This window comes from Chaetodon trifascialis, chromosome 20 (assembly GCF_039877785.1).
Source record: "Chaetodon trifascialis isolate fChaTrf1 chromosome 20, fChaTrf1.hap1, whole genome shotgun sequence".
Classification (NCBI taxonomy): Eukaryota; Metazoa; Chordata; class Actinopteri; order Chaetodontiformes; family Chaetodontidae; genus Chaetodon; species Chaetodon trifascialis.
Genome location: NC_092075.1, coordinates 23,945,945 through 24,090,123, shown reverse-complemented (window position 1 = coordinate 24,090,123; position 144,179 = coordinate 23,945,945). Strand labels below are relative to the sequence as shown.

Below are 144,179 nucleotides of genomic sequence, written 5' to 3'. Positions count from 1 at the left end.
TCTATGGATGAACCACGACAAAGGCCAAAATGTGTCCTGCAACAGACAAGGTAACTTAAGTCGTTTTTAGCCTAGCTGAATGTCGGAAATGGCTTTGCTATGTCTTAGCTCATATAGTAAAATGGTACAGCCTTCTCAACATAACAAACATGAATGCATTTCCACTAAGCCTACTGAATCACAGTATATCATGGATGTCTGAGGACGCCACCGTCCTTCACCTCTCAAGTTAACTAATGTGACTATTAGCGCTTCAGTGCATGTCAAACAAAAAAGTTGTTTTCCTGCACTTGTTGGTGAAAGGGGGGCTGTCTATTCGCCTACCTGACATTTTCCTGTCATTTTTTGTACGACGTAAATAAAAAAATCAGTGTAGTTTTTGTTTTAACATTAGAGGTAAGATCGGCCCTAAAAAATCCAGCCCGACCCGACCCAGGCCGGCGGGTATTAAAGCCCGACCTGGCCCGAGCCCGATCAATTAACTTGATTTGCAGGCCCAAGCCCGAAACAAACCCGAAATTTTATATCGCAAGTTTTCTTAATGTTAAATCTACATATTTTTATGATCATTATAAATGCATTTACACAATGAAATAACGCTGGAAAAGTTTGTTAAAGATATTTCTGTGTGTGATATTGTGCTCACATGGACGCGCCTCTCTGACAAGGAGAGGTACAGCAGCAGGAGCAGGTCTCTGGGCTTCATTGTAGATCACAAGGAAAGGCATCTGAGATACACGGGGTAAAGCCTCCAGAGCGCAGCAGGTTCACTACAGTCTTCGTTACCAAAGGCGGAAACAAACAGACTTTAAAAATCCTCCGCTGGAGACTGCGCGCACGGATGAATCCATTCATACATGTTTCTGGACCAGCTGCTGTTTGCAGAAGTCAGACCTGCTGAGGTAGGTGGTCCAGGGCGGTCATCTCGGTGTAAAGTGCGTATTGTGTGGCATTGAGCGCTGCGTAAAGCGCGCGCGTGTCCCGAGCCGTGTATTTGGTAATTACAGACTTCAAATATATTTATTAAAAAAAATTAGCGAGAGAGAAGCCCGGTCCGACCCAAAGTAAATAATTGACATTTTGGGCCCGACCCGGCCCGAATTTCGGGCCAAGATCTTACCTCTATTTCACGTAGCCACTCTTTAACATTTCATCATGAAAAAAGGGTCGTCAATAACTTTTCCAAAAATCCCTTGACAAAATTAACACTGGTCAGCAATATCATAGTTGAGGTCTCAGAATTCAAGTACTGTAATTTCCGGACTATTGAGCGCACCTCAATATAAGCCGCCCCAACTAAATTTAGAAAGAAAAAAGATGTGTACATATATAGGCCGCGCCTGTCTATAAACCGCAGGTGCCCACGTTGTAGCATGAGATATTTACACAGACAGATGGTACACAGTAAGATTTTTTTTTATTTTTAATTACCGTAAATAAATGTTTTTTTTTTCCAAACAGTGTCTGTAACACGGCAGCAGTAAAACGACACCAAACGTGCAGTAACACGGCAGCAGTAAAACGACACCAAACGTGCAGTAACACGGCAGTAAAACGACTGTAAAAGTGCAGTAACACGGCAGTAGCACAGCAGTAAAACGACAGTAAAACTGCAGTAACACAGCAGTTAAACGACAGCAAACGTGCAGTAACACGGCTGGTTAAAAAACATCACCAGCCTGGCAGCCGTAGCCTGTTAGCTAGTGATGTGTCGTTCGCGCACGTAACGACTCTGAGAGAAGTGAACGACGGGAGCCGGCTCCCGATTGGGGGAGCCCCTTTTTTTCTCTCTCTCTCTCTCTCTTTTTTTTTCTCTTGAAGCCGCACGTAATTGGTCAATATGCGTGGTATCGTCTCTGTGTCTGCGCCGCTTAGTGAGCTCACTGCGCTGAGCAGAGGGGGGAGGGGCAGCAGTTACACACACAGCAGCAGCAGCAGCAGCACGCAAAGGGGTCAAGAGAGCAGAGTGAGAGCAACACGGATAGACATTTATCAAACAAAAGTAAGTTAAGAAAATGAGTGAAAACAGAAAAAGGAGCCAAATATGGAGTCACTTTAATTATATTGATGGCTCCAAAGCAGAGTGCATTGTCTGAAGGATGAAAATTTCATAACGAGTCCGCTCCACCAACAACCTCCACAGGCACTTAAGAACTGTCCACCCAACAGTTCCACTGGAGAAGCGACCAGTTGAACCTGGTATTAAGGAAGGTGCCAGTGTGTCGTCTGCAACTGCTGCTGCTGCTGCAGTGTCAACAGCATCATGCAGCACACCACCACAGCCACCAAAAACAGCAACCCAGAGCTCAATGAAACAGTTTTTGCAGAAGTCTTTGACCCCTGCAAGACAGAAAATAATTGATGAAGAGCTGGCTAAAATGGTTGCACTTGATTTTCAACCATTTTCAGTTGTGGATGACAAGGGTTTCAGAAAGTTTACGCATGCACTCAATCCAGTGTATGCTATTCCAAGCAGGAAAACCCTCTCTCAGAAAAGGATCCCAGACCTGTATCACAGAGAACGTGCTTCACTGCAAGAGAGGGTTAATAAAGCCACAGCAGTTTGTCTGACTTTAAAGTTGCTTAGTATAAAAAAGTTAAAAGTTTAAATTAGTTAAAAGTTCACTGTAGAGTGAAAAAATAAAGGAATACTTATATAATAAACATATATAAATAAAAAGTATAATACAGTTTTTTTACATTATTAATTCATTTTGTGCATAATGTTACATTATTATTGGTAATATATCGATTAAAGCAACAAAAAACTTTGAAGAGCCATTTGGGAGCCGAAAGAACCGGCTCTTTTTAGTGAGCCAAGCCGAAAGAGCCGGTTCTCTAAAAAGAGCCGGAATTCCCATCACTACTGTTAGCCTACCAGAAAACACAATCAAACTAGGGTCTTCCTCGGTGCATTATCTCTTCGACCCGTCTGTCTTGCTCTTGCGTTTCCTGCTAGAGCGCCCCTTGGAGGCCGTTAGCCCGTAAAATAGATTAGCCGCTTCGTTGTTTAAGCCGCAGGGTTCAAAGCGTGTGAAAAAGAGTAGCGGCTTATAGTCCGGAAATTACGGTATTTAATGCAGTATTTAAGGTTACAGACTAAAATGGACAGTTCGGACACAGAAAAGCTGAGGAAAAGAAGTCACACACTCAAATACACAGCTAAGCCTCTAACTTTTCAAGACATACGGTCTTTGCTGTCGCTCCCTGTTCATTGTTACATTAAAAAAACCCTAGTTATATTAATTTAGACCGCAGTTTGTCTTTTTACCGAATGGAGCAGTAGCATAAGAACTGTGGATTTGATAAACAGCAGATTAAAAACTAGCTAGCTTACCACCTGGGCTGCAGCACACTGCAGACAACCACCCGGACATGCCTGTCCATGTCCAAGAATAATGTTAGGTTGGGGTAACGTTAGAGTAAAACTGTATGTTCCAAAGTGGTTCAACTTGCTATTTTTAACTAAGCTTTTTAGGTACTGGTTGTTAGAAACTTAGCTGACATTAAGTTAGCTTTCTAACGTTTTGAAAAACTGTTGTTTCAGAATGCTAACAACGTTACTGTACGTTAACCTTTTGAAATTACATCTGCAACTGTTACTGTCGACCTAAGCCGAAATAATATAAAAACACATTCTAGCAAACTGGCAACTTAACAGTGCTTATAAACGTAAATTAATACACAATAGATACTTACGTCTTTCACTCGCTTCTGTCTCTCCTCCTGTGTACCCGCATTCCTGTCAAACTTTGGCGAATTGGCGCAAAGTCAAACAAAGTGTAGGTGTTCTTCCGCCTCATGATGCAGTCAGGTCCATGTTCCTCCATCTCATCATGTAGTCCACTTAGTCACTCGATATTGAATCCTTTCATAAATTGCTACCACAGAATTTGTATGAAGTTACTACAATATTCCCTGCTGAAAAATCCAGTAGAATACCATTAAAAAAACCTTAGGAACCATTAGGTTACTAATGGTCTAATGGGAATTGGAACCCCATTAGGAACCATTAGAAGAAACCATTAGGAACCTACTGGTCCCATTAGGATGTAAAACCATTAGGAACCTAATAATACCATTAGGTTTCTAATGGTCCAATGGGAATTGGAACCCCATTAGAAGAAACCATTAAGAACCTACTGGTACCATTAGGATATAAAACCATTAGAGACCTAATGGTCCCATTAGGATGTAAAACCATTAGGAACTTAATGGTACCATTAGGATATAAAACCATCAGAGACCTAATGGGACCATTAGGATGTAAAACCATTAGAAACCTAATGGTACTGTTAGGATATAAAACCATTAGAGACCTAATGGTCCCATTAGGATGTAAAACCATTAGGAACCTACTGGTCCCATTAGAATGTAACACCATTAGAAAGCCACTAGTTCCATTAGGAGCTAAAACCATTAGAACACTGGTCCCATTAGGATCTAAAAAATTAGAAAAACAAATTGAGAAACCTACTTAGAAGCAATTAGAAACCTACTGCTGCAACAGAAATTATGACTAAAAATATCGTGTTAAAGGCTACTGTGAAATATCCTCAACTGAAAACATACTTAGGAAATACAGAATAGATCCATCTAAAGATTTTCACTGTTTCAATTAAAGTGGGGTTGGAAACTTAATAACAAATAAAATGTACACCACTATTTGTTCTACAACTCCTTTATTTGATGTATTCAGATGTAAAGTGACAATATCAACCACTTACTCAAGGAACTGTAACTTAAAAACTAAAAATTGTATTTCTCCATGTGTCTATGTTGTCTGTTAGTGGTACTATCACTTGAGGTCATGATTTCACCTTTGAAACAGGTGAAGAGCTGCCCTTGGGGGCTCTGCATACCATAGGTCTAATAATATTTGTGGACAAGCATTACAGTCTTAATTCAGAACCCCCACTATACAGTGCGTTATTAAGTCAAATCAAAACATACTACAACAAAAGGTCAATGAATCTGTACCAGAAGTGACAATGCAACGTAGCAGATAAAGAAGAATCCTCCTCCATATTGACAGTAATCAGCTGGATCTTTGGTGCATCTGGGGGTGCAGGAGGGAAAAAAGGACACAGTAAGATTCACTGAAAAGTCCTATAAGGATTTCAATTTGCATTTAATTTGCAGATCTACCATGGCAGAAGTGTAGCAACCGACAGCCAATTGAGAGGCCTATGTGAGTTGTACCTGATGATGTCTGTATTTCCAGCTCTTCCAGCAAAATACTTTTTTGGACTTTTTTTTCCAGCCTAAAGTTTTACAGATTTGTCTCCACGTACAGATCTCAGTCACAATGTAAGGGAGAGTGGATTATATTGACTATACTAATAATTGATTAATATCTTGTCTTATATACTGCAGTTGATACTTACTATTGGTGGACTTGTCTCTCTGCTGGGTGCCTGTTCTCCCCTGTAAACCTTGTTCAAATGCTTGATCTAAAAAAACACAAGCAAGTTTCTCATCATTAGCAGTTATCAGTGTTGGAAATGGGAATGTAAAAAATATTCAGCAATAAACATAATCACCTAATCATTCACACACACATACACACTGATACACAGCATTGGGGTGACTAGGGGTAGGGCTACACAATTGTTAAAAATTTTATCAAAGTCGCAATATAGCCAAGTGCAATATTCAAACTGCAGAAGCTGCAATTTTTTGATTGATGACATGACGGTCAAATGTATGACAAAAATGATGCAGAGATGCTCCGGCCTACAAATCTTGTTTCCAGATGTTAGAAAATATGTCAGTTGGGTACAGATGCCGACAAATGTCATATCATTATGATGTAAAAATAATCATTCCCACTAATCAATCTCCGGGCACTTTGGCTTCCTCCCACAGACCAAAAACATGCTCATTAGGTTAACTGGTAACTCTTGGATTGCCCTTAGGTGTGAGTGTGAGAGTGAATGTTTGTCTGTATATGTTGCTGTATATGTTGCCCTGCGATCAACCTGCAACCCCGAAAGGGATAGGCGGTATAGAAAATGGATGGATGGATGAATATTTAATCACAATCACATGTTATCTGCCATCTAACCCACACACACCAAAGTTCAGATCAAACCGAAAATATTTCACACCACTGAGAAACTGAATCATATCATGTGTCAATATGTGTTTGGATGTGAGTGAGAAGAGAAAAGGGGTGCTACCTGCAGGTTGAATGAAGGCCTGAAGTGGAGCTGCTGAAACCAACAACCCCAAAATACATCACAGCAACTCCCAAGGCAGTTCTGGATCTCAGCAGATGCTGCATTTTCCCTTTTGCAAAGACAGAGAGGACAGAGACAGGACAGGTCATGTCTATCAAATTTCTTTGTTCTACTAAATTCTCAACTAGTTAAAGATAGGGTATGTAATCATATTTAATAGCATCTATTTTTTATATTCATTAAAATGGTATTTACATGTTGACAGCAGAAAATATCATCTGAGCTCTGAAAAAGGAACGAAACAAATGCGATCTGTAGCTCCTGTAAAGCCCCTATTGAATAACATTCAATTCAGTTCAATTTAATTCAATATACCTTTATTAGTCCTGCAAGGGGAAATTCCAATTTACAGCAGCACCAGTAAAAGATAGATTAGATAAAAAACAGCAAGTATATACAAAAGAGTGTAATAAAAATAAACATTATCTTAAATTATAAATTGTATTTGCATACTGTTGTACAGGATGGATTGCACAAATTAAATCCCATTTGTGCCTGTTTGTTTCCTGTCATCTTGCCTGTCATCCTCCTCTTCCCCAACTCCTCCACCTGACAGGCAAGCTGTCCTCCATGACAGACAATGATCATCATCATCTGCAAGTGTTGTCAACTCTGTAAAATTATAATATAAGACAACTAAATGAAAAGGGGATATTTATCGAATGAAATGAATCTGCTCTGATGCAAGTGTATCTTTCTTCATCTGTCCATCATTGAATCTTCCATCGTTTCTCAAACAAACAGAAGCACATGGCTCATTATAATGCAGAATGACGTAACCTGTCGACCCTCACGTTGGACATTTAATGATCGATCATCACACGCAGCGCTGATACTCAGATGTTAGTGAGGGCTTAATCCCAGCTAGATTACTCATAAAACGTCGGGTGTTATCACAGTTTGAAGGTTCGTTTATCCAGACCGTTCAAATACAAAACTTTTGGCCAAACAGGTGAAAGGCTAGTTTGTGTTGGACCAAGTGTGGACACAAGCTAACGGTTTACAGCACTGCAAAGTAACTTTACGTGAGCTGTAACGCTAGATTATGTTACGTGTGCTTTGCTGCTCATATCAATAATGCATAAATATCAATAGCAACGTTACATTACACCTGTGCAGTAAATGAGGTTAACTCAGCAACAACCAATGTTAGTAACATAACGTTAATGATATGACAAAGACTGGCTGCCTGTAACACGTTAACCTCCGTCTAAACCACATTCAAGATATTAACGCCATGATTCATGACAACAAGCTAGTTAACGTTGTTACTTGTAACATTAGCTAATTTACTTAACAGTTAGCTAACCTAACAGTTTGCAAACATCATCATTCTGAATTAGAGAATGAACACAAACATTGCGTTAGGTTATTAATTTACATAAAATAACAGGGAAATGTTTTCTTACCTGATATCTCCAGGATAACAGTTATAACCGTGAAGTTCACTGTCAGCTGACCAAACAGATCCGTCTGACTCTTACACTGTGTCCGTACTCCATCTCCATCTACTCCATTCAAACCGACGTGTTTTCAAAAAGAAGACGTACACAGTTGTCATTGGCCAGTTTCTTTGATGACAGCCACATTAACCAATCACATTCAAAGCAACATGGTGAGACAGCCAATAGTAATTGTTACGTGGTATCTTTTTCTTTATGAAGAAAAGATGATAAAGAAAATAAATGAATGATTTAGTTTTATTTGTAGGCTGATACATTTAATTACATAAGCATCTCTCTCTTTCTGTCACACACACACACACACACACACACACACACACACACACACACACACACACACATAGATAGATAGATAGATATACGTACAAGACCAAACACCTTAAAATTACAGAGAAAAATATAAGTATGGTCATAAACCTTTATATGAGGAGCTACATATTTAATTACAGAGTTTTAATGTAAAAGTACACATAAATATAAAACTAGAAAGATTTACCTTAAAATGACAGAGAAAGATGTTTGATTGTAAGTATGGTCATAAACCTTTATATAATGAGCTACATGTTTAATTCCGGGTTGAATGTAAAATTACGCCATATAAACATAGTAAGATTTATCTTAAAATTACAGAGAAAAAATTAGAATGTTAGTATGGACATAAACAGTTATATAACGAACTACATATATAATTACAGATAATTACTGTCATTTTACATAAAATTGTATGTGTTTTTTCTGTAAAAAAAATGAGAAATAAATGTATTTGTTATTATTGTTAAAATACTTAAAATAACAGACATGTTACAGATATTGTCTGTAATTTTACAGAGTCTGTACTATTTTGAAAAGACGGAAAGTACTGTAAAAATTTAGTCAATTATCATAAAATAAAAAGGTTTTTTTTTGTTTTTGTTTTTGTTTTTTAACAGTGTACTGTATAGCCTACACAAAGACCCACTGTAAATAACAGATGCGATCGCCAAAGAAAGCCATAACATCTGTGTTCCTCCATCACATTAGGAACCATTAGAGACCACTACACCCTGTAGTGACCACTAGACCACTGTATAGTGACCATTAGACTGGTATAGAAACGCCTGTAGGAACCATTTAGATTTCTGTAGGAACCATTAAGACTCCTGTAGGAACCATTAGACTCCTATAGGAACCATTAGTAGGGACCAGTTAAAGTCCTGTAGATTTGTGTAGGGGATAATAAAATTCCATTAGAGAAACAAACCGAACCATTAGGAAAACATAAGTAGCCATTAGAAACCATTACAAAGCCACCAGGAACCATTAGAAACCAATAGAATATGCCTAATGGTCTCTCTGACTTTTTTCAGCAGGGTTTTTGGCTGTTATGAGCGCTGACTAGAAACAGCTGTTCTATTCCGTTGTTCCGGTCTACAACTACTTTTTCTCTATCCTTCATTTTTTTTTTTTTTTTTGAATCCTCAGTTTACAAAGTTGAGTTGATTGGACATTGGCTTAACCATGAGAATTCTCAGATAGTCAAGTCAATGAATGATTTTGAGTTAAAACTTGGAAAACCTAAAAAGTTGAGTTTGATTGATATAACGCATCATGTTACATTAAGTTTAATGGAATAAACAAGTTGAAATAACTAAAGAGGGATGTAAATTTTTACAGTGCATCAATTCTTATAAGTGCATAAGTTTTAGGCAGGAGCCTATCCCAGCTGTCAGCAGGCACGAGGTGGGGTACACCCTGAGCCGGTCGCCAGCCGACTGCAAACACCCACTCTACATTTAAGAGTAGGCTTAGAACTTTCCTTTTTGATAAAGCTTATAGTTAGGGCTGGCTCAGGCTGGTCCTGGACCAGCCCCTAGTTATGCTGCTATAGGATTAGACTGTCGGGGGACCTCCAAAGATACACCGAGCTCCTCTGTCCTTCTGTCCCTCTTCATCTGCACGCTTTCATGTCCTACCACGGCGTGTTATTAACTTAGTTCCTTCCCCGGAGTCTCTGTGCTTGGTCGTCTTGCAGGTTCCACAGTGGCTGAATCTGGATTGTGGATTGCAGCTGCGTCTCCTGCCTTGGCCCTGCCTGACATCCACTGCAACTGCTACTGCTATTATTACATCTGTCTCTCTGTCTCCTGTCTCTCTGTTTCTCTCTCTCTCTGACTGCATTTCTGTCTGTCTGTCTGTCTGTCTGTCTGTCTGTCTGTCTGTCTGTCTGTCTGTCTGTCTGTCTGTCTGTCTGTCTCACTCTCCCTCTCTTGCTCTCCCTCTCTCACCCAACCGGTTGAGGCAGATGACCGCCCACCCAGAGCCTGGTTCTGCCCGAGGTTTCTGCCTGTTAAAAGGAAGTTTTTCCACGCCACTGTGGCCAAGTGCTTGCTCATGTGGGAATTGTTGGTTCTCTGTAGATAAAAGAGCTTGGTCTGTACCAGCTCTATATGGAAAGTGTCCTGAGACAACTTCGGTTGTGATTTGGCGCTATACAAATAAAATTGAATTGAATCACTCACGCTCACACTTACACCTAAGGACAATTTTAAGTCACCAATTAACCTAATCTGTTTTTGGTCTGTGGGAGGAAGCCGGAGTGCCTGGAGAGAACCCACGCATGCACGGGAAGAACATGCAAACTTCACACAGAAGGGCCCTGCCCGACCCAGGGATCGAACTGGCGACCTTCTTGCTGTGAGGCATGCGCACTACCTGCTGCTCCACCGTGCCGCCCCATTTGTAAAATGATTAATTAATTAATTAATTAATTAATTAATTAAACATTATTTTTTTTATTACAGATGCCTGTATGAACACCACAAATAAAACTTTGTTTTTGTGCTTAGTGCAGGGATGTGGGACTGGGAATGTTACACAGGAGACACTGTTTCATTGGGTGGTGGATGAGAATGCTCATTGGTTTTTATTTAGAAAAATACGTTGTTGTTTTTTTTAACAGTGTTCCCCTTCTTAGAAACAATCTCTCCAGCCTTAGAAATACCCTTTGACATGGAACAGAAGATGCAGGACAACATAAAAACACGAGAGCCAGCTGGTAAAGGTGGGGATGTCGGTGTTTCTGTTTACTCCAGTAGACAAGGGGATCTTCTGTTCTTGCTAAATAAGGATCCACTTCCACTGTGGCATCTGCTGTGGCACTTGAGCTTCTTCTACTTTGATCCACTGTTGTGTCCAGCAGATGCCAAAGGTCATGTAATAAACATTAAAAGAAAAAACATTAACACATTAACACATTACTACCAATTGATGTTCATTTTGACAAAACAAAGAAACAGACAACTTACTGCTGTTCATGGATGTTGTTCATATTGAAGATGTTGCTGAAGAGGCTGCTACCTGAACTGGAGGTTTTGCCAATGGCAGAATTTACTGCAGAGTTCCTGATAATGTTGGCACATTCATACTTCAGCCTTGTAACAGCCTCTTGAAGTCTCCCCTGACTTAAGAAGCCCAGTTTTTTAAACCTTGGGTCCAGTAAGTGGGTAATGTTATCACATTTTGTGATTCAACTGTTGTGATGATGTGCAAATAAAATATAATCATTCACATATACCTTATTGTGAGAAACCATGTCAAAATACTCCCAGACAGGAGAAGACTTCCTCTTTCTTGGAGGCTCCATAGAAAGAGAGGATGAACTATCACAGAGTACAACACTGTAACCCTCCAGCTAGGTTTGGTGTAATTGTATGTACCCTAACTAATAGAAGCTAATCCCAATAATAATAGTATGACTAATAATAATAATAACTGTTATGATGGCACTAGTACTGATCTACCTATATAATCTACTTCATTCGCTAATAATCTATTTATATAATCTACTGAACTCGCTACTGACACGCTGAAACTACGGTGGCTGACAAGGGCAAGCGCGCCGCAAACAGCAAAACACAGGAATGGTGCAAAGCCAAAAACACACAAACACATAAAACAAATGCAACAGAGAAATGCTGCAAGAGAAAAATGCTGCAATCACAGAAACGAAGCAGAAGCAAAAACTTACAAACACACATAACAAATACAAAAGAAAAATGCTGCAAATATCAAAACACACACAACCCCAAAACAACTACAAGAGACAAACGCTGCAAATTCACTCCACAAAACGGAAGTGCGCCAGGCCACTAGGGGGACTCAACTTGAGGGATGAACTGGTCCTGTAGGACCAGACCATAGAGATATAAAGACTAGACACCGCATCGACCGCTACTGCCTATTGGCACTGACGAGCCGTGGGGCCGCCGTCTTGGACTGGTCACCCGCTCCACTCAGTGCTGTTTGGCAGGCGCAAAGAAGTGTCAGCGCATTTAATCCAGTTTTGAAGGCAAAGGGTGGTCACACCAAATATTGTGGGCAATATTAAAATGCAATAAAGGAAATGGCGCCCCCAGTCTATTGCACTTGTATTTCATCACGCTTGAAAGTCGACAAAATGAAAATGTAATCTGTCAGTCCTGTCATCAAGGCGGGTCTTCAGTTAGAACGTCACTTCCTCTGGTGTGTTCCTCTTGGGAACATTTGCTCACTTTGTTCCTACCGTTTTGTTCTTGTTGCCGTAGCCCAGGGTTTCTAAAAGTCCAGACTATAGTCCAGTCCGGACCGATCAGCAAATCAGCCTGGACATAGCCCATATCAACCGCGGATCACATCTAGCCCACCACATTGCCATCTGGCCAGAGGAATATTAGAGTGACTGTTGATCTGCATGCAAACCTGTATTTGTTCTATTGTAAAGTATTGTTTTGAGTCTCGTGGGGGGAGGGTTTTTGCATTGAAAAAGTACATAATAATTCACCAATTCTACAAAAGTTAAAACGGAGAATCACAAAGCAGGTAGTGCGCGTGCCTCACAGCAACAAGGTTGCCAGTTCGATTCCCGGGTCAGGCCTTTCTGTGTGAAGTTTGCATGTTCTTCCCGTGCATGCTTGGGTTCTCTCCGGGCACTCCGGCTTCCTCCCACAGACCAAAAACATGCTCATTAGGTTGATTGGTGACTCTAAATTGCCCCTAGGTGCGAGGTGTGAGTGTGAATGGTTGTGTGTATGTGCCCTGCGATCGGCTGGCGACCGGTCCAGGGTGTACCCTGCCTCCCGCCTGTTGACAGCCGAGATAGGGTCCGACCCCCTGCGACCCCGAAAGGGATAAGCGGCATAGAAAATGGATGGATGGATGGATAGATATGTTTATTTTCGTCAGCCAACTGTTGTATTAAGAGGAGGTTTTAGTTAAAATAAGGACTCATGATGATTCATTGGTAGTTTTGGAATTGTGGCTTTTATATGGAGCACTGAGATCTTTTCTAGTTTCTAGTTTCTAGTTCTAGATCTTTATTATGGATTTTCCATATTTTTTTAGGAGGTCACACTGGTATAAAAAAAATAAAATAAGATTAATTTTCTAAGAAAGTGAAATTATTAAACAATAGCCTGATAAGGCATAAGTATTTTCATAATATTTTGAAAGTGCAGTCCCTACAAAAAACTCAGACAAATTGAGGACCCCTGCTGTACCCCATGTTATGAATAGGCCATGATACATTATGAAGGGTAACATTTTCTAAGGCGACAGTAAGACGGCTCAAGTTGGGCTGCACTCTCTGTCCAGCCTCTTGCATTGTCAGCTTGTGGTTGATGACATGATCAACTAAGGTTGCTCTGATTTCATTTGAAAGTTGTTGTCTTAAGTGGGGCCACGGGCAACTAAACTATTGGCAAAAAGATTAAAAACAGCAAGCTGACAGAATGATTCATAAGATAAGAGATATAGATATGAATCAGATCATTAACGAACCCAAAGAGATTGAAACTAAGTTCATGAATTATTACAGACACCTGTATAGCCAGCCACATTTTGCTGATATAAACCAGATGAAAGCTTTTCTTGTGAAGCTAGATTTACCAACAAATGGGAGAGAACAAAACAACCTTTTGACCTCACCTATTACAAGATCAGAGATAGAAAAAGTAATGAATAAACTAAAACCAAACAAATCCCCCGGTAGTGATGGCTTACCATCTGAGTGGTACAAAACATTTCATGAACACCTCATGCCACTTCTTGAAAGGTCATTTAACCACACACTTGAACATGGAGAAATACCCCCATCCTGGAGGGAAGCAGTGATAACACTGATCCCCAAGAAAAGCAATAGTCAGACTTGTTCAGATTATCAACCAATATCATTACTTAATGTAGATTACAAATTGTATACCTCCATTATTTCAAAAAGATATGAACTCTTTATTAGTGACATTATCGATTAAGATCAGACAGGCTTCATTAAGGGACGCCAAACCCAAGATAATATGAGAACTTGACATATTATCGACCATATTTGAAAAAATAATACCAGTGCAGCATTAATAAGCCTTGACGCAGAAAAAGCATTCGATAGTGTGAATTGGACCTTTTCTATATCTGGTACTTGGAAAGTCGTTAACTGTTTTAAAACATTCTACCAAAAACCGACTGCAAGGATAAAAATAAACGGCAGCCTGACTGAGAGCATAACCTTAGAATGGTCAACCAGGCAGGGCTGCTGTCTGTCCCCAACATTGTTTGCAATCTTTAACGAGCCCCTGGCTCAAGCAATCAAGGAGAACCAAGATCTCAATGGGATCAGGGTTGGGGGAGGAGAGCACATCGTTGGACTTTTTGCTGATGATGTAATTTGTTTTTTAGAGGACCCAGAAACAAGAATTCCCATGTTAATCAAACAACTAGAGACATTTGGCTTCTGTTCTGGATACAAGCTTAATTTGACTAAAACACAAATCCTAACATTCAATTACTCACCATCCAGAAACATGCAACTAACTTATAACCTAAATTGGAATGCAACAAAAATGAAATATCTTGGGGTGACGCTAACACAAAGACCTGAAGACTTATATGAAGCTAACTACATTAAAATGGGCAAAGAGATAAGGAGTGATGTGGACAGGTGGAATATTATTTTCATTAGATATTGGTTCAAGAATAGAGACAATAAAAATGAGTATTCTTCCCTGGCTCCTCTACCTATTCCAATCACTACCCATTGATATACCAGAAAAACAATAGATTGTGGGACCAAATCATCTCTAAATATATATGGAATCGTCATAGAACGAGAATCAAATTTGCTACATTACAGATAAGTGAAGATAAAGGAGGTATGGCATTGCCAAATTTGAAGGAATAGTTTCATGCAGCTTAATTCTAATTATAGGTCTATAATTGTTGGTGTCATAAAGACTATGTATCCAAATGGAAAAATTTTGAACAATTTGTACAAGAAAGGGAAATTCAAAGTCTTATTGGAGGCTGAGAAGAAACAGTGAGGGTAATCAACCAGATGGGTAGTGTCACCCAATTCACATTAAAGCTGCGGTTTAATATAGTATGTGAATATAAACAGGAGAAAGACCGTGGGATACTTTGGTAGATAGTCTATGACAAATGCTTTACCCCCGGTTCTCATGACCAGAGATTTAAACAATGGAGTGGAAATGGTATTACAGCATTATGACATTAATAAAAATGGGAACTTCTTGAGTTTCTAGGAGATGAAACAAGAATACAATTTAAGTAACCATGACCATTACATGTACTTGCAAGTTGCTAGTTGAAACCTACAATTCAAAGAAGTATAGAATCATATCTACAATGTACAGCCACCTAATGGAGAGAAAAGAGAATACAACCACATATGTAAAACTGAAATGGGAAAGAGAACTAGGTGTGAATATATCAGAAGGTGATTGGCCATATATTTGGTGAACACAGCAGACATTCACATCATCACGGGTTTGGAGATTATATTGTTGGAAGAACTTGATTAGATTCTTTGTCACACCCAGAATTAGAAATGAACACACATCAGTACCACAGCCAAGTTGGAGAAAATGTGGAGATATGAATGTAGACCATTCTCATGTATTTTGGTTTTGTCCTAAAATCATACATTTTTGGGAGGATGTTAACCAGGTAATTATTAGAATTCTGGGGCTATAATATACAGAAATCATGTGTATTATTGTATCTGAGCAATATGTCAGGCAATGTTTTATTAAAAGAGGACAGATATTTACTGAAAATTGTGCTAGCAGCCTGCAAGAAAACAATCACAAGAAAATAGTACAAAGCAGATCCACCAATACAGCATAACTGGCAAAAAATTGTGAGTGAGATATATGTAATGGATCTGCTGACCCATAAGATAAGGACTCAAGAAGAACAATGTCGAGAAAAGTGGGAGAAATGGACTGTTTTTTACAATGACAGGATAAGGACGATCATATTGATAACAACATGGGAACAAACTGTAGAGGCATGGCAATCCACTATGTTCGTTTTCTTTTGGCATTTGTCTTTCTTTATATTATTGTCTTCTTTACACATTTTTAAAAAAGAAACAATAAAAAGAAAGTGTTAAAAAGAAAGTTGTCTACCAGCTCTACCCCTACCTCTTCCTCGCCCTCTCATTTTCACCCTCCCTCTTCCTCTTCCTCTCTCTGTAACTTCCTCCATTGTTGTTGTAATAAAAAACTACTATGGAAGGCCATTTCCACCACTGATAGAAAAAAATATCCCCAAGGTAAGTCATAATTATGAGATAAAAAGTCGAAATTATTAGATAAAAAGTCGAAATTATTAGATAAACAGTCGAAATTATGAGATAAAAAAATCGAAATTATTAGATAAAAAGTCATAATTATGAGATAAAAAGTCGAAATTATGAGATTAAAAAAGTCGAAATTATGAGATAAAAAGTCCAAATTATGAGATAGAGACTGTGCATGCGCTGCATTGGCACTGTCTTCAAAGGACCCTCCATTACCTATCAGACTCAGCCATGGCATGCATGGCATGCTAGTGATATATAGTGCTAAATAAGGTAAGTATTAAAAGTGACTTTTGTAAATGTCAGGTGTTTGGTATAACACCTAGAAACACTTCTTTGTAGTTTTGATCCTATCTTTTGACTGTGAAAGAACCATATATCGTTTATAATGTAACGTTATGTGACTGGCACGGTATCGCTGAAATGAAAACAGTGAGTGCATCTGCGTTAAGTTGCTCTGTAGCAGCTACATCTGTCAGCACTACAACTCGTATGCTGAGGCGGCACAGCTAGCGTGAATAGCATAGCGTCACTTCTTGGCTACTTTGTACATTGGCACTTTTTAACGCAGGCAGGGACAATCCAAAACCGTGCACTGTACGTCATAAAGTGTTCAGGTGCTGTCTTCGCTCTACAGACTATCAAATGTTGATTGTTTCTGTAGAGAAAAAAGATCTACATCTAATGAAATATCATTGCCAAAGTAATATGTTTGATTTCTGTGCTTGGTAATATGCTGGCACAATGTGGCTGATATTTAATAGACATCTAAAAAAAAAAATAAAAAATTTTAAATGATTAAATACCAAATAAATATTTTTATGTGGACTTTGGATGTTTTCAGTATATTCCTAGACAGTGTTCCATCTGTACAAATGATTTATCATCATTATTATTATTATCATCACTGTTATTGTTGTTGTTACCAATACTAATAGTCTTGTCACCATTGCAGTACGATAAAACAGAATACTGTATCCAAGAATGAAATGCACTTGTTCCATGATTTAGCATTTGTATCATTTACCAGGCTCAGTTTGAATCACAACAAAGCAGTGGCGGATGCAGAACGTGACCGATGGGTGGGCGTGGATTAAGTCTGGGCGGGCCTGATCACCACTTCGCCAAAATTGATAAGGTGCACGTGCACACACACACCTTATTGCGCGCACACACTCACTGAAGCCACCATACATCAAGTATTTGACCAATCACGTGCGGCTTGAACGAAAAAAAGTCGAGAAAAATACGAAAACAAAACAAAAAAAGCCCAAAGCGGCTTGCTCTCTGGCTCCAATCATTCACTTCAAACCGACACACGACCGACACATCACTACTGTGTTACGCTAGAAAGTGTTCACTATCTACCTAATAGGGGGTTTGGGGCTTAATCCCCGATTATTATTATTATCATTATTATTATTATTAAACTGGGCTGTTAAACCTGCAGTTTAAATGGAGTTTGAAGGAAGGAAGAGAAATCGTCTTGTCTGACACGAACGAAGTGGATGGCTGGAGTGGAGGGAACACATGTGAATGCAGTTTATGCACCTTTACTATTCATGAATATCTATATTTTAAACTCCAAAAAGAGTTCATGGCATGCACCTCCATGCCTTGAAATATGAATTCAATCCACGGTGCTCTTCTGTCGGGCTGGGAGCCGATGGAGCGATTTGTGCTCCTCTTTACAGCCAACAACAGAACAACGCCTTAACATGATTCATAACACAGTGCTTTCGATAACTAACAGCGGATCTGTGAGAATGTGGCGCTGGGTGGAGGGACACCGAGCGCCGAATTCAAACGGCTTGTGTGGAAGCTGTAGGCAGGGTGCTGACAGAGATCTGTATCTCACTCAAAAAAGCACGGACGGTCTTGTTTCACACTTTGTATGTGTGTGGCAGCACCAGAGACCCAAACAAGTGAGTTTTTAATAATATGGGACATAACTATGAAAATCGTTGTATTTAAATTTTTTTTTATTTGAATTTCTGACTGGGCGGGCAAGCTGTCAATCTGGGCGGGCGTATGCCCGCCCATGCCCACCCGTAGCTCTGTCCTTGCAACAAAGTAAAGCTTGTGTGCATGAAGAGAGAAAAGCCTAATAGAAGTGTAATAGCAAGCCAAATATGTGATGTAGAATTGATCAACTGTTAGTTGTTTGCTAGAGCTGAAACAATTAATTGATTATTAAATTAATTACCAACTATCTGGATAATCAATTAATCAATTTGAGTACTTTTAGAAGAAAAAATGTCAAAATTCTTTGATTCGAGCTTCTTAAATGAATATTTTTTTGGTGTCTTTACTTCTCTATGACAGTAAACTGAATATCTTTAGGTTGTGAGTAAAACAAGACATTTAAAGAGGTCATCTTGGGCTTTGGGAAACACTGACTGACACTTTTCAAATTTTAAAGCAAATAACTATTAATTGATTAATCAAGAAAATGATTGACCATTTAATCAACTATGTAAATAATCGTCGGTTGGAGCCCTACTTGAGTCAGCGTAATACCTATTTGTACCATAAAATATAAAAACAAGCCAGATCAAATAATAACCCTTTTATACAAACTTCTTTTTGCTACATAGTTCTGAAATAAATTCATGGAATTTTGCACAGAAACTTGCTCATGGTATATTCAACCATTTTGTTCATTTTCACAAAAAATAGCATTTCCAAACACATTCATTACAGTTTGCTCTGCTCTGCTCAGGCCTCTGTATTTTGACAATGGATTCAACACCTAGCCAAATGTTATAATAACTACAGACACTACAGGTAGTAGGTCAGTCAATGTTGTCAGAAAAACTTTTTTTTTTATTTTTTTTAAATCAATATTAGTTTATGCTACATTACCAATATTTTCGCCTCTCTCTTTTGCTATTGGTCAGCCTTTTCTGACAGGAAGCTGCTGCTCTCAAATATTGTTCTTTCCCAACCATCCAAACTCAGGCTTTTGCAAAATCAGTAATTTTATCCTGCAGAACATGTCAGTTGCTGGCCTGCTGCTGCCTCAGTCAGCTTCTTTGTGTTACTGTGTGACTTTGGTCTTTTAAAAGGTCAGTTTGGATTCACAAGCAGACTAACCAATTGCGGCAGCAGCAGATTGGCAACTCCTATGTTGTGCAAGGTAATTACTGATTTTGTCCATGGAGTTTGGTTGCTTTGGAGAACGTGATATTTGACTTGTTTAACGGCAGTTTCCCAACAGAAAGGGTTGTCTGATGGTAAAGTAATGTGGTGAAAATATAGAGTATACTTAAAGTGATAGTGATTTTTTTTTTTTTCTCATTGACCTTTTACAGTGTTTTGCTGTTGACCCTGTCCACAGCAGTTCATTACTACCTCACTGCTTCTCTTAGGGGTTTATTGACTGCCATTCACTATAGGTAATATACAGACTATCGAAATCACACTACAATGCTTGCTGACAATCACGCTTCAAATAATCTTAACTATCCCTTTAAGATATCATGAAATAATCCTCCCTTTCTCCATCCTTAAAGAATGAAGAGCATAGTAAAGGTTTTGTCTTATTTAAGCACAAAATTGACAATAAAGATGCTTGAATGTGAAAATTATGAACAAAAAGGATTTTGTAAAAAGAAATGGTATAGATTTTATTTAAGGTCACTTTTAAGATTTATATTTACAGGGATGCAGAGGTTTTTTTTCACAAGATCACACAAGACCATAAAATGGATGAGCTAGGTGACTACTCAAGGTCACGGCATGTGTCTGAGGAAGACATACAGCGAATGGTCAAGGACAAGGTATTTATTATACACAGGTAATGATTAATTTTGACAGATAACACATGCATAAACAAATAATAAAGAACAAAGAACTCTGTAAATATTTTGTTTGACTCAAGAATTCATGGAATATTTCTTCTTCTTCTTCTTCTTCTTCTTCTTCTTCTTCTTCTTCTTCTTCTTTCTTCCTTTAGATTGATTCCAGTGTCGTACAACTCATGACAGATGAACAGCTGAGAGAGTATCTGCCATCCTACCGTGATCGAGTGGCTGTTTTTAGATACTGCAGACGGAAGGAAAAAGAACCCAGCAGTCACAAGTCCAGGATTTTTGAGAGACTGAGAGGAAAGCTTACAAGAAACAAAGCAGATCATGTACCTGAGAAAGAGCATCAAATCCATCTAAAGAATGCTCAGAAGAATCAGAGAAAATTTGAGATTGGATGGATGCATTTCAGAGAAGGGACATTTGTGCAGGTATGCACCAAAAAAGGTGGGGGAAGCAGAAAAGAGACTGTCCTGAAGACTGTAAAAAACAGAACTTGATTGAAAAGGCCGTGCAGTTGTTCTTTCCAGGAGGAAAAAATGCAGAGGGGAGCCTTTCTGATTTTGACATTGATTTAACTGACTTTCAGCAGCAACCCATAGAGGATACTGTCACAGTTGGGGAACTGTATCAAAAGACAAAGTTACCTCTGTTACGTTTTTTTTTTAACAACCAAGAAGAGAGACATTGCCAGTGACATAAATCTGGAGGGGCTGCACGGTGGCGCAGCAGGTAGTGCGTGTGCCTCACAGCACGAAGGTTGCCGGTTCGATCCCCGGGTCTGTGTGAAGTTTGCATGTTCTTCCCGTGCATGCGTGGGTTCTCTCCGGGTACTCCGGCTTCCTCCCACAGACCAAAAACATGCTCATTAGGTTAATTGATGACTCTAAATTGTCCGTAGGTGTGAGTGTGAGTGTGAATGGTTGTTTGTCCTTGCATGTGGCCCTGCAATCGGCTGGCGACCGGTTCAGGGTGTACCCTGCCTCTCGCCCATTGTAGCTGGGACAGGCTCCAGCCCCCCGCAACCCCGAAAGGGATAGGCGGTATAGATAATGGATGGATGGATGGATAAATCTGGAGGAGGAGACTAGTGATGCAACTGCAAAGAAGGGGAAACGTCACTTGATCAACCTGGTGTCTATCATCACTCTTCAGACACTCCTGCAACAGATGTTGTTGGCATAAATACTTCAGATGTCATTTATGTTGGACAGAACGCAGTATTTGCAGATACAAGCAGTGAGAGTGTTTCCATTCTTTACACCACACTCAAGTGGTGCCAGAACAGGAAACATTACTTCATGTGAATGCTTGTGGTGCCAGAACAGGAAACATTATTTCATGTGAATGCTTTAGAGGATAGTGGCATTGTAACTTTCTACACAGAAAGCATCTCTGGGATAGAGTACTCCAGTCTTGATGATACCTTGCCTCTCACTGAGGAACTCTCTTTTGAAGGACCCTTGCCTCCTTCCATGGATATACTGAACGAACAAGCTAATCAGAGAGAAAGACTGAAGAAACTTGTTGTGCTTCATCGTGGACAGATTCTTAGAGAGCTTTTTTGGGTGTTTTCTGAGGAAAGTATCATGGAGGATGACATTAGCTTTAAAGTTATTCTTCCTGATGGAACGCCTGAAAAGGCTGTGGACGATGGACGTGTTTTGAGGGATGTGTTGTCAGAATTTTGGAATGACTTTTATGAGCAGTGCACTATGGGAAATGACTTTAAAGTGCCATACCTACGTCATGATTTTGGTAAACAAGAATGAGAAAGTGTAGGCCGAATAATCACATTTGGCTGGCAAAAAGAGAAGCACCTACCTATAAAACTTGCACCTGTCCTTCTGGAGCAAGTCGTTCTTGGTGTTGTGGAGAGTGATGTTGTGGACAGCTTTCTCAAGTATGTGTCGGAGTCTCAGCGAGTGATCTTTGAATCTTGCCGTTCAGATTTTGAAGTTGTCGACCAAGAAGAATTGATTCAAATCATGGATCTTTACAACTGCAGAAGGTTTCCAACAGCAGATAACATCAAGCAAATCTTAAGGGAGCTTGTGCATCAAAAACTGATTCAAGAGCCAGCTTTTGTGATTGAACAATGGGCCAACAAACTCACACCTGTTCGATCAGAGCTGAAAAGTATTGCAGCTGCCTATGACGTACTACAATCAACATCACGGAAGATCATGAGATCAGTTATTTACCCCAGTACCCAGAATGCCCAGGAGAAACAAACTGTCAAGTATGTAAGTGTATACCTTTGAGAGTCTGACAACCACCACCTCTCCTCTTTTCTCAGGTTTTGCACTGGATCAGGCTTGTTTACAGGAAAGAGCATCACTGTCACCTTCACACAACTTCAGGGCTTTCAGAGAAGACCTGTTGCTCATACATGTGGCTGTTACTTGGAGTTGCCAGTCAGTTATGACAGCTACCCTGATTTTCGACATGAAATGAATAAAGTCTTAGAGAGCAACGTGTGGGTAATGGGTATTGTCTAAGCTAAAAAGATTTCCGCCAACAGGAGCTGGACTCCCACCAGATGTTCATTTGTAGCCTTGGTAGCTTTTCTAGATCTTTGACTTGAAGGATGTACAGTTAACTTGTTTAACCTTACTGATTGCCACATCTTTAACAAGCTGTCCAACAAAACTAAGATGGCAAGACACAGCAGAAAAAATGTAAGCATTGTTTTCAGTGAAAGAACATGTTCTTTTAAGTGTTTGCTATGCTTCAGTGCAGAGAAAATACAGTGAATAAGGCAATAATTCAACCCCAAATAGACACTGGTCTCAGTCAGTCTCAGTGACAGTGTCTATCTCAGCTTGGTTCTCAGAAAAATGTAAAAAAACAAACAAACAAAAAAACACTGCATTTCAGCCATGTGGCCATTTTCTGTACCTAAATCAAGTCTGAGTCTGATAGGGCACCTCAGAATATTTCAGTATTTATTTTTCTTACTGGCGCTACCTTAAAGGGACAGGTCACCTCAAAATCTAAAAATACATACATATCTTCTGGCTTGTAGTGCCATTTATCAATCTATACCATTCTGGTGTGAGTTGTCTAGTTTTAGAGCTATCAGCCATAGAGATATCTGCCCTATATAGATAGATAGATAGATAGATAGATAGATAGATAGATAGATAGATAGATAGATAGATAGATAGATAGATATAGGCCAGGGGAAAAATATGTATTTTTGATTTTGGGGTGAACTTTCCCTTCAGTTATTTGAGCACTTTAATCCCACAAAATCTACATTTAAAATTTGGGATGCATGATTTGTATTCAGCCAATATGGATAGCCTATTAAAAGATGCTTATATAGCCTGTAGTTTACACACTGCTGAATGTAAGAAAGGCTGGTATATAATGAATATGGATGGATGATATAATATTTCACAGCTCTGACTGAACCAACCTTAAGTTAATTAAAAAAAAAAAAATCTTCATAGATATACTTTGGTTTTAATAGTGCATTTTGCCAAAGAATTCAAATTAAAAGCAATGACAATGCATTTTCCCTAAGTGTAAATGGGGTCTTAGGGAACACTCATATGTTTTCATGCGGTTTGGCCTCTCGTTTACACGCAAACTGAGTTTTTTTCACAGAAAACGATCATTTTTAAAAACTCCAGCCAAAGTGGAGATTTCTGAAAACGCCGGCTATTTGTAGGCGTGTAAACAGGGTTAAACGGCGCTTTGGGTTCCGAAACATTACAACATGCAACTGAAATTCCTTAACGTCATGTGAGTGACCTATGTTTACATTCGCGCCCATAGGTTTGGCATAGTTATGATTAGGGCTGGGCGATAAAAACGATAGCGATATGTCTCGCGATAGACACGTCATCAATATCAATATAAAATGCGTTCGATAAAGCATTCGATAATTTTTTTTTCTTCGTCGGAAGAAACCTGAAGTTGCGAAGCGAGGTGGGTTGCATGAACAAAGGCACTCGCTCTCAGGTAAGTGAGCAACATAGGGAGTAATCACTAATCAGTGAGAGAGACATGCTAACACTCCGATCATGTAACAGTATCAAGTTCGGTTGCGCCGTGTCGTTGTCACGTGTTTGATGCTCCTGAGGAGTGAGATGAGAAATAGAAAGTGAGCGCTGCAGCGAGCGAAGAAATCGTCGATAGAACAGGGAAAGTCAGCTCACCAGTACAGAGTTTTTTGGATTTTATAAGTCGGACCGTCGTCAGACCAATGTGGTCTGTAACTTATGCAAGACTTTCGTCCCCACCAAGACCGGTAATACCACAAACTTATTTAACCACCTTAGCCACGCTCACTCTTTGGAGCACAGCCGTATTCGCCAACGTCCAACAACATCTGCAACCGCAGCACCACCGCACAAGCAGCTGACCACCATGCAGAGGTATCTACTTCAGTGCCTGATGACAAATCATCTAAAAGGCACCAAGACGTAACGGAGGCAGCGGCATATCATATAGCTAAAGACATGCTTCACTGAGCACTGTGGAGAAGCCAGGTTATAAACATCTCATACACGTACTTTTTTTTTTTCTTAAACACACTTGCAATAAAAATATAATTGAATAGTTCATGTATGTTTAGAGTAAGAAGAATGACTAAAGTTGTTCATATGTCTAGGCTGGTTTTATAGTTCAGTCAGTGTTACTGTACTGTCTATCATGTTTGTTTGTATGTTACAGATGTCAAGTTTCTGCTATGTTTCCAAAACACTGCACATATTTGAAAACATTTTATTCACCAGAAGGTGAATCAGCTTGTGAACTTTCTGCACTAAACCTGCAAAAAAAAAAAAGTTCTCAGGTTTCTCTCTGTTTACATTTTTACTCTTTTTTTACATTTATTATTTGAGTGTTTTCCATGGTTGTGTTGACATTTCCTTTCTGCCTTGATAGCTGAGGGGATTATAATCAGAGGAAGGTTACATTTAAAATAAAAATAATTGAATGAATTGAATGTATTTTTCTCCTGATCCTTATTTTAAATAGGTCATAAAAAATATCAATAATTATCGATATCGACCAATATAAAACACTTATATCGCAATAGAGTTTTCAGCCATATCGCCCAGCCCTAGTTATGATGCACTCGGCAGCGTATTTATCCGGGTTCATGTAAATGACAACATTTTTGAAAACGATGTTGTGTGCATGATGTTATTTTTGAAAACGGAGGGGCCAAAATATCCGTTTTCCAAAATACCCTGCTACGTGTAAACATAAGGTCACTCAGCAGGTTGGAGTGGTAGAGAGGCGGGGCCGGTCTACTCTGGAGCGAGCTTCATGAGCCACACCTGCCTCTCATCGGCTAATCAGCTCAGCTTCTTAAGCCACCTCATGCTCAACTCCTGTGCCGGACTATTCCCTTTGTTCCTTGCTGCATGCAGCTCGCGACAGAGTGATCTCTTGTCTCTCGTCTTGCGCCTCCTGCATTCCCCAGATCTGTTTTGTATGTTACACTGTGAGTTTCATAGTCGCCTTTTGTTCCGCATTTTTGTAGGTAGCCCTTCCCAGTAAATGGTGAATTTTGAGTTTACTTTATTTTGTTACTTTCTTACAGTTATTAACTTTTTCTAATTATCTTTGTTTTGTACTTTTTCCCCGTAGTGGTGATTTTCAGTTACTCTCTCGAATACGTTTTCCCTGCCAAAGGTGATTTTTTTGTTTGAACATTTTGTCAATAAACTCTGGTTTTCAATGTCTCTGCAACTGGGTCCTGGCCTTCCTTTGCCTGAACTGTAACACATGTAGTGTCCTTTTGAATGGCAGTGTTTTGAAATGGCAAACATGTGACTTTATGTCAGATTGTTGTGTCTTACGCAGAGAGCCATGTTCAGTGCATTTAAAAGTGCCATTTTGAATTGCAAAATGTTTGTAAAGCAGAAAATGTGTTTAGAGTTTTGGAGACTTGAGAAGATGTTTTGCTCTCTGTGTGTCAGTTTAAATAACTGTGCTATGCATGTCATTTTGGTGTGTTAGCAATTGGAAAAAAACTGTAAATGTTGTTGTGGTATAACCTACACCTTACAGTTTTTGCCCATTGCTTGAATACTATTGACACATGCTTAGACCAAAGTAACAAAACTTGAAGTTTTTGTTACTTTACCTGAAACACAGTGTAACCATACCCTAAACAAAAGTGCTGCTTTGCACTTTAGTTGCAATTCTGCAATACACTTGCTCCTGCACAGTACACACTATTTCATACATAAGACACTTCGTTCATAAATGAAATCTCAGGGTACCATTGGAAAAACACATCCATTCAAAAATACAAAACACATTGGGTAATTGGAAACACTTAGACAAACACCTGAAAATACTTACAAAACTGAACACCAATCAGCCACAAATAGGCCTCAACTAAGCAATAGTTGGTTAACACTCCTTATGCAGCAAAAATTGGTAGTTTTGTGAAACACACAGTACAGTATACAGTACAGTACTGTAAATACAATAAAGTTTTGTGAAACATGAAGTGATTTATATTGAGATGTTTCAGTACTGTGTATGGTATATACAATAAAGTACAGTATATACATTACTGTAAAAAATAACCAAACCAATCACAATTTGCGGTTTCATTTTCCTACAGAATGGCTAGAAGACCTTCTGGGGTGGACGGCAACACCTGTTCACCCAACAATGCACTATGCAATCCGTCTCCACCAGCTACGGCAACAAATACTTGCAGATTGTAGGTGCAAGTATTCATCAACATAAATCGAGTGTTATTAGGGTAAGGGTTGTTTTTGTTATATTTTCTCTTTACCGCATTTACTGTACTGTAAACTATAGTACTGTAATGCAAAGTATCGACTTGATGTAATTTGTAACCTTACAGTAATTCTATTACAGTACTTTTCATTTTTGTTTGTTGTGAAAACCTTTGTTGGAGAAAAAACAAAACAAAAACTGTTTAAAAGATGTTGGTGGTGATTTGAAAAGATGGGGTATGCTCCCTACTTCTTTTCAGTCCAGACTCTCAGGGCTCTATTTTCGTCCCCGCTACCGGCGGGGCGCAGGGTGCGCACCCCGCGCAGTGGTATTTTCGACCAGCACAGGCGGGCACGCAGCGCACTTGGTATTTTGGTAAACCGAGGTGCACAGATGTACGCCAGGATGGCCGTTGCAGCACAGAGGGGGAGGTGTCGGCATAATCAGCCGGTGGATTTGGATTTTCGGTCCATTTTGGTTCACGTTGGCGGCATAAAAGTGCGCTGAAAGCTCACCACCCCAGACCTGGTCAACTCTGTGCACCAGCGGCGCACCACTGGGCAAGTGGATTTTTGTAAACCGGCGGAGTCGTGCGCGTCACCAATACCTCACAGGCAGGTTTCCACAGTGTCTGGCATTTCACTGCGATCAATAATTAGCAACAGCCATGATTCAATGCAACTATCTGACTCAGCACATACAGTCAGATCTAAATTTATATTTTTTGATCAGTATCTCATCTGACCACATCGCAAGCGCATTTGGCACGCGTAATGGTCACTCAACCTGACCGAATGTACACAGGTGAAACAGGGATGTCTGGTGATCGGTGACTCAAATTACCTGGTGACAAACGTGTATGCCAATTTCCCCGGGTCGGCACATGACTCATTTATCCTGGCGAATTCTAGCATCCCTACAGTCTTTTTAAGGGGACACCCCTCTGGATGGGTGGCTGCTAGGTGGTAAGGGCTATCCACTGAAAACGTGGTTGATGACACCATATATCACACCTTCAACAAGATGGCAGTGTGGTTTTAACGGTGTTTTCAGCAGTGTTCCTTAGTCATCGAAGTCACATTTGGGGTTCTCAAAATGCGTTTTAGATTTCTGGACCGGAGGTGGTTCATTAACATGCAGCCCTCAGAGTGTTGGTGCATTCTTTGTGCAAAGCCAACTTACCAGCTAGGAAAAAGTATTTTCTTTTACTTTCTTTTTGTACAAGTTGTCAATATTTTGAGCTTGACTTGTGTAGCTGGATCAGTGTTGTGCACCTCTAGACCTCAAGAGACTTCTCTGACTTCTTCCTAATTTTCTGTGACATAGTGGTCAAAAACAATTTTACTCTGCCTCCTTATAATGCAAAAAATGTTTTGGTCTGTTGTGCTGTGGAACTGCAGAGCGTTTATAGAGACCTGTGTGTCCTGCTGCGCACTTTAATTTCTCTGCCTGTGACTGTGGCTGAAGGCAAATGGGCCGTCAGTAAAATGAAACTCAGAAAAAACTACTTGCACTCTATCATGTCCTAGGAAAGGTTAAAAGGTTTGGTAATGCTCTCCATAGAGTGCTAACTTGACCAGAAAGTGGACTTTAAAGCCATCATAAAGTATTTTGCTATAAGGAAGTTTTGACGGTTGACATTTGGAGTTTAGCACTATATACGCTGCACCAACAGTAGTCTATACAACACTGGAATTGATTAGATTATTTAGACATGGTTTTCCTGTGCGGTTGAGAAGAGGTTGGTCAAGTTGGTTTCATTCATTCATGGCATGCCTATTTTGCATAATAATATGTCTGTGTGTGGCGATATGGACATATGCCCAACTAGTATCTGTTTTACACGTACATTTGAAAGATTGACTGTGGTGAATGACAAAACAATGGTGGGTATAAACAGTAATGAATATTTTAATGTGTGTCATAATAATATATGTATGCCTGTGTTTGGGCTGTTAAAGGTCCCAATATGTTTTTTCCCCCATGTAAATCTAAAGTATGCAGTGTCAGATCAGAAAATAACGGTTTATCAATTTTCCATTGACAACTTCAAGCATGGGCAGCAGTGTGACTTCTAGCCTTTATGGGCTATTGAGTCCAACAGTGGAACCTCACAGGTTTTAGATTGCCATGGTGCAGAAACAGGGGTGGAGTCTGGCACTTGGAGGACAGACAGATTCAGTGACTCTCCACTGATGAAAGAAAATGCTTTCATTTTCATTTTGTCCACTTTAGAGTGTGAGGACATGTAAATGTAAATGCAGGCAGTTTCCCATATTGCATTTGAATATTGTCCACTAATGGTTTGGTCTGAGGCGAAGTACAGGTTTAGCTAGGCAGTGAAAGAGGCTAAATGAATGTACTCTGAGAAGATCCAACACCACTTCTCAGCTAATGACTCTGCATCTGTTTGGAAAGGGCTTAGGCAAATTACTGACTACAAGCCTAAAGCCCCCCACTCCATCAACGATCGACGCCTAGCCAGCGACCTGAACGAGTTCTACTGCCGCTTTGAAAGACAAAGGGACAGTCCAGCAACCATCCCCCACGACGACACCTCCCAACAGCTCCAGCTCCAGTCACCTCCACCAATTCCCTCCTTAAAGGTCCCCCCCTCCCCCTCGCCATCCACCTCAGTGATGACTCTTTCCATTCATGAGAGGGATTTCAACAAACTCTTCAGGAGACAGAACCCCCGGAAAGCAGCTGGACCAGATTCTGTCTCCCTATCCGCTTTGAAGCACTGCACTGATCAGCTGTCTCCAGTGTTCACAGACATTTTTAACACCTCAATGGAGACATGTCATGTGCCAGCCTGCTTCAAGTCTTCTACCATCATCCCTGTTCCCAAGAAGCCAAGGACCACAGGACTTAACGACTTCAGACCGGTCGCCCTGACCTCTGTGGTCATAAAGTCCTTTGAGCGCCTTGTGCTCTCACACCTCAAGGACACCGACCCTCTCCTGGACCCCCTGCAGTTTGCCTACAGAGCCAACAGGTCTATAGACGATGCAGTCAACCTGGCCCTCCACTTCATCCTCCAGCACCTGGACTCCGCAGGAACCTATGCCAGGATCCTGTTTGTGGATTTCAGCTCTGCCTTTAACACCATCATCCCAACCCTGCTTCAGGAGAAGCTCTCACAGCTGAGCGTGCCTGAATCCACCTGCAGGTGGATTACAGACTTCCTGTCTGACAGGAAACAGTGCGTGAAGCTGGGGAAACACATCTCCGATTCAAAGACGATCAGCACCGGATCCCCTCAGGGCTGTGTTCTTTCTCCTCTGCTCTTCTCCCTGTATGCCAACAGCTGCACCTCCAGTCACCAGTCTGTCAAGCTCCTGAAGCTTGCAGACAACACCACCCTCATCGGACTCATCTGGGATGGCGACGAGTCCGCCTACAGGTAGGAGGTTGACCATCTGGCGACCTGGTGCAACCTGAACAACCTAGAGCTCAACGCGCTAAAGACAGTGGAGACTTCAGGAAAAACTCAATAAGCATCACCTGCCCCCATCACCCTCTGTGACTCCACTATTGACACTGTGGAGTCTTTCTGTTTCCTGGGAACTATCATCTCCCAGGACCTCAAGTGGGGGCCGAACATCAGCTCCCTCATCAAGAAAGCACAGCAGAGGATGTACTTCCTACGGCAGCTGAAGAAATTCAGTCTGCCAAAGACAATGATGGTGCACTTCTACACAGCCATCATTGAGTCCATCCTCAGCTCCTCCATCACTATCTGGTGCACTGCTGCCATTGCCAAGGACAAGGGCAGACTGCAGCGTGTCATATGGTCTGCAGAGACGGTGATTGGCTGCAATCTCCCGTCTCTCCAGGACCTGTACACGTCCAGGACACTGAGGCATGCAGGAAAGATTGTGGCTGATCCCTCCCACCCCGGACATAAACTCTTTGAGACACTCCCCTCTGGCAGGAGGCTGCTGTCCATCAGGACCAAAACCTCACGCCACAAGAACAGTTTTTTCCCGTCTGCTGTCAGTCTTATTAACAAGGCCCGGAACCGCCACCGATACTCTTCACACTCCACCACTGACTCTACTTGTCATTGACATTGCCATTGCCATAACTATATGCGTTACATTAACGCTCTGCTTGGACTTCCTTTCGAAAAAAACAGACTGTGCCTCTGTAAAAAACAAACAAACAAACAATCAAAAAAACCTGACTTGTGAACATATATTTATATTGTTAGATTTTTTACTTACTGTTACAGTTTCTAATATTGTTATATCTTTTACTTATTTTTATATTATTTACTTTCTGTTATATTTTTTTACTTTTCTGATAGCTTCTTTTTAATAGATGTGTCATACACCAACCTCACCAAAGCAAAATCCTCGCATGTGTAAAATCGTACTTGGCAATAAAGCTTTTTCTGATTCTTTTTCTGATTCTGATTCTAAAGTCTTTTACACTAAACTGTCAAATGCTGTTTTCATGTTTAAATTGTTACAAAACTGCATTTTCCTTTTAGTTGTGATTTAAATTTACATTTGATTATTGTCCACTTTAGAGTAGTAAGTCTTTAAAAATGAAGTGTTGATTGTTGTTTTCATTTAATTAATTAATTAAATTATTATTATTATTATTATTTTTTTTTTTTTTTAGAAAATTCCACTTACATTTTTATTTTGTCACCAAAAGAGCAATGTTGACACGTAAATACAATTGACTGGGGGCACTGTTTTGTTTATTGCATTAGAATAATGTCCACTTTAGAGCAGGTTAAAGTCTTTGACAATGAAATGTCAAAGAGCTTTTCCATTTTTATTTTAATATAGTCATCAACATCCATATGAGTATGTCAGAATGAAAATCAGAATTGGATTATTGCATTTTAATTTTAATGGTTACCCAAATTCCACTTACATAAATGGAAAATTATATTGATATTTTGGAATAACATTTGTATTTTCAAGTTTGCATCATCATTTTAATATAGTCACCCATGGGCTTTCATAAGTGAGGAAAGTAATGTGTATACTTGAGTAAGTGATAGAAGTCAAATCTCTTGACGATCTTTTCCTTAACTTAACTTAACTTAACTTAACTTAACTTAACTTAACTTAACTTAGACAGTTTCGGAACTATGTTTACTATTGTTCTCAGCTAGCTTTATTTTGAAAATCTAACCGGATATTGCGTATTTACCATCGCTCACATCAAAAATGAACCTGAGGTGTCGCCAGTCGACAATGTTAAGGGGTGGGTAACAACCCAAGGCATAGTGCTTCTTTTTAACAACTGTAGAAATATCGTTTGTTTACCTGTGGAATGTTTTGTTTGTTTGTTTTTTAGTAACTTCCAGTTATTTGTTGCTCTTGTCCCAACTTGTTTGAAATGTGTTGCTGGCATCAATTTTCGCATTCTGTTTTATTTGTTTTACACTGCACCACTACTTTTTTGAAATCGTAGTTGGAAATGCTGGATAACAACATACATTTTCTAAGTTACAAAGGATAGTGACTAGTTGCAGCCAGCAGGGCTAGCTATATGAATTACAATTAAAAACGGAAAAAAGAACACATGGTAGCAACTGTTTTTTTTTTCCCCCTTTTAGACTATTTATATTTGACTGCATTGAGACCAGATAAATTAGGGATTCCCTATCTCTCCACCAGATTCTTAGTGGCAATGTGAAGGCTTTGAAATACCATTTACGTTCTTTGATGTTTTAGAAGTTAAATTAAGAGGAAAGCAACGTTTGACTAAATTATATAGACGTAATGCTGGTGTTTGGGAATATTCTCTGGGGTTTTCGGAGGTCTAAAGAGTGGAACAACTCTGGTCTGATGGGGTTAAAACATCCAGAGGTGTATAAATTAACGTCGAGCTTAAAGATTCAGTCTTGGCCGTTTGTTGTAGGCTAGTGTTGCCGAGGTCGGCTGTTGATCTACATTCGTTCTGTCTCTCGATGGGGTCCTCTACAAAAACGCAACCGCACTTCTGTTTGTGCGTATAAGTATGCGCGTGCGTCCTCAGTTTTCTGAGCTCGCCTGTTTTTAGCCCAACGACAGAAGCTACTTTGAGACCAGCAGCCCCAAAGCAACCGCGCAGCTCTCGTGGTCTCTGCCGGACTGTAGACTGGATGAACGCGGTATTGTTTCACTCTCAGCCAGCATCTGTCTCGCACCTTCATGTCTGACTCCTCCGCGACCTGGAAAGTACGCGTTCTCTCCGGGCTCTGCCACAGATAAGGAAAACAAGAAGGTTTGAAACCCCTGCTGAAGAACGTTAGCTCCTGAAACTGGATGAATCTACCTGAAGTCTTATTTTTGACATTGTCGTGTACACCTTTGTGAGTGAAAACTGACGCTATGGTCACCTTCCTGAGGGTTTTGTTCTGGATGCTTTTCTTGTGTCCAAATCTGAGGTGTGACGGTAAGTCTCTTCCATACTGGCGTTACAGTCTTCTAAATGACAGAATTCCACATGAAACATTAAAGTGATTAACTGCGCAGCATGTAGCCCAGTCAACAAGCAGAAAACAGTTTGTGATCAAGTTACTGCAAATTTTGCATCACCTTCCTATTTATCTCTGAAACTTTACACCTTTTGGCATTCCTCCGTTCTCGTCATGCGTTGAGATGGTTTTACACAATAGATGAAGCTCTTTCTCGTGGCATTTTTTGTTGCAGTTACAGTAAAAACTTTACAGAGTTGTATCAGATCCATTACCCTGAGTAGAGCTCGAGATTTCATATCTTATCTGCAGAAAAACGCTCACAGTTGCTTTTTACAAAAACATGGCATCCCTTGCAGTCGCTTAAGATCTTAATCGTGTGCGTCACACATTTTTAAATAAGGCAACCCCCTTGATAAAGTGTTAACATTTTTGAGCATTTATTGAAGAATAGACGGTTGAATTTTGTAGTTTATCGTCATGTGAGCCCCTTAAAAGTATATGTTTCACCCTAATGATGAAAATGTTCTGATGTTGTGAAGGGGAACGCTCTGTGTATTTGTGTGTGTGTGTGTGTGTGTGTGTGTGTGTTGGAAGGTGGGCTCTCCCCAAGTTTCTGTGATCACTTAAACTCTTTGTCCTCGTTCAGCATGTTGAAATGTGTTCCTTGAAGCTTCTAGTCTTCAGAAAAAGTTGTGTCAGACTCAATGGCCACTATGTGGTTGTCATGTTAATTGATTGTATAGCTCGAAGTGTCTTGCCTCTTTGTCAGTCATGTTAAATCATTTACTTGCCCTGCGGGGGATGAGAGCAATGGAGATTGCCTGTTTTCAGTTCCTAGACCTTCCATTTTGTATGAAGTGAAAGGACCATGGGATGCAATATTAACTACACATGCCGGCATCCTGATTTCTTTCACTTGTTAAATATTTGAATCACAAACGTAGCCTAGAGATCTTTGTATGTGAATTCATCGCACGTGAAATGCTATTTCACGTGTGATAAACAGTGATGTGACACATATATGTCATATATATGAGTTTTTGTTTTAATATATGTGGTTCCACATTTCACGTAGGAAATATTTGAAACTGAGATGAACATATGTCATGAATGAATTGTGAATACGTATGCCACAAATTTTCATATGTGTTGCACTTTGTTTCACATTTGATAAATTCACATCCTTTTTTTCCTAGAACGCAATACTTGCAAAATCATAAATGCAATAATCAAAGTAATGAACTATATTCCACTGTTATCCATTATATACCCACACGCAAAGTAAAAAACACAATAATTTAGTTTGTTTAATATTGCCCACTTGATTTTACAGTACTGCAAACAATGTCTTACTGCATACCATGTGAGCATTAGTGTTAAAACATGCTTTTCCTGCCTTTAAGACAGCCATGGTTTCCATTTGTTGAACTATAAAAATCAACTTGTAATACCTTGAAACATAATGTCATCTATAGCAGCAAACATGTTGTCTGCTTTCATTGTTTTAAGTCTCTGCAGTTAGTTTTCATAGTTTAGTGAAATGGTTGGAAACTAATGGCTGCCTGAAGGTGAAAAATTACCTCACAAAAAATCCAAAGGCTTTGACACATCAAGATGACATCATCAATAACCACATGCATGTATGAGCTGTGACTGTGTGAGTGGAAACAACTACTGAGTGGTTTGTGTTCCAATACAAAGAACATATCTGATTTAATTAACTTAATTAGTTGTCATGTGCAAGGAATATAATTGAGAATGTGTCTTTCATCTTTTGCTTTGCACTGGTTGTCATCCTAGCTTGTGAAAACAAGAGGAGGTGAAAAATAGAGAAATAAGTAGGTCACAGATTTCCAAGGATACTACTTATCGACTCAACATGCCAGTGGAGTGCTCAGCATTTGAACTATATTAAATCTGTGAGAGAGATTTTGATAAGTAAAAAAACTGAAATGATGTGAGTGCATTTAATTGAGGAAGAACCAGAAACAACTGAAAGCTTAAGGAGCAGCTGTGAGGTGAGGTGGAAGCTTGTTTTTAATGAGTACTCACACAGACATGACTCATGGTGTTGGGGTTAGGGTAGAAAGGCAGTTGCTGCTGGTGGAAATGGGGCCAGAGTGCCTTCCTTTGCTGTGGTGGGAGTTTTTAAAGAGTGCTCCATCATCCCTGTGGTCACATTTAACGAAAGCCTGCTGGAGATCCATAAGCATAAGTGGCCATATAAGAACTCTACCTAAATATGAATCTCTAGAACTTGCAAATTTTTGATTTCAGATACTAAGTGTTACAGACACAATTCTGCTACGAACATATAGTTTGATACAAAGTCCCGTTCATAAACCTACATGTCTTTGTCTTACAGACTACCCAATACAACAAAGTGCAACACCATGAAGGGACAGATTGAAAGTGTGCACCAATCCCCATTTGAATGATTACCTTCTCTGGAGTGACTTTTCATAATGCTTTCTAATGCACCTTTTCAGAACGCTTCAACTTAATGTGTTCAGACATACGTAGAAGCAAGTTTGTTTCAATCTTACCCTCTTCAGTGATAGATAGTGCTTTCCAGTAGGGATGGTTGACAGTGTGCAGAAGCTTTGGTCCAGAGATACATTTAGTCTACCTTAAAACAAAACTGGAAATGTGAAGAAACTGTTTTCGCAATTCCTGTATTTTTTACGAGGTTATGTTTCCCATATATTCCTTTTTTGTTGAAGTTAGACTATGATTTGTAACAACCTTGGTTTTATTTTGGTTGCTCCTTGATTTTATTGGTTATTGTACTCAACAAAGTTAGTAGCGATTCAGACCATAAACAGCACTGTTAAAGCAATATATGGGACTGTGTTGGTGTTGGTGGAGGTGTGTTTCCACCAAGCAGTCTGGTTCAGTTCAGTTAATTACATATTTACATGGTTATTTTCACATTTCCATTGTCAAAAGTTGTGGGTGTAAAAGACCCTTTTCATTCAATCCCACTTTTTCCTTACTCCTCTGTTAAGGTATCTAGATTAGATTAGATTCAACTTTGTCAACACAGAGACAGCAAAATGTAGTTTTAGAAGAAGAAGAAACATACTTTATTAATCACTTCACACTTCGCTGTGAAATTCTTTTTCTCCGCATTTATCCCATCCTCGGTCTGTCGATCTTCTGCGGCAGACCAGGAGCGGTGGGCTGCCAGCCAACGCCAGCGCCCAGGGACCAGTATTTCTTCGTCACCATTGGTCAGGTGGTGATCTTCTTGCATGTTTTTAATGGGGGTTATTAAGGAGGAAACCTCGGGTGAACACAGGGAGAACATGCAAACTCCACACACTCCTCGAGCAGCAGGCACCGAAGGCATGGTCGAGGACACACCACCAGTGCCCATAGCGGGATTCGAACCGGGACCTTCTAGCTGTGAGGCGACAGTGTTACCACTTGTGCCACTGTGCTACCCATTTAGCCAGCATTTAACCAGAAGTGCAATTAGTCAGATATCCAAAAAAATATATACATACATGTAAATAGTGCAAGTGGCATGAGATATAAACAGTATATATATATTATAAGCAGTATGAACAGTACGAGGTACTGTTGCAGGAAGTGCAAGTGATTTCTGTTGAACCATAAAAAAAACATGTGCAACATGGTCTGTAAACAAGTGACATGTGCAACATGGTATGTAAATAGACAACATGTGCAACCTGTAGTAAGTGGCAGTGCAGTAAAAGTGAAAAAGTGAATGGGGTATATATAAAATATAAAGTGATGTGTGCAATATGGCATGGGCTGAGTTCAAATGTTCATCTTGTTGTAGTCTCTAGAGAGAGAGAGAGAGAGAGAGAGAGCAGATCTACTAAAAAGAAGTCCAGAGTCCTTACCCCCAGAACTTCCAAACAAAGTACCAGAAGTAGTAGCCATGGCCAGTTACAAAGGCCTTCATTCCTACATTATTTCTCAATTGAGCAAGGAACACTTTTTTCCATTTTGTCTATATGATGGGTGCTGACATTAATTGATTCAATTATTTAATGATTCAAATTCAAATTCACAATTTTTTACTATATTTTCCTATGCTTGGCAGGCTGGATCATAGTTTCGTTTCAATTCAATTCAATTCAATTCAATTCAATTCAATTCAATTCAATTCAATTCAATTCAATTCAATTCAATTCAATTCAATTCAATTCCCTCATGAGCAAGCACTTGGTCACAGTGGTGAGGAAAAACTCCAGGCCCAGTTTTGTTGCCCATCAGATAATTTGGAATTTCTACTGGCCCATTTACATATTGTCCACAATGTAGTGCACTGTAGTCCCTTGCAACATTGTGTACTCTAAACCAATATGGCCCCCTGCAAAAAATGCAACAGTGTCATAAAAAAGCAGAAAGTATAAAGCAGAGTAGTAGCAGAGCCCTGCATGTGACGCTACGGTGGTTACTCATGAAAAAAAATGGTGTCCTGACCAGGCATCAATCAGCCATTTGCTCACTTAAGAAAAAAGTAAAATCATTAGTGCTGTGTGTCAAACCTCATCTGTTTAAACTAGCTTACTCCCTCTGATCACAACTGCATTGCCTAATTTAAATTGTATTTTGCATTTTATCTTTATTGTTTCTTTTAATATTGTGTCTGTTTTTATGATTGATGGTGTAAGGTGACCTTGAGTGTCAAGAAAGGCGCCTATAAATAAAATGTATTATTATTATTATTACCTTTGGGTACCTTATGTGTGTGAGGGGATTTCACAGGGGTAGTTACCATGAATTCCCAAATTGAAACCTTAAATTAGCTCAACTGCAGAGGGTACCAGGCCTTTATTTGAAGCAGGCTATAACAGTAAATTGTTCTCCTATTTTTAATTCTCTCAGATTGATAGGTAAATTGATGCTTTCAATCTGTTTAAAATAAAAAGCCTTGTATAGTTTCAGTGGACAGAGTCCCATCATTTCCTAACAAAGCTTGTATTGCGAAATATTATTGGACTAAGCCGTTGAAAAATCCTTGACCTGAATGCTTCCCACACAGTACTTCAAATGCAGCTATTGCCATCTTGTGTGTTACTACAAAACACGGTTTGGCTGAGGCATTTACACACATACATCCACAGTGACTGAAATAGGACATTAGATTAGTATAGATGAAATGATTAATGTAGAACAACAGATGGGTGTCCTAATTAAAAGATAACCCCCAGAACAAATTTGCTGGACCTCTGTCTGAACACAACTTGTTTTAATACAACAAGTAGTAGCCCTGATCCCTGAAGCCTCCACATTGGAGATGGGGAACACCCCCAATACTTACACTTTGAGCTTTGCAACAACATTGTCATTCCATATGTGCCTGGAGTATCTGAGAATTTAGTGTATGCAGTCCAATGCAGTGAGGAATGTATAGACTTATATATCAGAAAACTAAACAACCATTGAACAAATGCATGGATTAGCACTGGAGGCCCAACTCCTCATGTCAAGGCTCATCATTTTACCTCCACTTGGAAGATAAAGGACACTCACTTGAGTACAACAACCTATGTATTGTGAACAGGGAGGACAGATACATTTAAGAGGAATCAGGGAGGCTATTTACATAAAAACAGAGAAACCATCCCTTCACAGAGGAGGAGGTCTATGACACCACTTATCCCCCTCCTACAATAGCGTCCTTTCATGCCTTCACAGGAGCACCCTTGCACAGTGGGCTTCATGTTACAATCTAAACAACTGAATATTATACTCAAGTCAAAGAACTGTTACTCTAAAGAAAGTAAAAGTAATCATGTAAAAATGTATTTACTCAGATAAAAGTAAAAACATAAGTCAGTTAAAATGTATTCTATGTAAACATAATTGCGTTACATTTTGGAAATTATTAATTATTAAAACTTATTATTAAGTTTCATATGATGCTCCTGTTAAATTGTAGAACACTTTTAGGCTACAAGTGCATTCAGTGTCAACCCAGTAACACAAGTGGAATAACATCTCACAGGAATTCCATGACACACAGAATTTCAATAAATAAATAAATAAATAAATGCCAGCCTCTGTTGTACATGCCTCTTTTCATTTATGCATAAAAGTAGGTCAGTGATTAAATAAAGGTGTATAAAAAACATTACAATAACTGCAATATTCACAACAGCCTATTTGCCACTTTTTGATGCCTGGCATAATTATCACAGATTTATTGTGAACACCTAGTAGGGTTACAGAGATATGCTAGTTGTGAATTTTCTCTAATCACCAGGCAGTAATAGCAGATTACTTTTATGACTACTTTTATCACTGATCCTTTTATCACTGACAATGCATAGGTGATTCATGCATTTCATCAGTGAAAGTAGAAAGAATGTGAGAACTGTGATAGCAAGAAAGGTCCTGGCCACAATGATCAGCCCATTAACTCTTTCCTCCATGTGTTGATATGAGGTGGCAATGCAGAGTCAAATGACTGTCAGGAAGCATAGTTCTGTATGCTGGTATGTCTTGGATCTGGTAGTAATTAAAATCCTAGATCTGGGACTAATTAGAGTGATGCAAGACATTCCAATAGACAGCAAGAAGGTTGTGGGTTCGATTCCCGGGCCGGGCCTTTCTGTGTGAAGTTTGCATGTTCTTCCCGTGCATGCGTGGGTTCTCTCCGGGCACTCCGGCTTCCTCCCACAGACCAAAAACATGCTCATTAGGTTGATTGGTGACTCTAAATTGCCCCTAGTTGTGAGTGTGAGTGTGAATGGTTGTGTGTATGTGCCCTGCGACCGGTCCAGCGTGTACCCCGCCTCCTGCCCGTTGACAGAGATAGGCTCCGGCCCCCCCGCGACCCCGAAAGGGATAAGCGGCATAGAAAATGGATGGATGGATGGCTTTAACCTAACCTTCCTGTTTACTTGGTGATCATTTTTTAAAATAATCATAACGTTAAAGACACGTCACATCATGCATTCATGTCATAGAGGGACTGCTCTTGATTGCAATTTGAAACAAAACATAGAGGCATAATGTTGATATATGCTGATTATTACTGGACCTGGCAAGCAGTGAAAAGGAGACCTACATGTATTTGTAGGACGAAAGGCATTATGGCATGTGTTGACTGTAGAACACTGTTCTGCCAATGCTGCATTGTGTTGCTGCAACTTCCTTTGTATGTTTATGTGTTTATGTGTAGAGTGTAAACATGACAGACATTTTAGCTTACAGTATGAGACAGCCCTGAGGACGTGGACAGATACAAGACAGACAGTAACTTCAGTTGAAAAAAAATCTGAAAACAGGAGAGACCTTTTAATGGAAGTTGAGAAGTCAAGGTTTTCTGAAGCTTACTAATTAAAAAAGATTTTTAGACCATGTTGCTTTATAAGGGTGCTGCTATATGCTGCTGTATCATTAAGTTGAATGGGAGCATGTAGACACCAGGAAAGGACAGAGCTTTAAGGCAGACCTGTCAATCCGTCTGTTATTCATGGGAAGTATTTTTTGTTTATTTTGTCATATTTTCCCATACATGTCCCTGATTCTTAAAATAATGTTGGCTGTAATGTTGACCTGCATATGGGCCCAGCCTATTTGATGTGTTTGCTACATTCCCATCTGGAGGCAGGTGGCAGTATGTATTAGTTGTAACATCTAGTGATGAGAAGTCATTCCAGCATCTGCCAAAAAAACAAGAAGAAGATTGATGAATGTGAGAGGAGTGGAGTCCCTTGTTATTGAACTTAGTCATTAAACTTAATTTCACTAACAAAGACCATGCCACAAAGATACAGATTTGCAGTCATTTAATATGTCTTGGGATGAAGGAGATAGGGGATGATGAAGAAGGATGCGGGGGTTATGGGGTGGGGCAAAAAGAGAAATGGGAGGAAACGAAAAAGAAATGTTAGGCTAATAACGCCATTGTTGGTTGCTGTTGGGAGGGTGGATGTGGGACAGAGCTGGCTGGTAATAAGGTATGAGCAGCTATCGTGGCTGATGAAGATGTAATAGGAAAGATTGAGATACGGGAAGACAGAATGCTGGGATGAAGGAATGCGTGTGCTCAGGTTGATTATGAAGTTTGGGTGGAAAGGGGGAGAGGAGGAGAGAAGTCAGAAACAAGGTGAGCTTCAGTAGCATTTAATACAACCTGGCCCTGTGGAAGGGCTGATGAGGAAGGCTGAGTTTCTTCGGTGTACGTTGTGACGTCGGCTTCGGCGCAGCGCTGGGAACTCGGAAGTGCCTGGGATGTTTGTTTGAAGAGTTTGTGAGAGAGTGTGTTTCAGACAGTGTGTTTGACACTGGGGAGCTGTTTATGTGTCGACGTATACCTATGGTGGAGGCTTTGCCTGACACTGATGTGCTTGGACGTCGAGCGGGTGGGAGAGTAATGTCTGGCGGGGACAGTGTTTCTCGGACGACTGAGACGAGGTTTTCCCCTGGAGCTTGTGGTGGTAACGGGCCGGCTACATGGAAATTGTCAGGGGTTGTGAGCTGCAATTGGGGGAAGTGGATTTCTGAGTGCAGCCGGATTTGCTGGCGGCATTGGATTGAGGAGAATGAGACTGTGCAGAAAATGAGTCAAAGGGTAAATGAATTAATCACGAATGCTTAATTACGTTGGTGCAGAAATGTAGAGTGTTGAGGCATGGTCTTGTCCTGAACTTAGTTATTAAACTTCATATATGGAGCTGTACTTCGATGAGTGATCCTTGTTTTGTTTGTCTCATGTAGAGGCACAAGAAAATGCTTTTGTTTATTTACAAGAAAATGCCACAAGGTACCTTTAAGTGCTGATAAGTGCATACTCCAAACATGACTTTGTATTCAGACATATGAATTAAGTCTGTTTTATTTGTTTAATGCAGCCCTCTCATTCTTTCAATGTCAGTGCATTAGCACAGTGGGCTAAAAAAGTGGATCCTGACTCAACTTCAACATTGGAAAGGTGTGGGGAAGATGCGTTCTAAAGCTGCTTAAATGTTAAAGCAAGTTTGGCTGCTAAAGTCACATTGTAGCACTTTGGTGCTGATGGACTTTTAGGTTAGGCATTTTGATGCCCACATCAGACTCTAAAGGTTCTTTTTATACAGTCTTATTGGTTATCTGACAAATGTCAGCCTATCTGCCCAATCAGTGCAGGAAGTCAGTATGACTGTTGGGATATAGCCCTTTCTTATGGCAAATGTAGTTAACAGTCAAAGGAAGAGTTCAGACAGTCTGAAAGTAGTGAAAAGCTTCTTTCAGGTTCACATTGGAGTCTTATATACTTATTTTGGAGTATATAGTCTCAATCAATCAATCAATCAATCAATCAATCAATCAATCAATCAAACTTTATTTGTATAGCATCTTTCATACATAAAAATGCAAATATGCCTAATACCCTTTACAGACAAACAAATAAAAACATAAAATAGCAATATGATAGCAAATCCCCCCCCCCCCCCCCCCCAAACAGTAGCCTTTATTCACTTGTGAGGGTGGAAGAGGTGAAGAGTGACAGTTGTTGGATATCAGAGTTATCACTCCCTGTGTAGGAAGGACCTTTGCGAGACCCTGCATTGAGTAGATTTTACATTTTACAAGAGCATGTCTTCCTTCATGTCTGGATTTTCATACAAGGGCATGCAGATTTAGTCTGCACCAGACAAAACACACGTCATAGATTACACTCCCTTAAATATGTTAGGGATCTTTGTGCTGCTGAATCACATCTTGAACGTTTTACACAAATTGTAGTCTGTTAACTGAGAGAGAGCACCACCCCTTCCAACCTACAAATCTACAAGAACTCATAGGTCAATGGTCAGCAGAAGCACTTGTGAAGCTGCCGGACGTTTTGTATCTTAATTTTTTATTTGTAGACACTTTGCCTCAACAGTTATTAATCAAGAATATTTTGGTGGAGAAAACAGCTAAGTTATTTTTATCCATTTTTCTAAGAAGAAGAGGTTGTGGATGTTGTTAATCTTGCTGAATTCCCATGTGTGCCTGGAAAGTGTCTTTTGGATTAGAAGATATTTGGAGCCACAGGCGGTGTTGTTGAGTCTGTTTGTAATTATCCTGTTAAAGAGTCCCAGGATATGTTCTCATGTTTTATGGTACATATTTCTCTATGTGTGTAACTGTTTTCAGGATTGGATTCTATCTCTCACTCATTCCTTCTTAACTCAATTAATAGAAACAGGGTTAAGGCCTGTGCAGCCTTGCACAATTTGTCTTGGATTCTGGATTACTCACTAAAAAAACAAATTGCTGGTGATGATGAAAACATTTTATTCCTACAATGCGGACAATGTGAAGAAAAACAAATGTGTGCTCAGCCTTCAAGTGATGCAGTTTTCATATGAAAGCATTTAGAGGAGTGTCATGAACTAAACGCCTGAAGTGAAACCTTGCAGATCACCATATGTGGATACAGAAGGTTTTCCTTAAACAATTTTTATTCATTGTTTTTTTTTTTTTTAATTAATAAGTGATAATAAAGGTAAGGCTCATCCAACCCCTCATCCTCAACCTATGTAAAGGCATATGTAGAGCAACCATGCAGTTGCTGTACACATGTACTAACAGTGAGTAAAAGGCTGCTTGATATGCTTTTTGTTGTAGAAAATGCTGCTCATTCAAGAGGTTCTGTCAGTTTTTTGCACAGCAGTGGAAAAACATTAAAATCATTATGCTGAACTATTAATACCACAATGGAAAAACCATCCAGTAAAACTCCAGCATTAGAAATTTAATTCAAATTCTGTGATTGTTCCAGATCTGCCTGTGGCTTTACCATCACAAACTTTTGCTCAATGTCACAGAACTTCTTTTTATTTCTAATGGTGATATCACAGTTTTAAACGATAGCAAATGTGCATTTGATAGCTGAACATATTTCCGTGCAATAAAACTATGGAGCATGAGAGTTTAATATTTTATTCAGCGTAGACACCTATGTTGAAGAACTTGAAGAAGATGATAGACAATAAGCTAGATAAGTGATATTGACATATAGCCTGGAATTTGTTTTTGCAAAGCATAAGATAATTAATGGGAAAGGGACAGAACCTAAATCTGTGCAGCAAACAAATGTCAATGAAATAAGATTAGAATGTGGGAGTAAAATAGATTTAAATTAGGTTTGGGCAATATAAAAGTATTAAACCATAAGAGGATATAAATTTGTCAACACTTGTATAGATTTTGTCATAACATTTATACAACTACAAATCAATGACCAGGTTTTACATGGATGTAATGAAGTACATCAAATTGCAGGTAGTGGTACAACCAGTGATATAGAAGTAAGCATACTGCGATTGAGTTTTTATCTGTATGGTCCACTTAATAAACAGTCTGTCTGGAAATATGCCAAAAGAAGGCATTCCTACACATAAGAGTGTAATAATAAATCATGCAGTACTCATCAATCACATTTAGTGACCATTAGCCCATATCGTATTTAATTTAATAATTGAAAGTATATTTAATAATTTTTTTTTTATGCAATTAAATAACTAATTACAGTTAACCACTGAATAAGTGTACAGTTGCTCTGATGACAAAACTTACCACCCCTTGAGAGATCACAAAGTCAAATACTGTTATCTAATGTATTTTTAATATGTTATTTAATGTAACATAAGCAGAAGAATGGATAAGTGGGCTTCACTCTAGCTTCAAGTCCTTCTTGACATTTTGCTTTATAGTCTGGACATTTTATTCAAATTAGTTAAGTTTCTTGACCCCCTTCAGCAGTAACTGAATGGAGCTGTAGAGAATAGCCACGATCCACAGAAATACTAGCCAAACATCAGTGTGTTCAATGGGCAAAAAGATTGCTGTTTTTATTATGCCTCCAGGCTGCACGGTGGCGCAGCAGGTAGTGCATGTGCCTCACAGCAAGAAGGTTGCCAGTTGGATCCCCGGGCGGGGCCTTTCTGTGTGAAGTGTGATGTTCTTCCCGTGTATGCGTGGGTTCTCTCCGGGCACTCCGGCTTCCTCCCACAGACCAAAAACATGGTCATTAGGTTAATTGGTGACTCTAAAATTGCCCCTAGGTGTGAGTGTGAGCGGGAATGGTTGTCTGTGTATATGTTGCCCTGCGATCGACTGGTGACTGGTCCAGGGTGTACCCCGCCTCTTGCCCGAGGACAGCTGGGATAGGCTCCAGCCCCTGCACAACCCCGAAAGGGATAGGCGGTATAGAAAATGGATGGATGGATTATGCCTCCACACTGTTTGGACAACTGTTTGGTTGTCCATCCGTCTGCGTGTATGTACATCAGAACATGATGACTCTGTATATATAGCTGTTGATATAGTAATAACCTCTATTTCACCAAAAAAGTCACCAAATACCTTTTATTAAATTCCTTCACAGTCTTCACTAAACAAACTGGACAGACATGGTTGTGAACTGTAACTTAAGCGGTTGGTCAGTGCATACAATCCCAAGACAGTAACATGAGGCAGTAACATGTACATGTGGCCATAGTGAAACTGGAGATCCTTAATCACTGCTCATCACTTTATGGAATGACGGAAATGCATGTGATTTGAAGGACTGTCATGGGAAGACAACAAAATTCTGTGTCCAAAAAAGTGAAGTGTAACATTTTACGAGTTTGTATTGATCTATTCATCTGTTGAAACTGAAGCACATCTAGGTCTTCACTTAGACAAATGAGTAAAACATGCTGAAAGCCCTGAGTAAGTGGTGGTTGGCCTTTATAATCTTCCATGGGTCTGTGGAAATATCTTAACAACAGCCTTGTCCAACTAATAGCCCATCCTTCCACCCACAGCAGATGCTTTGTTAATCATGGTTCAGAGACAGAGGCCAAAAGGAAAAGAGAAGGAAAAATGGGAGCAGTTTTTTGTGGTTTGTTCACAAGATCTCTGTAATATTCTATTCTTAAGCTCCACATTCCTGCTCTTTTGTCAGATTCTTTGGGTGAAGGAAAGAATGACAAGCTGAATTGGAGAAAGATAAATAATTGACACTAGAGCTTTGTTTTACATGCATCCCAAAGCTTTCTTTTCTACAGCTGATCTTAGTTTTCCACATACCTAGTACACACTTCTGAGAAAGCCAATAAAATGCAAATGACTTGGCTCATCCCCCACTACAACCTCCCCAGTGTCTTTTATTGCCTTGTCTATGAGCTTCCAAATGGCTAAATATTTGAAGGGAAGCATCTGCTTTTTTATGGGATGGCTATTGTTGTTTTAACTTAGTCAAGGGGATGGAGTTACTCCTGTGTAAGCTGCATCTGTGATGAGGGAAGGTCTCACATGGTGGAAAGATAGTAAATTCAGCAAAGTGGACATTCCATTGCAAGCAAGTGATACATCTGACAATCCAAAGAGTGCAATGATGCAGTTATTTTGTCAGAAAGACTATAAACCTTTTACATGTTTTACGTGTGTATTTAAGTGATAAGAGAGGCATGATGGAGTGATGTGACTAAGGAGGCTGGGGTTCTACTATTTGTACACCCAACAGACACAGAGCGGTTATCATCATGACTCAACCTTATGAATGTAAGTTCAATATTCACTCTTCATTTAGCTTTGGGGTGGGCTCCACCAAAATCTAAGACATCTGGCCTGTTGTGTTTTGTGCGTATATACAAAACACAAATGCAAAGTCTTAAACATCAGAAAGTTCACCTTTTAATATACTAAGGGGTAATTGCACTTCCCCATTCACACTAGAGCATGAAACAAATACTTTCAGTCCAGTTCAGAAAGCAGCTTTAAATAGCCTCCACACCAGAAACCTTGTGAATCAGCAATGAATCCTGAATAACTCTAAATCAAAGACTAGATGATAAGTGAACAGACTTCAAGATAATTTGTCTTCATGAAATAGCATGTAATGATGTTGCTGATGGTCTATACCTTACTCTCTGTGTAGGGTGACTATACTGTATGTAATGGCAGGAAGCCTGTCTATGATCAAGTATATCACTTTGTAATAATTACAATATGACATCACGCTGTACATAGTGTCAGTATCAGTTGGGTCAAGTGTTAATGTCAAATGGTTTAGATGTCAATTTCATGCCTATTTCAATTTCCATGCAAACCTGCAGTGAATACTTAGATACCCTTTACAAATTAAGATACCACATAAGGTGAAAGACATGATTCCGGGGAAAACTGACATTGTGTATTAAAACCACATAGAACCAAACACAACCATATTAGACTTAGATACAGACTGGTGCTATTTCCCAATTTGGGAAATTATTCCATTGCAGCAGCAGTTTAAACTCACAGACAAGCACAAAATATATACAACAAAGAAGAATAAGGATGAAAATGAAAAACTAAGAGAAAAAGAATGTTCTCAAGGAATATAATGTAATATAAGCATATAAACATGGAATAACAGTAATTCTTAAAATATAACTAAGTATAACTAAATATATTGTTATATAATATGTATTATAATATATAATGCATATTATATAATATTATAATAATATCATAAAAATACAATGTAACAAAGTGTATTAACAAGTATTTACAGCAGTTCCTATGAGAGAGAGTGAGCCAGCACCATAAACTATATACCAGAAAAAAATGTGCAAGTTGCAGATGATAAATAAATGTAAACAATAAACAGTATGTGCAATAGTGCAGTAATGCAAATAATATGTGACACTGAAATATTGGGGTTTGTGAGGCTGGTAGATTAACTATTTAAGTTACTATTGTACAGTGTGATGGTTCGTGGCAGGAATGATTTCCTAAGCGGTCCTTGTGACAGTGGAGCTCCTTCTCCAATAGACTGCTCCAGCTCCACTGTCCACAAGGTGGTGAATAAGACGTTCTGGGTTATCCATGATGGATAACAGTCTGTCCAGTGTCCTCCTCTCCAGCACCTCCTCAAAAATGTCTAATTTGCAGCCAATAATGGAGCTGGTCTTCCTGATCAGTTTGTTCAGTCTGTTGGTGTTGCCAGCTCCGATGCAGCTCCCCCAGCAAACTGCAGCAAAGAAGAGTGCACTGTCAGGAACAGGCTGGTAGAAGGTCTCCAACATCTTGCTGCACTAGTTGAATTATCTGAGCCTCCTCAGGAAATATAGTCTGTTCATCCCCTTCTTGTAAACAGGGTTGATGTTGGTTTTCCAGTTCAATCTGCACTCTGAAGTATTTGTAATCCTCCACCACCATGACACTCTCTCCCAGAATGCACAGTGTTTTTCTCCTTGGTCTTGGCCACGTTAAGCAGCAGGTGATTTATACCAGACCATTCCACAAAGTCCTCCACCACTGCTCTGTATTCCTCCTCTCGTCCATCCTTTATACACCCCACCAAGAACTTCTGTAGGTAGCACAATGAGGAGTTGTACTGGAAGAGTGAAGTGGAGAAGGTGAAGAGAAAAGGAGGCAAAACAGACCCCAGTGGTGGTCCTGTACTACTTTCCTTGGTCCCAGACAGAACATTGCCCAGTTGGATAAACTGCGGTGTGTCTGTCAGGTAGTCAGTAATCCAGGAGATTGTGGGTGCATCGACACCCATCACACGCAGCTTCTCACCCAGGAGCAGCGGCTGGATGGTATTAAATGCACTGGAGAAATCAAACAAAGGGATCCTCACAGTGCTGCCACTACAATCCAGGTGGGAGTGAGCACGCTGCAGCAGGTGTATGATGGCGTCGTCCACACCCAGATGGGGTTGGTAGGCGAGCTGTAGAGATTCAAGTGATGATTTCACCTGCAGTTGGAGGTGGGCTAGGACCAGCCTCTCCAGCACCTTGTGGGTAGGGTTGAGGGTTGAAGAGAGAAAGCTCGGGCAGAAGGTGGTTATGGAGACCATTGTGGGTAGTGGTGAAGTGTGAAGGGGCAGGGGAATGCAATGCAGGGCCACTCCTTGCTGTGAGCTAAACCTGTTGAAAAAGTGGTTTAGCTCATTGGCCCTCAAGGCTGTCGGCTGCTGGTCTGTCTCTTGCCTTGAGCCTTGTGATCTCCTTCATTCCTGTCCACACATTCTTCACTCTGTTCTGCTGGCCTCCAGCTTCCTCCTGTAGGCATCTCTGTCCGGGCTACAGAAACGTTCCAACGGTAACGTGTCTGGGATTACACCACTTCACATTCACAAACAGTGCAATCCCATCTCCCTTCTTCTTACTTCTCCAAGCCACATCTCTGTCTGCCTGCTCACAGCTGAAGATGGGCACCTCCACACTCTGGTCAGGGACGTCTGAATGCAGCCACTACTCTGTAAAGGCCATTAGGCTGCACTGTTGGTATTCCCACTGCATCCTGACCAGCGTGACAAGCTTGTCTGTTACCAAGACCCTCAAGTTCCCCATGATGACCACCGGAACAGATGGTCTGTATCTCCGTGCCTTGGCCCTCCATTTGGCTCTTGCTCTGCAGCCCCAACATCGTCTCTTTGCTGCATATTCCTAATTTTATCTTTAAAGATAAAATGTTGGCATGCAATGATCCCATTAATTTTGAACCTCAAAACAGCAGTATGGGCTTTCTTTCCAAAACAGCACTTATCTCTGTAACTGAGGAGGCCCGAAATAACTCCCATGATAGAAAACTGAGATTCTGACGAGGCTAAGAGACACAAAGGAGGCACACGGTGTGGTCTGAATTGGATATCTAGAAAAAGGAGGTTGACCAGGACTTCACTGGAGAGATAATGTGTGCTTCTCCAGCTACACTGAGACCATAGCAATGTATACAGAATCTCAGCTGCAGCAGGTCTAGTGCCAGATTAACAGATAGAATAGCAGAAAGAAAAAAGTGAAAAAATATATACTTAAGCATACTTAACATATACTTGAATATAAAAAAGTATGTTCCCATTACATTTATATAAATGTGTATGTATGTCACATCAGTCAACTCCTAACTTGCTGCCACTCTTTGTGTCATCTGTTCACCTGCTCAGCCTGCAACCTTCACCAGCTATCCATGCCCACCTATTCAATCACCAGACACACACCTGGGATTCATCACCTATTCAGTACAAGACTTAAGTCACTCTTCCACTACCAAACCTTGCCAGATTGTTTTTAGCCCTGATACAAGACGCTCCAGCAATTACTCTCAGACAGATTTCCCATTATCGACCCAGCCTGCCACTGACTTTGCATGCTCTCCTATCCTCTGGTAAAGACCTGTGCTTACTGACCATGACTACATCTTTTGTCTTGCCCCCTTCGAACCTGATAATCAGTGAGACTGTTTGTTGGTTCGTAAACCAAACTATTTCTGAGGCCAGCGTTTGCTCCTTGGACAACTTGGATCCCGATATAACCCGTTACAGTACAATCTGGAGATTTATGGATCCAACACACTCCACTGCGCTGTCCAATCGCTTTGAACGGATTGAGGACACTCTCCAAGAACATGAGCCTCAGCTGCAGTCAGGCAGGCCACAGCTTCCTAAGAGCAAAGGCTGGCGGTGCTAGCGGCACAGCTTCCGCAGATGACTTCAAATTACTCCCAGCAAGCACCTCCAGCTCCGTCTCCAGTCCAGTCACCGCCCGTCATTCCTTCAGCTAGCTGAGCATTGGCGAGACCCAGAGACCTGTGGTGCTTTCTTAGCCTGCTGCTCTATCCTCTTCGCCCTGCAACCCTGCACCTTCACTTCAGAACAAGCAAAGGTAGCCTACGCCATAAACCTCCTGATGGGAAAGGCTCACCTGTGGGAATGGAGGATTAGGAGAGAAGTACTCCTGTCTGTCAGTCCTTCCAGTCTCATCTCTGCCCAGGGGACGTCTATATTTCCTGTCAGCACCCGAGAAAGTTTCCATGGAGTCCTATAAAAATGACTCATTGGCGGCAGGCATTATCCAGCTATCATCTTCACCAATGGGGGCAGGCTTCTTCTTCATGGAAAGAACATGCAAACTTAACACAGAAAGGCCGGACCTGGGGATCGAACCAGTGACCTTCATGCTGTGAGGCACGCGCACTACCTGCTGCACCACCATGCCGTATGCATTTGTATTTTCAGTGTGTTAAAATAATATTTGCACAGTAGTGCACTTAAAATGAACTTACACAGATCAAAAGTATATTAATTTTATGCTGTCATGACACAAAGCTATATTTTTACAATCTAATCTGTATATATCTATTTGCCATTCAGTGTAGCACAAACAGATACATAAAAGCATGTACTGACAGGGCTTGCCTCATACATAAACTTATTTCATACTTCAGTCACAACAACAGACAACGCTACCAAGTGACACATTTAAAGCTTGTTTTATTATCATTTCAAACAATTCAATTTCAATTGAATTGAAATTGAAACATTCAGAATGCTGCATCATGTTGTTAATGACAGGAAAAATAGGTAGGGACCAGTATTTTCATACAGTTAGAGATGCCAAATATTTCAAAAACAGGCATGTGCATGGAATGCATAATATATCTGAGGACATACAACCCCATTTTCAAAAGAAGTTGGGGCACTGTGTAAGATGTAAACAGAACCAGAATATGATGATTCGCAAAACCTCATATTCAAACTTGTACCTGTATATATTGTTGATCCATCTCCTCTTTAGTCTGGAGGACATGGCATCTGTGATTTCCAAAAAAATCTAATTTTGACTTAGCCCACAGGACAGTTTTCCACTTTGCCTCTGTCAATCTTAAATGAGCTCAGGACCAGAGAAGGCGATTTATATGCGGTTTACTCTTTGCGCGGTAGAGTTTCAAATTGCATTTGTGGATGCAGAGACCAATTGTGTTAACAACGTTTTTTGGAAGTGTTCCTGAGCCCATGCAGTGATCCACTACAGAATCATGTCTGTTTTCAGTGCAGTGCTGTCTGAGGGCACGAAGCTCATGTCCATCCAGTACTGTTTTTTGGCCTTGTCCCTTATGTACAGACATTTCTTCAGATTCTCTGAATCTTTAAATGACATTATTTACTGTAGACAATGAAATTCCTAATTGTTTTTGCAATTTTATGTTGAGTAACAGTATTCTTAAATTGCTGCACTATTTGCTTTGTAGTCTGTCACAGAGTGGTGAAACCTCCTGCTGAAAGACATAGCTTCTCTTTTTATACCCATTGATGTTACTGACCTGTTGCCAGTTAACCTACTTAATTGTGAGATGTTCCAGCAGGTGCTTTAACATGCCACAACTTTTCCAGGTTTTAGTTGCCACTGTCACAACTTTTTTTAAAGGTGTTGTTGTTGTCTTTGTGGGTTTTATTTTTCAGTTAAATATGGGGTTACAGTTTTATATTTACATTTTACACAGCGCCCCAACTTTTTTGGAGACAGGGTTGTAATATTGAAGTGGGTAATTGAATAAAATAGAACAACGCAGCCAAAAAGAAGTCTAATTTTTGTTTCTGAGATTTTTTTTTCTTCACATTTTTGTTTTTCTATCACTGAAAGTGACCGTTACCATCCAGCGCTCCAGTGTTTGCAGAGGAAGCCTACATAATAATCATATAGGCATTATTACACCAGAAGTATAGGTAAGGTATAGGCTACAGTGATGTTAAAAGTTACACATCACAACTTTTTTTTTTTTTTCCAAATTTCCTAAAATGTATCTTAATTTTCAATTTCTAAAGGCTTTACAAATTTTTCCTTTGAATCAGCATGTTCATGCGAGGTCAGAGTGTGCATGTGTAAACAAAATTACAGAAAAACAAGAGGCTAGTACCAGACTAGCGGATCAACATAGAGATATATTAACATCATGGCTGCTTGCAGCTTTATTATACTCTATTTGACCACTCACATTCTTGGAGAGAAGACAACCGGAGTCTGAATTTACAGCCATTTTTTCACCTTTGGCACTGTGGTTACTTGCTTCTATTCATTGAGGTTAACACAACCAGCAACATAAATTCTGCCTTTAAAGTAGCTGTCTTAAAAGTCGGCGGCAGGGACAGGTTGGAAGTAAGGGCAGAGCATGTAGACAGGGTGGAGGATGGGGGGAACAGAAACAAAGGTTAGAAGACTGAGAGGCAGGAGGAGATGTTCATGAACACACACATGCACACAAGCAATTTAAACAGGGAAGGAGGGCAGGAAAGTTTTGAGGTTTTCCAGAAGGCCCTCAGTCAAAAACTCCAGTAGATGGAGCCGTGGCCTGGCCTCTCAGCTCTCAAAGGGCCCTTTCATGGGGGAGGCAGCAGGCTGTTGGAATGCAGCAGGCAGGAGTCTTACTCTGGGTGGAAACGCATCCTATTGCCCCCAGTCCCTCATTTTCTGAGGCTGTGAATACATATAATCAACCACAACCACTGCCTGATGTGATGCCTGTGACCAGGCTTTAGGAAGCCTAAGTCAGTTCGTGGTTGTCTCGGTTTTCTTCTAGTGTACTGACAAAAAATGAAATTACTATATGACAAAATACTACTTTACTGTGTGGTGGGGTGCATGACAAGACGACTAAAACCATAAGTGGTCCCTAGAGGCTGCAGTATTCGTTACAAGTTGTACAAGTAGTACTGAGAGTGGCACTAAAGAAAGTTTGTTAAAATACTTTGTTTAACCATTAAATGCATACCTTGTGTCTGGAACTATATTGCACCCTGTCTAATTCAGTCATTTTATCCAGCTAAGGGCATGCACTGCAAGATTTTCCTAAAAGCAATGTCAAGACTCATACAAAACTAATCCCTCTCAATCATCAATTATAACCCACTAGAATTGTGAGACCCTGACCTCTGCCTGTATTTTATTATTTTCATCTCGTAAACTAATAGCATCATAGTCGGAAGTAGGTGACCACTGAACCAAGCATGTATATGTGATGAGTTGGGAGTGACACTCTGTTGGCACAACGTGCACAACCACATTGCAATGATCACAGGCAACTAAATGACTGGTGATTACTCTGCTGACTAATTTGTGTTTTGTAGCTGTCAATGAGAAGTTACAGTAGCCTGTGTAAAATAACACAGTAGAAACATGAATTAGAAAAGGCTTCACTAAAATACAGAATAAATTAAGTGAAGTGAAAGCACCTAGGAACACCACAGAAACTTACAGAGCAGGGCCAACTAGTGTTGATGTGCGTAGCATGAAAAAATTGTCTTCCATCTGTTGCATTACACACTACAGTGTGTACATCAGGAGCTTAATGAAATGGGTTTCCATGACTTAGCAGTTGTATTTAAGAGTTGCATCATCATTCCGCATTGCCAAGAATCGGCTAGAGTGCTGTAAAGCCACAGCTGAACTCTGGAACCATGCAAATGTGTTATTTTTAGTGCTGTCAAAAATATTGCGTTATTAACGCGTTAACGCAAATCAATTTTTAAGGGCATCATTTTTTTAGCGCGAGATAAACACTCTTTGTGACCTAGTGAACTTGTAGTTTTTTATAAGCTGTGGTCGCTGCTAGTAACGTAAGAAAAAATACAGGATCCGGTTATCCGGAAACAAAACAATAGGCACGCCCCACATACGTGTTTGGTCTTGCCTGCTCGTGCGAACAAGATTCTGAATGGAAAGTTTAGTTTCAAGAAGTTGCCAGATGGTTCAACTGACAAGACCAAAGTTATCTGTGTGTATTGTTGGTGTGAACTGAGTTATCACTGTAGCACATCCAGTCTGAAATACCACTTGATGGCCAAACACACGGCGAATGCGGATTCTCTGCCACCTTATGTATGTTAGTGTGAAATATACCACACATTGTTGTTTTCAATAAAAAAAACATTTGCACAAAGCAAGCCTATCCACTTTTCCATGTTGATGACAGTGTTAAATTGATAATTCAAGGGACATTTAGAATAGATAAAAATGTGCGATTAATTTACGATTAATCACAAGCAACCATGACATTCATGAGATTAATCGCCATTAAATATTTTAATCGATTGACAGCACTAGTTATTTTGAGTGATGAACCATGGTTGATTATCTGGCAGTCTGATGGATGAATCTTGTTGAGTTTGGCAGATGCCAGAGGAATGATATCCTCCAGAATGCATAGAGCCTACTGTAACGTTTGGTGGAGAAGAGGATTGTCTGAGGCTGTTTTTCATGGTTTGGGCTACAACCCTTAGTTCTAGTGAAAGACCCCCCTAATACTACAGGATATTACCATATTTTAGCCAATTGGATGCGTCCAAATTTGTGTCAGCAATTTGGGATAGGCTCTTTGTTGTTCAGTATGAATGGCCTCTGTGCACAAAGTGAGGTCCTTAAAGACATGGTAAGATGAGTTTGAGGAGTTGGAACTTCATTGGCCTGCACAGAGCTATGACCTCAACCCCACTAAATACCACTGGGATGAATTAAAGTGGCAATTTTGAGCCAGGACGTCTTGTCCAACATCAGTGCATAATATCACAAATGTTGTTTTGGTTGAATGGGCACAAAATCTCACAGACACACTGCAAAATCTTTTTCAGAAGAGTGGCGGCAGCTAAAAAGAGTGGTCCAAATCCATTTTAATTCCCCTGATTTCAGAATGGGATATCCAACAAGCTTGTACACAGTAGGTGTGGTGGCTGACTTGGCGATATACAGTAGTGTATGTTTGAACACAATCAGAGACTTAAGATAAAGAGGCAATTCAAACTGCTATGTTGCTCCATTTCCATCAGACACTTGCAATGTAGTACTCTTGAAACCCATCCACCTACATGTACCTAAACCCTCGTCTGTTTTGCATTTCCACTGCACACAGTGCTTTTAAATGTAGGTGTCGTTAATGAAGGCTAACCCCCTTAATTTTTTCAGCCATTGGGAAACAACAGATGAGGCTTTTCTTGGTCTTGAGAAGCTGCAGCATTTATTAACGGTCACACTGTAACCTATATAGTACATTTACTGCCAGATTGATGACTTACTGCTACCCTTTTCTTCTGCTCCACTTGCATTCTTTGCTCACACATTAAGCACTGAGCTATGCTACTCTTGTAAGAAGAAGGACACAATGCGTGACACTGAATGTCTCATGATCTTTCTTTCTTTTTTATTAGAATAAGGAGACAAGCTTTGTTTGAGAAAAGGGTGCAGGCACCAAGACAAAAGACTACTTAAAAATACACGAGCTGGGAACATCAGAGTACAGATGACGAGACAATTTTGGTTGCTCTGATTCTCTCTGACCTATCAATAGACTGCAGCCTTACCAGAGGGGTAAACAAAAACCAGCATGGAATGGAATGGTTCTAATGGCACCATCCACAACCTTTGACAAACGACACATGAAAATAACCCTTCTAATGTGCCATGGACTAAACTGAATTGAATTGACCTGCTTGCAGGAAATATGGCTTAACAGAACCGTGTACAGTAGATGTACTGTAAAATTCATTAAAATTCTCTTGAAATGTCACATCTTTTCATATAAGGTAGAATGTGTGTACAATGCATCAGCAGTGATTAACAGCAGTGCACCATGGTACACAGAATCAAGAGGCTTAAAGTATAGGGATAAGGTAAATGCAATGTACTGTACTATAATTACTGACAATAAATGGCCATTTGAAGAACAAAAGATAGGCAGGATTTGTTCCGACCTAGGGCGTCAATATTGACTTTTAACTTGTTTGGAAGTTGTTCTTCATGGGTCTTTTCCAGCCAAATTCCCAAATACTTGTAAAATTGAACATTTTCAGCTTGAGAGCCAAGATTTGTTAAGATAACAGCAGGTGAAATAGATCACATTATGCATTTACATTTGTCAGTGTTTAAAAGAAATATGGTATCAAAAGCACAATTGTCAAAGCCAGATAAAGAGATGAATGGTTGGCGCATGAATTGGTCTTATCTGCTTAAAATGTGCATTACACATGATAGAGAGATATACTATTAATAATAGAGGACCCAAATAGACCCTTGTGAGACACCTTAACAACTGAAATAATGGTGATTTCCCACAGCATTAATGTAAATTAGGAGGACTAATCTTTTTGTTGTTGCGTTATGACATGGTCTAAGTCTTGATGGGTGTGATTGTACTGTATTATTTGTCTCCAGAAAGGCACACAAAGACTGTAGCTGAATAGAATGTTTCTGAAATTGAAATTACTGCATACCAGATACACATATAATAATAATAAGTTGGAGCAAAAAGATAGTGTAGTCATGCATTTCCAGAACCCACCTTCAAATCTCCATGACTCGTCAGCAACAGCTCTAAAGGTAGTGGAGCCTGTTTAGTTTGTGGGTACAACAATCACCAGTGACATGAAACAGAGACACACTGATCTCATGTCATCAAGCAAGCTCACCAGTGGATGTTTATCCTATTGATCTGGTAGATGAAGAGCTCCCAGAAAGTTCACAGCCAGTTCTACAAAGCTAGCATTCAGAGTATCCTCATCTCTTCCATCACTGTGTAGTATCCTGAGGCTTTTCAAATCTGAATATTTTATATACTTGAAATGGATCCAAAAAAGAACAGGCCATCGGACCCAACCCTATCAGTTACCTCAGCTTGAGCTCTCGGCAAAATAATAATAAAAAGTCAGAATTACAAACAGGAATAGTTGTGGAAACATGTAGCCATTCACCAATCTCTGGAATAAGGTCCCATATTATGAAAAACCCACTTTTTCTGGGATTTGGGGTGTTATTTTGTGTCTTTGGTGCTACCACACGCATACAAAATGTGAAATCAGACTGTCTGGATTTCTGAAAGCACCCTGCCTGCAGCTTCCACACAAGCCGATGGAATTTGGGGAGTACTGTTACGTAACGAGCCCAGACCTTTGCATGCTCCCACCCACCAGCCATCACCCCCTACTCCTCTCTCCATCGTCTCTCCACCCACCAGAAACAGTGCTACCTTCTCAGAGTTCTGCCACTTCATTCTTGAAAGCACTGTGTGAGGAATCATCATGTCGAGCCGCCACACCCAGTGTTCTGTAGTTGGCTTTAAATACGAGCGCAAATCACTCCATTGGCTCCCAGCCGCAGAGGACGAAAGAGCGGCGTGGATTGTATTTTTGAAGGCAAGGTCCCCGCTACAGTTGGCAAAAACCTGTTGCTAACCACTTTGAGGCTGATTGTTTCTCCAACCTCGGTCAGTACGAGGCAGGATTAGCCGGGAGACTTTCTGTAAAGGAGGGCTCACTTCCAGCTTTGCATGGAATACATGCAGACGAGGGACTCGAACTCTTGCATGTTGTAGCATGTGTGTTTTGCCATTGAGAACAATGTAAGGCTAACCGCTAGTTTCAAGACTACGACTTTAGCCTTCAAAGGTTAGCTCACTGCTACCATAGCTTTTGGTACATCACATCATGTTTCTGATCTTGCAAATGATTTAATACATGTTTGAGGGAGATGTCAGCATTCACAAATACTAAGCTGTGTTCATTTTGCAGTTTTACACGAACTCAGAGAAGTGTTTCACCACATAGCGCAAGCTAATGCTAACTGCTAGCTTCTAGTTAGCAATCAGCATGGTCTCCATGAGTGATTCTTTTTTATGCTTTATGTAGCTGTTGGCATAGCTATACATGTAAGATAAGTTATGTCACTTCTGTCTTTTTATATAGGCCAGTGCGTCATTACAGTTACCTGCTGTTGATCAAGTGTAGCAGTGAGCTGTTGCAGCCTTTAGTGCTTGAATTTACACTGGAACAGTGCTGTCATGTTTTACTCCTAAGTATACCATTATCATAAAAATATACCTTTGTTACAGCTGTCTAGGCTACTGTGTCCTGCAAGGACTACTCTTGTTATGCACTGCATTAGAACGAGAATGCTGATAGAGGACAAGCCACCACATCGTCAAGGGACCCTTTTTTAAACTGAACTTTCCACAGTTCATGAAGGGAGAGTGCAGAGCCCAACCAGTGAAGACTGAGGCTACATTTGTAAGTGTTAACTTCTTTTTTTTTTGTTACTTAAAAAACAAACATTTATATTGTGCATGACACAAAGTACCATAACTTGGTACTTGGGCGGGGGGGCGTATCTTCCCTGGGCATCAGGAAACTCCCAACGTATCTGAAGTACTGCGCATGACGGGATGACTACATGAATCTTCTGCCCAAGGAAGCTCCAGCACCAACTCACAAAACTCATAGGCTAGACACCTGTAACAACTGAGAAAATTGAAGATTATGTTAGTCAACAGGTTCCATAATGTCAACATCTGTATTCACATCTTTCTAATATGGATTCAGTGAATCCTTCACTTGTGCTGTATTTCCATGTACAAATATTCATGACTACGGTCAATAAATATTTATTGTATATCTGTAAAATGTTTCATGTGAATAAATGTAATATACAGTATTTGCTAATGAAAAACTTGCTTATATGTTCAAGAAAAAATATGACTGACTTCCATCCATCCATCCATTTTCTCCTGCTTATCTGGGGCCGGGTCGCGGGGGGAGCAGTCTGAGCAGGGACGCCCAGACTTCCCTCTCCCCGGACACTTCCCCCAGCTCTTCCGGGGGGATCCTGAGGCGTTCCCAGGCCAGCCGAGTGACATAGTCACCCCAGCGTGTCCTGGTGCCAGGAACTCTCCCCCAAATGACTGACTTTATTTAGTTTATTAAGGTGGATGAATAGTGAAGTTGGTTAGTATCGATGAAACTCACTACTCTATCCCCCACAGCTGTAAAGGACCATAGTCAGCCCTATAAGTGTTGTATGCACATTTAGGCAAACAGGTTCTAAACCTGAATGGTCCATCATGCATGGAGGCCTTTCATCCAGCTGCTGCAGCCGTCTTGTAAGCTATTATTCATAACATAAGGGGCTCTATTTTCGACTCCGCCGCCGACACGGTGCAGGCGCAGCACAAAGTCAGGTCCGCTGCGCCGATGGGGCGTTGTGGCGCAGACTTTGGTATTTTCGTGTACTGCGCCACTGGTGCATCTCCTCCCCCTCTCTCATCTCAGTCCCACCCAGCAGCGCAACTCGGAAAGAGGGAGGGCAGAAGGCGTGGAGTGGGTTTGACACAGCCGAGTCAAATTTTCACCAATCACAGCAGTTCCTCGCCTCACCTTTAAGAACGCCGCTGGCGAGGCGCATGGCAAGTTTCGAGGATGACTGAGACCGCACAGCAAAGTGTCCGACGGCCAAACTTCTCCCAGGATGAGACTGATGTCACTCATGTCTCATGACATCCGTTTGTCTTACGTTGCACACCCGTTTGTATATAGTTTATATACTGTTTTTTTTTTCTCTCTCTCTCTATATATATAGTTTTATATGGTGTTCTATATTTTGTGGTATATTTTGTTTATATATATATATATATATATGTATATATATATATATATTTTCTCAATATAAATATTTTGTTTTTATATTTGCTTTTTATAGATATAGTTCTCTCTCTTTTCTTTCTTTTCTAATTTTATTCTAATTCTATTCATGTAAGGAGCACTGCAACAAAAACAATTTCCCCTCAGGGATAAAGGATTTCTGATTCTGATTCTGATATCTAAATATGAGGTCCTCAGATGGTAAATCCTCGGTCTCCTCCTCATCCTCCTTAAAGCAATGATGTACTCCATCTTTGTAGATAACATTAAGCATTACTATGATAACATTTGTATTTGGAATGAAATGACGTGGGTAATAGCGGACAACAATCATCACTTACATTTTTTCCATGTGTTTGTCTCTCTCTGTCTCTCAAGTGCTCTGAGATATGCAGTAGATATGCTCTGTAGGATGCCACGGCTGTTTCTGGTTGGCACAGCGGCGTTAATTGATTAGTTTGCATCCCCGTTTCACCTGTGTACATTTGGTCGGGGTGAGTGACCATTACGCGTGCCGAACGCGCTTGCAATGTGGTCAGATGAGATACTGATCAAAATATATAAATTTAGGTCTGACTGTATGTGCTGACTCAGATAGTTGCATTGAATCGTGGCTGTTGCTAATTATTTGATCGCAGCCTGTGCCGCGCCGGTGGCAGAGTCGAAAATAGAGCCCAAGGTGAGTATCTGCAGTGGCATGTTATCTGCAATCACACACTGCGAACACACTGTAAGTGTAGGTAAAGATACTGTGACCTGTGGCATCTCCTGGCAGCATATGTTCTCAGGCTCTGATGGCATTGTGGCACAATCTAAACATGTGCACTAATACAAACAAATAGAAAATGCATGTATAAAGCTAAAGAAATAAGAAATCTTGCACACCAACACCCACATTTACATTTGAATGTGTGTGCTCTAGCTAGCTACTTTTTCTCTGCTTCTCTGCTACTTTTCTCAGCCTGAGGTGAATGGCCTGTAGTGATGCTCAGCAGTGTCGCCTGTGTGCTCTGCCCATTCATGTGTAAATGACAAGGAGCACTGAAACTAACAGGGCATATAGACCAGTCAATGACTCAACAACCCAGTGATTGCTAGAAACCCCATCCTCTTTATGTAAACGACCAGGACCTTCGGACTCTGCTTTCATATAATACCAGGCTTGTGTGGTTTGTGTGACGTGGTGAAATCAGCAGACGAGCTAAAATGGACATAAGCTATTTCCTTGTTTTCGCTACATGTGCATATAATTTCTTGAGGTATGAATTATGTTTCCTTTTGATGGCAATGCTAGGTATAGGCTTTTATCTGAGTTTCTCCCCATCATTCTGGTATGCTATAAGTTAGGATTGGTGCTTCCTAGCGTGACCATTGACCGTCTGAACTGCGGGCCTCTCACGCTGCCCCCTGTACAGGCGCCGTTCATATTGAAGAGAAAAAGATAGAAAGGCGTTTTTTGACTATCCTTTCAGAAGCATCCTGCTGAATTCTCTGAGCTTCTGTAGGAGCCTCCCCTCCTTAAGGATCCGATTCAGGCTGTGGCATTTAGAAGACATTTCAAGGATGTCAAAAGTGGTCAGAGATAATGGCCTAATATCTGTAGGAATGTGGTCTGTGGGGACTATGCTTGATATATCTTGGCTAGATGAAAAGACTGGAGATAATCTCCATGGCATGGCCAAGGCAGTGTAAATCCAAATCCAGCATTTGCATATGATACAGAAATATTCAGTGAAATAATCTCATGCTAAAAAAAAAAATGTCTCCATTTCTGCCTACATCAGTGGCTGGATGTGGGATGTGTAGAATTAAAATAGGGAAGGGTAGCTCCTGAAAGCAATAGTGCATGGGTTTATTCACTGCACTTTATGCACCACCAACTTCATCCACCACCCACATCTGTCAAACACATATTCTGTGTCAAAGGGAAGGCAGAAATCATTTCCAAGTCAAGATGAGCTAATGACCAAGCCATGCATCTCCTCACAAGCACCTGTTCCTGATTAGCCCCCAGGCAGAGTCGGGCCCAATCATACAGCGCAACCAGGGTATCCATTACACACATTCCTGATTTAAAAAATGTATTGTGTATACCAGAGGAAAAATTTTGTATGCCTCATAGATGAGCTGAGACAAGTGGGTGAGTGAGACAAGTGGGTGAGAGAACTCTGAAACAGTCAGACTTCCCAATGACTGTTATTGCACTGTTCTTTCAGTTTCAGGTGGATAGTATCCTCTAAACACAACAAAATGTCATCATAAAACCATATACAACTTAAACTGAAGCTTCCTTCAACATATCTGTCTGAACAGCAGACATCCTTCATTGTGAAGGTGAGAGAGGAGGGTGGTGAGCCATCAGTGGATGTGAAAGTGGACCTCTCAAACCAAGTGCAAAAGATGTTGAGTTTTTTGGATAGTCTGGGGGATAGGTTGATTACAGGGCTTTTCCGATTTTAATTTGTGATTGCCCTGAGGATGTTCTCGACAGCTGCAGGGTTGTTGGTGTTTGAATTATGCTCCACCCTTTTTATTCCATCTTGGAACATCTGATGACCTTCTTGAGGTTCTGTCTAGCCAGCCTGGATGTATTCATTCTTCCCTGAATGACTGCTCCTTGTGTCACCTGAGTTTTCTGTGCTGTTTTGTGATCAAGGGCTTATAGTTCTTTTACCTTATGATTATTTTGATTGAGAGGCAGACCTACTCACAGAATATGCAGATGCATATATATATAGTGTCAGCAAATACATTGTTGTGCTCAAGACCTCTCAGACTCCCAGTCAGTGCACTCCATGCCTTACGCTAATACTGTATGGTTTAGCCCTTTTCAGTTGCTGGCATGTCTTGTTTTATTTCAACTTTAGAATTAACTCTTATATCCTCTCTATGGCTGTTTCCGTAGTTGATCTAGGCCTGTCAGTGGATACAGATGGTCTGGCTGAAGCTCAGAGTGGAGCTGCACCTACAGCTGAAGGTAAGATAAATACTTATTGTTTGGTTTTCTGAGCTGTTAAGTGTCAGTTCAAAAAATTACCTACCAGCACGGAAAAGCTTACTAATCAATATGTTGTAAATCATTTGTTAAATCCATACAAAAAAAAAGATGTACTATGAACCACTGCGCTACTACTGCTACTATGAAGTACTATGAAGTACGTTGAAGTACTATGAACTGATGAACTATCCATCCATCCATTATCTATACCGCCTATCCCTTTCGGGGTTGCGGGGGGCTGGAGCCTGTCCCAGCTACAATGGGCGAGAGGCGGGGTAACCGGGGTAACCGGTCGCCAGCCGATTGCAGGGCCACATGCAAGGACAAACAACCATTCACACTCACACTCACACCTACGGACAATTTAGAGTCATCAATTAACCTAATGAGCATGTTTTTGGTCTGTGGGAGGAAGCCGGAGTACCCGGAGAGAACCCACGCATGCACGGGAAGAACATGCAAACTTCACACAGAAAGGCCCCGCCTGACCCGGGGATCGAACCGGCAACCTTCGTGCTGTGAGGCACGCGCACTACCTGCTGCGCCACCGTGCAGCCACTGATGAACTATTTCTTTATAAATAACAGTGACACTGTAAATATAAATAATAAATAACACTGTGACTGTGCACAGTTTTTTGGTATCTTGTCATGGCACTTAGGTTGCCCGGTTTGGAACTTTAGTGCTTATATAGAGGCCAAAACCAAAAGCTCATGAGCTTTATCTGACAACTGCACTATAGCTCGAGATGCTGCTCAGAAGAACTGATGTTTTCAAAGAGATGTTTACAGTAAATAACAAATTGTCATTTAACATTTCTGTTTTTATAGATTAAACAACTGTGTAAATTAGTTGGTTGGCATGTTTTTTTTAACTTTGGAGAGAGGTAGGCTAGTAGTTTCCCTCTTTATGATAAGATAAGCTAGCCAAGTCCCAGCTCCAGCTGAGTCTTAGGCACTAAACATGGTCCACACACAAGTATGCAAATATTTTGAGCTATGCAAGATCAATTTTACATGTCATTGCAGTGTGTCATCTGAAAATCTTGATGCATATATTTATGACGCTTTGTCACCTCATCCTTCAGATGGGAGTCCAATTGAAAATGTACAACGATCAGCCACAACACTAAAACCACACACACTACTCACCCAAACACCATACCTAATGTAGGATCTTGGTCTGATACCAAGCTACTGAGGTGTTTAACTCCCAGGAGTGACCTGGCTACGTGCTTCCGACACCTTACCATCTGCTGTATTGTTTCAATAAAGAGTTTGTGGCTCGTCTCATCTGTGGTGCATAATATAATCCATTTATTTTCCTTGTGCACAGTGAATACATAGTCTGAACATCTTCAAATGAACAGCAAATCATACGGTTCCTCTGTCCCGGTTGCCGCCACAGCAGTCAAAAATCAAATGCCCTATCAAACACATCCATCAAGGTGAGGTGACCTACCTAAATACCTGCACTCTTGGCGACAGGACAGCAACACCCCATGGCACATAACAGGAAATACTCCATAATAATTTTTGACCCCGAATCTTAATGAATATGGCGCCTACATACCAGAAGTACACTTCCTCATGGCATGATGACAATGGCCCCTCCCCAGCATGGCAGTCTGCCCTGGCACACCGCAAATACTGCTCAGGACAGGCCCAACATTTTAGCCAGAACTGAATTATCTGTATTATCTATATCTATTAAAGACACTTATTAGCATATATGATCTCCAATTTCTCTGATCTTTGCAATCTTTTGGTATTACAGAATGAAGGCCTCTGTCCAGGAAGGGAGGAGCTTCATTGGTTTTAAATAGTGGGAGCAATGATTCTGATGCTGGGGCATGGAGTGCAGCAGGGTAACAGCTCTGGGGAAGAAGCTGTTCCTGTGCATGCTGGTGCGGGAATGGAGGCTCCTGAACCTCCTACCAGATGGCAGAGGGGCAAACAGTCCATGGTAGGGTTGGGAGCTGTCACCATTGATGCTCTTGCCCTTCTTAGACACCGCTTGCGCTGGAGGTCCTTTAGCTGGGCACCAGTGCCATGTACTGGGCGGTTTTCACCACCCGTTGCACAGCCTTCCGCTCAGAGGCTGTACAGCTGCCGTACCATACTGAGATGCAGTTCACCATACTGAGATGCAGTTCACCATACTGAGATGCAGTTCAACTATCAAGCTCCTCTCCTGTGGAACCATCTTCTAGCCTCGGTCTGGAGGGCAGAAAATCTCCTGGACAAGCCCCTCCTCAATTTGGTGGCATCTTGTATTTTTTTTAGTTGATTTCAGTATTCAAGTCATCCAGTGTGCTTGTAAATTCTGTCAAATGCGTGCTTGAAATTTGATTAGTTATCCTTTCATATCTAACATCAAATCCTCTATATTAGGGGCGGCTGTGGTTCAGGAGGTAGAGCGGTCTTCCACGTATCAGTAGGTCGGTGGTTTGATCCCTGGCTTTGGCAGTCCACATGCCGAAGTATCCTTGGGCAAGATACTGAACCCCAAAATTGCCCCTGATCCCATCGGTGTGTGAGTGGATAACGTTCATAATGAGCAGGTGGCTTAGCTGCCGTATGAATCTGTGCAGCAATGGGTGAAAGCAGACTGGAGTTGTAAAAGCACTTTAAGTGGTCTTCAGACTAGAAAAGGGCTATACAAATACAGCCCATTTACCATTGTTACCCTGTGGCCAGGACTTTACTCACCACTTCTCAAATAGAGCTGACTGTAGCTGCTCTGCCCCCTTCATCTTTGACGTCACCATTTTCCTCTGGGTAGACTTCAGTAATGGTACTACTAGTTTCTTTTTTAGTTCTCTCTAAACGATTATCTATATATTTTTTCTAATTAGTACATGAATGTACTTTTTTATGCAATGAAATTTGGTATTCGCATGACAAAATCAAGTTATTCAGGACTCCAGATTTTGACGTTATGCAACATCATACTTACTGTTTTTGGGAAACTAATTTTACATCACTCATCTGAAGCCTACCCTGTGGAGAGTTCTGCTGTAGCTAGGATAGGAAGCTGGACACACATGTCTGTTTTTCCATTATATAAATCAAAAAGCAGATGGTATTAAGAGCCAGGGGACACATCTCCGTCCTTTGGTGAGCTCCTCGCTGGATCCACTTCAGTTTGCCTTCCAGCCTGGCATCGGGGTGGATGACACCGTCATCTTCCTCCAACACCGAGCTCTCTCTCACCTGGAGAAACCTGGGAGTACTGTGAGAATCATGTTTTTTGATTTCTCCAGTGCTTTCAATACCATTCAGCCTGCACTTCTGAGGGACAAACTTGAGCACACTGGGGTGAACCATCACCTCACACACTGGATTCTGTACTATCTCACCAACCGTCCACAGTATGTGAGGACCCGGGACTGTGTGTCCGACACGGTCGTCTGCAGCACGGGGGCCCCGCAGGGAACAGTCCTAGCTCTGTTCCTCTTCACCCTCTACACTGCAGACTTCTCATACAACACACCCACCTGTCACCTGCAGAAGTTCCCTGATGATGCCTCATCACAGATGGGGATGACAGAGAGTAGAGAGAACTGACACAGGACTTCGTGGACCGGTGCCAGTGGAACTGTCTCCAGATCAACGCAGGGAAAACCAAGCAACTGGTGGTGGATTTCCGCAGACGAATACTCTGCCCCCTGACACCGGTGAACATCCAAGGAACGGACATTGAGGTGGTGACATAAGTACCTGGCTGTTCACCTGAACAATAAACTGGACTGGACTCACAACACAACCGCACTTAACAAGAAAGGCCAGAGCAGACCTTATCTGCTTAGGAGACTGAGGTCTTTTGGAGTGCAGGGGGCACTCCTGAGGACTTTTTATGACACTGTGGTGGCATCAGTCATCTTCTATGGAGTGGTCTGCTGGGGGAGCAACATCTCGACAGCTGACTTGACAAACTGATCAAGAAGGCCAGCTCTGTCCTGGGATGCCCCCTCAACTCAGTGGAGGTGGTAGGAGAGAGGAGGATGATGGCTATGCTGTCATCCATGATCGAGAATGACTTCCACCCCCTGCAGGACACTTTAACAGCACTGGATAGCCCCTTCAGCGAGAGACTGCTTCACCCAAAGTGTGCGAAGGAACGTTATCGCAGGTCCTTCCTTTCTGCAGCAGTCAGACTTTACAACCAGCAGTGCTCCCAGTAGACCACACACTCACCAAGACCTTCGATATGACTGCACAATAATACACATCAACTGTGTTCACTTACACTGTGAAATTATTTTATCTGCTCATGTGATCTCAACTTAAGGTGCAATATGTTAATCTCTCAATCAGGTGTATTATTACTCCTATGTACAATATCAACACTCCAGTCAGGAGTACTATCATCCAATCAGTACCTGTTGTCCATATTTTTATATTCCTTGTTTATATTGTTTATATTGTCTGTTTGATATTTAATGTCTTTTTTTAATGATCCCTTATATTCCTGCTATCCACTTTGCTGCTGTAATATCTGAAATTTCACCACTGTGAGACTAATAAAGGTATATCTTATCTTATTTTTGAGACACATTTGTTGTGACTGACCAATTACCAGCATCTTGGCCAATCATGAACAGCAATCGGGCATCTATACCTTTGTAGTGTGACATACTAAATAACCTGTCATGCAACATCTGAGACACCCCATGACTGCCCAACAAAAAAGACTAGCATGTCTGAATTTTTTTGTTTTGACCGGTCTAGTGTGACATCTCCCACAACATTGTGATGTGTGCGCAGAGAAAGTAGGACCCAAATGTGGAGAGGAAATTCTCAAAAGTTTATTAAACGAAGTAGCAACAAAAAACAAAGGCAGAAATAATGATACTCAGTCTGAGGAACGATGTCTCTGCTGGAGGGAAACTCAACAGAACTGTAAGGAACAAAAATCTCCGTTAAGGGAAAAGGCACATAGGCAGACAAAAGCAAGCTGGTACTGGAGGGAAACTCGACAGCACTGTAAGGAACAAAAATCTCCGTTAAGGGAAAAAGCACACAGGCAGACAATACAACTCACAAGAGAAACACTGCACAAGGAAAAGGCGGCTGGAGGCGCGTGGCAGGGACCAGGAGATCGGGACCTGAGAGGAGCCTGCTTAAGAAAGGGAGACATAATGAGTAGAGATTAATGACAGGTGCGTCTGGCCACCGCTCACCTCAGATGAGATCAGCCCCACCCCTGCCACGCTCCAGCCCTGGGGAAACACAGAGGCAGAGTCAGAACAGATACGAAAAAACCCAGCCACAACAAACATGTTCCTGAGCATTTACCAACCAGGTGCTCTCTCCAGAGCACAGTGACGTAATAATGGCAAGGAGGAGGAGTAGGCATGCTGAGGTTTCTGCTGTCAGGTGGGACAACAGAAGAGAGGAAAAGTTTGTTGAGCTGTGGCAACAGTACCCCTGCCTATTTGAAGTTTCCTTGAGGGAGTACCATGACAGAGACAAAGACGAATGCTGGCAAGAAATAGTGGAAGCACTTCATCAGCCAGACAAGTAGCTGGCTATGCTGTCATAACATTATCCCCAGTCCTAATTGCAGGAATATGCTTATCATTACTCCAGTAGCATATGGTTAGCTAGCTTTTCAGGATCTAGATTCCAGATCTTATGTTAACGCACCCAAGCCTGCTCCTTGTCCAATTAAAATTATGGAAATAAAACACATAAACACATGCAAGTAGTGCAAGAGGCATGAGGTATAAACAGTATGAGGTAGGTGCAGGTAGTGCAAGTAATTTCTGTGAAACCCTAAAAACATGTGCAACACATTTTCTTTTAGCTGCTCAACAGATTCTCTTAATCTTATTAACACTGCTATTGTTTAACCATGAAGAGATTCTGTCACTTGACTTCTTTTTAACATTTAGTAGAGCAACAGTATTAAAAGCAGATGACAAGGTATTGTTGGAATGTTCAACCATGATCAATCTGTCCAGTTATTCAGCGTTAACCAACCATTGCTTACTGAGATTATTTAGGTATGCTATGTATGAAACCCTGGCTGTCTGAATCTGTGCTTGTGAGACTGTCATTGCTTCAGTGCACTTCCACGATAGAAATGCTGAGGCAAGGCATTGACTACTTATTTTGTTCATCATATTTTTGTTGCATATAAATTCACCGACATGTTAACAACATTAAAAACTTGATTTTCGTTGACAGGGGTCTTTTAATCAACAATACCGAAAAAAAGCATTATGTCCACCCCATTTTGCCCTTTTCTCAGTTTTAATATTTCCTTCAACTTTAAACCAATTGCATTTCATCTCCTCAAGGTTATTTTCTGGAGTTCCAGGAGCCAGTCAACAATATCACCCACTTCCAGGGCCAGACAGCCACATTGCACTGTAAAGTGGCAGGAAACCCACGACCATCCATCCGCTGGCTGAAGAACGACGCCCCCGTGGCCCAGGAGCAGGGACGCATAATAATTCGAAAGACAGAGGCAGGATCCAAGCTCCGCATCCAGGACCTGGACACAACAGATACTGGCTATTATCAGTGTGTTGCCTCCAACTCACTGAAGGTCATCTCTGCTACAGGTGTCCTATATGTCAAACTAGGTAAGGTTCATATTTATATTCATACTTTGACTTAGATAGAATTTGACTTGACTTAGAAATCACATGGACTAAATGTTGAGTTTAATTGATACACTGTAAAATATGACTGAGTGAAACACATTTTTATGATGCCTGTTTTTTTTAACATCTGTTCACATGAAGTTTGAATGAGACCAGTAGCTTGTTTATATAGTTTGTTTTTTCATTGACTGATTATATCGTTGAAGACCCTTATATATTGAAGTACCCTGTTTCTCTTACTGTAAAAGGTTTTTATTAAGTCATTAAGATGCCATGTCTTCTGCATTTAGAGTGACAAAGCTAAATGTGTGCTTGTTAAGACAGTTTTTAACATTTTATTATGTTTTAATTTTGGTCTCACAGGACAATTGCCCACACATGGACCAGATGAACCGTAAGTGAACATTTGTTATTTGTTTGAGAGAGTGTGAATAAATGTGTACAACAACAGTAAGAAAAGCTCTCTGAATTGAGGACATTCTCTTTACTTTTTTCTTTCTTTACTGCTCAACTTTTGGAAATTAAGATCTTTAAAGTATCAGCCACTCACTGCTGTGTTTGGAATGGAATGCACAAAAAAAATCATCAGAACGGAATAGTGAAATACTGAGTGTATTTAGCCACATCTTCACAATACTGATTACGACTGTTCAGAACATACTGAGCAGCAGGTGAAGAGTTGAGAAGCAGGTTAGATTGCAGATTTGATTTGAGAGAGAGAGAGAGAGAGAGAGAGAGAGAGAGAGAGAGAGAGAGAGAGAGAGAGAGAGAGAGAGAGAGAGAGAGATGGCGCTGCTGACGGCTGCCTCAGTGTGTTGGTGCTGTTGTTTCTCTTTCCATTCATGAAAGGGATGTCAACAAACTCTTCAGGAGACAGAACTCCACTGCAACTGCTACTGCTATTATTACATCCACTGTCACTACACTATTACTGTGATTGCATGTCTGTCTCTCTGTCTCTGTCTCTCTGTCTCTCTCTCTCTCTCTCTCTCTCTCTCTCTCTCTCCCTCTCTCCCTCTCTCTCTCTCTGACTGCATTTCTGTCTGTCTGTCTGTCTGTCTGTCTGTCTGTCTGTCTGTCTGTCTGTCTCACTCTCCCTCTCTTGCTCTCCCTCTCTCACCCAACCGGTCGAGGCAGATGGGCGCCCACCCAGAGTCAGGTTCTGCCCGAGGTTTCGGCCTGTTAAAAGGAAGTTTTTCCTCGCCACTGTTGCCAAGTGCTTGCTCATGGGGGAATTGTTGGTTTTCTGTAGATAAAAGAGCTTGGTCTGTACCAGCTCTATATGGAAAGTGTCCTAAGACAACTTCTGTTGTGATTTGGCGCTATACAAATAAAATTGAATTGAAATGAATAGAACCCCCGGAAAGCAGCTGGACTGGATTCTGTCTCCCCATCCACCTTGAAGCACTGCGCTGATCAGCTGTCTCCAGTGTTCACAGACATTTTTAACACCTCACTAGAGACATGTCATGTGCCATCCTGCTTCAAGTCTTCAACCATCATCCCAGTTCCCAAGAAGCCAAGGACCACAGAACTTAATGACTTCAGACCGGTCGCCCTGACCTCTGTGGTCATGAAGTCCTTTGAGCACCTTGTGCTCTCACATCTCAAAAACATCACCAACCCTCTCCTGGACCCCCTGCAGTTTGCCTACAGAGCCAACAGGTCCGTAGATGATGCAGTCAACTTGGCCCTCCACTCTATCCTCCAGCACCTGGACTCCGCAGGAACCTACGCTAGGATCCTGTTTGTGGATTTCAGCTCTGCTTTTAATACCATCATCCCAATTCTGCTTCAGGAGAAGCTCTCCCAGCTGAGCGTGCCTGACTCTACCTGCAGGTGGATTACAGACTTCCTGTCTGACAGGAAACAGTGTGTGAAGCTGGGGAAACACATCTCCGACGCAAAGACCATCAGCACCGGATCCCCTCAGGGCCATGTCCCTGTCCCTGTACACGAACAGCTGCACCTCCAGTCACCAGTCTGTCAAGCTCCTGAAGTTTGCGGACGTCGCCACCCTCATCGGACTCATCTCTGATGGGTGACGATGAGTCCGCCTACAGGTTGACCATCTCGCGACCTGGTGCAACCATAACAACCTAGAGCTCAACACTCTAAGGACAATGGAGATGGTTGTGGACTACAGGCAGAACTACAGAAGAACTCAGCCTCACCTGCCCCATCACCCTCTCTGACTCCACTATTGACACTGTGGAGTCTTTCCGCTTTCTGGGAACTATCATCTCCCAGGACCTCAAGTGCGAGCTGAACATCAGCTCCCTAATCAAGAAAGCACAGCAGAGGATGTACTTCCTACGGCAGGTGAAGAAGTTCAATCTGCCAAAGACAATGATGGTGCACTTCTACACAGCCATCTTTGAGTCCATCCTCACTGCTGCCACCGCCAAGGACAAGGGCAGACTGCAGCGTGTCATGAGGTCTGCAGAGAAGGTGATCGGCTGCAATCTTCCATCTCTTCAGTACCTGTACGCCTCCAGGACCCTGAGGCATGTAGGAAAGATTGTGGCTGATCTCTCCCACCCCGGACACAAACTCTTTGAGACACTCCCCTCTGTTTTTGAAAAAACAGACTGTACTTCTGGAAAAAAAAGACTTGTGTACATATATTTATATTGTTATATTTTTTACTTTTTTATTTGTTTCTTTTTAATAGATGTGTCATGCACCAACCTCACCAAAGCAAATTCCTCGTATGTGTAAAATCATACTTGGCAATAAAGCTTTTTCTGATTTCTGATTTGAGGAGACATTTTGCTACTTTTTTCAGAGAAAACACAGCATAGAAAGCCTGATAAGGATTGAGCTCAACAACATTTTAAGTCAGGCAAAGATGAAATATGGTACTTCACACATGCTTGAATCAGATTAGGTTACAATAAAGTACAGAGCAGGTATGACCTAGTGTATCTCATTCTGATTTTGCCAAATTGCATCATCTATGTCCATTGATGTCAGACTAGCTTGGGCAACTGGTGATTATGGCTTGCCAAGTAGGGGTACATCTTCTACTTTCTCATGTCCTCAGTGTTGGAGATCAGAGACAGAATCTTCAGCTTGACTTCATGTCCAGGGCTACCTCATGCAGGTATTCATGTTAAAAAGGCTCTTGTTAGTTTAAAGTCAAAGAAACAAAACAAAAACAAAACTGAAATGTACTCCACAAACCACATTTAAATGTTTTTGGACTGATTTCTTGGTATTCAACAAAAAATACAGTATCACTGTATAATAACACAATAGAACTGAGTCAAAAAATAAAGACGCTTTTTCAGGTGATGTGTTGGAAACACAATTTGCTTCAGAAGCAATGATCAAAGCAGTATAATTTCAGCACATAATAACAAACAAGTAGTTGCACTAGTAATTTGGCAGTGGCAAGGCAGAATGATTGTAACACTTGCAAAAGAAATGGTAGAATTTAAATAACTCTGCAAAGATTTATGTTAAAAAGCAGTTAATTGTTTCTTAGGAGTCTGTGTTGAGTCATCATTCAATGTTGATACAAAAAATATCACATCAGTGAGTACATTTTAATTTGTATAACAGAATTATAACAGAGATAGTAATAATAGAAGTAGCAGAATTTTCTGAAAGTTTTTTCTTATTCTCATATATAGCTTTCATGGAGTGCAAATTTTTATTTGCTAACTTCAGCATGAATGTTAACCATATGCCCAGATTTTATAGAACTTGAGCTTAATGTAGCAAAAAAGCATTAAAATACACTTCATCATATCACAAAGTAAAACACACAAGTGGTGAGCCTCACTCCATATTTGCTTGTAAATGACAGAGCCTAGTCAACCCAGAAGTCTGTTCTTAAATTATTTCAAACATGCTGTTAGAATTTCTGAATTGTGACTTCTCAACTGACATAAACACACAAACACACATACATACAAACACACAAAAAATAATAAATAAATAAAAATAAATAAAACAAAACATTTGTACCTAAATCAAAGTTTGTTCTCCCTTTCAGGTCTCGTGAAAAAGGTTTCTGCCAGCCGTATCGAGGCATTGCCTGTGCTCGCTTCATCGGCAACCAGAGCATTTATGTTGAGTCTCTGCAGATGCAGGGAGAGAGTGAAAACCGCATCACAGGTAAGGAAACCGACTGGCTCTCTCGGGTGACATATTAAACTATTATCAATAAACAACAGGATATAATTCTAATTCTGAGATCAGCTATGTGGGAGCATAACATGTGGGAAACAGTGTTATATATATATATTTGATTCATATCTCTCTCCCCCTCAAGCTGCCTTCACCATGATTGGCACCTCCACACACCTATCAGATCAGTGTTCCAGGTTTGCCATCCCGTCCTTCTGCTATTACATCTTCCCTCTGTGTGATGAGGACTCTCAGATCCCTCAGCGGCGTCAGCTCTGTCGTGATGAGTGTGAGGCACTGGAGAATGATCTGTGCCAAGCTGAGTACACCATTGCCCGCTCCAATCCCATGATCCTCATGCAGCTGGAGCTCCCCAGCTGTCACCTGCTGCCACGGTCGGGCACGCCTGATGCTGCTTCCTGTATGAGGATAGGAGTGCCACCAGAAAAACTGCGTCCATGTAGGTGGATGTCATGCACACATTGAAGTTACTGAAACAACTTGCTCATGAATATATTAATAAATTAGTACAACAGTTTGTCATTAAATTCTCAGACAGGCTGTCATTTTGGCATACCTGTTTAATGCACTGAAAACTACAAAGGAATCACATCAAACTCAAAGTACAAACAACCAGAAACTAGTCATTTGGCAGACGCTTTTATCCAAAGCGACATACATATGAATTCACACGCTGATGGTACAACACGGGGGGCAGTTTTTGGGTTCAGTATCTGCCCAAGGATTCTTGGGCCTGCCAAGGCCAGGGATCATACCATCGATCTCCTGGTGGACGACCACTATTTCTCCTGTGCCACAGTTGCTAGTCATAGTGAGTCATAGTCTCACAGCCACTGGATAAGGGGACCTGCGGCAGTATACCTTCTTACTCAGTGGATGCCCCCACTTTCTCATGCAGAGGTTGAGAGGGGTTATCCATGATTGATGTCAGCTTGCCTAACGTCCTCCTCTCACTGACCTTGATGGGGTCAATGCTAGTTATTGGTTTTATCATCCACCCTCTGAACCTGCAGGTGTGATAGATGATTTATTTGATTTGATATCCAGCTATGATTGTTCAAAACTTCTTTCCCGGGGCGACATGAACATTAATTGATTAAATAACGAATCTGATAATTACAGCATGTCTTCATTTTCTCCCCACTCGACTTGATCCAAAAAAAAAAGAAAAGGCCACACTCTTTATTATTACATTATCTTAGCCAATAGACAACCGCATTATAAATCTAGTGGTATTTTCCCTCTTGACTAAAGTGACCACTGTCCAAAAGCATGCATCTGTGACATGAAATTACAAAGATCCAAACCATCTATCACAGTCCACAGGAATTTCAAACAATTTTCTGAACAAGCTTTTTTGTCTGATTTGTACTACAGTGATTTTGGGTTTACTATGACAATTGCTGAGGTTAAGTCAAAAACAGGAACAAACATTGGTCCTGCTCAGAAATTGCAGATATATGTTATGTGCTTGGGATGCCTGGCACAAGGCCCACATGACTAAGCCATCCGCTGATTGACAATATTTTTGCAGCGTAATATTTGTCTCCATGTTATTCAAAATAGCAAATCATCATTTTATGTCTCTTCACATTCTGAAAGTGAAGGAAACCCAGCTAAGTTTTGGAAAACAGCTAAATCATTATCACATAATTGTTCATCCTTACCTTCTGAATGAGTTCAAGGTTCTACCACTATCTCAAGAGTATATGTGATACATTCAATGCAAACCTTTTATTAAATTTTTTATTTAACACTCTGGTTTTAAATTTTAGGCTCATTCACGCTAGTATAGTACTGTGAAACCAACGTCAAATGTCTTCAATGACGTTGCTTTAGATAATAAGCATCACTGTCACCCATTTTTTTATTGGATTATTTACTTAATTCTCAAGGCTTTTAATACTTTTGATCATCAAATTCTTTGGACATGCTTGTAATGTATTTAATTTGATGAAAAATTTGTATTTGGTTTACAAATTATCTCAGTGGCAGAACGCCACCTGTTTGGACTATTCATTCATGAGTGTTACCAAAGGTGTGCCACACAGTTCTATTCTAGGACCACGTTTACTCACAATTTTTCTAAATTGATTAGGTGAGGAAATTAAGAAACAGCACAGTGCATCAGTAAGTGGACAATGCCATTATATATACACAACAGTAATGTAATTTTTAGATGTATTTTATATGTGCTGCTATTAGGGTGTAGCTTACTTTCAATGGCCTTCCCTGATTAAATAAAGGTAATACATATTCTACAACAGGTTGCTCAACGAAATGTAAGCTGTAGTCCCAGTTTCGCTTTACTCAAGGAAAACTGTTTTGGAGTGTGAAGGATGAGTTGGGGAGTGTCACAGCCTGAAAAACAAAGCTGCTCTGCAATCTGGTTGTATGGCAGCAGATACTTCTGTGTCACCTGCCAGACAGCAGTCAGGTGATCAGCTTCGGCTGGGGCAGGTGTGTGGGCTCTATGCAGGCATCTCACCGTAATGCTATCACTGATGCTTGGTATATGGTTACCAGTAATGCTCTGGGTAGTTTTAATCACCCTCTGCAGAGCCCTTTTGTCCTGGGTCCTGGGTTTATCTTGTCAGCATGCTTTTAGTTGCTCCTCTGTAAAACTTGATCAGAACTTGCCACTGGAAAAAAAGTAAAAATAATGAAAATAAGCACATTTCCCAAAATGTTGAAGTATTCCATCCAAATTAGTAATTAATGCATTAGGTAACATACAGAAAAAAGGCAACACAATATGAATAATATCAAAACAACAGTCCTGTTAAAATTTGTAACCCTGTTTGTTGCACACCACAGGGCTATAACGTTATATGTCAATGCTATCTGCAGATATGTCCTAAATATGGAATAATTTTGTGAACCCACAAAATGTAAGTCACCTTTCTTAGTGTGTAGGAATATCCATAATGAGTCACTATCTGCTGCTCTACAGATTACCCCTCAGACCACAGCTGCTACAATGGAAGTGGGGCTGACTACAGGGGTACAGTCAGCATCACTAAATCTGGTCATCACTGTCAGCCGTGGAATGCTCAGTACCCTCACAGTCACCACCTGTCCCAGGAATACCCTGAGCTCTGGGGAAGTCACAACTTCTGCCGTAACCCAGGAGGCCAGATGCAGGCTCCCTGGTGCTTCACCCTGGACCCTCAGGTCAGGGTGGATCTGTGTGACATCCAATCTTGTAGTAAGTAGAGTAATTCAATAAATATGGTAACTGCTGATACTCACTTGCATTATTCACATTTTCAGGTTATCTTAAGATAACAAATCTTCTGATAAAGCTGAAACAACAAAGGTAAGCAATAGAGAAGGACATCAAGTATACAATATGTATATGTAAAATAGTCAAGATTCTTGGCTGTTAAAGGTGCACTGTTCAAGATATGCCTAGAATTATTTTAAAACATTTAAAAAATGAACTGACATTTTCAACAGAATGTGAAGAGGGAACACTCCTGACGTTATGTCAAAGATGTTTATGTATTGTGTTGCAGAGATATCTGTTGAAGTTATCATGCTAACCAGCTAGCCCCAAGCCTATAGCCCTGTAATACCACTTTGCACCAAGAGGTGATAATCCATCAGTATAGCGCAGGCCTCAACATGTTATGGATTCCATCTCCATAAAAGATTGAAAGACAAAGTTTGTATGACAAACCACAACAATTTGAAACTGTATTTTACTTGTTTTCACTTTGTTGGTTGATTGGTAGCACATTAAAGTAACTAGCTACATTTTAAATGTGCAACCTGCCACTGATTTGAATGAAGTGATGACATTTTATATCCAAAAGATAAAAGTTCAGCTTCACTGTGACATAGTAATATTCTGTAATAGTCTGTCTATAAATATATATAGATATATACATATATGTATGTGTGTGTGTGTGTGTGTGTGTGTGTGTGTCCGCGTGTTAAAAATATAATCTATCGTTTAAGTTATTGTATGAACAAAAGTATCACATTACATCACATTACCACTTGTGTGTAAATGTCACATTGTGTCAAAATACTACTTGTGTGCACAACAGATACTGCTGACTTTACTGGGGCAATTAAGGAAATTTATTCCATCCTTGTCACTGAATGAGTGTTTGAAAGAGACTTTAGATATCATCTTTTCTCATGATTAGATCACAAAAATTCTTTCACACTGGTCGCTGCAATATGAGGTCTGTAGTGCAGGATAGCACTGTGAGTAGTCTTTCAACACTCTTTGTAAGATAATATTCTATATTATACCTATTATTAATAATGTAATGAAAGATGTTGTCCACAAGCTATTAACAATGTTGTACATATTTAATCAATTTCTTCAGATGTTCATGTTCTTCTGGAGGTCAGTGATATAGATGCTGTAGAAACTAATGGCAGGCTCTATAGTCTTCACATGTCCCTGTTGTTGATGCCATTATACAGGGCTCTCAAGTCTCATGCATTGGGCGTTAAATTACCAGGATACCGGCCAACAAGTTGTGCCGCTATTTTTTTATAACAGTGGATCAGGTAGAGGAATTGGTGATGTGTTGGTCCCTAAAGAAACGGCACTTAGAGGGGAAGTTAACGATCAGAGCTGCTGCCTGGGAGCCGGAGCGGGAGCCGCTTTGTTTTTTTTTCTTGACTTTTTGCTGTTCAAGCCGCACTTGATTGGTCAACTACATGACGTGTGGTAGTTTCTGTGTGCAGTGGCATTGCTAGGGTCTCTTGGGGCTCCAAGCAAGAAAGCAAGCAAGCCCCCACCCCACCCATGCACGCCACAAAAATTGAGTTTTTGCATACATAAATGCACCATTTCTGGGACATTTGAGATGAATACTGAAAAAATAGATTAGTGGTTTTCAAAGTGAGGTCCAGGGACCAACAGAGGTCCCTGAGAGTCCAAGCCCCCAAGCCCCCACCCCACCCGTGCACGCCACAAAAATTGAGTTCTTGCATACATAAATGCACCATTTCTGGGACATTTGAGATGAATACTGAAAAAAATAGATAAGTGGTTTTCAAAGTGAGGTCCAGGGACCAACAGAGGCCCCTGAAAGCCCAGGCCTATCAATAATCATTGTTGTAAATAGTTGCAGGCAGGGAGGGAGAGAGGGACTGCACGTGCTGACTGCGCCGCGTCACCGACGCCTGAATCACTCAGTGAACTACACTCTCCTGAATCATTTTCTTCTGAGGGATACACTTTCATGGAGACCGTTGTTCCCCGTTGTTTTAACAGATTTAGTTTCCAGATAAACAAACTTAAAACGTTAGGCTGGCAGTAATGAGAAGAGAGTGAGACTCGCTTTTTTTTAAACTCTGCTAAATTTGCCACCGCAACAACTCACGTACAGTAGGACACAGCATGTAACAAGTAGTGTATAAAACCCGCAGTTTGAGAAAATGCGTGACTGTCTGATCATCTCATTGCGACAATTTGCGAGGGAACGGTGCGTATTCAGTGTGAATCCTTCACTGAATGTACTGTGGGGTATACGTTCAGTGAACTGATCACTCACTGAGCCCAATTTGCCGAGTAGACCAGTTAAATAGCATACCATAGGACAGGACAGGAGTTTTATATTTACAAATGTGTTTGTCAAAGCAACACAGTCACAACACTCTCGTCTCCTGGTCCTGGAAGCTGTGAACTGAACTGAAACCTGAACCGTTCAGCCGTATATCAATTCAGGAGTTGCAGGCTCCTCCTGCCAAGCACTGAATGATACGGTGATTCGGCGAACGAATCTTTTGAACGAATCTTTCTAGTGAACTGATTCTAGTGATTCAGTACATCTAAAAGAACTGGCGTGCCCATCACTAATTCCGGTGCTGCCAACAACAGCATATAGGGCTAAGACAACAAATAACCATAAAGCTTATGGTGATTGTTACAGTAACACTCCGCAGCGAGTAAGGTATGTTAGCTACTGTGATGTAGGGGCTGGGCAGAGTTAGCTTGTTTCCGATGCTAACGCTAATGCTACTGGTTGTTACGGCAGCCATGCAGACACCATAGGGAGGAGGGACTTGGAGGCAGCACATGAGTGCAGCGGAGAGGGAGGTGGAGTGACGTGGCACTTGTGTTGGTTCAAATTTTCAGGCTAAGTCCACTCTCTTTTCGATCTTACCTACTGCAGCTTTAACAACATACAAACTGTATAAACTAAAATATATGCAGGAATATAATTTCGGCGTCCTGAGGCATGTCTTGTGACAAACAGACCTTTGCACATGTAGAAAGATTTACAGGTGAACACAGTGATTTCGTCTTATAGAGAGAAAACATTAACTAATGATTACGTGCAATGGACTCATCTGCTTCTCACTATGGTCAATCACATATATTTTAAATGATTCATTTTTCAATGACATTTCAACATCATTCACAACATGCGCCAGATACCTTTTGATGAATAATAACAACATTCTTCAATACTCACACTAACATATATGATAACTAATAGCTAACTAATAGAACAAAGAAACAAGGAAAGGCAGATTATATTTGGTGAATTAAGCATCACTAATTATTACTGTCTCATGTCATGTATCTGAAACCTAACCGCTTTCAGTCTCTAAATGGCAGTATAGTTCCCTGGTAGAAACTGGATAAAACGTGAAAAAAACAGGAAAAACATTGATGCCATACAAATTATGAGTTTAGTGCTGTAGGAACATCCAAAGTTGAATCCAGCATATAGATTGCATTATCCTGATAGAAAAGAAACTAACTAATTACAATTTTATTCTTGCACCATGAGGATGGATTTGGCTTTTAGCATGGATTATCCATGGTGACATTGTTGTCAGTTGACTGTTAAGACAGACTGATGTCCCACTAAAAGCTCAGTTGAGGGACATCCAGTATTTTTTACATAATGTATAGCTTTTCATTTGAATGTCAAGCAGAACAAATCATATTGAAGAACACTAAATGAGGATTAGTATTGCATGTATGTTGATACCACAGATAACGTGTTAAAAAATTATACTGTTACAATGAAACATTACAACTCAGAGAACTTAACTTGCTACTTCTGTATCTCTATTCTGTATTCTGTATCTCCAGAGCATCCAGAGAACCCTAGGAAGGAGATTGTGTTCATTCTAATACCTGCAATTACCATCCCATTGGTCATTGCTTGCCTGTTCTTTCTGGTTTGCATGTGTCGCAATAAGCAAAAGGCATCAGCTGACACACCACCTCACTGCCAGCTCAGCACCTCACCAAGCCAGGACATGGAGCTGTCACTCCTCAATCAACAAAAACACCAGGTAATACATACACAGTGCAGAAGGTCATTGATGTTGGAGTATTTCTTTTACATTCTTTCTGATGCAATGTTCAGACTGACATTAGCCCTGCACTAGAAAACGCAGCCCCCTTGTAAATTTTAACCCTGGCAAAGAAGTCTGGTAAAATAGGAATTTGCATCATGAAAACATAACGTGAAACACCAAAGGCTCAAAACTAGATTACAACTTGAGTCCCACTTCAAGATGATATAATAATGCAGGTGTCAACTGAAGGCCTCTGTAATTTAAGTTTATTCTGTGCTTTTAGGTATGCATATAGTATTAAACAAATTGGTACATTACTGCAAGCACACATTCAGGGTGCATTACTTTGTAACAAATGGGATAATTCTGCTGTTGCCAATTGATTGTGCCTTTTGACCCATCTTGTCACTAGATATTACAACTGTTCTACCTATTGCCACCTGCGTTACCATAGGACGCTGCAGTTATGCCTCCTGTCAATGTTACAGCCAACCTTTTTTCTGTTTAGAAACATTAAAGATATGGGAGATTTACAAGAAAATATTGAAACACAAGGACAGTTGGAGAGAGGGGAAAAAATAAGGGAAGAATCCAGGGAAAAATATGAGGGTTGACAGGTCTGTAAAACGCTGTGCTGTCTTTTGGTGTCTGGTAAACCTTAACAACTCATGGACCTGTTACTTAAACTTAAATCCATCCCTGAATCATATTTCATCAGCTCATCTGCATCTGAAGTAGCACACCAATGCAATGCTGTGGTTTGTGTGTTTGTTTGTTTGTTTTTTTGTTTGTTTGTTTGTTTTTATAATGCAGTGCTGGTTTTGGTCTGAACACCCAGCGATAAAAAAGAACATGACTTCTGCAAACTTGAATTAAGGACTGTTGCATTCCAGTGCTAAACTATTACTTTAGGTTTTATTGTTGGTCATACACTTTGATGTTATGTATTTACATTTACTGCTTTCTGGCTGTAGGTCAAGTTGCGGGAGATTAACATGTCCACAGTACGATTTATGGAGGAACTTGGTGAAGATCGGTTCGGCAAGGTCTACAAGGGTCACCTGTATGGCACTGCACCTGGTGAGCAGACCCAGGTTGTGGCCATCAAGACATTAAAAGACAAGGTTGATGCAACCCTCTGTGAGGAGTTTCGCCATGAAGCCATGCTCCGTTTTCACCTACAGCACCAAAACATTGTTTGTTTGCTGGGTGTGGTTACCAAAGAGCATCCAAAGAGCATGTTATTCACCTACACCAGCTTTGGTGACCTGCATGAGTATCTGGTGATGCGATCCCCCAACTCAGATGTCGGCAGCTTAGATGATGATAAGACAGTCAAGTCCACACTGGAGCAAGCTGATTTCCTTCACATTATCACCCAAATTGCTGCTGGTATGGAGTACCTTTCCAGCCACCAAGTAGTCCACAAGGACCTTGCTGCCCGAAACATTCTGGTCTTTGACAAACTCAGCATCAAGATCCTGGATCTGGGCTTGTTTAGAGATGTCTATTCTGCTGATTACTACAATCTGATGGGCACCGGCCCTTTCCCCATTCGTTGGATGTCCCCAGAAGCTATTATGTACGGCAAGTTCTCCACTGACTCCGACATCTGGTCTTTTGGTGTCTTGCTGTGGGAGACTTTCAGTTTCGGTCTGCAGCCATATTGTGGTTACTCTAATCAGGACGTGATAGAGATGGTGCAAAGCCACCAGCTACTGCCTTGTCCAGATGATTGCCCAGCCTGGATTTACAGACTTATGCTGGAGTGTTGGAGTGAGTTTCCAGTAAGAAGGCCTCATTTCAAGGACATCCACACACGTCTGCGTACCTGGGAGAGTCTGTCCAACTACAACAACTCTGCTCAGACTTCTGGCACCAGCAACACTACCCAGATCAGCTCTCTCAGCACCAGTCCTGTTAGCAGCATCAGCATGAGCACAGCAAATACATCGCGCTACACCAATCCTAAAAAGAGTTCACCATTCCATCAGCCCCAGTTCATGCCAGTGAAGGGTCAAATCCATCGACCAGTGGTGCCCCCACAGCTTTACATCCCTGTCAATGGATATCACCCCATGCCACCTTACCCTTATCTGCAGAACTTTTACCCTATGCAAATACCCATGCCCATACCCCACCAGCAGATGCAACATCCACCACAGATGGTTCCCAAACCTAGTTCTCATCATAGTGGCAGTGGATCCACATCTACAGGCTACGTCACCACTGCCCCATCTAATACTTCTGTCACAGAGCGAGCAACTTTACTAAATGAGGACTCCAAGACCATAGATGAGAACCCGGTTGACAGGATGTCCCAGGAAGACCTTGACCAAAATAAGGACTTGGCAGTGCCTGAAACAGAATTGCTAGGTGACAGTGACCCTCCACAGACCGATGAGTTGGCGATTCACTTATCAGACACATAAGTGAGACGCTATTCAAAGAACAGTGGAGCTGAAATATTCTGTGAACTGTGCTTGCCTAAAATTCAAAAGCAGCATAAAGTGAGCATTTTTGCAGAAGAGACTGAATGTTTTCTTGTATAGACACATTTGAATGTTGTGTGTCTCATGTGTTAAACTCCTATGTCAATAATTAGGCAAAAATAATCCTGCAATCCTCTTCAGAATGTTTTTTTCATGTTGCCATTCAGAAGAATTTATGTTCTTGCTGTTGCTGTGCAACACAAAACATTTTCTTTTCCCTTATCTACAAGTACTTTAGAGATTGCCTTGTCTTTATAGAAGCCTCAAGCCATCTCCTTTCACTTGCCAGCAATGCCATTCACTGGGAGGCCATAAGGGCCCCACCCCCACATCCCAACTTGTGATACCCTACCCCTCTATACAGGTACCCTACCAACCAGTAGGATTTTTAGTTTAGTTAAAAAAAAAAAAAAAAAAAAAAATTGCCTGATCCCTCACATTCTTCTTCCTTACTTAAAATACTACTTGCGTTTATTGGAATCCACAATTTAGTACTCCCACCAGAACCCAGGACTGAAACCAGGTGGGTAGTGGTGGATAAGTGTTTTGCCCGTTCAAGATTTTGCATCTCTTAATGACAATTTTATGTTGTTTATGAGGGTATCATTCTATGGTTTGTGAACATTACAATCAAAGAACAATAGAATGTAAAAATGTTGTAGTGAGTTTTGAAAGAAAGTCTGTAGCTTTTTAATTATTATTATCACTGAGATGTATTTTGAAACTTATCTATCAGAAGAACAAGGACTAAGAAAAAATATTTTTTGTTTTTTCAGGTCTTCAGGTCTGTCAGGTCTTTTTTAGGTTTCATTCCATGTAACTTATTTTCCACAAGGTTGATACTAACTTCAACTTTGTACAATCAAGTTGTACGGATTGGTTTTAGATTTTTTTCATTATTGGTGAAGATTGCTAAGCCTCGTTTTTATACTCTTTTCTACCATATCTTTGCTTTGTTTAAAAAGTTTTTGGCCCATAATATTCACATAAAACCATGAATAAAATGGTGTATTTTCTGAAAGGAAAATATGTGCTATCACTTGATTATGTTTTGCCATCAGTTGTCATTAAATGTGCAGAGAGTTTAATATATGGTATGCCGCACAATCAAGTTGCAGTGATCAAAAGAAGTACTTTGTACTGAAGAAATACATTTATTGCTGATACTAATAAAAGAACCTTTTCGATCAAATACTGTACCTTTCCACTGAGGCTTAGAAGAACTGCCGTATGAAGAAATTCATATATTTGTGGGAATATATTTCCCTTTAATTAAACTGGCAATTACGATTTTTTTGCTGTAATGTACCATTATACAGTAAATGCTAATTGCACTGTCATGGCTATAGAATAAAGATAATGTTTAGATTGGCTCCCAATAAGCTTCACTTTCAACATGCAATTTGGTAGAAGCACGGGCATGATAGTTTAAGTATTCAATTATGAGGGCAAATGGGATGGTAATATGAGCTCAGCAGCTCCACAGCATGTCTGAGACAGTGAATCATTACAGAGACAGGGTCCGGAATAGAGTAGACAAAGTGTTGCAGTGGTTGATGAGAATCAGGTCCTGAGAGGTCTCCAGGGGAACTGGATGAGCATAGCAGCAGACTTTAACTGGAGAGGGAGTGGAAGCTGGGCTGGAGCTAAGGGCCACAGGACCATGAAAACACAGAGAACAAAGTTTGTCCCAGGAATGGAAAACAGGACAGAAGCAAATGACAAAGGGCAACATACAAGGCTGGTGCAGAGCAACACTTAACCTGTACATGAGACTAGGCCTACGATTACACATAGCAGGGTATTTTGGAAAATGGATATTTTAGCCGGCGCAGCAGGTAGTGCGCGTGCCTCACAGCAAGAAGGTTGCCGGTTCGATCCCCGGGTCAGGCGGGGCCTTTCTGTGTGAAGTTTGCATGTTCTTCCCGTGCATGCGTGGGTTCTCTCCGGGTACTCCGGCTTCCTCCCACAGACCAAAAACATGCTCGTTAATTGATGACTCTAAATTGTCCGTAGGTGTGAGTGTGAGTGTGAATGTTTGTTTGTCCTTGCATGTGGCCCTGCAATTGGCTGGCGACCGATTCAGGGTGTACCCCGCCTCTCGCCCATTGTAGCTGGGATAGGCTCCAGCCCCCCGCAACCCCGAAAGGGATAGGCGGTATGGATAATGGATGGATATTTTAGCCCCTCCGTTTTCAAAGCCGTAGCCTTTTGGTGGGAACGTAGCCTTTGCCTTAGGCTACGTTCCCACCAAACGCGATGAAACAAGATCGTGCCGCAAGATTACATACAAAGTCAATGCAAAGACACGATTTGAAGCGTCATTTTGCCGGGCGACGCGATGGCCGCGATTGCGCAGTGCGATGGACGCATTGGCCGCGAAAATCGCTTTCATTGCGTCGCCCCATCGTGCCATCGCTTCATCGCTTGAGTTGAAATCGCGCGACGCGATGACGCCGCAAGGGGTTTTTGTACCAGCGTCAAAACTGGCCTAAGGCTACGTTCCCACCAAACGCCTCAAATCGCGCCTCAAATGAAATCGCGTCGCGCCAGACGCTCCAGTTTTGATGCTGGTACAAAAACCCCTTGCGGCGTCATCGCATCGCGCGACAAGCCCGCCCAATAACAACATTTCTTCCGCCATTTCATTCTCTTGTCGACCACGTCCGTACGTCAGCACATCGATGACGATCTCAACGCTGATAGGCTGTCGTGGCGCGTCTCCACGCGAATCCACCGCAAAAGTTCAATAATTTCAACTCGAGCAATGAAGCGATGGCGCGATGGGGCGACGCGATGAGAGCGATTTTCGCGGCCAACGCGTCCATCGCGCCGCGCAATCGCGGCCATCGCGTCGCCCGGCAAAATGACGCTTCACATCGCGTCTTTGACTTTGTATGTAATCTTGCGGCGCGATCTTGTTTCATCGCGTTTGGTGGGAACGTAGCCTTAGCCGCGCTCACTCTGGAGCGCAGCCGTATTCGCCAACGTCCAACAACATTTGCAACCGCAGCACCACCGCACAAGCAGCTGACCACCATGCAGAGGTATCTGCTTCAGTGCCTGATGACAAATCATCTAAAAGGCACCAAGACGTAACGGAGGCAGCAGCATATCATATAGCTAAAGACATGCTTCACTGAGCACTGTGGAGAAGCCAGGTTATAAACATCTCATACACGTACTTTTTTTTTTTCTTAAACACACTTGCAATTAAAATATAATTGAATAGTTCATGTATGTTTAGAGTAAAAAGAGTGACTAAAGTTGTTCATATGTCTAGGCTGGTTTTATAGTTCAGTCAGTGTTACTGTACTGTCTATCATGTTTGTTTGTATGTTACAGATGTCAAGTTTCTGCTATGTTTCCAAAACACTGCACATATCTGAAAACATTTTATTCAGCAGGTGAATCAGCTTGTGAACTTTCTGCACTAAACCTGCAGAAAAAAAGTTCTCAGGTTTCTCTCTGTTTACATTTTTACACTTTTTTTTACATTTATTATTTGAGTGTTTTCCATGGTTGTGTTGACATTTCCTTTCTGCCTTGATAGCTGAGGGGATTATAATCAGAGGAAGGTTACATTTAAAATAAAAATAATTGAATGAATTGAATGTATATTTCTCCTGATCCTTATTTTAAATAGGTCATAAAAATATCAATAATTATCCATATCGACCAATATAAAACACTTATATCGCAATAGAGTTTTCAGCCATATCGCCCAGCTCTATCATGCACACAACATCGTTTTTAAAAATGTTGTCGTTTACATGAACCCGGACAAATACGCCGTTGAGTGCCATCATAACTATACCAAATCAATGGGCGCGAGCGTAAACATAGGTAGCTCAGATGAGGTTAAGTATTTTCAGTTGCATGTTGTGACGTTTCGGAACCTAAAATGCCATTTAACGCTGTTTACACGCCAACACATAACCGCCGTTCTCAGAAATCTCCACTTTGGTCAGAGTTTTTAAAAATGATTGTTTTCCATGCGTGTAAACGAGAGGCCAAACCACATGAAAACATACACGTTTTCCCTAAGTGTAAATGTAGCCTAGGATCAGACAAGGTGAAAGTGGCAGAGCTGTGTCTTTGTAGAAGGCTTGATTACAGGATGGGCTACAGCTGGTGATGGTATGCTCTTCAGCACATGTTTCCACTCAAATAATCACATAGGCAGGGCAGAGAGGAAAAAAGTGACAGGCAGAGAGAAGAAGACACAGGGAAGGGTAAATATAAGGAAACAAGGGAAAAAACTGGGACACAGCCATGTCAGTGTCTCACCAAAGTATAGAATTTTGGCCATGTGGCCTCTGTCCCTGCTCAAGGATGGACTTTGATGTCAGATGTGAATGGCCATACACATTGGCCTGGAGTGCCACCCCAGGTCCTGCTGCTACACCATCTCTGTCCCCCTCCTCACTAATAAGAGGTATGCTCTGTTTAAGGAGGATGCTCTCCAGTCACCATTGATCTTTGGTGATGTAAATGGTCTTTTGCTCCCATCAGTCTACACATAAACAGGTGTCTAAGTCCAGAAGTGTACCCACCTGTTCCTGTTCACTCCTGAAGTTGATGTGTCAGTTGATGTGTTGGATGAAGCTGTTGATACTTAAGGGGTGAGGAAGGTGTACAGACTACTGGTGCACAGTAATGGAGATGGGTGACCCAATGTCCGTTCCCTTACTTTGTTTGTGACAAAAAAACAAAAACCAAATAACTGATGTTCTGCATCTCCAATTCACAGAGGAAGACCATGGGGTCTGTGTGAGAGCTCTGGAATTTGACCATTATTATTTATCAGACTTTTATGCAGCAGTGGACTGGGGCAACAACAATTTTAAGGTGCACTGTTGCGTACTTGGTTGATATTAAGACTGGAATAATCCTATAATGTTTTTTTTGTTTTTTGTTTTTTGTTTTTTTGCATTGTCAGCAAACCACTTGTCATGTACAGGTTTTCAGAATTGCAGCTCATATTGATGTACACCCTTTGATGTAAGTCAAGCTATGCAGTTGATAGGAAGTAAGGATGGTGAAACAGTAGATCTCCTCCTTGATCTGAAAGATCAGTGGTCCATGGCCAAAAGCAAAGGAATGTGGGAACTCACCAATAAGAAACAAGCCATTAAATATAGGCAACCTGCTTCTGAGTTTATTCAAATATTTGCGCGTGTTAAAAACAGACACCAGGGAGCAACATATTAAAGAGTCAGTCATCTGCTTTAAACTGTCCTGACCTATTTAGACATTCACAGCCCCTCATAATTAAAGGGTGTGAGGTAACAAGCTGTTTTAGAGAGAGAGAGAGAGAGAGAGAGAGAGAGAGAGAGAGAGAGAGAGAGAGAGAGAGAAATGCACAACCATGAGAGTAATAACAATAAAAGCTGTAGTAATAATAACAATATAAATATCATGAATGATAAAACAGTATATGTGTGTGTATTGGTATTGTTATTATTTATATGTATATATTATTTATATTTTGTTTAGATGATATGGTGGCGGCACGGTGGAACAGCAGGCAGTGTGTGCATGACAGTATATGTATATGATAACAATAATCTGCTCATAATGATTATAGAAATATGACTATTAGTAATTAATGGTAGAAGTGGATGTTAAGCAGGACCATGGCAGTAGGCGCCACTATGATCACAGTCCAAGTACAGTCACACTCCATGGGAACCAAGATGAGAAAGGACTCATCTAAGAATACAAGTAAGATAAGATAAGATAAGATAAGATAAGATAAGATAAGATAAGATAAGATAAGACTTTATTGATCCCACACCAGGGAAAATTAAGTCATTGCAGACAGCAAGTATTACAAAAAACAAAAAAAGTGGCACAGAAGGGTCAAGATAAAAAAAAGTATACAGGATATAGAATAGAAAATCAACTATGTGTATGTACATTATGTACAGATTATAAGAATACTAAATGCCATAAAAAAATCAATATTCTTATGAGAAAACTGCCAATGTCATACATGTATATGCACAATATGTACAGTTTATGAAAATACTGTTGTCAATATGGATAATAAATAGTGTTATTGCACAGTTGAGAAAAAATACACAACAACTAGAAAAAAAAAGATGTTATGATATTGCACAAGATGAAGTGGATAATGTGAGCACATATTAGCACTGAACAAAAAAAGACAAAACAAATAAAAAACAGTGGGTTTATGATGTAAAGAAAGATAGCATCAACACAGTGCTACATTACACGATGCTGGAGTTAAACAGTCTGACAGCTGTTGGAATGAATGACCTACAATAGCGTTCTTTCTTGCACACTAGATGCAGATGCACTAGATGTCATTGAAGGGGCTGCTTAAGCCCCCTACTGTCTCATGAATGTTCACCGTCAGGTGGTGAGCCCTTGCATGTTTTTAGTGTTTTTTTTTTTTTTTTAAGGAGGATACCCCAGGTGAACCTGGGGAGAACATGCAAACTCCACACAGAAAGGCCCCATTCCTTGAGCAGCAGGCACCGAAGGTGGAGGACATGCCCCCGGCACCCACAGTGGGAATCGAACCCGGGACCTTCTAGCTGTGAGACGACAGTGTTGCCACCATTCCACCGTGCCACCATGTGACAGATGGATCCTTCTGTAAACATGTAAACACTTAAAAAAGCCAAAATATTTTACTATTTATATCATAATTTAAAGATTGAAGTTCCAAGTTAGCAAGGTCACCTTGTCAGTGCTATTTCAATGCTTGCACACAAACAGAAAATCTTTATGAGATACATATATCAGTCTGTTTAATTAGTATATTACAGTACATTGCACAGAGGGTCAGGTTTTCTTTGCTCAGACAGATACAATCAAGATAGTTTGTATCGTGCACACCAATGGGTATACTAGCTTTCATTTTTGCTTGATCAAAGAGGAACTTGAGAGATGTCACATAAGTACCTCTCTTGTAAGGTCAAAGGCCACACGGATGTGACAAAAAGGCTGAAATGCACTCTACTCTAGTGGAGTGTGAGCACCCTTGACAAATCTGCACTATGAGAAAAGGGATAAACAATCACTCAATGAAAATCCTGCATGTTGAATTTTCAAATAACATTCTCTGAGCACCATATAGCCCAACAACAAACAATGGACATGGGTTAGGCCATTTTTGTCTGTTAATCAAGTCCAATATTAAATCTCCTATATGGATTCACATAATGATGATTAGTTGTTATGTGAACATTAACAGTAATGACTAGTGCAATGGATGACTTCACAAATGGTGCTCGCATTCAATCCGGCATGCAAATTTCTCAGGAACACATATTTGAGCAGAGACTCTGGTCTGCAGCAGCCATCTTAACTCTGGAACACCAGGGACAAGCTTGGTTCAAATTTAAATCAGCTATCCTACAGTGACCCCTAGAGATGTTAAGCAGTATGAGCGAATAAAGTCATGCAACACACCACAGAGTGATAAGGTAACAGTTCCCCCAGCCACATATACCACTCCATGTGTGTAGCACACATCCACAGGAAATATTTTATATTTTAAGATGAATTGTATATTGCAGAGTCTATTGCAGTTGATCTAAGTGGAAAATCTTTTCAGGCAATTTCAGAGTCAATTTTTATTTGTCATTTTACAACACAGTATGCTACTCACATATATAATATTTATACAAATATTTAAATTGAAATATAATTAAATTGAATTAAAAAACATAAACAGCTACTTAAATATACTTCTATACATATCTGTACATGTGTGCACTCAATGTAAAGTTCCATGTCATTTATTAATCATTGACTGGAGAATGAGTTAAGTTGAACTGAGTTGAGTCTCACAGCCTGAGGAAAGAAGCTGCTCTGTTGTCTAGTGTTACAGCAGTGGATACTTCTGAATCACTTGCCAGATGGCAGCAAGATGTGGCTGAGGTGGAGATTGTCTATTAGTATCCTCTGTGTTCAGCAAAGGCAACTCACTTGATGCACAACAGATTGGTGTCATGATGTTGTGAGTGGTTTTAATTACCATCTGCAATTTAATAATTTATGCATTTTGCTTTACTTCTGAGAAAATTTTGGTTGCCAGACTTTTACTTGTAATGGAGTGTTTTTACACTGTGGTATTCCATTATCTATACCGCCTTTCGGGGTTGCGGGGGGCTGGAGCCTATCCCAGCTACAATGGGCAAGAGGCGGAGTACACCCTGAACCGGTCGCCAGCCGATTGCAGCCACACTCACACCTACGGACAGTTTAGAGTCATCAATTAACCTAATGAGCATGTTTTTGGTCTGTGGGAGGAAGCCAGAGTACCTGGAGAGAACCCACGCATGCATGGGAAGAACATGCAAGCTTCACACAGAAAGGCCCCACCTGACCCAGGGATCGAACCGGCAACCTTCTTGCTGTGAGGCACGCGCACTACCTGCTGCGCCACCATGCAGCCCTACACTGTGGTATTGCTCAGTTTAATTAGATAAAGGATTTGAATGCTCATTCCACCACTCAATATCGATATGAATTTGATATTATAAAGTTTGTGTAGGCGGTGGTGGTTTAGTTATGGTATCTTGACAAACACTGTAATGTATTTGTATTCTAACCACACTTAACTCATACTTCTTCTTCTTCTTCTTCTTCTTCTTCTTCTTCTTCTTCTTATTATTGTTATTATTATTATTATTATCATGAGTAGTAGTAGTTTTTGAGGTAGTTACATAGTATAAATCTTTTTTACTAAATGACAATAAATTGAATATTTTGAGTAAAACTCCATCTATTGATTTAACACAAACAACATTTGACATGCTAGATTTAAATGATAAAACAATAACTGGATTTGACTGATACGTAAGCCAGTTATTGTTTTATCATTTAAATCTAGCATGTCAAATATATTACAGTCTTCAGCCAGAGCACTGTACTGTATTGTGTTATAAATTTAATGCATAGCGGTTAAACATTACACTGTGAAGCACGTTGCCTTTTTTTTTTTTTTTTTTCAAGAAAGATGCTTATTACCGTTAGCATTAGTTGTATGAACATATATGTTTGGAGAATTTCGTTGTAAAATCGTAAAAATCCAAGTACTGCTTAGCGAACTGACGTACATAAATGCCCCACGCGCATTGCAGATGACGACACACGCTTCATATGAGATTTGGGAGCTCTGCTGAAGCCAAGAGTCATTGGCTAAAATTGGAAAATGCTTCATTCGGATTGGCTGCATTGGCTGTCATTTAATCTCACGCTGCCAAGAGCTTAACTACTGACCTACTAACACAGATCCATGAGTCAGTAGCTAGCCCTAAGAGGTACAATCACTGGAGGAAAGCGAGCTACTTTGCAACTTGTTGGGTTTTATCGCGTTCCTAATTAGCTTTTGGTGGCCTGTGCTTGACACGCGGAGGAAAACCAAACCAAACGATCCAGCCAGGTGGTAGAAAAGGTACAGTTTTGATTTGAATTAAACATAAAGGCAACCTTATTCTTACTCCTAGTGTCACAAGATTTCTGCGAGATGGTCTTGTGTTTACGCTTTGTAAAAAAAACAACAAAAAAAAACAAAAAAACATAATCACAGCGGCGCTTGGTTATCTTATATTTCTGTTATTTGGTTAACCTCTCTATTTGTAAAAATCATTGTAAACTTGTGTATTATGCATAAATGTGTATTGGTTCGGTTGGCCGTTACAAATTGTAATGTACTGTATTAATAGTTCACCTGTATAAAGTGGATAAAAGCAGGTTAACAGCTGGTTTATACGACATGTATTTAATTGTATTCAGGTACGTAGGCCTACCGGTAGCAGGAGTTTACAGATTGCGACACAGTATTGTAACCCAAAATTTTGATGTAGCTGGCAGTAACCTTATCAACGCCCTGTGGCTGCTGTCGGTGTGTGTAATTAGCTAGGAAGTTATCATCATTAATCCAAGTAACGTTAACAAAGCAACGCTTAGGAATACTGTATATTCTGTAGTTAATGCTCCTAATATAAGATCTTACTTTTCAGGGCGTAGATAGACTACACGCTTCAGCCGCCAGAGCTATGAGTAAGCAAGGCAATGATGTCATGTGTTAGAGTGAAAGCCCACATTGTAGTCACAGTACAGCCCGTTACACGTAGTGTTAATTATCTTAGACATATTTGTCATTTATTCATTAAGAGTTATACTTACTACACACACATACAGAGCAGAACAAACAAAGGCCCGTGTCGATATTGTCACACATTATGCAAATATTGCGTAATATCTGCAACCATTGTGTGCGTATGTGTGTGTGTGTGTGTGTGTGGGGGGGGGGGGGGGGGGGGGGGGGGGGGGGGGTAACGCTATTGCGTTATACACGCACAATGAAGGAATATGGTACGACCTACTGACTGACCACTGCGGTCCGAGCCGATATCTCGAACCGACCTGTCACGGCTGAACCGACAGTGGACTCCCGCGCCCCCTGTCACACATCTAGCTAACGTTGCGACAATATTATCACCCATTTTAATCACGTGTGATCCGAATTTAGTCCTGATGTCATACTGTGTGTTGCCTCCTTAGAAAAGACAAAAGAAAGTGATCGTCCGCGAAAAATTGTAACATGTATAATAATGGACAAAGAAATCTTTAGAGTGGATTACTCGCCTATGGCTGGTATTTCAAATAGTTAAAATAGGCATGACCAGTTTCACAGAATTGCAAGTTGCCTGGTAGACTATCAAAGAACTGACAGTGGGCTTGTTTGAGATCATATAAAATCATGTGAATCCACAAGTCCATTCCATAAGAAAGGTACCAGTCTATACATTAGTCAACTTGGCATTTAATATGTTTCACCCTTAATCATTCATCATTTCATTCCTCATTGTAGATATATGTGTATATATGTATGTATATATATGTATGTAATGTAGGTCTCAGGTTACCGGCTGTTTGTTTTTGTGTTTGAACCTTTGCCAGGCCAGTATGATTGCAGCTGTCAGTTGTCCTTTGTTCCTTCTTCTCTGGATGTATGGGAACTTGGAAACCCAAAACAGGCCAAATTGCCTTTCAAGTAGCACTCCACTCCAAACCAGTATTTGAAACCCAGGACTAGAGGTTGCTTTAAAACTTAATGCAGATGTCATCCTAGATGTAATAATAGTCTATAATAATCCATTCTAACTTTATTAATACATTATCTAGTGAGCTCTGTGCTTAAATGGAACTTTAAGAAGCAAAAAAGAGGGCCTGAGTACACACAGGAAGAATGTAAAGTGTAAATTGTAAGTGTAAATGTAAATGCTGCGTGGTGTGACACCAGTAATATGATGCACCATTTATTTGTTTTTTTGAAGTCATCCCTTGTTCATTGTTATATATGAGACAAAACAATAGTCACTCATTCTGGCACCAGATCCAACATAAGCATTCTCTGTTTTAAGATATTTTTTGAACTTTGACTACAAAGGATTTTTATTACTTTTAAGGATTTGAGGAAACTCAGAAACTCTTTTGAAGTTTTAATCTCAGTGGTACTGAAACAACAGACACAGAGAGATATAGCTATATTGATGTACAACAGTAGTGATCTCTCTGTGTCTCTCCATCTAGTGTTATTCCCCTTAGGTTTGACATGCATTCTAGCCAGATCTTGAGGTAAATGCAACTGTCTTTCCAAGACGCATATGTTCACTTCTCCTATAGTGTAAATAACTGGAGTAACATTGAAATTATCATTGTTCTCTGTTTCATCAACAAAGCAAGGAAAAACAGCTTGAGTCAGTTCTATATGATGGAATGCCAGGAACATAAAGCTATTGTAGTGTTCATCTGATACCTGATCAGTTCAACTGCTGAATGATCTGCATGTGTGAGTGAGCATTAATCTCAAAGGTGAGAGAGTGGAGTGAGTTGGAGTCTGTGAAGACAATAAAATCTGGCTCGGAGTTCATAAATACGATTTGTTCATGTGTATGTGTTTGCATATGAATATGAATGAATAGTTGTTAGCTGGCTAAACTGTTACTGTTGTATTAATGTTCTAAAAATTTTTTCACACTGAAGGAAATGGCAGGTTTTGACTGATACTCTCAATGGAGTCTGAGGCCAGCTAATGCTAGCCTTAGCAGCTATCACTGCTTCCAAAGCATAGAGGCCCCTAACTCCTCCTAGCTGAAGTCAGTTACTCGAGCTATAATGAGTTTCATTTACAAAGATATGACATATGGGACCAAACCTTAGATGGACACTGTCTTGGAAACCAAGGTAAAAAACACCCAGTCAAGAATGGTTAAAAAGTTACTTAGTGTTACTGTGTTTATTTTTTAATTTAGTTGATCAAAAGCAATACAGCTTATTTACTGAACAACTAAGAATACAAAATCTTACTAAATGTGAGCAGAATTTTATGAAGCATCAATACATCAATATCAACTATTAACACTGCATATGTAGCTGTAATATCTGTTGCAGTTTGTTGACACAGACTGTGTAAAATATGGACACAGCTCCATGACATTATTGAAGAGCCATTTTGAAGCTCAGTTACTGTGGTTGTGGATGTCTCCATCTTGGCAGTGCCTGACTCCACCAAACTCCTGGCAAATCCAAAAATGGGTAAAGTGGTAGAGCGTGGTTGGAGCTGAGGCAGGCTGAACGAAGCTTGGCTGCAGAAACCTAGTGGTTAGCTTTCACTTAAAGCGGCCATGCCCCCCTACAGTTGTCATGAATGGGGAAATTAGCAGTTGAGAGCTATAGATGTGTTTTTTGCACCAAGCTGTAAATACGTTTATTTCTGTTGTCAAATTGGCCATTTAAATATGCGTGTCTGTGGGGATTGACTCACTTTTGCATCCAACCTCGAATGGCCATTTGAGGAACTGCAGTTTTTTGCACTTAGGTGTGGCTTCATTTCTCAGCCCTGGAAGTTGCCACTTGGTTGTGGACCATGTATCTAGATTCATATTGAGTCATCTGCAAGATAGACATACTGTACCTGCCCTAGTGGAAATAAATCACTTGTCATATATAACACACAGTATCATTACTTGAACATGAAACTTTGTTTTGACTTGACATCTAAAACCCCTCTCATTGTCTGTTATTCCACAGATGTCCTCAAGTTATATGGATTAATCCACTGTGGCAGTTACTATTGCTGCATACAAGCATTATGATGTACAGTTAGAAGTCTATGAGCCTAGTGACAATAGCTAACAGCAATAATATGCAATCAATCAAGCAAGAGGTGGACTCTAGTGAGGCCTACAGTGGAGAGGATGCCCTGGTCTTGGCTGTGGCTAACAGAGACCTGATAGGCCACAACATGTCTGCAGTCCCATTCAAGGCTAAAACTACCTGTCGCAGGAAAAGGGAGTTTATCCCTGAGGAGAAAAAAGACACCATTTACTGGGAGAGGCGTCGCAAAAACAATGAGGCGGCTAAACGCTCCAGAGAGAAGCGGCGCTTAAATGACATGGTGCTTGAGAATAAGTTGATGGCCCTTGGAGAGGAAAATGCCTCCCTCAGGGCTGAGCTGCTGTCATTGAAACTGAAGTTTGGCCTGGTGAGCTCGGCAGCATATGCCCAAGAAGTCGAGAAGTTATCCAGCTCCACCACTGTCAACCTCTATCAGGAGATTGTTCCAACCAGTGCTGGCCAAGGTTCCAGCAGGGATTTGGGGCCTCTTCACCTACGCAACAGCTGTATATCAGTCATCAAGCATTCACCTCACATCCCCGAGACATGTATTGCAACTCAGGGGAGCCTCAACATCTGCAGGACTGCAGAGGTCAAGCAAGAACCAGGAGAGAATAGCAGCTATGCACAGGAGAGGAGTAGTCCCTATGAACTCTATAGAAACTTCATGGCCAGCCCTTTGTCTGTAGTCTACTCCCAGCCTACTTCATTCCTTCAGATCACCAGGTCATCTAGTAACTCCCCCAGAAGCTCAGATGATAGTGCTGTAAGCAAATCATCAGATGGTGAGGATGAGCAGCAGGTCCCCAAAGGATTGATGCCATCTGTAGCTGACCCAAGAAGTGTCATTGTCTCCACACACAAAGTGCCAGATGTCAGTTCTTCAGCTTTGCCTCATAAACTGCGGATCAAAGCCAGAACCATTCAAATCAAAGTGGAGGCCATTGACCCTGAATACGAGTCTTCTGGAAAGTCCTCCTCGCCTGTCAGCATTTCAGAGGGTGAATGCTACCAGAACACTAGGTACTCTTTACAATACACCCAGTCCTCTACATGCCCTTTGTCATTACAGGTCACCAACATGCAAGAATGGACTCACCAGTCTGAGAAGTGGCGTAAAAGCAGCACAGAGACACTGCAGAACGGCTGCAAGAGTAGGCTAACCCCAAGCCCTGTCTCAAACAAAACCGTTGTACATGTAAAAGAAACGTCCTGTGCACACTCAGATGCTGAGTATTGAAAACAGGGTTTTTACTAATCTGTCTGCAAAAGTGGCCTCTCTGAAAAGACTGATCAAAGCACAGTAAGGATCTGTGATAGTCAACCAAAAGCACCACTGATCATCATGTGTCATTGTCAAATGGATGTTCCTCTTAATGACTTTTTTATGTTTTGCATTTCCACTGTATTTGCTGTTGCACTGTGTGATGATATTAAGGTTAAACAATGTTTTAATTACCATAAATGTTATAATAATGGGTGCTCAATAATAGCTGTTGGGGCATGAACAAAGGCTGTTTTCTAATATAGGCTATAAAAAAATACTGAGAGGGATGGAAATACCAATTCTATAATAGTTCACATGGTAAATAATGTACAATACCACAGCACAAATTCCATCTGTACAACAGTTATGTCATACTCAACACTCTTATTTTCTCTAACACAAATAGTGTTACTATTCACATTCACTTGATAATACCATTTGCATTTTTTTGGCAGCTGTTACATTTTCATCAATGAAATTAACATGCTTTTAATGTGAATAATCCATGCATAAAATTATGACAGTACATTGACATTGTCACATAGATTGATCAGGGATAAAAAAAAAAAATTCAGTGTCAGTGAAAGTGACTGGAATTAATTGGTGACTGAAGACAAGGTTTCTGTTGGAAAAAAAATGGTTGGTATGACGCGACTCTCTTAAGTTACATTTGATTCAATTTATTTAGTATGATGTTCAGTATAATGTTCCTACATGCAGGTAAGCATGCATTAACGTCAAATGAAAACAGGAGCAGATCAGATATTGTTATAGAACAGGGGAGTAAAGGCCTGCCTTTTACATAAACCTGTTTCAAACACCTGATTCTCACTGCAGAAGAGATAACAGATTTCAGGACACTTTTTTAAGAATTTACTGTAAATTATGAATTAATGATTTGTAACGGACATAATTCATATGTAGGACATTATGTGTAAAGATTTTGTTTTTCTTTTACCAAACTATCCATGATTGCTGTCATTGGGGTCTGCCCATCAGTATATACCTACTGTTAATGAACACTGTTTTGCTTAGATGTGGAGCTGAGAAAGTCCTACTGCCATTTCATGTTCAGCTGGGGGGCAGTTTTGCCAGAGTTTGCTGTCTGGTCATTGTTTGCCTTAAAACTGAATCTGGTGATGTGTTTAATTAATGCACTATGGTTATTGTATCCATTCTTATGTTGGTGTGCTGACAGAATTACAATAGTTAGAGATACTTAAGAGGAATGTTTGATGGTGTTTTATTTTATGGTTTTGTAATTTCTAAATAATTTCACAATGATTTTCAGGACTTTTCCTGGGAAGAACCATATAATTTGGTAATAATTATGGGAAAAAAATTGATGTTTAACTTCCAGCTACTTAAAGATAACTGCTATTGCCACCTTGAGATTCTTTAGTCAGTGCACAGCAGGTCAACGGAACATGCAAAAATATGGAATTTTTGTGCCTACACACAAACATCTAATTGAACATGTATGGAGATTAAAACAATAAATAAATAATTAATTTACTTGATCTTAAGTGGAGCTTTTCTTTTGCTGACATTCCTACTTTTCCTATAATTCATTTCAAATTATATAGGCCTTTTCAAGAAACTTTCAAGAAAATTACAGACACATATAATACAACATTTTTGCTCTCTTTTTTTCCAGGTTTGCTATGCTAATAACCTCAATCACTCTTGTAATCAGTACAGTACACATGTTGAAATCAGTGGCACTGATACTGCATTCCAGCACCATAGGCTCCATTTTCTCTGCTGCCTTTCACCAAAGTTACAGACTGGCTTTAACCTAAGTTTAGCATGACATTGAAATTTATTCTGCTACATTCCCTGGTTCACTTTTTGCCAATAGTCATTGTTTCACTGATGTTTTTGACAAGACACTTGTTGATTATTTAAAACATTCAGGTTGCTGGTTAAACAGAGAATGTGCGTGACACTGGATGGAGAATTGTGACTGTCATTATGGAACTGAGTAATGTGTCACCGGATTTTATAAAGCTCTAAAATATATTCTGATATTTTTTGTTCTCAAATTTTGACAATTCATAAATTAACATTTGTGTTATTGAGAATGTCTCCAGGCATGCAGTTTGTGCCCTTACAGTTTTTGTACTTGCAGTATTAAATGTTATGGAATCTAGGAGTGTCAGGGTCTGATCAAATGGCATTTCATAACTTGTGACCTTGTCTGTGGTGATTGTAAAAATGCTTACTTCAGTCAAATCTACTTGATATGGTATTAAATAATGCGATTCCTTTCAGAAGAATGGTGTGTGTATTTGTTGTCATGGAATGTTGTCACATTCTATGGTGTTGGAATGATGAAATGAATCCAGGTTCATGAAGAACAAGTGATCTGGCCTATGAAATCTGATAGTGGGTGATGGAAAAATGTCCTCAAGTACTGTTAGTAGTGTTGTTAAGTAAAACATAAAAAAAACGTATGTATGGTCAATATGTATGTATGGTTACCTCCTGTGGGTCAGAGTGGTGGAGAAATTTAAAGAGGCAGAAACCTGGCTTACTATCTAAAGGGGACCTAAGAAATTTTTCCAGTTTCTTGCACAATGAGTGAACTGGTCCCTTTAAATAATCTGAGCGTTAAAATAGATGTCACAACTGACATTTTGACTTTCCAGTGCTCCACATTTGCTTTTCCTATTGTGGCAACTCAAAACAGAAACTCTGAAAACAAAGTTATAAGTGGTGTTCTTATTACAGTATACTCACAAAATTTGTATTTCCCAATATGACATATCTGCACCAGAACTAACATTGATAGTCTATATATATATATATATATATATATATATATATATATATATATATATATATATATATATATCTTTAGATCTATTGAAATTATTTTCAGACACCTTGCTGTAGTTAATGGCCGACACTGTAGCATTGTTTTATGTGAAATCCTACTTTTTGTGGAATCTGTTAATCAGAAATGATGATCTGAATTGTCAGCTTTATTAGGACTTGAAGGGTAATACTTATACGATACTTTTAATTAAATACTATTATTATTTATTCTAAAAGTAATATTCAAATATTTAGCCACAAAATCCGTTACAATATCTGAATGAAGTGATGATAATGCTACAATTTCAATGTTTGCCTCGTGTGTCCCTTACAGACTAGGAAAAAAAAGTCACGTGATGATAACATGTGACTGAGTTCAAAGTTGAAAGTCAAACAGCACGGCTGCTTCCTAGCATGGCGGTCTTAGTGGGACGTAGAGCCCTGTTGCAAGTCTTTCGCATACCGACAGCGGACCGAGACAGCGTGCGCAGACTGGCTACAGCCTCCTCCTGCTCGAGACGGTATTTCTCCGGTAAAGTCTCGCCTTCTCGCCTGAACGGTCACGGAGCGGTGACACGACACTACAGCTCCGACTGCAAGGATGACCTGCGCGTCAGATACTTGGACGGAGAAGACGCCGGTAAGTTGCGCTCAGTATCGGCGCCAGTTCAAATGTTTTTTAGTTCTCGGAAGGAAAATATGTTGTTACTGTTAAAACGGAGGTCACGTTAGCGATCCAGTAAGTGGGAATTGACTGTGGTGTAATCAATAACCCAGATGCAAACAGAAAAGAAGCCCCGCCCATCACCCACGTTATAGTACGCAATGACGTCATGTTGCTTTAATTTTTTTAAATATAAATGTAGATTTTTTTATATATATAGGTTTGTCCCATTTAGAGCAAGGATCTCTTTTGCAAGGGAGACCTGACCAAGCTCTGAAACATATTACCTAGATATCAGGGAAGCCACCTAATTAAATATATTTAAAAGAAAGCTCAAAACATATGTCACTTGAGCCTTTAAGTAGTTATGACTTCCTAATACATGCCTGAAGCTTTTGTGCTTTGCCTTTATGCACTTGGTTTTATGCATTCAGTACCAAGAGAGTAGCCACAGTGAGGTTAAACCCATGAGAAGACGTTGTGGGGTTGGCTGAAACAGGCTTATTTCAGTTAATCAAGATCAGGAATTTGCAGGACTCATTTATGCTTGTTAGCTTCAGAGGGAGAGACGCTGATTGGTAGAGTGTGCATATGTTACACCATTCAGACTGCAACGGCATTAGTGGTGTAGAAAAATATACATTGGCAACACATACAAGCTAGTGGTACCACAGCACCGGGCATACGTTTTCTTATCACATACCATGCACTTTGACTCTTCACTGCAACAGGTCATGTCTACCTCACTTGCAGAAAATGTGCCACAGACAACTTAGGCTGCCCCCTACTGGCCAGTGCAATAATGTGTAGAACTGACAGTGTCTTATTAAACATCATGACAATCAAAGGAACAAAATGTATTAAAAAAATCTTTTTACTGGTGCCACATTTCTCATCTGCAAAATAAATGTTGTCCTCAACATTAACACTACTTTATAGTACTACATGGGCGATGGAACTAGGGCTGGGTGATAAAACGAGAACGATATGTCTCGCGATAGACACGTAATCAATATCAATAAAAAATGGGTTTGATAAAACATTCGATAATTTTTTTTTCTTCGTTGGAAGAAACAGTTTCGAAGCAAGGTTGGTTGCATGAACAAAGGCACTCCCTCTCAGGTAACCGAGCAACGTAGGGAGCAATCGCTGATCAGTGGGAGTGACACGCGAACACAGCAATCACGTAATAGTATCAAGTTCAGTTGCGCCATCTCGTTGTCTCGTGTTTGATGCTTTGCGAGGAGTGAGATGAGAAATAGAAAGTGAGTCCTGCAGCGAGCGAAGAAATTGTCGATAAAACAGGGAAAGTCAGCTCGCCAGTATGGAGTTTTTTGTATTTTATGTCGAACCGTAGTCAGGCCAATGTGGTCTGTAACTTATGCAAGACTGTTGTTCCCACAAAGACCGGTAATACCACAAACTTGTTTAACCACCTTAGCCGCGCTCACTCTTTGGAGCGCAGCCGTATTTGCCAACGTCCACCAACCGCAGCACCACCACACAAGCAGCAGACCACCATGCAGAGGTGCCTTATGACAAATCATCTAAAAGGCACAGACATAACAGAGGCAATGGCATATCATATAGCTAAAGACATGCTTCTGCTGAGCACTGTGGAGAAGCCAGGTTCTAAAAATCTCTTACACATGCTTTTGTTGTTGTTGTTGTTGTTGTTAACACACTTGCAATATAAAAATATAATTGAATAGTTCATGTATATTTAGAGTAAGAACTTATTCATATGTCTAGGCTGGTTTTATAGTTCAATCAATCTTATTGTACTGTCTATCATGTTTGTTTACAGATGTCAAGTCTACCTCAGTTTCTGCTATGTTTACAAAACACTGCACATATTTGAAAACATTTTATTCACCAGAAGGTGAATCAGTTTGTGAACTTCCTTGCACTAAACCTGCAGAAAAAAAAGTTCTCAGGTTTCTCTCTGTTTACATTTTTACACTTTTATTTACATTTATTATTTGAGTGTTTTCCATGGTTGTGTTGACATTGCCTTTCCTTTCTGCCTTGATAGCTGAGGGGATTATAATCAGAGGATAATCAGAGGTTAAATTTAAAATAAAGATGTTTAAATTGAATGTATTTTACTCCTGGTCCTTGTTTTAAATAGGTAATAAAAAATATCAATAATTATCGATATCGACCGACATAAAACACTTATATCGTGATAGAGTTTTCAGCCGTATCGCCCAGCCCTAGATGGAACAGTATTCAACAGCAGCATTAAAGATAGCTGTACTGATTAACCATTCTACTGAATGGCAATAGCTTTTTTCAAAAGTTTGAAACAAGTACATGATTTAAGTGCATTTCACAGGTTTCACCCTTATAGTGCTTCACTATTGTACAGCATGTGACCTCATCACACTCCACTCTTAAATAACAGTATAGCATAGTTTATGCCTGAGCAGTTGTAACAATAATGTGTTACTACGCAATGCTCTGAAACAAAACTTTTTCTGTCAATTTACGATTTTCTCTGGAGACTTCTGACGTAAACATCAAATATTCATCCATCCATCCATCCATTGTCTATACCCGACTATCCCTTTTTGGGGTTGCGGGGGGGCTGGAGCCTATCCCAGCTGTCAACGGACGAGAGGCGGGGTACACCTTGAACCGGCCGCGAGCCGATCGCAGGGCAACATATACAAACAAACAACCATTCACACTCACACACACCTAAGGACAATTTTAGAGTCACCAATTAATAGAGTTGGGCGGTATCCAAATTTCGATACCGTTAAACTTTCCCCACTTTTTCCCGGGGTATACGGTATTACCGTGACTAATTAAAAATCACTTTGCAGTGCAGCGTGACATGCGCGCAGTTCAGACGGTCAATGCTCCTAACTTGTAACATACCAGAGTGACGGGGAGAAACTCAGTTAAAAGCCTCCACCAAGCATTGCCACCCAAACGACACATAATTCATACCCAACGAAATTACATGCGCATTTAACGACAAACACGAAAACAGCGCACGTCAATGGCACTGCATCTGCTGATTTCACCACTTCACGCAAACCACCAAAGCCCGGTATCATATGAAAGCAGAGAGTCTGATGATCACGAAGATGACTGCCTCCACACTGTGCGACGAAAACTCGGCGAGCTGGCAGCCAAAGAGTACCACAAAAAAAACTTGGCTAAATCATACAGTATGTCTTACCTTTGCTGTTTTGTGGTCAAAAGTTATGTTCCAGCCCGAAAAAACGCTGCTCATGTCTCCTCCTATGATTCTGTGTTAGTTTGAGATCAATCACGAAGGTCCTGCTTGTTTACATAAAAGGGAGGGGGTTTCTAGATTGGAGGGAGCGCTCTTCATGCAATAACCTATCTCTGGGCTTACTTCCTTCTGGATCGTCATTGGTGTTTCTATGGTGAATTTGGATGGGTCACTGAGCTATTGATCAGCGTAACCACGCAGTTAGTTTCACCGTTCCGTCTCATGAACGAGCAGAGCGCTCACAGTGGACTCTGATGAGCAGCCCGAAGTGTTATTTTACAGTTTTATTTGCATTTCGTCCTTTTATGACAGCTAAGAACAATAGCAAGCAGAAAAAAGGCTGAAAAAGTGTTTTCAATGGAGGAGTTTCTCTGTGTGCTTGGATGAGATAACGGTACTCTGCTCAGACACGCCCATATGAGCGCCTGGACATACCTGTGTTAAAACACCTGTAAAACTGCTCAGGTTCATTTTTTTAGCATGTACATTTGCATAGTCACCTTTTTCTCGAGTGAAAATTCAACCAGATCGTCATTTGTTATGACGATGCTACAATTATGTTAGACCCCTATAGACCTATATGCGCAGCATTTTTTTAATGACGGTAATGAAACTGATACCGTCGCTATTTTTAGATACCGCGGGATACCTTATTACCAGATTACTGCCCAACCCTACCAATTAACCTAATGAGCATGTTTTTGGTCTGTGGGAGGAAGCCGGAGTGCCTCTCCTTTTCTTTTTAACCACTTTGCTAATCTCAGTCCTTATTGTCCTGTGACAAAATTATGTCAGTCTTTCTCTAGGCTGTCTTTCCCTCTGTGACCTGCTTGGCTTTGTTGCAGAAAGTTCTGGCTCCTGGTTTCTGGGAAGGTCTGCAGACTTAACTATTAGTGTCGGCTCTTGAGTGTCATGTCCTGTACTGTTGTCCACACATATTTGCACTGGAGTCTCCATTCCGAACTCCTCTGGTTCAGCACCAAGTTCAGGCTGACCCTCTATTCCCGGAGTGATTGGAAGTGCAACATTTTGCTTCCTAGGCTGATGATGGTGGTGTCTCAGCCTATAAGCCCAGTAGTGTTCCTCCTCTTCCAAGCTCTCGGAGTCCTCTGAAGTTTTCTTTGTTTAATTTTCCTTGTGTCTCTTTCTCTGTTGAATTTGAGGATTTTGTCCTGCCAGAGATCTTTGGGCTGGCTCTTCAAGTGGCAAAGCATTACATGGCATGAACATGTTACGGTGGAGGATTCTGCCTCTCCCTGTGCCACGTTCAGGCTTGACTTCATAAACTGGTCTTTCCCCTTTTGAGCGACCACAATGTGTATTTGACCTTCCCAATATGATGGCAATTTTCCAGGCCATCCACGCTCTGACAAATTCCTTACAATTACGCGGTCACCCGGAGAAAGGACTGAACTGTACCTCTTTCAATCTTAGTATGATTTTCCTCTTGCTGTTGTCTTTTTGATAGTTATGGATGCAATGTGATGTGGTTCTTTCATTTGCTGTTGCCTCTTTTGAGCATATACCTGCGGAGAGTTACATGCCTCCTCATCATTTATCCCAAAGAGTAAGTCAATTTGCAAATAGAGCTTCCTACCAAAAAGCAAGTACAAAGGGGAGTAACTGGTTGCTTCACTGGTTGTGCAGTTATAAGCGTGTACAACTTTATTCACATAGTCTCTTCAATTTCCCTTTTTCTCCTCATCTAAGGTCCGCAGCATCAGTAACAAGGTGCGATTAAATCATTCAGCTGGGTTCCCTTGTGGTTGGTAGGGAGTTGTTTTAGAGTTTGCCATGCCAGTAGAGTTGGGTGGTATCCAAATTTTGATTCCGTCAAACCTTCCCCACATTTTCCCGAGGTATACGGTATTACTGTGACTAATTAAAAATCACTTTGCTGGGCAGTGTGACATGCGCGCACTTCAGATGGTCACTGCTTACGCTAGAAAGCACCAATCCTAACTTGTAGCATACCAGAAGGATGGGGAGAAACTCAGCTAAAAGCCTCTACCAAGGATTGCCACCCAAACAAAACATAATTCACACCCCAAGAAATTATACACGCATGTAACGAAAACATCATCTGCTGATTTCACCATTTCACACAAACCACAAAAGCCTGGTATCATATGAAAGCACACAGTCTGATGATCATGAAAATGAGCTCGGGGAGCTGGCAGCCAAAGAGTACCACAAAAAAAACTTGGCTAAATCATACAGTATGTCTTACCTTTGCTGTTTTGTGGTCAAAAGTTATATTCCAGCCCCCCCAAAAATGCTGCTAATGTCTCTTCCTATGACTCTGTGTTAGTTTGAGATCAATCACGAAGGTCCTGGTTGTTTACATAAAGAGCAGGGAGTTTCTAGAGTGGAGGGAGTGCTCTTCATGCAATAAACCGTAGAGATTGACCGATATGGATTTTTCAGGGCTGATACTGATTATTAATAATCAAGTGAAACCGATAGCCGATATTTAGAACCAATATTCGTTTGCAGTAAAAATTAAAATTTTGGTGTCAAAATTTAGTAACACACCTCAGATTAGAATGAATACAGTATACTGTTTGCTTGTTTTGTGTACACTGAAAAAAAGACCTTAACTTATTGTAAAATAACACTAACACAAAATCTTAATTGAAATGCCTTTAAGTTTAATTATTTTTAAAACAAAAAGTGATAATTAATGATTCCCTTCCCTTTCCCTTAATGATTAAGAGCAAACCAATAAAGAGGGTGGCAGGAACCTTGGCTCACTACATTTATTTGATAGCTTTAGTAGTTACTTTCCAGATTAAATTTTTACATAAAACAGCATGAGTAAATAAAGATTAAACTTTCAGGGGTTCCCAGAACTTTTCACCTATAGTTCCTTATTTATTATTATATTTATTTATATATTAGATTAATAAAGGCATATTCTTCCTTTATTCATATTCACCTGACCTCCATAACACAGACTCACTACCACATTTCAAATCCAAACTCAAAACGTATCTGTTTAAACTAGCTTACTCCCTCTGTTCACAGCTGCATTGCCTAATTTAAATTGTATTTTGCATTTTTATCTTTATCGTTTCTTTTAATATTGTGTCTGTTTTTATGATTGATGGTGTAAGGTGACCTTAAGTGTCAAGAAAGGCACCTATAAATAAAATGTATTATTATTATTATTATTATTCTGAATCTCATAACAGTAGGCTAGATGTAAACTCTTGTGCTTATACTGTATGTCGTATTACATAAATAAGAATAAGGTACTTCGCAAATGTAACACGTGAGTTGTAGACGCGACAGTAAATTTATTGATTGTAAATAAAACACACTGAGAATAATCTCCTCGACGTGTGCTCTCTGCCTGACTCATATCCCTGGACTTTACGAGTGACAGGCAAAAGACGATCATTTAACACCAGTAGTTACGTTGCTGCACCATAGTGTAGTGAGAGCACGAGCACTGAGGGAGAGGCGACTGTAAACAAACAAGGACACGTTGGCGTGCAGTACTGTTAAACTTATAGGCTATAATCACCTCCGGTGTTGTTTATTGATAAACCAGGAGCCGCCGCACGGGCTGGGAGATTTATTGTTCCTACAAAGTAACAGTAACCGAAAGGGCCTATATTATTATTGTGCGTCTGGCCGCAGCTATAAAGCAGTTGCGGCAGTTATAACGTAGTGGTGGGTCATCATGAAATACGCCTTGTTGAAGTTGTGAACGGTTTCTTCTCCAGAGCCAAACAGCGGAATTCAGCAGGTTTTCCTCCCTTATACTTGCTATAGTCTACCTACCGGTATGTCGTCATGTCTTTTTTTTATTATTGTTAGGTAAGGAGATTCAGGTCATGTTCACTTGGTTACGTCTTTTTTTTTTTTTTTTCTTGGTGTGTGACACTATTTATCTTACAAAGTCGTATGCTTGATGTGATTAGACAAGTAGATCGGTGAAGTTTCAACTCTGGGCTTGCATGTTATCACTGAAATTAATCATAAGGTTGTGGTGTTTTTAAAACTTCATCATAGAGGGTTTTTCTTGCAACTTCGACTGACTCTGTCGCCTTATCTCTACTGGATAACCAGAGCAGTCGTCTGCTTCTCCTTGTCTGTGCATGTAGACGCTTCAGTGTCGATTGGCTGTCACTGACTCACTTGTGCCATGTAGCCACTCTGTGGGCGGTGGGCGGGACATTGTTACACAGCCAAGAGAGGTGACCTCGAGCGGAGAGACAGCTGCATCAGAGCCAAAGGAGCGCATTTTAAAATACATTAATTAATTTTATCAGTTATCGGTGGAAAAAACAGCTGATGCCAATCATTGAAAAAATGCTGAATATTGGCCGATATTATTGGCCAGGCCGATACTTGGTCGATCCCTAATACAAAGTATCATTTCAGAGGGCAAGTGCACCTCTTTCGCTTATGTGTGTCCAGAGGATGATGCGAAATTTTGTTTCAAAGAATCAAAGTCAACAGATTCCTAAGATTCCCACTAATTCCCACTAACAGTTTCTTAAATCGTTTTTATTGCAAGAAATATTATCCACCATTGACTCTGATCATTAAATGTGTATCAAGCAAGTAAGTCTATCCTAAATCGTTATACAGTCTGATGGAGTTACATTTACACAATTTCTCTTACAATTTCAACTGATTCATAATCAGATTACAACTACATTTCCAGAGATGTTAATCAACTATTTGGATTGTAATTGTGATGGTTTCAGCGGAGCAGTGAGTGGGCCCCTGTAACATCCAAAAAAAAAAAAACATGATTGACAATACAGTAAGATTGACTGGACTATAAAACCAGCCTAGACATATGAACAACTTTAGTCACTCTTCTTACTCTAAACATACATGAACTATTCAATTATATTTTTATTGCAAGTGTGTTTAAAAAAAAAAAGCCTGTGAATATTCTCATTCAGCCAGGTCATTGTAAGCTTCAGGACATTCAGTCATTCGCAACTGGACCTTGTCAGTTTGTCTTGGAAGACGTTTCGCCTCTCATCTGAGCAGGCTTCATCAGTTCATGCGCACCAGACTTGATAGGACAGCTCTAGTCTAATGAAATGGTGTTAGGTTCAAGTATTTATCCTCTGAGTGAGGCCAACCCCCAAAACCAAGGATGGTATCACTCTATTATGAGGCAAGCGATCCCCCATGAAGGCGGGGTAGGGTGCAACCCTTGGGTGTCAATGACAGTCGTCTGCCTTGTTAGTGTCCCATTCTTGTCATTGGGAGGCTCCTTGAGCCATGTGTGAATGGCTTTGTTGTTTATTTTCAGAGGCTAAATTTTTGAATCTCTTTGGAAGAGATGAAAGGACAGCATTGTATGTGGGAGATAGGTGGTGTCTCAGACCTCCCCCTCTGTTCAGAGACGGTTTTTCAACCTTGACATAGATGGCTTCTCTCACTCCTCTTTCAAACGACCTGTCTTCTCTGTCCAGAATATGCACATTTTTATCCTCAAAGGAGTGTGCTTCCTTCTGAGGTGCAGGTAAACAGCTGAGTCTAGACCTGAGGAGTTAGCCCATCTGTGTTGTGCCATGCATCTGCTCAGTGGCTGTTTTGTTTCCCCAATATATGTCTGTGCATTCCTCACTGCACTGGACTGCATACACGAGATTGTTCTTCTGAGTATGAGGTGTCCGGTCTTTGGGGTGCACCAGCCTTTGTCTGAGAGTGTTCCCAGCTTTGAAATGTACCGGGATGTTGTGTTTGTTAAAGATTTCTCTGATACACCAGACACATATGGAATGACAATGTTATGCTGTCTGTCTTTCTTTTCTTCCTCTGTCACCCTGTTCTTTCTGGAAGCGGCAGAACTTTTCACAAAAGACCAGCTGGGATAACCAGAGGTTTTGAGGGCATCCCTCAGGGGTTTGTGTTCCTTGTCTCTGGCCTGTTGGCTGGTTGGAACATCATCAGCTCTGTGTTGGAGGGTTCTGATAACACCTAGTTTGTGTTCCAGTGGGTGATGTTAGTCAAAAAGGAGGTACTGGTCTGTGTGAGTAGGTTTTCTGTAAACCCCAATATGGAGGCTCCTGTTCTCTCCAATGTGGACATCACAGTCCAAAAAAGGCAAACTCATGTCCTTGACATCCTCTCGAGTGAATTTGATGTTCTTGTCCACTGAGTTAATGTGCTCGGTGAGGGCTTGCACATCTTGGCTTTGGATTTTGGACCTTATTTACAAAGTCCATTGAGTTCTGGATGTGGTGTGGCGTTTTGCCAACCAGTGGTGCTAAGATGTTGGCTACAAACTTAGCAACTCTTTGTGTATTTTCGGGAGTCCATAGATGCCCGGGATGGACTCTTGTGGGTATAACCGGTGATATTGCAAACAGTCAATGGCTCCATCTTTCTGTAAACTTTGCAGATATTCTATGATTGTTCTCTTGTACCCGCTGGTTGGGTCTCGTTTCAGGCATTCGTATGTGTTACTGTCATTGACTAATGAAAGAATGTTGTCTTGGTAATCATTTGTGTTTAGAATTAGCGTGCATCTCCCTTTGTCTGCTGGCAAGATTGTGATGTTTTCGTCCTTGCTCAGTGATGTCACGGCTTTTCTTTCCTCATAGGTGAGGTCAGAAGGGGGAGGTTTAGCATTGGAAAGAGCTGCCGACACTTTCAACCTGAGCTGTTCACCTTCTGTTTCTGTTAGGTTGTTTTTCTTTATAGCTGATTCTGTTGCTGTGATCAGATCAACTATTGGGACTTGTTGTGGTGTCATGGCAAAATTTAATCCTTTAGCTAAAACCTCCTTCTCCGGCTGGGTAAGTACTCTCATACTCAGACAAATTCTCAACCCATCTATTCTGTAACTCATTTTGTGTTGAGTCTTCACTTTTTTGCCTCCAGGTGAGCAATTGCATATTGGACGTGTTATGTCTTGACTGCAAGTTCTGAAATTTCTTTGTTTGTCTGTCTTTAGTTTTGTTGTGCTGGGCAAGTTGGGTTTTCAATGTGAATTCTATGACTTTCTTACAGACATCTTCAAAAATTTAGCCTCTGAAAATAAACAACAAAGCCATTCACACATGGCTCAAGGAGCCTCCTAATGACAAGAATGGGACACTAACGAGGCAGACGACTGTCTTTGACACCCAAGGGTTGCACCCTACCCTGCCTTAATGGGGGATCGTTTGCCTCACAATAGAGTGATACCATCCTTGGTCTTGGGGGTTGGCCTCACTCAGAGGATAAATACTTGAACCTAACACCATTTTATTAGACTAGAGCTGTCCTATCTAGTCTGGTGCGCATGAACTGATGAAGCCTGCTCGGATGAGAGGCAAAACGTCTTCCAAGACAAACGAACGATTGAATGCCCTGAAACCTGTTTTAAAGCCTGTTTTTTTTAAAAAGCACGTATAAGAGATTTTTATAATCTGGCTTATCCGCAGTGCTCAGTGGAAGCATGTCTTTTGTATGATATGCCACAGCCTCCGTTATGTCTTTGTGTCTTTTAGATGATTTGTCATAAGGCACTGAAGCAGAGTACCTCTGCATGGTGGTCTGCTGCTTGTGCAGTGGTGCTGCGGTTGCAGATGTTGTTTGACGTTGACGAATACAGCTGCGCTCCAAAGAGTGAGCGCAGCTAAGGTGGTTAAACAAGTTTGTGGTATTACCAGTCTTGGTGGGGATGACAGTAAGTTACAGACCACACTGGTCTGACGACGGCCCGACTTATTAAATCCAAAAAACTGCCACACTGGTGAGCTGACTTTCCCTGTTTTATCGACAATTTCTTCGCTCACTGCAGCGCTCACTTTCTATTTCTCATCTCACTCCTCGCGGAGCATCAAACACGAGACGAGATGACGCAACCGAACTTGATACTGTTACATGATTGGCGTGTTATCGTGTCTCTCTCACTGATCAACGATTACTCCCTACGTTGCTTGGTTACCTGAGAGCGAGTGCCTTTGTTCATGCAACCAACCTCGCTTTGCAACTTCAGGTTTCTTTCGACGAAGAAAAAAAAAATTATCGAATGTTTTATCGAACGCATTTTTTTATTGATCTTGATTACATGTCTATCGCGAGACATATCACTATCGTTTTATTGCCCAGCCCTAGTTGTGAAGACTGTGAATTTCTTGGAGTCCTCACTAATGTTACCCTGATGGTAAGCCTTGCCTTGGTCCAGTACGTTGTATTCCCGCCAAGACCATCAGGTATCTCCTGGATGCGCAGTATAAGGTACCTATCTGGGATTGTCTTTTTATTGAGCCCCCAGTAGTCAATACATAGTCTTAGGCTGCCTTCTCTTTTTCTCATGCAAACCACAGCAGATGCATGTGGCGAGGTGGATTTGCAGATGAACCGGGTCCTCTCTATCTCTCATTAGCTCCTCCGTGGCATTGAACCCTATAATGGGTCGTTGCATTATATCCCTGTTCACTAGTACTGGGACTACTATCTCATCAGACTTTGTTGTTTAAGCTTTTGGATCACACAGACTGAGACTAACCTCAACTCAACCCTGAAAGGGGATTTCTGAGCCATTTGCTGCCCTCAAGTCCAGAAGCTCATTATCACGTATCAAAGCACCGATGGGATTGGGTTTTTTTGCACCAGGTAAGGGACTTGCATCAGGTTTTGGGACTTCCATGCCTCGCTCATAATAGACTCTTGTGCTCCTGTGTCCCACAGGGCTTGAGTCTTAACACCATTCATTTTGCACCAGACAAAGCACTTTCTACCTACCAGCTGTGCAATTTGCTTGCATTTTGTACCAGGGTTGTATAAGTGAGAGGATTGGCCTTTATATCTTACATTTGACTTCAAAGGGGCTGATGGGTTGCGAGTGGGCAGTTTTTTCCTTCTTTCCTGTCTCACATGTCAGTGCACAGGCTCTGTTGGTAAGTTCAGATTTGGGTTTCGGTAATTTGGGGACGTTGTTTCTGAGGCTATGACCCATCCCCCAGTCACAACCTCTGCCCGTTTCCCAGTGGTTTCTGTCTCTCCTGTACTCTGCACCCTTTTGCCCAATGTGTTTCACTGCCACAGTTAAAACAATGATTACAGTCATTGTTGTCCTACTGACATGCTATACAGCGTCTCCTCGGCCTCTTAACAGCATTGACAGGTGATTTGATTCGCTTATCATCACCAGCTTGTCTTTCATGCTGAACAGTTTGCACAAGAGATACAACTTGGCCTGTGAGCTTCCTGATTGCTGCCTGAACGCTAACCAAGCATTCGATAGAATAGAATGGAAATACCTTTTTGATCTGCTTCCTAGATATGGTTTAGGAGAAATGTTTCTCAAATGGATTAAATTACTGTATACAAACCCAACAGCAGAAATATTGACTAATAATATGATTTCTAAACCTTTTAGTTTACAATGCTCAACTAGGCAAGGCTGCGATCGCAGTAAGGACACGTAGGAATATACCTGGGATTAGGATTTGGGACATAGAGCATCATATGGTATTGTATGCTTATGATATAATTTTTTTCTTAACAAACCTGAGGAACAGTATTCCAAATTTAATCGCTTTACTTGAAAACTTTGGCAAGTTCTCTGGATACAGAATAAACAAATCTAAGTCAGTATTGTTATTTTTAAATGAAGAAGAAAGACTCAACCCCAAAATAAATACACCATTTATGGCCACACAAATGGATTTAAATATCTGAGCATTAAGATTGCCCCAAAACTTGGCGACATTGTCCCCATAAACTATAACCCCCTGGTAGTCGCAGTGACAGAGAAGTTGGATCGATGGTCTAAATTGCTGATATCAGTAATTGGTTGCATAAATCCTATTAAAATGTCTATTATACCCACATTTATATATCTTTTCCAAGCCCTCCCACTTCCATTACCAAATAACTTCTATAAAACAATTGATAGTATATTTAGCCAGTTCATTTCAGAAAAGGTAGACTCCGGCTCCGGTTATTATTTTTACCCAATGATAGGGGAGGAGTTCAGGTCCCGAACCTTAAATGGTATTATTGGGCTACCCAATTAAGTTCTGCAATGTACTACTTTTCTTCATCCACACCACCTGCTTGGGTAAATATTGAACAAAAATCGGTGTTAGATTTACCCATAAAGCAGTATTTATATTCCTCGGATATCAAGAAGCTGAAAAAAACAGACATAAACGCCTTTGTAAAAAATACAATATCAATATGGTATGCAGCACATAACTTTGTTGATGAAACAATAACTATGTCACAATTTACTCCTATCTGGGGCAAGGGACAATTCAAACCTGGTAAATTGGATGGGGGATTCAAATTATGGGCAGAGAAAGGAATTGGGATGGTTTTGGGCCTTTATTTAGAAGGTATCCTGCTCAGATTTGATCAACTTTGTCATAAATACAGAGTTCCTCAAAAACATTTTTTCAAATATTTGCAATTAAAAAGCTTTATAGCATCAAAATATAAGACAGTTATGGCCACACCTCCTCTGTCGACTATTGAGGAAATGGTAATTAATAATTTGAATGGTAAAAAAACACATATCCAGATTCTATAACCTTTTCATGGAGTATTCAACAGAATCAGTATCAGGTAAATAAAATGCTTGGAGAACAAACAAGATGATATTACTGAAGAAGATTGGTATGACAGCCGTTTTAACCGGCAACCGGCTGGTAGCCAGGGAAGGGCATGTTTAAAAGCGCAAAATAATTCAGTTAACGGGTCAAAGATGTGGCATGTCAATTCTGGTGTCCGAGGCATGTTTATAATGTTAAAAATGTATAAAAATTTTAAAACACTACATTTTGTTACTCAACTCTCCCCACTTTACTTACTCATATGAGTTTAGCATAAGAAATGAAAATTCAAGGAGTTATTTAGCTCAAAAGTACAAAACTGTCCTTTCTGGATAACGTCCGGGCTAAAAATCTAAGCACAAAAATATGCTAAAAATGTCAAAAATCTTAATAAAAGCATAAATGATGTACTGGGGCATAATTGTGTTGATGTTTGTAATGAAACCTACAAATATAGTAACAACACTAAGCTCATTTACATTTTTATTCAAGAAATACTTTTGTCCCCATCTTTGTATTCTCAAATGTCCTTCCTGGGAAACAGCCATAAAGTGGCTATACATGACTATAATTGGATATGGATAGTCATGTGACAGGGTGTTGCATCAGCCAACAGATTCTGAAGGACCCCCAAAAGATATCAGAAGGTCAGTAAGTCTCTCTTGAAATAAGTAAGTAAGTAAGTAAGGACCAGGAGAGCGGTATACTACAACAAATAAAAGTGGCTGCACTGTTTTCCATTTCTCATGAGAAAGAGTGAGAACAAGGCTTTCAAATGAGTTATAGTCGAGTTTAGGTTTAGGGTTGATCAAAAGGCTTGAGTCAAAAATGGCTGCAACTCCACCTCCTCTGCTGCTGCCTCGAGGAATGTGGGTATTAATATGGCTCGGAGGAGTAGCTTCATTTAGGCTCACATACTCTTCAGGACACAGCCAGGTTTCAGTCAGACAAAATAAATCAACATTATGGTCTGATATTAACTCATTTACTAGAACAGCTTTAGAGGACAGAGATCTGATGTTAAGGAGTCCACATTTAATTCTCCTATCTTGTTGTACTATTGCAGAGGTTGTTCTAATTTTAATTAGATTCTTATGTTTAACTCCTCTTCTCTGTACTTTTGGTTTACTTAGTTTACGTGGTCGGGGGGCAGACACAGTCTCTATGGAGTGTTGGGTGGGTAACTGCTCTAATGGAGGCGCAGAGAAGCGTGTAAAACGACATAGTTTTATCATATGTACACACCGATTACACATTAATTTTAGTGACCTCCGATTGGCGTAACCGGGTGTCATTACCGCCGACGTGAATAACAATCTTACGGTATTTACGCTTATCCTTAGCCAGCAGTTTCAAATTTGATTCGACGTCGCCCGCTCTGGCCCCCGGCAGGCATTTGACTATGGTCGCTGGTGTCGCTAACTTCACATTTCTCAAAATGGAGCTGCCAATAATCAGAGTTGGTTTCTCAGCGGGTGTGTCGCCGAGTGGGGAGAACCTATTAGAAACATGAAGCGGTTGGTGGTGACCTGTGGGCTTCAGCTTGGGACTATGCTTCCTTCGAACAGTCACCCGGCCTCCCTGGTTTCCCGGCTGCTCGGGAGCTGTCGAGGGACGGCTAGCCGGAGCTGCACTTGGTCGGTCCGCACCGACTACGGGGGCCTGGCTAACTATAGCTAATGGTTTTGTTTCCATGGTGCGGAGCCGAGCTTCCAATTCACTAAGCCTCGCCTCCAACTCACCAAATAAACTACATTTATTACACTTACCAGTATCACTAAAGGAGGCAGAGGAGTAGCTAAACATGTGACACACCAAGCAGGAGAGAGCTGGAGAGGGACAGAGAGAAGCCATCGCTAGCTGCTAGGCTTAGTTGGTATAGCTAGCAGAGCAGACAAGCGCGTAGACAAATAAAATTGACGGTCGCTAAATAAACAGACTTATGGGTGCTTGAGCAGAACTAATGTTACTCTAGAGCGCGGATAAAAGGCCGCTGTAACAAAACAGAGCAAATTACACTCAGAGGAACAAGAGCGACAAACGCACACTACTGGTAAGGCAGCAACCAGAAACAGGAAGTGAGACGATACGCTTACCTCAGCACGTCCGCTGTACTCACAACAGACAGTAATGGGTATTCATATCTTCATAGACAATGTTTATGCTTTCCAGTTGTCTGTGATGTCAAACATGCTTCTTTACATTCAGATATGGTATTACCTGTTGTTAATGTCTGTGTTGTTAATCACCATAATGTCACACTGTCTTTCAGGTATTGTTGTTGTTGGGATAAATCGACCAAAAGCCAAGAATGCCATAAGCAAAAATCTGGTTAAAATGGTATGTACCTATCTATTTTCCTTGTATTTAACTTAGTAAAGATGACTTAGCAAGTGATAACAAAAGTAAAGCTCTGGGGGGCATGTAGGCTAGCGTGCACAGGGATTACTCAGAGACATTTCTTTCCCTCTCTTTTCAACTTGTGCAGATGCCAAATGACACACTTTGAGATTTGGAAGGTGTGCACTCTGCGAGCCTTTGGCGACCCATACTTACCAATAATACCCCATATATACCTTGGAGAAGTTTCATTCCAGCTTAACTCTGATGATAATTCAGTGTATTGAAAATCGTCAGTTGATCTTTCGAAAATGCTGAAGTTCCTGTACCTCTTAACTGAGGTTTATTTTTCTGATCTCATAGTTTCTTATATCTGAGTTCATCTTGAAATATGATACGTTTTATTATTTTTGTTAGGCAAAATCAATTAACTTTTACATTTAATTGAGAGAATTGAAATTGACATTTTGAGAAATGTAATTTAAGTGCAGTTTTCTTGAAAATAAACAAAAATGTTTTTCAGATGTTTGAGGCTGTAGAAGATATCAAGAAAAATAACAAAGTGCGCAGTGTCATTTTATGCAGTTTGGTCCCTGGGATCTTCTGTGCAGGTATACTCCCTTTGTTTATTGCATAAGATAGATTTTTGACTGAATCTGCTGTTTGGAATGTCTTTCAATTTCAGTTCTTGTTCTTCAGTTGTAAACATTTTGCAAATCCATCTTCATTTTCTGTAAAATATTTGAGACTGAGATCTTGACTCTGTAATGCTTAGTAGGTATGGATCTAGTAGAGAGGATTCTGTATTCATCTTTATATCAAGAAACCTTGATACTGAAGTTTTGGCAGATACCAAAGCTCTGTGTAGTGGACCACCTCTGCTACATTTCCCGGAAGCCACAGGCCTATGGCTCGGTGCTGATGCTTTGTCTCTGTGCACAGGTGCTGACCTGAAGGAGAGGGCCAAGATGCACCAGAGTGAGGTGGGATCCTTTGTGTCCAAAGCAAGAGCAGTCATCACAGAGCTAGGTAAAGACTGCAAAGAATGATAGAATTAGGTGACTACTGATGAATTCATTGTACTACACCAATTACAAAAAATTGTTAGGATGCTGTGTAAAACAGAAATAGAAAAGAATGCAGTCATTTGCAAACTGTGTTTACCAACAACAATGGTGTTCCCGAGCCTGTATATTAATATTCTTTATGCCACTAAACCACTGACTGTGGCCCCAGTAGCTACATATGAACAATGCAATTAAACGATTGCACTTAAAATATGAACAGTTTATCTGCTGTGGCCTGAACGCAGTCTCACACCTTCCTCCTGGTCCGCATGGACTTGAATTGCGTGCCCGCTTGTGCGTAATCAAATGTCTCAAGTGGGATTGCTGCAGAGGCTATTGTCATGAGGTTTTGGACTTTTGCCTCAGACAGACGACTTCTCATGGCTGTTTTGTCGTTGTTCTGGAGGCTGAATCCGCGCTCTGCTGCCACACTGGAGACTGGAATTACAAGCGCCACTTTAGCCAAAGTTTTGAAATCAGGGAACATTTCTCCAAGTGAAGTGATCAGAAGTCTGCAAGACTCTCTGAACGAGGGGTTTCCTGATCCTGCAAGCACTCGCTTCAGCGGGAGGAAATCTCGCAGCATACGCTCCTTCTGCACAAGTGGTTCAGCTGCACCGGTCTGTGACCCGTAGTGGGGTCTACAGCCAGCGTGTAGCCGATGGTTGTTTTAGGCTCAGCAGGTCGTGTTCCCCCATTTCTTTTTGAAGTTCATTTAGTCTGTATGTTCGTATGGGGGAATTCTTGTAGTATGTGTATATGTTATTAACAGTGGTAACATATGCACTTACTTGACACACAGCCGTGGAGGCATCACGGGCAGCAAGCGCTGTTCTGTGCACACCACAGTGAATGTTAACAAGGAAGGGACAGTCATTCTGGTGCAACTGCTGTGCAACTCCGGCCTTTCGACCCACCATCACATTCGCTCCATCACTTCCAAGTCCAACAACCCGAGCCATAGCGACCCCACGGCCCTTTTATTTTTTTTCTTTTATTTTTGCTGTGATGCATTCAGCAGTGCCAGAGGGAATTGCGTAATTGCCGATAAACGCAGTTTCAGGCTCCCCTTTCTGTTGAAGTGTCAGGTATGTGATTAGCATTTTCTCCACCGTGATATTAGTGGTTTCATCTACTATTATTCCAACATATCTGCTGTTGGCGATGCGGTCATCAATATTGCTGGTTATGGTCTTCGCTAAGGCCTCCTCCATCTGAGTGACTGTCTCATGGTGGGTGTATGTGTGTGCAGGTTTGGACAGCCGGCAGACTGTAAGAGGTTTATCAGATCAGGATACAAGTGGCTCGGAGTGTTTTAGCCATATGCAGCACAACCTTAAGTTGTGTTTTTAATGCCTCGTTGCAGGCAACCTATGATTTCTCCACATGCTTAATCATAGCCACACTCTGGTTGAGCACCCTTGAAGCCTCGACGTGGCTGTGGGTATTTTGGTGGTCAGTTAATGCTGATTTCTGCTTGTTCGTGCATCCTCGGACAAATCCGTTACTCATATTGGCTTTTTTACATATGTCGCAGAACATTTTTCCATTCTCCCTCCTCAGCCAGGAGAACTCCTGCTCCCACTGAACTCTGTACTCCCTCCTGACCTCCTTGCTGCTGCTTGCTCTCTCCGTAGTTACCGAGGGCTGATTACTTGTTTGTCCTTCATCCTCCACTGCATCAGTCCCTCTTTTTTCACCTCTTTTATCGACACCATCATCGTTATTGGGCTTTTTTAAGAAACTTCGGACACTCAGCTGCCGTGACATTTTTCCGAGTGAAGCCAACGTGGTCATGCATCAAGAGAGACAATAACTAATTAATATGCTCACTCGCCACCAAGTGGTCAGGGGTGTCAATTGCAATCTGTCAAAATGACAGATGGCCTTCAGATTTTTCCATCACCATTTTAAAAAACCGGTCAACGACGGAAAATATTCGGTTAACGTGACCCCTGGAAACACCGTACCTTCCTGGTAGGCACAGTGTTTTCCACACAGAAGTTGATGTAGTCCATGATGCAGGTTGTCAGACTGTCAGGGTCCTCCCCCTGTGGACAGCACAACACAGTCCTGTCAGTGGTTTCAAAGCAGTCACTCAGTGCCATACTGGATACTGAGGCCTGTTCAAGAGTAGCTTAGGACATACACTGCCCCAGTTTTTTACTCAACGGCGCTATCAGAGTTTAGCCTAACGTTAGTAGCGCTGAGTGGCAGTTTTTTGAGTTGGGGAAATTTACACTTCAGCATCACTATGCACTAAACGTCTATGCCAAGACTGGCCACTATGGGGAGCTTCTTGTGTAGCTCTATAGTTAAATCAATAATTACAACCAAAATTAGCATATCAGTATTACAGTTGAAGGGTTTTGGAGTTCTGAATAGTCGATGTTGGCAGCATTTACTCTTGTGCAGTATTAAATAGACCAGTTTCTATATTCAGAAGCATTTATTTAAAAGGTAAGAATAAAAACATACAATATGTAACTAAATTGCTTTACTAAAGAGTGAAAGGGACAGTGTGTCCTTGTTTGTATGTGCTAGAAAATGTGTGTATAGTGTGCTCAAGTTAATTGTTAGTGGATTAGTGCCAGAAAAAAATGTGCCCACATTTCTTTGTTTTCCCCTTGTGTGTTCTGTGTGCATGAGCATGAACAACAACAATAATAATAAAATAATAGGCTTAATTTGATTCAATCTTTCTTTCATACAAGAAATACAGCTGAAAGTAGTAAGCAGTAGGAGCTATGTGTGTATGCACAGTGTGCGTGCGTCGACCGTGCGTGCAATCTGTTGCAGTTGCTCCTCTTTGTTTTCTTAGTTTTCCAAACTTTTTTTGCTCTATTCTTTACTATACCGATTGTATTTTTATGACTGACATCTTGAAGCTGTGCCCTCTCCAAACATGTTGGTCGAGAGAGTTCTGGTCTGTTTCTTCGCTACGGAATTACTACTTTCACTGGGACACAGCACTGATGCGCAGTGATTTCATGGCTGCATTTTAGTTAGTGTGTTAGTATTAGTGTAGTTTACTCCAGAGATCAGCTGATTGCACTGAGGCCGGCTGGCTTGTCGGCCAGAACATCAGAGATCCCTGCTGAAATCTGGAGGAAAACACACAGAGGATGCAGGGGAGGACTGAAACAGGAAACAGGAAAAGAGAAGGATCGAGACAATGGAGGTTTATGGAGAAGAGGAGGTATAAGCCAGGTCTCCCCTCTCTCATCATGGGCAACGAGAGGTTGCTGGCAAACAAGGCAGATGAGCTAACAGCACTTGCCAGTAGTCAGAGGGATTACCAGGAGTGCAGTCGCATACATGGCTGCACCAGGACATACATGACACAACAACGTCTCCATCAGTGGCTTTCAGACTGTTCAGGCTGACCGGGATTGCACCGAGAGCGGTAAGCGTAAAGGAGGGGGGTTTGCCGTTCTAGTCAACAGCCGACAGTGTATTCCTGGTCATATTACCATCAAGGAATGTATCTGTTGCCCAGACATTGAACTGTTGGCTGTTGGGCTCAGGCCATATTATTTGCCCAGGGAGTTTTCACATGCCATTATCATAGCTGTTTACACCCCCCCCCCTGCCAACCTGACGTTGGCATGTGACGTCATTCACTCCGCCATAGCCCGTCTGCAAACTCAACACTTGAGTGCATTCATTGCTATCTCAGGTGACTTCAACCGTGTCACCAAGGCAACAACACTGCCCAACTTCACTCAGTCTGTGAGTTGTCCTACAAGAGAGGAGAGAACCCTGGACTTGCTGTATGCTAATGCCAAGGATGCATACAGCTGCTCCCCCCTTCCCCCTCTGGGTAGGTCAGACCACAACCTTGTGCACCTCAATCCCTGTTATGTGCCTCTGGTGATGAGTCAGCCTGCGACCACAAGGACAGTGAGCAGAGCAGATGAGACATATGAGACACTGCAGGGCTGTTTTGGGGTGACAGACTGGCAGGCACTCTGTGAGTCGAATGAAGAGGACATTGATGGGCTCACAGAGTGCATCAAGGACTACATCGCTTTCTGTGTGGATTCCACTGTCCCAGCCAGGACTGTCCATTGTTATCCAAATAACAAGCCGTGGGTAACAAAGGACATTAAAGTCATCCTCAATGAGAAGAAGAGGGCTTTCAGAGCTGGTAACAGGGAGGAGGTGAGAACAATACAGGGGGCCCCGAAGGTGAAAATCAAGGAGGCTAAGGAGAAATACAGGAGGAAGCTGGAGTGGAAACTCCAGCAGAACAACTTGAGAGAGGTCTGGAGTGGAATGAGGACCATCACTGGCCTCAGAATGACCAACAACAGGCAGTTGAGTTGAAGGCAGCGTTGACAGGGCCAACTGAATTTGTTTTTTAATAGATTTGACACTGCAGGCCTGGCTCATCCCCTTCTCCCCTTCTGACTTCTCTGCTGCCTGTCCTGGACGACCACTATCACCCCCCCCCCCCCCCCCCATCCTCTTGTTTGAGCCCTCTTCACACCTCCTCCTTCGGCTGCCAGACTGACTGTACTCTCCAACCTGAGGACTACACCCCTCCCCCACCTGTCACCCCCACAGTGTGCTTCACTGCTGACCAGGTGAGAAGACAGCTGATGAGACATTCAAACAAGGCTCCAGGCCCTGATGGTGTCAGCCCCAGGGTGCTCAAAGCCTGTGCTCCCCAGCTGCGTGGAGTTCTTCACCATGTCTTCGACATGAGCCTAAGTCTCCATAGGGTCCCCATGCTGTGGAAGACATCCTGCCTTGTTCCTGTGCCAAAGACGCCACGGCCCAGGGCCTCCAAGGACTACAGATCTGTGGCATTTACCTCTCACATCATTAAGAGACCCTGGAGAGACTCGTCATGTAGAAGCTCTGGCCCATGGTCAAGCCACTCTTGGCCCCCTCCAGACCCGACTTGGATTTGAGGACGCCATCATCTACCTGCTCAACCGTATCTACGCCCACCTGAACAAGCTGGCGAGCACTGTGAGGGTTATGTTTTTTGACTTCTGCAGTGCATTTAACACCATTTGTGCAGCTCTTCTGGGTGACAAGCTGACAGCAATGCAGGTGGACGCCCCCCTAGTATCCTGGATTGTGGACTACCTGACTGGCCGACCACAGTACGTGCGCCTGCAAAACTGTGCGCCAGACAGAGTGGTCAGCAACACTGGGGCCCCGCAGGAGACTGTCCTTTCTCCCTTCCTCTTCACCCTCTACACCACGGGCCGCATCTATTGCAGACCTGCCATTTTCAGAAGTTTTCTGATGACTCTGTGATAGTTGGATGTATCAATAGGAATAGGAGGATGAGTACAGGGCTGCTGTGGACAACTTTGTCACATGGTGTGAGCAGAACCATCTACAACGAAACGTGGCAAAGACTAAGGAACTGGTAGTGGACCTGAGGAGAACCAAGGCACCAGTGACCCCTGTTTCCATCCAGGGGGTCAGTGTGGACATTGTGGAGGATTACAGGTACCTGGGGGTACATATTGACAATAAACAGGACTGGGCAAAGAACACTGATGCTCTCGACAGGAAAGGCCAGAGTCGTCTCTATTTTCTGAAGCGACTGAGGTCCTTCAACATCTGCCAGACTATGCTCAGGATATGCGCAGGATATCTGGTGTATGCAGTCCAGTGCAGTGAGGAATGCACAGATTTATATATTGGGGAAACAAACCAGCCACTGAGCAGACGCATGGCACAACACAGAAGGGCTAACTCTTCAGGTCTAGACTCAGCGGTTTACCTGCACCTCAAGGAGGAAGCACACTCCTTTGAGGATAAAAATGTACATATGCTGGACAGAGAAGACAGATGGTTTGAAAGAGGAGTGAGAGAAGCCATCTATGTCAAAGTTGAAAAACCGTCTCTGAACAGAGGGGGAGGTCTGAGACACCACCTATCTCCCACATACAATGCTGTCCTTTCATCTCTTCCAAAGAGATTCAAAAATTTAGCCTCTGAAAATAAACAACAAAGCCATTCACACATGGCTCAAGGAGCCTCCCAATGACAAGAATGGGACACTAACGAGGCAGACAACTGTTGTTGACACCTAAGGGTTGCACCCTACCCCGCCTTAATGGGGGATCGTTTGCCTCACAATAGAGTGATACCATCCTTGGTTTTGGGGGTTGGCCTCACTCAGAGGATAAATACTTGAACCTAACACCATTTCATTAGACTAGAGCTGTCCTATCTAGTTTGGTGCGCATGAACTGATGAAGCCTGCTCGGATGAGAGGCAAAACGTCTTCCAAGACAAACTGACAAAGTCCAGTTGCAAATGATTAAATGCCCTGAAGCTTACAATTACCTGGATGAATGAGAATATTCACAGGCACTCTGACGATGACAATAAAGTTCAATCTAATCTAATCTAAATGTTCTGAGCATTCCACATGGTGGTCAGAGAGCCACCCGAGGGGCAAAGAGAAAAGGGAGAGAATAAATGGGAGCTCAGATTATTTTGACCTGATGATATCATGGGTCAAAGGCCACACTCAACCAATGGTCACTGAAACCTGGGTCTATAGGCTGAGACATGCATAGGTGTAAATACCTGGAGGATTGTGAGAAATACAAAGGGGTCTGGGTCTGACTGACTTCAATGGCTTACGTTTTTTAACAAATGTTCAGTTTCAGTCAATAAAAGGGCAAGTTCTTCTGTGGGGCTCCCGTGGTACCTATGATGTGTACATAATAAGTACATTTTCTTGTCTTTTGACTTCTTTTCTCTTACAGGAAACCTGCCGATGCCAACAATTGCTGCTGTTGATGGAGCTGCCTTAGGTGGAGGCCTGGAAATGGCCCTTGCTTGTGACATCAGAATTGCCTGTAAGACTCTGTTCATATTTATTGACGGTGTTATTTTTCTGCAGTCCTGACTGTTCCTTGTAGGCTGTTCCTATCCTGTCTGGTGGCTGATCCAAACCAGACAGTGATGGATGAACAGACAACAAATTGCATAATTTCCTGAGCTGGCAAAGGAAGTACATCCTCTGCTTAGAGTTTTTAATGGTGGAGTCTATGTTGGACACCCACCATAGGTCCTGGAAGATAAAGGATCCCAGAAACCTCAACATTTCTGCAGACACAGTGCTGTTGAGTATGGTGGTGGAGGCTCCTCCTACAGTCCACCATCACCTACAGACTAGCAGAGGGTAAAGCACACATCCCTGAGAGGTGCCAGTGTTTATTGTCTTGCCACAGGATGTGATTATCCCCAGGCTCATCTGCTGCTTCCTCTCTGTTTGGAAGTTTGTGATTATGTTTGTGATCTGTGCAACACCTATCAGCTACTACAGTACTGATATCATGAGCCTTTAATGGAAAAGAGTCTGTAGTAGAAAGGAGAGGAACCATGAAATCAGAAGGATTTTGTAAAATAAGTAAGGGATAATGCCCGACAAGATGTCCATTATCAGAAATGAATGGACGACGCGGAGGCACAAACCGTCCGACGTGCTTCCGTGAATTCCATTCATTTCTGATAATGGACACCTCAAAGGGCATTATCCCGCTTATACCATGGTCACTTACGAAAGAAAGAAATATTAAATCAAATATTAATACGTTAATGTTGTTTTTTACCATTAAAATTGTAAGTTTTTCACAAGAAGCGGCTGAGTGGACTATTTAATATCTCTCGTTGTGACGCGTTGCCAAGGTAACCAGCTCTGGCCACAGAACCTGCAGCTTGGTCGGCCGCACCTATTATATTAGGCCTAATCAGTGGAGGGAAGTGAGATGATTGCTTAACATTATGTTACATGATACAAAGTATCATTTCAGAGGGCAAGTGCACCTCTTGCTCCTTGTGTGTGTCCAGAGGATGATGCGAAATTTTGTTTCAAAGAATCAAAGTCCACAGATAGTTTCCTAAATCGTCTTTATTGCAAGAAATATTATCTACCATTCATTCTGTATCAAGCAAGTAAGTAAGTAAGTAAGGTAAACAAGACAGAAAGACTGGTGACGAACTATTTAAAATTAAATGCACTGTGAAATAATGTATGTTAACGTATGTTCTGAGTTTCTGTTGCTACGGTTACCAACTAGCGTTTGAGCCAGCGCAATAATTTAGAACAATCAGGCTCTTTGACCAGAACTTTTTTATAGGTGTCCTATAACACTTTTTAACGGACACCCTGCAGCCAATCAGAACCATGATTCCAAAAAAGTCAAATGTAAATAAAAACACAATGCAATGATTTCTAATCCTTTTTAACCTATATTAAATTGAATACAGCATAAAGACAAGATATTTATTTCTATTAGCAATACTCGGTAAGTGTTGGGACCTAATTCTAATACATTTTAATTGACTAGTTTGGTTAGAATCACTATATTTCTAAATTATTTTGGCTTATGTACAAAGTGAACTTAGTATTTTCAAATATTTTTACTATAGTTGTGTTTCTGTCACTGAATTTTGAAGGCATACGTAATGATGTATTTTATTTAGTATCATAGTGCCTCCATCCTAGCAGTAGTGGTAGTAGTAGTATTTATGTAATAATAATACTCTTTGATCTCTTTAGCCAATACTGCAAAAATGGGGCTAGTTGAGACCAAACTTGCAATTATTCCTGGAGCAGGTAAGGCTGGATTTTATTTTATTTCTTAATTTCTTGTTCCTTTTGAAAACATTTTTGGTTGTCTGCACACATCTATACTTAACGTGTGTGTGTGTGTGTGTGTGTGTGTGTGTGTGTGTGTGTGTGTGTGTGTGTGTGTGTGTGTGTGTGTGTACACACTCCTTTGTTTATTTCTTTGAAAAGTTTTGTTCAATTCATTTTGCTTTTATTTGAATAGAACAGTACAGGCAGCTGCTGGTCAGACTTCTCAAACCCCTGTTACAGATTGCCATCAGGCCACATAGCATTTGCTAGCAGTCTGCAAGAAACAAGACAGTTTTTGCAAAAAAAAAAAAAAACCCAAAAAACCAAACAACTCAGAAAACTGAATAATCAATTTATGATTTACTTGAATAGGTGTTTATAGGGTATTTTTACAGCAGTTTCTCTGAGGTTGGTGTAGACTGTGTGTGTTGGGGGTAACAAATGGGAGACTACTTGTATAACTTACATGTATACTAACGGGGTGTTGATAAATTATGCAAAGGTTTACACAATTCATTCTCCATAGTCAAGGCCATGTTTCATCCAGGTTTGTCACCTCTCCTGTGCAGGTGGTACACAGCGTCTCCCCAGAGTGATTGGTGTGTCTCTTGCTAAGGAGCTGATCTTTGCTGCCCGGGTGGTGGATGGAACAGAGGCGTGTCGTTTGGGGCTCGTCAGTCATTCTGTGGAACAGAATATGACTGGAGATGCTGCTTACATGCGTGCTCTGGAGCTTGCACGCGAGATTAACCCTCAGGTAGATCATTTCACTGACAGGCAGACCTGTATATCAAGGAAAATATAGACTAAATGAAAAACAAAGGTGATTTTAGTGTTGAATGTCTAAACAGCTGCTGTTCATTTTAGGCCTTTTATAATTGCATGACGACAGACCTGCCAACCTGTACGCATTTTGCGTAGCAAGTACGCAATTTGACATCTAAATACGCTGGTACTACTCACCCCTCTAAACTACGTTAAAAGCTGCGGACATGTGAGTTCTGTGTGCGGTACTCATGTCTGATAACACGATGCAGCAGCGTGGTGAAGCAGTTTCAGCCAATCATTGTAGAAAAGCGGAGATTAACGAGTCTGCCGAACCTATAGCGTAACATCCCACCCCCCTCCTCCCTGCCTCCTCCTGCCCTCTGCCTCCCTCTCTGTCCTCCGTTCCCCACTTGTTGCAGTTGACGCTTAAAAAGGTAAAGTGTGTGTGTGTGTGTGTGTGTGTGTGTGTGTGTGTGTGTGTGTGTGTGTGTGTGTGTGTGTGTGTCTCTCTCTCTCTCACTCTCAGTACCTGCCAGCGTTTTGGTAAATGTGAACCGTTACCATTACCGCGTAACGGTAGTGATAAAAAGAAAAAAAAAAAAGATTTGCGAGGTTTTTTTTCTTAGCAAATCTATTGATCATGTTCCCCTAATGACCCCAGTGCATCGTCAATACATAGCATCAGTACATAGCATTTTTTTGTTTTCTGTTGATAGGCTTGGATATTTATGTTAAGAAATTGTTAAAGAATGTAATTACAGAGTTCAAAATGTCTATATTTTCTCTATTAAAAGTATTGTAATCAAAAATATAGGTTTCATTGTTTTTTTTATAACCAATTTCCAGCCAGTGAATGGGGAAATTACTGCATGCAAAGCAATGGAGTTGCAAAAGCCTGCGAAAAATGCTGCACAACACAAGTGGTACTCAAAAAATTTTGACAAGGTTGGCAGGTCTGTGACTTTATTGTACTTAATCAAAGCAATTCACTAACAACTTATATTGCACATGGCATTTTATGAAACCTTACAACTTTTTAAAAAGCAGTCACTCTTGGATTTTTGGCTCGGCAGGGTCCAATAGCAATAAGGATGGCGAAATTGGCGATCAACCAAGGGATAGAGGTAAGTCTTAGTGGTCAGTGCAGAACTGCTTTTAGAGTATTTTACGATTGATATGGCCCAGTTATCACAACAGTGTTACAATTTACAAAACTCTGAACATTTTTTAAACCTTTTGGAGTGTGAGCTCCAACCCTGGCACAACTGGGTGGAGATGTCATCACATGCCTCATCCATTGCCTGATGGAGGGTAGCTTGCTTATATGCATGCCTGTCATATGCCTTCGAGCTCCATGCTGAAAAGAACTCTTTGAGTGGTTGTTGGACCAGTGAGTAAGGTGGAAGAAAATTAGGTGTGAAACCTGGATAAACTGTAAACCAGTCTCTTACTACCATAGCACAATTGATTTATCAATTTACATTGTCCCACCAATTTAAAAACAATATGCATTTGTTTTTTTTTGTAGCAAGTATAAGTGTGTGTGTGTGTGTGTGTGTGTGTGTGTGTGTGTGTGTGTGTGTGTGTGTGTGTGAGTGAGTGATAAAGTGCCATAATACTCTACTAATATCATATATCATAAATAATGTAACATAATATTGTTGTACTATACTGTAATATACTATAATATAGTACAATATAACATATTATAATACAATACTATACAATACAATATAATATAAGGAAAAGGTATAACATAAGGTAATATAATACAAAACCACATATATATCATTCAATGGATGACAACACATTACAACTATATCATAATAATCATGATAATGACCCCCAGAATAATTATTAATAGTTTCTAACAATTTATATAGGGATGGCCATGGCAATGGCCATGGCAGTGGGGGATGAGGTCGGGCCCGGGCACCGGGGAGGCGAGCGAGTGGACCCCACCAGGCCCAGAGCAGCGCGACCGGGGGCCCCAGTGGGTGACAGGCGGAGTGGGCAGTGAAAGCCCCCCCCCCCCCCCTCCCTTTTTATTTATTTATCTATTTCCTTTAATTAATTTAAGTTTAATTTTACATTGTTTTTATTTTTTTCAGTTTTTAGGCAATCTTGCCTAAAATTTTACCCAAAGGTGGTTGCTGGCCTGTGGCTGATCTAGCCTCTTGTGCCCTGTCCTGTCTTGGACAACTCCCAGACGCTCAGGAGGGAGTTTGCCCGCTAGGGAGTGGCATTGTTGACTTTTTTTTTTTCTTGTTGCTTTTTTTTTTAAATAGAATTTATTCTTTTGAGAGATGGAGTGAGGAAGGGTCCCTCCACCCCACCACTCCCCGCTTGCCACCACCAGAGGCCCCCTGTGCCACCAGAGAGCCAGGTACGGAACCATCCCCCAGTCCCCCGTGGTCGCCCTGGTCCCCCCCCATCCCCCACCCTTATTTCTATAGTAATAATAATAATAATGTCATTATCATGATTACAGTTAAAAGGGATAAGTTAAAGTAGCAATAGTTATAATACTAGTATCATAATAATAGATAATAATATTAATAATATTAATATCAATAATCATGATAGTAATAGTCATTATAATAATAATCGTAATAAGGATATATATTTTCAAATTGTGTGTGTGAAAGAGGAGAGTAGGTAGAAAGGAGAAGAAAACAATAAGTAAAGAGCGAAAAAGTAAGAAAGAAAAAAAGAAGAGGAAAGAACAAAAATTGTGGGTTATTGGGTTATTGGTTATGTTAACTTTAGTTTTAATAATAAGTTTGAGCTGTTGAAAAATCTGGTGTCTCCCAACCCCGTATTTCTGGCTTAATGCATCGAATGTTATGATCTGATTATTTTCAAACGGATGATATAAGGTGAGTGATTCCTTCATTTTGCCATGTGGGAAAGTGAATCGGAGTGTTGCCTGAGAGAAAATCGGGGTTGTGCCAAATTGGAGTGTACCTACAGGGTGATAGTGATGATCCCAAGATTTTGATGGCTTTCCACCAGGCTGTCAGAGTTGTAGAGATTGCTGTATTTTTGAAGAGGTTAAATTTTTTAATTGATTGGGGCAGAAATGGTAGGTCTGTGATGGAGATGTTTTTGCATTGTGATTGTTCTAAATCTATCCATGAATTACTGTGTTTGGGTTGATGAGTATGATTAATTGAGGAGTTGAGAGATTTGAACCATTGGTCTGTTGGGGTAGTGGGGAGCATAGAGAAGAGATAGTTGATTTGAGGTAGGGTTTTCATTTTCACTGTTGCAATTCGTCCAATTAGAGAGTGGGAGGTTTGTCGTTTCAAGTCGTCCTGTATTTTTTTTAGTAGTGGAATGTAGTTAAGGTTGAATAACTCTGAAAGATTGGAGTAAATATTAATACCCAAATATTTAATGTTTCCGATGTGAAAGGGGAGGAGTGGGTCTTGAGTTGCAGAATCCCATGCGTTTTCGGACAGAGGGAATATGGTAGATTTTTTTCCAGTTAATTGTATAGTTGGAGATCAGAAAGAAGTTATCGATTAGACTGAAGGTTTCTTTTAATGAAGTGTGGGGTTCTTGTAAATACATTAATAAATCATCTGCATAAAGACAAATTTTATGTTGTAAATGATTATTCTGAATTCCCTTAATGATGTTATTTTGTTGTATTACTGCAGCGAGGGGTTCAATGAAAATGTCAAATAATGAAGGTGAGAGTGGGCATTCTTGTCTGGTTCCTCTGTGAAGTGTGGATCCCCATGATGTGATACCATTTGTGCTTATTGTGGCCCTAGGTGGTGAGGTGTAAAGAATTTTGATCCACTGGATGAATGACTCTCCAAAACCGAATTTCTAAAGTGTATTGAATAAAAATGACCAGTTTACTTTATCAAATCTTTTCTGCGTCTAATGATACAATTATAGATTTGTTTGCTGTGTTAGATTAATTAGAATGAATAGTCTGCGAGTGTTATCGGAAGCGTGTCTGTTTTTGATGAAGCCTGTTTGGTCTGGATGGATTAAAATGGGAGTGGCTTGTTTCAAGTCGGGTGGCTAATGGTTGGTGATGATTTTTAAATCCGTAATTGATTAAAGAGATAGGACGGTAGTTAGAGGGTTGGGTTGGATCTTTGTTAGGTTTTAGTATGAGTGACATATTGGCAGTATTCATGTGTGTGGGGATTATGGATGTGGTTTTTATTTCTGAGGTTACTCTATGAAATAGTGGTGAAAATATGTGGCAGAAATGTTTATAGTATTCTGCAGGTAATCCACCTGGGCCGGGTGATTTGTTATTTGCCATTTGGTTTATGGCTTTTGTTAGTTCTTCCTGGTTGATTGGTGCATCTAAAATATTTGCTAGGTCTTTAGGTAGTGTGGGTAGATCCAGGTTATTTAGGAATGATTCTATTTCTGATTGAGGAGGATCATAACTGGAGGAGTATGAATTGCTATAAAAGGTTTGAAAAGTTTCATTTATTTCCTGTGGGTCCTGAGTGATGTTACCGCTAGAGGTCATTATTGATGGAATAATTGATTTTTCTTTCTTGTGTTGGAGTTGATTTGCTAAATATTTTCCTGCTTTGTTACTATATTGGAAATTCTCATGTTGGATTAGGAATTGTGTTTTTTGGTGTATGATATTTTCAAGTTGGGCTTTTAGGTTGTTGAATTCCTTTTTATCTGTTCTGTGGGATTGCTGGAGAGAATGTTTGTAAGTTGTTTGATTCTTTGTTCTAGACTGTTTTCCAGTTTTTGTTGTTGTTTTTTCTTATATGTGGAATATGATATTATTTTTCCTCTAATTACTGATTTGCTTGTTTCCCATAGTAGTGATGGTGATATGTCTGGAGAGTCATTCATCTCCAGAAAGGATGCCTACTCTTCAGCTATCAAAATATTGAAGTCAGGGTCTTGGAGTAATGATGTGTTGAAACGGGTCTAACATATGATTGAATATTTATGGAAAGAGAGACAGGAGCGTGATCACTTATGGTAATGGGATTAATTATGGATTCATGGATGTTTGGGGCGAGTGATTTACTGATCAGAAATAGGTCGATTCGGGAGGAGGACTGGTGGAGGGGTGAGAAATAGAATTTTCTCATGTTAAAGGGTTTCTCATTCTCCAACCATCGCCAAGTCCGAAGTCATGCATGTATTGTTTGATTATTTCAGTGGAGTGCCAATTTCTTTTATTGCCAGAAGTGCTTGAGCGGTCAATTATAGGGTTTGTAACAGTATTTAGATCTCCTGCAATTATGATATTGGTTGATTCACTCAGTAGAGAAAAAAAAGTACGGAAAAAGGATTGATCGTCATTATTGGGTCCATAGATATTAGCAAATGTGAATATTTTGTTATTTATAGATGCAGTAATGATAATATATCTTCTGTCTGGATCAACAATGGATGTATTATTATTAAGGGTAAGGGTCTATGTATTAAGATTGCCTCTTCTCGAAAGTGAACATATAGGGCGTTATAGTGAGAACAATAAACAATTAACAAAAAACACATAGTTTGGTGGAAAAGGAGCGTTATTAGTGTCATTAGCTAATACTTTAGCGGTACACTGTTTAGGGAGGCGTGATTTTCTTTCTTCCCCCCCCCCCCCCATGTCATGTCACAGTGGTGCGTTCAAAAGAGCCATGGTGTTGTTTTGGGGTTGCGAAATAATTGTCCGTCACTATACAGTTTGTCAACAACAAGGACTGCGTGTTTGTTGTTTCTCCTGTTCTCCTTTAGAATAGGGTAGAGTACTTTACATCGCTCATTAATCTCCCGTGGATACTGATCATTCAGTCCAAATGCTGTGCCTTTCAGTTCTTTGCCTTTGCTTTTGATCAGTAGTTTGTTGAGTTTGGCAATGAAGGGACGCGGTCCTTTGGCTGTGTGTGCGCCAAGATGGTGAACTCTGTGAAAAGTGATGTATTTGGCAATGTCCGGCGGTATTTTAAGGTGAGTTGTAATGAAGTCTCTGATGAGTGAATCTGGTTTGTCCGGTGTTTTTTCGAGGATGCCTGAGAAGATGAGGTTGTCACGCATGCTGCGAGCCTGTATGTCCGGAACAGTTTCTTTCAGCTGTTTGTTTTCTTTAGTGACCATTTGCATTTGTTCGTTGAGTGATTTGACTGATGACGGTAGTTCCTGGTTTGATTTCAGAAGTGATGTGATGTGGTTGTGTGCAAATCCAAACTGGAGCGTAAGTCTCTGATTTCTTCGTGCAGTGGGATGAGAAGGTCTAACTTTTTGTTGATGCTAGTGAGGACACTTCCCAGGTCGTCTGTATCAGTAGATGAGTCACTTTTCTTTCATTTGTTTGGGTTGTTGTGTTGTGAGGTAACATTACCGGTGTCATCTTCCATGGTGTGTCTGTTGTAGTCCTGGTCGATGAATGCTTCTAGATCCATTATTTCTTCCACTTTGATGTGTATCTGATCTGCGATTATTGTAGTTACTGGTGTTTGTGTGTATTTATATCCGATGTTTGTTGAGTCTTTTTAACAAAGATACTTTACGGCGTTTACAACTGTTGCTTCTAATGACAGGGTGTCGCCATGTTGAATCCCCTCCCTTCCTGTGCAAATCAGTCCATGCTCGCGCCTCGTGACTGGCATTTTTGATCTGACTGTGCATTTGGTTTTAAGAGACAGTTGTATAGCCCAGCCAGAAAGGTCAGCAACGGCAGAGTTGTATGGCCCCAGAACAAGATCAAGGGCCTCAGCACCATTGCTTGAGTTGATAGCATACATCAACTGCGACTCTTTGTCCATTGAGGTTGCAACAAGACTTTTCTTTAGGTTGAACCTTCTTAATAAGATGGTGGCAGTCATCACAGCTCTGATTTCATTTCACTGTATGAGTCCTACCTCCTTAGCCATGACCTCTGCCCCAGCCCTATCCTTCAAAACCAACAGTATCGGCCTGCTCCATGTTGTCAGACACTGCTAAGCAAGTTTTTCTACCAGCTTTTACACCACCAGCCAAGTGCTGTGGTGATTAGCAGCTATGCTGCAATGTGATTCACCTAGGCAGTGTTTTGAGAGAGAGAAAAAAAAAAGAAAAGACTGCCATGTTGCGTTTCTACAATATCCCAGAATGGAACACTTGCTCCAGTGAAGGCTCTCTTTTTTTTTTCTCACTTTGAACCTTAAAGCTTCTGTTTTGAAAGAAAGTTAGCTTTACTCTTCTGAGGCTTGAGGCAGTTGTTTTTGTTTGTATGAAAGTTCTGAGTAAATTAAGAAAATAATCAAATGTGTTTAAGTATGGTATGGTTACTTTAAACCATTTCATAATTAATTATTATGTAACAGTTACAATTCTGTGATATATTGTGTTACCCTGATATAAAATGACATATACCTTAATGGAATAATAATGACTGAATTTCTCTGGTGTGGGATTAATAAAGTCTCATCTTACCTTATCTTATTTTGGCCATATTGCCCATCCTTACTCTAAAACAGTTTTGCAAATTTAAACTTTGTTGTGAAAATTGGTCAAGTAACATGAGCAGTCAGATTGGTTATCATAAGTTATGGGAATGACAAAACTACAAAAATAAGATGTTGGAATCAACACTCTTGTTTACGCTAGGATAAACTGTAGATGATTATGATGAGAGCTTTCTCAAGTGAAAGATTGCATTGCTGAAAAATTATTAAATACACTTGCATTCAGGCTGGATATGCTGTGTGGCAAACAATAACATGAAAAAATTGCATATATGTTTTTGTTGTTAATTAGAAAAAATCAGAACTGAGTCACATGTGAGGAGACAATTGAAATGAAGATATTTTCACCTGCACTGTGAACATTCACTAAAAGATGTCACATTCTGTTTCAGGTGGATTTATCAACAGGCCTGGCAATCGAAGAGGCATGCTATGCCCAGGTGAGTAATTAAACAATTAATTACTTAATTACTTTTCATTTACCCTGCAGTATGACATATGCATTTGGTTGGCAGTTTCTTTGGTCAGCCTATCTAAGATTTGTGCTGCATTCATGAAATGTTGGCAGAATGGGAAGAAAAGGGAAACTTGATATTTCTATAGTTCTTATCACCAATTGATAAAAGGTTAGAGGTTAGAAACACCTCACTGCAAAGTCTCCTTCATATAGTTAGCATAGATTTAAGATTAAGACATGCATCTTTTTAGTACTGACACATTTGTGTTGTATTTAAGGTGATACCAACTAAAGATCGATTGGAGGGTTTGGCTGCATTCAAGGACAAAAGGCGCCCTTACTATAAGGGGGAGTGACGCCAGACTTCTTCCAGAAACCATCACAGAGTTCTGCCTCCAGCTCTCCTACTGTTTCACTACTTACAGCATATTTATGGATGAAACTGTACCCATCAACACATTAACCTGTACAGTAACCAGAGGACATCTGTTTGATCGCAGGACATTAGGGCCAATCCTGAGTAGTGTTCGCCAGTGACTTAAATGTCAATGTAAAGCACTTGCTGAGTGTGCCAACTACTACTTCAGGATTTAAAAAAAACAAGAAAACTTACCAAGCATTGGCCCTGCTTATAATACTAAGAACTTCTGCAAACTAAAACCTGAATTACTTAGTTATTATTGATTGCAGTATGATCAGCAGTTAGCCACTAACAGTAGCCAGTAGGTTTATTGCTTGTTTGTTTTTTTGTTTTGTTTTGTTTTTTAACTTTGGTAGATACAAAGAGCTGTGTGTGAATAACACCAAAATCATAAAAGAGATTGGACTTCCCCTCGAGTAATGCCCAGAGAGTTGAATTTGGGGTTTGAAACTTATTGCAGCTATTTTGACAGTTTCTGTCTTTGGCACCTTACCTCCCTGTGTTAGTAACAATAAAAGACACTCATACCCAAGATGAATTGGCTGAAAATTATCAGCAGAATTGTTGTATTTTTCTACAAATCAAACCTTATGCCATCAGAATAATTTTAATTAATTTCTGTGATGACAGAAAAAAAAAATGGCTTATTGGCTTTAAGGTCACAAGGCTTTTACCCCCAAAGGTTCTTACTTTGCCTCAAAAGAAACAGTACTTCACAGTTCACTGACTGTACTCACACATTTGCTTTAGGTGTAGTACTCATTTAGTTGGTTAGAAATTATTCATTTGAGTAGGCAACTGACCAACATAATACACACAACTTTACTGTCACTCAGAGTTGTTCATGTTAATCCTTTGCTGGTACCTGGTAGGCTCGGGTCCAAACAATTTTTTTTGTGAAAGCTTGTATGTAAACAGTGGTAGCTTTAGCCCGTTACTACAAAGCTTCTCTTCAGCTACAGTGGGTACAGCTTGAACATGTTGATTAACGTGACATTTAACAACAGGGTTAGGGTGACTTTGGTGCCGTACAGTGATAATGGTGGTCAAAAATGTCACTACAAACAAAAATTTTCATCAGAATTACTCGTCATCAGATAAACACATGTGGTAGCTTTAGTTAACATCAAATTTACACAAGACATGAGCCATCAGTGGTCCTTATAGGGTCTCAACCACAGACTGGAGGCGACCAGGATGCAATTCATTGTGAATTAAAAACCACCCTGGTTCCCACCACTGCTCAGTGAGTCAAAAGTAGGAAAAAAAGATAAATTACAAGTAAATAAAAATAATTTTCTAGATAACTACATGAGAAGAATACAGGAAGAATTTGGGTACTGTTTGTTCAGAGATTCCACTCCTGGTAAGATTTCAGTTGTCCAAACAATGTAGCCAGTGACCCTCAGACACTTTGGGAGACCACGGAGAGCAGTTATTGCTCTGTCCACACAGATGGAAATGGTCAGTCATGACACACTCAAGTATAATAATTTCCTCTAGACTGTCTTTTCCTCAATACTGCATGTTTTTTTGTCTTCATTTATTTTGGTATCAGAATGTTTTTTTGGTAAATCAGCAAGCTTCATATTGTCACTGAATTAATCAACTGTGGAGATAATATATTATTTTAGTATGTGAAGTTAGCCTATGTGCCTCCTTCAGACTGGAACATGAGGCCATATCATACAGTTGTAAATAAAACTTGTGTCAGACACAAGTGCTTATGCCCCTACTATATAATTGTTTTGAATGAACATAATTACTTGATGACATCAGGTTGTGATAATCTTTCCACTTGCAGTTCTATCGTGTCTGGATGAGATACACATTATGTTGATCCATATTGTTTATAAATGGGGTACAAGTATAAGTATAAGCTGGTGGAATCTGAGTTGTGTGCATGCATTGCTGAAAATAGGCTAGAATGCTCTATAGTGACTTTGGGAAATAAAATCTGGAGATGCACTTATCCTAACTTTATGTGAGAATTGATTTTGATTGATTATTGGAAATAGCAATTGGATGTTTGATGTGAAATTATGACTTATAATATGGTACATTTTCACATGATTAATGATAGAGTACCTGTGCAGTTTCTTTAAAATACTGAAAGAACACAGTGTAAATCCAATGCATATAGAGCTTTAATTATACTGTATATCAATCAGTCATTGATACATGTTACGACCCAGCTTGCTAGGGGAAGGAAGTAACAAAAAAAATAAAGAGATGTAAATGGTTAAAATTGTTATTTGTTTAAACCCAAAGAATGTTAAATTGTTTGTGTAGAAAAGGCAAAGGCCAAGACAACAAAAAGAACAATTGGGTGCTTTTCAGACAAATGAAGTAAACAACCAAAAGACAACTCTCAAAAACGAGAGCTTACCTGAGTCACACACAAAACGAAATGAAAATAAAAACCCTCCTAAATGAGGCCTACAGTAAAGGTGGGAAACAAGAACCAAAATACAAAAGAAACAGCACCCCTAAGCCTAGCGGGGCTAACAATCGATATGACTGGAAGTGGGTGTAAAATCAGTCCCCGTCTTAACCTAGCTCAGTTCATGTCTGGTTACCTCAAGGATACAAGGAGCCATGAGCTCAGACAAATGTACCACAAACAAATGATTCTCTCGCTTGAGAAGGACTGGTCATGAGAGATGCCAGCCACACTCTGCCAGGCTAAGACAACTCTTGTAGCCAGCAGGAGATAACCGCTTGCAGGGGATTGGGCACCAGCTGGTTCCCCACCAATCGCTGTCCTCCTCCTCTGGAGGAGTCCTATTTCCACACCCCTTCACCTGCAACCATTCACACACATGCCAGGCACAAGAACACACACACAAACACAAACACACACAAGAACGGTGGCAGCCATAACATTTGATTACACTTGAGTTGTGATAAAAATAATTAGCATAAAAGAATTTAGTTTTAGTTAATTTCAAATTAACCAACCACTGAACTATGATAAACTGTATAATAGAACAGCCATACATAAAGCCTGCAGAATTTCAATAATTGCATGCTAAAGTTCTGCTATTTGTCCCCCTTTCATCAGATTTGAACAAAACTGACTGTGCATGTTCAGAAGATAGCGCAGGATTTTTCCACTGAGTTTAATCAGGATTGCTCAAAGGTAATGAGCAAATATGCGATGCCACTTGCAGTGGCATTTCAGATTTGGTTAACATTTGCACCCAGAGCATACACACCTGAACTGGGTTAGGTAGGGTTAGTCAATATTAAAATGATCTGCATTACGAGAACCTCCATTATAGGCACACAACACTTGACAATTTACTTTAAGTATACTTTAAGTCCCTCTATTTTGAATGTGGGTAGGTGAATTTACATCATTAGTAGGGCAGGTGAATTTACATCATTTGAATATTTTACTCTTGAGCTGAAAGCAGAATTATCAGGGGTCATCATTACATTGTGTTCACCACTAAGATATTCATTCATATTCATTCATCTGTGTTTTTTGCAGACAAAAACACAGATGAATCAGTGGCATCAAACTAATATGATGACAGATTACAACACATTAATGCTGAATGGAGACCTGAATATTCATATCAACAAAACAATGACTCAGAGTTATGGATCTTGAGAATTTACTTTACAGCTTTGGACTTACCAAACATGTAAATGAAGCTACTCACCAGCATGGTAATATTATGGAGTTGGTTATAACAACAAGGTTTCAGTTTTAGAATTACCAGTTTCTGACCATTACTGTGTGCGTGCATTTGCGCATGTTCAGAACAATAGCTCTATGGTGATAGATGGATGAATGTTACTACTACTACTACCACCTTAGTAGGAGTCACACAGTTATGACTGCTCTTTAAATGACATGGCTGAAAATTTCAACAGTACCCTGCAATCTGTTTTAAATACTGTTGTTCCACTAGAAGTTAAAAAGAAGTTGACTGACAAAATCTCCCCATGGTTAAACAATAGCAGTTTTAATGAGATTAAGAGAATCTGTCGAGCAGCTGAAAGAAAACAGAGGAAAACTGGGCTCACAGCTTCACTGTAATATATGCAAAGAAGCCACTGTCAGTAACAAAGGAATACATCTGGCAAGAAAGGATTACTTTTCCAAGTTTATTACAGAGAATACTGGGAACTCCATACACAACTGTACATCTGTACTGAACCAAGTGATGCTGCAGCTGTAGACTCTATTACCATCTGTCTTTTGTTAATAAATAAACGGATGAGTAACAATTTCTTCTTCTAAAGAAATTAAAAATCTGAGGTTAGAGGCCTCGGTGTTATCGTCGATTCAGATCTAAGCTTCAAGTCCCTCATCTTTAAGGTACCAAAACGTATTTTTTTTAATTGTAGAAACATAGTTAAAGTATGGTAATCTATGAGTCAAAAGCCGCTTAAAAACTCTTTCATGCCGTTATTTCAAGCTGACTCAATAACTGTCACACACTTTTTAGAGGCGTCACGAAAAAAACCCACATTCAAAACTCATGCAGCTCACTGACTAACCAGAAACAAGAGGAGAGAGAACACTGCTGCAGTTGCACTGGCTTCCTGTAACATAGTGATTTTAAGGTCCTCCTCCTTGTATACATTGCCCTAAATGGGCTAGGACCAAGCTGCATTGCTAAATCTGTTGTTCATTATTTGCCTTCAAGAACACTGCGATCATCTGCTGTTGGTTTAGTGGAGGCTCCCAACAACAGTCAAAAGAAAATAAGGGATGCAGCCTTTGTCAATTATCCGCCTAGCTCTGGACCACTTTGCGCTTTGCCTCATGCTAATGCACTGCTGCACTTCTTTCAAAATGTTTTATTTTACTTGATTTTGTTCATTCTATGTACTCTATGTTCAATTTTATTTTATCTCTATTATTCATTGGTTTTATTGCCCATCTTACACTACATGCATTCTCTTTATTCTATTTTTATCCTTTTCATCCTTCTTATTAGGGCCACAGGGCAATCGTACTGAGCACTGGCCCCTACAGCTATGAAATAGTGATTTGTTACTTGTCCTACAGCTTTGAGAGGACCAATGCGAAATATATTTCAAAACGTGCGTCTTGATCTGGATCGGTGTGCTATTACTTTTCTTTACAGAATGCAAATTTTTCGCGATGTCAGTCGCCAAAAACTGCGAAAAATTTCTCATAGAGAATGAATGGGAGGAAATCATTGGACTTTTCCAACTGCCTACTGCTCCGGCATACTTTCACCTAGAGACTCCATTTAAACTTTAAACTGTAGACACAAGTCTTGTGTATTGGTGTATTATTCCACGTTTTGATAAGTCATATAGTTTTTGATCAATCACTGTTCAATGATCATGATCATTTTTGGAGAAATTTTGAGATTATAATGGGTGTGTATTGCACGGAATGTTCGTGTCAGAGTATGTGACATCATCAGTCAGAATGGGAGAGAGCCTAAAAAGATTGCAGATTTCTTCTCTTTCCACACTCTTCCCAGCCACAGTTTACACTCTACATGCATGATTTTTTTCAAATTTGTACACAAATTTTGTCTCTCTCAATGTGCTCAAAAAATCAGAGAGACTTACAGAATTTGAATTTGCAGTGTGACCATGTCTGTCTCTGCCCCTCATTGACTCCAATACAAAGATTTTCTGAGAGAAGCAGAACAGACCCCTGTTTTAAACTCGCAAGTGTCTACAAAATATTTTCTGTAGAAACACTGAAATCACACCAAATTGTTCAAGAAGTCCTTACAGCGATGATGGTCTGTGTTTTGTTTTTTTTTCTGATAGGCGCTACCGTTTTGTCTGCAGAAGCCCAAATGTCACACCAGTGCAGAGGCAGAAAATTGCTCTTTTTCCTCCATGTTTCTGTCTGCCTCTGTCTGTTAATTGTTTGAAATCTCTGAAGAATCTCATCATAATGTACACACTCCAGCAGTAGCCCCCATGGCCCTTTCAAAATTGTCTAGTTTTTACTATAATTGTCAAGTAGGTTTTATTTTTCATCTTATTTTACATAAATTTTCTGTCTCTGTTTTCTATGTTTTTTTTATGTGAAGCACTTGGTGCATGTGATTTCTTTGTTATGAAGTGCTGCATTTCATGTATGAAAGGTGCTATACAAATAAAGTTTGTTATTATTATTATTGTTATTACTGTATTTGTTAACAACTGTAGTGCATCCTGTGGGAACTCAAAAGTGGATGCTGCTGTGTTTAAACGGATAATGAATGAGAACATAGTAAAACACTGTTTTGATCATATAAAATTAGTGCTTTCAAAAATATTGCGTTAAAGCAAATCAATTTTAATGGTGTCATTTTTTTTTTATCGTGAAGTTAACACTCTTTGTGACCTTGTGAACTTGTCGTTTTTTATAAGCTGTGGCCACCTTAACGTTAGAAAAACTACAGGATCCGACAGGCACGCTCCACGCACGTGTTTGGTCTTGTCTGCTCGCTAGCTGTAAAAGTGTAGGCCAGGGCCGGTTTTTGCTATGGGCAATGTGGGCGACCGGCCAAGGCGCAATCTATGTGAGGGCACGATCTATGCACCCTCAAAAAAAGAAAAAAGAAAAGTGGGCGCTGGGCTGCCCTTATTGTCAAGTCAACTTGCTGCTGAGAGTTATACAGGTTGTGTGTGTCAGAAGATGGCCAAACATAAGGCGAATGCGAATTCTCCACTGCCAAAACCAGGCGACAATGGATGGCTTTCGACAAAGGCATATGGATACCGCAACTAAGAACAAGCTTACTGCAGCCATAGCCATGTAATGTTCATTCTTTCTGGAGAGGCTGGGTTGATAAGCCTCTGGTGAATAAACAGAAGAGCAGTATGGTCTGACTGCTAGTATGTTCAAAGGAAACTTAAAGGAAAGTTTAAGCCATGGTTTAACTGCACTATAGCCTGAGTCCTAGTTTACAATGATGTGCACTTTGTAACTTAATTTTGGATCACTCTGTTTTGATCCCTTAGAAAGGGTTGTTGAAGGGGCTTTTCTGTAACCAAGTATTTATTTATTTGTCATCTGTTTATTGACTGTTTAATTGTGCGAGATTTTGCTTCACATGTGAATGACTGCTCAAAGTGAGAATGTTAGTGAAATATAACACTACAAGTTGTTTTCAATAAAAAACATTTGCACAAAGCAAGCCTATCCGCTTTTCCATGTTGATAAGAGTATTAAAATGCTTTTCCATGTTGATAAGAGTATTAAAATGATTATTAATAGGACATTTGGAATAGATAAAAATGTGCGATTAATTTGCGATTAATTTCAAGTTAACCATGACATTCATGAGAATGATTATGATTAAATATTTGAATCGATTGACAGCACTATATAAAATATGTTGTTGAATTTATAAACCATTTCTTTCAT

General features: G+C 40.6%; 4 protein-coding genes across 6 annotated transcripts in view; 3 read left to right on the top strand and 1 right to left on the bottom strand.

The window, feature by feature from the left end:
- The window catches only part of LOC139349142 (uncharacterized), an 8,215-nt gene extending 6,424 nt beyond the window's left edge, over window positions 1-1,791 (bottom strand). The window contains exon 1 of the mRNA XM_070989673.1: window positions 647-1,791. The gene's annotated coding sequence lies outside the window, so the exon portion shown is untranslated. The remainder of the gene's footprint in view (window positions 1-646) is intronic.
- Window positions 1,792-32,750: 30,959 nt separating this feature from the next.
- Window positions 32,751-84,393, top strand: ror2 (receptor tyrosine kinase-like orphan receptor 2). Its single transcript, XM_070989794.1, has 9 exons — window positions 32,751-33,247; window positions 63,350-63,421; window positions 69,750-70,037; window positions 70,422-70,452; window positions 74,062-74,183; window positions 74,341-74,655; window positions 77,170-77,424; window positions 81,292-81,497; window positions 82,478-84,393. Exons 1-9 carry the CDS (start codon window positions 33,184-33,186, stop codon window positions 83,933-83,935), a joined length of 2,811 nt encoding a protein of 936 aa, XP_070845895.1. The 5' UTR covers window positions 32,751-33,183; the 3' UTR covers window positions 83,936-84,393.
- Window positions 84,394-93,266: 8,873 nt separating this feature from the next.
- nfil3 (nuclear factor, interleukin 3 regulated) lies at window positions 93,267-100,697 on the top strand. The gene is made up of 2 exons (XM_070989660.1): window positions 93,267-93,431; window positions 97,076-100,697. Exon 2 carries the CDS (start codon window positions 97,158-97,160, stop codon window positions 98,400-98,402), a length of 1,245 nt encoding a protein of 414 aa, XP_070845761.1. The 5' UTR covers window positions 93,267-93,431; window positions 97,076-97,157; the 3' UTR covers window positions 98,403-100,697.
- A 926-nt stretch (window positions 100,698-101,623) lies between these two features.
- Window positions 101,624-139,396, top strand: auh (AU RNA binding protein/enoyl-CoA hydratase). Of its 3 annotated transcripts, XR_011603424.1 has the most exons (11): window positions 101,624-101,889; window positions 117,962-118,029; window positions 118,553-118,640; window positions 118,972-119,058; window positions 125,843-125,935; window positions 127,642-127,698; window positions 128,292-128,479; window positions 129,564-129,614; window positions 136,328-136,375; window positions 136,671-137,674; window positions 137,732-139,396. XR_011603424.1 is itself a non-coding variant. In XM_070989302.1 (10 exons), the coding sequence occupies exons 1-10, from the start codon at window positions 101,664-101,666 to the stop codon at window positions 136,746-136,748; spliced, it is 984 nt and encodes a 327-aa protein (XP_070845403.1). In that variant the 5' UTR covers window positions 101,624-101,663; the 3' UTR covers window positions 136,749-139,396. The 3 variants fall into 3 exon arrangements, 1 of the variants encoding a protein (XP_070845403.1); XM_070989302.1 differs by having other exon boundaries at window positions 136,671-139,396; XR_011603425.1 differs by lacking the exons at window positions 101,624-101,889; window positions 117,962-118,029 and adding an exon at window positions 118,233-118,321.
- The last annotated feature ends 4,783 nt before the right edge of the window (window positions 139,397-144,179 follow it).

What these genes read in the sequence shown, in the direction of transcription:
- ror2 (XM_070989794.1), top strand. Translation starts at nt 33,184, where the DNA reads ATGGTCACCTTCCTGAGGGTTTTGTTCTGGATGCTTTTCTTGTGTCCA. An exon ending in TGTCCTATATGTCAAACTAG is followed by an intron (nt 70,038 to 70,421) that starts GTAAGGTTCATA and finishes TTGGTCTCACAG; the next exon opens with GACAATTGCCCACACATGGA. An exon ending in GAGTGAAAACCGCATCACAG is followed by an intron (nt 74,184 to 74,340) that starts GTAAGGAAACCG and finishes CTCCCCCTCAAG; the next exon opens with CTGCCTTCACCATGATTGGC.
- auh (XM_070989302.1), top strand. Translation starts at nt 101,664, where the DNA reads ATGGCGGTCTTAGTGGGACGTAGAGCCCTGTTGCAAGTCTTTCGCATA. An exon ending in GCAAAAATCTGGTTAAAATG is followed by an intron (nt 118,030 to 118,552) that starts GTATGTACCTAT and finishes AATGTTTTTCAG; the next exon opens with ATGTTTGAGGCTGTAGAAGA. An exon ending in TGCAATTATTCCTGGAGCAG is followed by an intron (nt 127,699 to 128,291) that starts GTAAGGCTGGAT and finishes TCTCCTGTGCAG; the next exon opens with GTGGTACACAGCGTCTCCCC.
- nfil3 (XM_070989660.1), top strand. Translation starts at nt 97,158, where the DNA reads ATGAGCCTAGTGACAATAGCTAACAGCAATAATATGCAATCAATCAAG.